The following is a 144,179-nucleotide window of genomic DNA, read 5'->3' as shown; positions in this document are numbered from 1 at the left end:
TACAAATTTTAAGCTTTAAGCCATAGTTTATAAAATTCAAGAGTTAGATACAAACCTTCTACATCCCAGAAACAATATTGTAAGGCAATAAAGTCCATCAGGAAATTTTCTAGAGAATCAAGCACAACAGGCCAGTACATATTGTTAGATTTCAAATAACAGAAGACTCCAAGACAATTTGCATTTAACTGTATGTATATTATTTGTATACAAGACATTTAGAGACAGGATATCTTGAAACTGTATTTGTTGACATGCAGTGACATCAACAAAGACCCAGTTCTTCTCATCTTTCTTCTCTGCCATCCTGAGGGTGTTTGATTTGTCCAGCCCTCAGATGAGGTTAATGGCTGATGAACAGGAAGGATGTTGCTGCATACTGATGTAGCCAAGGTGGGTAAATTCATCCTGCAGTAAAAATTTCTTTTTCTGAAGACAAAGTCATTGAATTTATCTACAACAAAGTCCACAAGCTGGGATTAATAGCCCAGTGGCCTGCACTATCAAAAACTCATGAAAATGGTCCCATAGTGCCTTGCACAGCCAAATAAGCTCATGGAAGACTGGGCTAGACTAAGAATTTCAATGAGATTTGTGTCCTGAATGGGTGAATTTTTTTTTCTGCACCCAGCAGGGATTCCTACAGAATTGAGAATTTTCTTAATAAATCTGAATAAGAATAATAATCTTTCTCATCTAGTGTGATATTGGAGGTCATGGATTTGGTCATTCTTTGATTCCTATGTGTTCAATTCTGCTTTACAGATGTTTTGGTTGGCAAATTTTTGAAGCTGGCTTTACTTGTTTTTGTCTGGGGGTAATTTTTTAAATGTCAAATCTGTAAGTAAATTTTAATCTATTTTGCTGATAGAAAATTTTACTTATTTTCTGTCTTGATGATTTCATTAGAAATGTAGAAGACTAAGCCTGTGGGTGGGAAAACCCATCTGATTTCAATATGTTTTACTCTTTACATGATACTACGTGAAGGTTTTATTTTATGCATATGGACATTAATACATTAAAAACATTTTTCATCAATATGAATATTTTGATCAGCTGTTTTATCTTAAATTACTTTATAGAAAAAAATGAACTGTCATTGATGGTAGTACTGTAGGATATGTAATTATTGCTATTCATATAATTCATTAGGAGGAAAAGATAACAAATTATTTTAATGTGTCTCCCAGACATAAATTTGTTTCAATCTACAAACTCATGTATGTTTTTGTGATATATTCAAATTAAATTGTCACTCTCTGATATTCTCAGAATTGTTCTTTCCTGTTAAGTAATAAATATAGCACATAGATCAAAACAACTTCTTTACTCAAGTGTTATAGCACTTCCAGGAAATTATTAACACTTCCGGCAAACCTTCTACTTATGATTTTAAAAAACAATATTATTATTTTCCATTCAATATGGTAAACTCAGACATCACTGTATGATGATGTGCAGTAGAACCATGAAAAGCCACTTATCTAAAGAATCTTATTTAAAATATTTCATAATTATTTTATCCAAACAATTGTAGCTATCACTACATAAATGTACAAATGTTTAAATTAGTAATCTCTAGAGTAAACTGCGTGGACTGGAATTCTGGCTCAGGCATATTCTAGATATAATCAAGTAACTTAAAGCCTTTATGTGTTAGTTTCCTTATCTGTAAAACTAAGGATTAAAATAGTACTTTCCAAATGAGTGATTATGGTTATTGACATTACAATACAGATAAAATGCTCATTGAAAGCATATTATTTTAATTATTAAATACATTTTCTTATCTTGAGTGTATGAATATATATGAAACATAGGATATATATTTGGTCTTTGCTGCCAATTTCTGACACAGAGCTTCTAAATCTCTTGTAACTTCCTGGATGATGAGAATATCTTTTGTTCTAATGAGCAAATTCTTGGTGGCTTTTGGATAGCTTCAGCATCAGAGCTGGTCACCAGAAAGACCAAGCCATTATCAGAAGTTTGGAACTTTCAGCCTCATCTCCTGTTCTCCAGGGAGGAGAGAGAGGCCAAAAATTGAGTTAATAATCAATCATTTCTACCTGTATCTCAGCACCTCCCTGTGTCTCAGGGCTGACTGCTTTTCCTTTTCTATGTGAAAAGAAGTGTTTCCTATGTTCTGTGCATTCTCTGAAAGGCATAGAAGGGCTCCTTGTTTCCTTTTTTCTGGACCACTACTTGTCATCTACTTCTAAGCAAAGATCACTCATGCTATTTAAACTTGAAAAGATTCAGTGCTACTATCTTTAAGGTGTTAATAAGAAAGAAAAAAGAGAAAAAAGAAAAAAGAAAACAGACAAAGATGGAGAGGACAAAAGAGAAATAAGCAAAGAGAAGAAAAGGAAGGAAAGGAAAGGAAGGAAGAAAGAATGATATAGGGAAAATGATAGACAACAAAAATAACATTTAACATTGTTTTGTTAGCTAAACTATAGAATATAGGATGCAACAGAAACATCAGAATTCTTTGATATGACCCTTTAACATCAGATGAGAAAACTGAAGAACTGCTGTGCTTGATATCCTTGAGTTCATTCATCAGTGCTTATTTAGTGCTAATAAAAGTCAGGCTTTGGTCTAGATGCTAGAACACAGCAGTAAATAAAAGAAAGTCCCTATTCTGGGGATCTTCTTAGCAGAATTAAGATTCTTGTTCTGATTTCCCAATTCCCAATTACTCTGCCTACCTCATTACACCCATGCCCTAGTGAAAGTGACCTCAATGATGCCATGAGCCTGGTGTGTATTTTTGGAAGAAGTGGCTATGTTTAGCATTTTAACATGCTAAGAATCTCTGGTCTTAAATGTAATTATTTAAAACACCAAATTATTAATTAGAAAATTATTTCCATAAAATGTATTCTACTGAATGTGTGCTGGCCTCACTAAAAAAAGAATAAATGTCTTGTGGTTGGTAGATAAAAGCAGCAAAGGGATCATTCTTAGAAAGTTACATTATTCTTTGTTTATGTTTCCAGTCTTTTAGTGTGCCAGTTATTCTGGCAAACAAACAAGCAGCCCTTAAATACTGTTACAACACAGAAATCATGCTTAGGAAAAGATAAAGGCTATATTAGAGAGGATTTTAAAATACTTGGAAATATTGCATATGCAAAACAGATAGAGGAGTTGCAGAAAATGCTACATTTTTACTTGTGTTGATTGGCATAGGTAGGGGAATGTAAATTGCTTGGGGTCCATCAAACCACGGCAAGTGACTCAAAGATGCCCCATGTGACATTGTACAAGCTAGACAATTTGTCACTAGAAACCTCTTTTCATTTTTGAGTGTGTCTTTGTTTGGAATCTCATTGTTGATTTATCACATTTTATAGTGCATTCAGTATGCATTTATGTAAAAAATAAACATTATTCTGCAAAAAATGTTTTCTGAGAATAGATTAAAAAAATGTTTAAGAGCTTTGTAGCAGGAAAGCATAAACTGAACAGTCCTATGTCAGGAAGGTCTACAACCTTCTCCTGGTTTTACCTTCTTTTCTTCCTTATCAGAGTCTCTGCCTTTTCTTTTCAATTTTCACCCCCATGGGGAAATGTCTGTCTCTTTATCAAGGTCAAATTTAAATGTCAGCACATTGTGAGGCTGGTCTCACTTCCAGTTCTGTCTTCCTTTTGTCAATCTCTTCATTTTCTGCCATTCTGAATCATTCACATTTACTTCCTTTATAGTAGTTTAGAAAAATCAGTCCTGCAGTGTTGATAGGATTAGAGTAATGAGATGAGGAGGCAGGAACACTAGTTAAGAGTCTGATTGCATAATCCAAGTAAGAATTGATGCTGACCTGATATAAAGTAATGTGGTGGAGATGAACAGAAAACAATAAGACAGGTATTAGGTAATATAAAATAAAAATATGAAATTAAACAAAGTAAAGCACAAAACCAAAAAACAAAATAAAGGCAAAAACAGAAAACCAGATGAAATAAACTAACAAAAAAACCTTGATTCATCAGACTAAAGAAAAACAGTAGAATAATTTGGGTGAATAGATAATATATCATCTGAATCAGGAAACAGTTTAGGTTGAAAAGGAACACTATTGATAATTAAATCAAACAAGAAGCTTCTAACTAGAGCACGCTTGTGAAAACCTGGGCATCTGTTCACCCTGAGGATAATGGAATCATTGCTGAATTATACATTGAAATGTATTTAAATCCTAATCTTAATTAATCACTACTTTTCTGGGAAAATTTTTGAAAATTAGCTAAATGATTTGAGGGTTAGTTTTATCTTGCCAAAATTGGTCTAAGTGTACTGAAGAATGGTGAGTGAAAAGGACTAAATCTAAGCATCTAGCTATATTTCTAAGATTGTATGAAAACAAAGAGGATAAAAGCTCTCCTTCCTCTCCCTTCCTTCCCCACCCATCCTCCAACTCCTGAACACAGATAAGCAAACCAGACCTCCTCTGAAGAAGCCAGGTGCTCACCATGATCACATTGTCAAACCATGGGAAGATGTTACTCCTTGCTAACCACACTCTTGAATCAAATGATTAAGTTCCAAAGCTTCAACATTGTGTTTTTACTGATGCTTTCAAAATGTGTATCTCCAATCTCAATGTCTCCAATGAATGGAAGACAATATATTTTATGGGGTACTCAACTCAAATTTTTGAAAACTAGCATGTATTTTACACTTAAAAGATATCCAATTCAGATACTAGATTTTCATCAATTACTTGATCTGTATTTGGATTTTATAAAATTTGCAGTTCAGAAAGTAGAGTCACAACCTAAGTTGATCCAAATACAAGGAAAATTTTTCAGTGAGTTGAGTAGCAGCTTTAAATTTAAGTTTAACTTCAGTAGATTAAATAAAATGTAAAATTTGGTCTCTGCTAAGTACCAGAGGCTACCACACAAAACAATGTAGGAAAAACAGGTGTCTCAAAGTTACAGATTCACAAATTGCATGTTTACCTTACCCTCAAATCTGCTTCTCTCCTAGGCTTCCTGACTACAGTACCTGGCACTGTCATTTACCTGTGGGCTAAGGTCAAAAAACTTGAAGTCAGACAACTCTAGGCTATTTCCACCCCTCATATCCAGTGTCCAGGAAATTGTGATATAAATGTAAAAAAAAAAACTGACCACCATTCACCACCTCTGCTGTTAAAGCTCAAATATTTATTGATTCTTCTTCTTTCACTTTTAGTGCCTATATGCTATTTCCCAGGCTAACTAATCCTTTTCATTTGAATGTGCTACTTAGTTGCTCAGAGTTCCTCAAAATATTTTCATTACTCATAAAAAACATACTGCAATCAAAAGTCTGACATGATCTGGTCAATTTTCGCTCTGTTGACTCATCTGCCATCTGCAGATCATCCAAGGTGTTTTCCTGATTATGCCCTGACCACAGAAAGCACATCCCACAGTAAGGCTTTACCTTTGCAGACCGCTTTGAAGTTATTTCTCATCTAGTTACTTGGCTAACTCCCTTATCTTCTCATTGAGGCTCTCCTATTTTTTTATTTTATTTCATTTTTTTAATTGAAGTATAGTCAGTTACAATGTATCAGTTTCTGGTGTACAGCATCATGTCCCAGTCATGCATATATACATACCTATATTCATTTTCATATTCTTTTCCATTAAAGGCTGTTGCAAAATATTGAATATAGTTCCTTGTGCTATATAAAATAAATCTGTTTTTAATCTATTTTTATACGAAATTGTTGACATATGCAAATCTCAAACTTCCAAATATATCCCTTCCTAAATCATTTCCCCCAGTAATCATAAGATTGTTTACTATGTCTGAAAATCTGTGTCTGTTTTGTAGATGAGTCCATTAGTGCCCTCTTTTTCCTTTTTTTTTTTTTTTTTTTTAGATTCCTCATATGAGTAATATCATATGGTATTTTTCTTTCTCTTTCTGGCTTACTTCACTTAGAATGACAATCTCCAGATCCATCCATGTTGCTGCAAATGGTATTATTTTATTCTTTTTTTTTAATCACTGAGTGGCATTCAGTTGTATAAATATACCACAACTTCTTTATCCAGTCATCTATCAATGGACATTTAGGTTGCTTCCTTGTCTTGTCTGTTGTATATATTGCTGCTATGAACATTGGGGTGCATGCCTCTATTTCATTAAATAAAAACTCTCTCACCTTTCAAACATTCATTCTATTTTCTCTTAACAAGTTAAACTCTAATTTGTTTTCAGAACTCTTCTTACATGGAGAACTGTCACAGCATAGTGGTTAAGAGTACAGAATTTTTGGAGCCATATTTTCTGGGTTTTACGTTTTAGTAGTTATGTGACCTTGAGCAATTTTACCTTGCCACTCTGTGCTCTGGTTTCCATAACCCTAAAAATGAGGCTAATAATAGTACCTTGATAGTGATAATGTTACTTTATCTAAGGGGCTTAAAACAGTGCCTGGCACATGGAAAATACCCAATGTTAAGTTATATATTTAATTGTTATTATTTATTTCTCACATTAGAGTGAAAGATACATGAGAAGGGGCAATTTGTCAGTTTATTTACACAATCTTCCTAGATCCTAGAAAAAATGCCTGGCCTATACATGAATAGAAAGGCCAGAGTTAAAAAAATATACATACAGATGCAAGAAGACATCAACAAATAATTATAATTAAATAAGATAATGCCCAGAAGAAATATTCAAACAGGGAATTGGGAGAAGAGAGGATTAAAAAGAGAATCTATCTGTACTGTTTTGAATTAAATTAAATTGTTCTTTTAGTTTCACTCTTTTGTTAGCTCATTTATGCATCCATCCTTCATTTAATATTTTACATAGGTAAGGCTAACTTGCCTTGGCTTATCAACAGGGAAAATCATGTGACACCCAAGATGCTCCATTTGAAAGCATGCCATGTAATGCAATTAAGAGAGGACCATGTCAGTAAATAGGAACCTGGATTCATTTCTTGACTATACCACCACAAGGGATTGATACTGCTTTGTGTCTCTCATCTTAGTTTTCTCATGAATGGAACTGGATTAAATAGTTACTATTCACCTTCTAGCTTTCTAATTTGTTGCATTTTTGTGGTGTGCTCTGACTTTTTCCTGAATGTGTTCTATCTTTGTCCTCTTTCTGTCCTCAATTGGCACCAGTAGAAGACTTCAAAGTAATTTTAATATCATGGTAAACAGAGCATAATTGCAAAAATAAACATAAGGCACAAAATTATATGCTATACATGTGTACTCACTGATAGTTGAATGTTATGCTATTTGGATTAGCATGGGTAATCATTTCTTATCTTGCCCAACCAAATATGGTAATATGAATTGTTAATTGATTGTATAAAGCACATGAAAATGAAGCAGTAATAGTAAGTGAAATAGAGAAAAGAAGGGTACCAGATAAAATTACAAATGGACAAAATGAGGGCAAGCAGATTCTATAGCCATCATAATTTATATATTTCCTATGGCTTCAAATTCTTTCTTGTTTCACAAATTAACCAAAACTGCTTTCTAGTGGAATAAGAGAATGGAGAAAATCAACAAATATGTGTAATCCTGAATCTGATTTCCAAATGGGCATCTGATTCAGTGAGGATGTGTTGTCTTCAAGTTGTAGAAAATCTGAATAATTTTGGCTTCTACTGTAGGCACTTGTATGCTTTCCTTTAATAGAGATTTTAGAAAAAGAGAATCTCACAGAGCGTGCTCCAGTGATGGAATGATGGAATCCTTTTCAAGCATTCTGCTGAGTATTCTGGCTACTCCTCCATTCATCAGATGGTGCTGGGGTTTCAGTATCACATCCTCAGTTAACAACATCTGAAAGCAGCAAGGAAGGAGTATGTAGAGGAGATCTTTCTTACTACTCTCCCTTTTCATCAGGAAGAAATAATGTTCCCTGAAACACCAAGTATTTTCTCTTATGTTCTCTTTGAAGACAATCTCCACCAAACTAAGCCAATTGGGCTGAATATTGGTCATTCCCTGAGTTTAAGATGCCATCTAAAAACACTGATATCCTTATTAAGTTTATTTGTGGTTTTTAACAGAGAAGTGGGAAGGAAAGACAGACTGTTGGGGTCAAAGTGTGTTTGTTTATTCGTAGTTGTTCTTGCTTTTCACATGTCCTTTAATAGGTAATAGTTCTAAACAATGTCTATATTATTTTGGGCCTTTTATAAGATTGTTCTTCATTTCTTTAACTTTTATTTTAATATGATTTGCCCCTCAGGCTGAGTATCCCCACCGCCTTCTCAGGAGCAGGAGGTGAAAAGATGGAGCCCTTTTTTGGAGTTTTGCTGTAGGATTTTGTATAAGTAAAGTTGATAAACACACATGGGAACATTTCTGGACCTACTATGTGGTGGTGCACTTAATGCTTTTTAGATTTTTAAGTATCACAACTGCTGACTTCCATTGATCTTCACAAAATGAAAAATAGAAATAAGTTGTGAACAAATCACTCAAAAACTCTTTAGCCACAGTTGAATCAATCATTTCCTTGTGATGGCATTTTGGGAAGAGGGTTACAAATAAAGCAAAGTCCCTACTGGGAGAGTTTCAACCACCAAAACAACAAGACAAGTGTTAGATATGACACTGTCTTCTTAAGAAGGAGCCCTTAACATTGGCCAGTATATGATTTTTGTGTGTTAGTGTGTGAGTGTATGTGTGTCTGCATGTGTGTGTATGGACTAAATTATTAAATATCAGGGCTGCTGTAAATTCTTAGGATTAATTTTATTATTAAGAATAAAGAAGTATTCCATATGGGAAAAACATTTGCCATAATTTTTTGTGTCCTTTATTATAGTATTTTAATAATTTGTCAGAAAACTAAATACCTATATATTTTTATTAATTATATAATTTGTTGTAACTCATAAACAGTAACTATATAATTTATTAAAATAATATTTATAATAACTTATTAGAACATTTTAAGGTGCTCAAATGTTTTATTATTTTGATATATAACAGAAATTTATGAGAAATTATCGTTTAATATATTAAAAAATCAAATAAGGATAAAAATTAAAAATAAATTCTTAAATGCTAAGTAGTACACAAATTTCATGTTGTCATGGTAACCTAAATATCAGAGATCAACTAGAGTGTCAGACAGAATGGGGGACAGCTTTAATACATTTGTTTTAGAATTTTTGCCTCATGTAGCAATATTTTATGCATTTAACTACAATTTCATTCATGTATTATCATCTAATGAGTAATATAAATGACTGTCAATGAACCAAATATGTTACTGTAGAAAATATATTTTTAAAAGACGTGAAATCAAAGCGAATATTGTACAAGTACCATAAATGCAGACTTCCTTCTCGTCGCACATTAATTAAAATATTATTAAAATTCTCTCAGTACAATGATTTTCAAACAGAATAACATACATTCAGCTCTTAAAATCATCTTTATATGAGTGTCCTGTTTTCCTGTGGAGTTTCAAGTTAAGTGACCATTTCTTCCTCTTTTGCTGTTGTCAATCATGCACATATTCAAAACATAGAGCTTATACAGTCATTGTCAAATGAAGAGCCAATCCGAAGGAAAACAAAGAAAAATAATTATCACGGACATCCTTTGAAAGCAGAATCTAAATAGCCAAAACTAATGCCAAGTAAATGCAAGGGGTTTTTTTTTATTTTTTTCTCTATCTCATTACTGCTGTGTTTCTTCTGATAGCAAAATTCTTTTCAAAACTGCTATATAATTTTAGTTTTATTGAAAAGTCTCCAATTGATTCTAAATACATGAGAATTTAAATCAACCTATCTGAGACAAGCCTTCATGGGCAGGAAAATGGACATTTCTGCCTCGAGGTCTTGAGGGTTTTTACGAGTGACAAGATGACAAATGCTAAGGTCATTGTCCTGGATGAGCATATCAGTGATTTGATAAATGACAATCTGTTTTGAACAACTCGTTTGGGATATTGAGATTGAATGCTATTGCATCTATGTGATTGAAATTTTATTAAATTTTATTCTCCACCCCCCATATTCACAATCAAATAACAGGGGAAATATTAAATCAGTGGTTATAGATTATTTCATTATGTTTCATTGATGGATTTCAGAAAAACACATAATCCTGATATTTATCACAATTAAGTCTCGATAAATACTCTATCCTTGGTCACACTTTAGGGAAAAAAATATCAGAGTATTGTGAGAGAAGTCCTTAGTGTTTATGAATACTAGCTTTACAATTGGTAGCCTCCACACCAGTGTTTGTGTTTTAGTGTCAGTCCAGCAGTTGTACGTTCTTAAATAATGCCCTAGGATTTAAATTTCCTAATGTCCAAAATTACTAATTTTTTGGCTTCAGTCTCCAAATATGTACTGATGCATCTCTCATCTTTATTTCCGGATTAAAGAATCTTTGCATTCATCTTAATTTAATATTGTTAAAATAAAAAGCAAGGTGAGTTTTTAGATTTACCAAATTCTCTGTAACTCACAGTTTACATTTTAGTGGGTCATTTTAGGGTAAAGAATAAGAGACTTTGTTCCATTATAAAGAATATGTTATTAACCATTTAAAATAATAGAAAAATTTTAGTCTTTTCTCTTTAGAGCTTGAACTGAATGTAGGCATTAAGAAATAAAGAAATTGTGGTAACAATAGAAGTTACACATAGAAAAGTAAAGAAAATGATCACTTTTAATTCCTAATTTTAGTGACTTTGATAATGATAATAACATCAAACTATAGTATAAAAGTCTAGATGTTCTAATAATTTAATGTATTTTATCCTTTTAAGCCTCCCTGATAATTCCATGAGCTAGATTTCATTATTAATCTAATTTTACAATCAAGAAAACAGAAATAAAGAATTAAAGTTATTTGTGCAAGATCACACTACTTATAAATGACAAAATTACTATTAGAGCCAAAGGAGACCCGACTTTTTACACTAGGTTGATACTTCTTTCTCATAAATTTCAGTCTTCTTTGGTGTCCAAACATCACAAATTTCTCCCTGCTTCTTCTTAGTCTATCCATTGCTTTTATCCTGCTACCTTTTGAATATATATGAACCAGAGTTAAGTTCTAAGATTTTATATTCTCACCTTGTACCTAGTTAACTTGTTAATGTAACTAGAGTAATTTACCTCACAAGGCAGCAATCTTTTGGAGATTAAGACATTTTTACTCCATATTATTTGGTGGCTGCTGGAGGCATCTTGACAATGATATTAAATCTTAAATGCGATTGAGCTCTGCAGTCATCACATAAGGTAATACAGGCAGACTTCCAAGTTTTCATGCTGTTGGGTGTAAGCCTACTGGGAACCATGTGATAGGTCTGCCCTGTTTTCCGTCAAGTAGAACCTCATACAAATCAAACCTTTCTTGCATTACATCCAAGAAAATTTGAAAAGATTTGTATGCAAACATCCTTCCCTTTAATGCATCAAGCTTGTAAATATCTGGTGAACACGTTTGATGGCAAGCTGTTTTCCAAGGCAGGGCAAATTTCTTCCATGAGGAAAATTCATTTTTCAAAAAAAAAAAACATAAAGCAATAAAAAAGATCAACTTATATCACCTTTAACAAATGGAACTAGGGGACTTAAAATTTTTCCTGAATGCTTTTCCTTTGATGAATGTGGTTAAATTGTATGTCACATATCTAAGGACATAATGATGAGTTTTCATTCTTTGATTTACTAAGGCCTCTCATCTACTTCTGCTCTCCAACACACACTCTACTTTCCCCTTCACAGGACAGTAGGGAAGAGAGTTCTGGATTTAGAAATAAGAGATCATGGAATAATAGTCCTATTTAAAAAAAAGATCAGCAATCGCTTTGGCTCCTACATATGGATATGTGTAATGCAGTCTTTCTTATATGCATATTGTGTTTTAAAAATAAGATACCACGTGAATAGTTCACACATAAAAAAGGAAGTCCTCTATATAAGTTTACAAATATATATAATGGATATTTTGTATGTTTGCTTGTAGATGTGTGGATGTGAAACTAAGTAAATGTATTCATATACACACATATATATATACACATACATATATATACACATATACATATATATATATTTATATACACACATATACATATATATATATATTCAGTGCTGTTCCAGAAGGTAGATTATTACCTACATTTTTCAGACATACTGGAGGTACAAATACACTAATAAACATTTTTCAAAGACATTAATCCATGCATAAAGTCTCTATCAGTTATCTATTTGCTTAGTTTCATCATTTATATTATAGTGGGCCTCATGATGTTAGATATGAATGCAATATGGTCCATTATGTCAGGCCCCAGGTTGTTAAACACTCCCAGTGAGCTGGTAATCTTTTCAGAAAATTGCATTGTCATAATACTTGTCAACCACAAGCAAATATTAAGAACTTACTTCTTCATTGTGCATTGCTAATTGCAGGAAAATTAGTTGAAGGGTTTTGTGACTTACAGAAGCAAAGTCCGTGATCTCTCTGGTATCATAGACACAGTTACATAACAGCCTTAGGAAACAGAGATAGGAAATGTTAATTAAAAATGAATATTTGGATAAGTACTAGAACAATATAAAACAGACATCCAGGAAGCTTTCCATATAGAAACACCAGAGAAGAATGCCATAGAGGTTTGAAAGATTTGGGAAAATATTGGTAAAGTGAGCTGGGAATTAGACATATATTTTTAAAGGAGGAAGGGATATTGATTTGGAATTGGATCAAACATCTACCTTCTTTATGTGATTTAAAGGACTTTTCAAACATTTCTTCTTCAATGATTTGATGAACTTAACAACCACAAAACTAGTTTTCACTATTTCCTGTTAATCCACTGAAGAACTTCATTCTAACTCAACTATCCACATATATATGAGTTTTAAGTTGTTATTAGCTTGTACTAGCAACCATCACCCATAGCTAAATAAATAATTGTACAACTATTTAGATGTCACAATTTACAATATTTTCACTCTTACATTTGAACCTCAATATAATGTGAGTTAAGGAGGACATGGTATATATTTTTTCAATTTTGCAGATGAGAAAAATGAACATGGCATTTTGAATCAGATATACTCGATTTCAAATTCTGGCTTTGTAACTTACCATCAATTTGCATTTCCATGCATTCTTCAGTATTTTTTAAATAAAATGTTTTGAACAGTTAAATTAAATAGGGGCAGTAAAGCTGTTAGTACAGTCTAACAGATTAAGAAATGGTAGTTATTTTGTTTTAAATTTAAAGCTAACATTTTCTCACTCTGTCAAGTTGAATGCTAAATCTCAATCATTCAGGTATTTTAGAATTTTTGTATACTAGACAGCGTATTCATAAATATTCATGCAATTTAACTTTTAAACCCTGAGCTGTATGTTTTGGCACATATTCTATTCCCTATGTAATGACAAAGATATGCGAGTCCCTGTCATTAAGTGGAGTTAGGTGAGGCAGAAAGGAGAAATGACACTGATAAATAATTCCAGGCCATTTCTGTGAACTACAGATGTTTACATCAAGCTGATTAATATTTTCATAGTTCACAATAGATTAATTTATTGTGGGTTGCCACCTCCAGCTCCTTTATAAATCAAATTTTTAAAATTGTATTTAATAAATCACTTTCATTTTCTAAAAATATGTAAAAAATTTAGCTGTCATATTAACATATATTGTGAGTCCACAAAGGAAGATTTTTTGAACTCTAACTCCCATAATACAGAAAGAGATTTCATATATTGAAATACAGACAGCCTTTGAAAACATTAGTACATCATTATTAGATAATAAGTTTAAGGCAGATGTCATCTTTCCATCTTTATCAATCTGATCAAGTTTGTCCAAATATTGGTCAAAAGAGGAATCTGAGTCTATAATCTTATTCCAGTCTCCTGCCCCGACAAAGGTTTAGTTAATTTCTTTAGAGACTTCTGTTGGAGGTACATATTTCTTGTTAACAATCTTCTTTTGTCTCTCTATATATTCTCTTCTCTCACATTTTAAGATTATAGTTTTCATATTATCTTTAAAAATATGAGCAGATTATTCAGAATGATTTTGTAATCAACTAAGTTAATTATTCATTCTTGACCCTAACTAGAAGCAAATCTAAAAACTAAAAATGCTGTTAAATAATTGATTTCCTTTCTTGTTTTAAGCGACTTGTTCAAACTGTGATTGTTAATTTTGCTGGAAATTTCAATTTAATCTCCTCTAAGATAGTATGCAGTTATTTTACTAGTTTCTTCTCTCCCCATCATAAATTTTTAAAACAATTTTCTAAATGTATTATTGATGAACTTTACCTACCTATCTATCTATCCCTTCCCTTCCTCAGGATTTAACTCATTTCTCATCTCCACACTTCTGCTTATTTGTTGTGGACTGAATTGTGTCTTTCTAAAATTCATATGATGTCATATGATGTTCTAACCCCCAATGTAATTGTGGCCATACATAGGACATTTATGAGGTAATTAGTTTAATTAAGTCATTAGGGTAGGACCCTAATCCCACAGGACTTCTGTCTTTATCAAAAGAGAAAAAGATACCGGGTCTCTCTCCATCTACATACAAAAAAGGGGACATATGAAGACACAGAGAGCAGATCATCATCTACAAGGCAGAAAGAGAGGTCTCCCAGAGACCAACCTGTTGGCAACTAGATATCAGACTGCCAGCCTCCAGAATGGTATGGAAATAAGTGTGCCTGTTGTTTAAGCCACCCAACATGTATCTTGTTATAGCAGCCTAAGCAGGCTCATCCTAAGCCACTAATTTCTACCGCCCTTTCAGATTTCTGTGTAAATATCACCTTTTCCAAAGCCCTTTCTATCACATCCATTTTCATCACACCACATTATTAGACTTGCTGCATTTTGATATGTTCTTGCTCATACTGTTTTGGATTTCTGTCACCTGTGACTGATTTAGAAGCTTCTTAAGTTTAGAGACTGTTTCCCACCAATTAGACATCTTTAAGACCTATCACAGGGAGTGGTGAATGTTAGGCTACAAGAAATGTTTGTTGAAGTGCATTTTTGGAGACATATCAGTACCTGGAAGGCTAGCTACCATAAAGATGTCAAACAATTGTACATGTTCAATTTAACTTGAATTGAAATTCTAAAGACCTTTTTTATGTGGTTCTTCCCTGCAGTGAAGTAAAATATCTACCAATGAGATTATTAATTATATTATGCTATATCAACTCAATAGACATTTAAGTGGCCTCTAAAAATAATGATTATGAACTCTGTGTAGCATTGTGGAAACATTATAATAAAATGTATGTGAATTGCATGTAACATAATAGAAACATTATAATAAAAAGGAAAAGACAGTAGGTGAAGTTGCTCATGAACTATGATTCCAAGTGTTAACAGATTGAAACATGAGAATATTTAGAGAATAATAGTTATAACATGGTGTCAATATGAATATTTTCTCCATTTTCCAAATTTCTGTGTTGTTTTCTATTTTCACCATTAAAATATTAAGTTTACTTAAAAAAGCAAGGAAACATGTGAGTAGCATAGATAATATGCATTAGAAGAATATGTGTTAAAAAGGTGAGTCTGTTAGCATGGCAGCCGGACTCGTGGGCATGGGCAACCTGGATGGGGTTAAATCTCATATTTAATGCTTACTAGCTTTATGATCTTGAAGAAGTGATTTGCATGGTATGAGACTTCATCTCCTTGTCCTTTGAATGAGAAATGATATTAACATAATGCCCACCAAAGAACTAAGACTGCTGGAGTATCAGGAGTGCTCTTAAATGCCAGCTAATAATTTCCAATACAGTGTAAACTCTGTGAGGCTAAGGACCTGTGAATTCACTACTATAGATTAGTGCCTGGCATTTGGTAATTTTATAATACAACTTTATTTATAGATAAATGAATGAAAGGGTGAATGTAATGAAGCTAATAGAAAAGACTTCATAGAAAGTCTAGGAATTTTGAAGAAAAGAAGAGCAGGACTTTATACACATATACATGCATATCTATCTATAATTTCATTATATGCCTGATGTTTAAGCAGATAACTAAATAAACATTTTCTGCTTCCTGAAAAGAATTAATCCAATTTCCCTTTAAGTTCTTTCCTGAGTAAAATAGATACTTTTTTCAGAAACTGCTTTAACCCATACCTTGTGGTAATTTACTGTGTCTCTGTTCAGAATGATTTCCTTGTGGTAGGTTAGCTCAGGTTCTAGTAGAATCAGCCATGGTAAATATGTAAAATATAATTACTGTAAGAAAGATGAATAACATTGGTAAGATCATTTAATATTTTTGGAAGAGAAAAAAAGCAGAAACTGCCCAAAGCTTAGAATGCCCCTAGGAAAAAGCTGCATTCCCTGCTTTCAAAATCCTTCTTGCTACTTCTGCTCAGTGATGGCACTGAAATTCACTTATCCCTCTGCACACAGTTTTCTTTTTTCAATCTCAGGTCATATCACATTTACAGTTTACTGTCTTAAAAACATCTGGAGTGCACCCAGTGTATTGATTATCTCTCATATTTAAATTGAAAAATATAATGGACTTGGAAGGGAGTAAACCAAGTGGTGGGCAGTTTTCTCTATCACTTTTTCTGTGTGTAGCACAGCAGATATATCTAAACATTTTCAGGATAAAAGGAGATTCGAGTGAGCCACTCAGTGATATCATAATAAACTTCCTTCCCACACACACATGGGAGTGTAACGCTGACTTAGACATGTTCCAGGAGATAAATCACTCACCCATTCTTTAGGAAATAATTATGAATGGAGTAAGTCAGAGTGTGTCTCCCTGTCCCCTCTCCAGCCCTTATTTATATATTCATACATCTATTGATTCAAAAGGTTAGTCATTCAAATATATATACTATGTATTCATCACACATTTTCTCTATACTAAAGGGCTGTGGAATTTTTGCATTCCAAGAACTTACATTCTAACTGGGAGAGAGACACTCTAAATGAAAGAAAATAAGTAAAGTAATTTCAGAATGCAAAAAATAAAAAAAGTAAAGAAGAAATAAGGGGGAGATATAGAGTGAGGAAGTTTTCATGGCTACTTTAGAGCTAGCATTCTGAATGGCTTCTCTTAGGGAGTTACAGTTCAAGCTGGGGTGTGACAAATGGACACTCAGCCACAACAGGATATTGGGAGAAGAGAGTGTCAGGCTTAATTTCCAAAGAGGATAGTGGCTTGAGGTTTCTAAAGAATTGAAGAAGAAAAGGAAGGAAGGAAGAGGGAGAGAGAGAGAGAAAGAGAGAAAAAGAGGAGAAAATGTTAGTGGGATTGAAGAAAACAATGACAAGTTTTATGGGGTGGATGTGAAGGAATAATATGGGCTCAATTTGGCCATGAAAAAGTCTTAGCTTTTCTGCTAATTGCAATTGATCTTCAGTGGAGCATTTTCTCTAAGGCAGTGATATTATCTATTAGATAATTTCTAAAAAATTTTACACACACACACACACACACACACACACACACACACACTACTCCAACATCTTGTGTCTTATGAAAAAGTTGTCTAGACACAGAGATAGGACACCAGGTACTTAAAGAAGTCAGAGAAAGGTGTCCAAAGGAATCAATGTGAGAACTGAATTGTGAAAGCTTTGAGTTCCAGTCCAGATGAACAAAAGGAAAAAAGCACTTTTTAAGTATTTAAGTATTGGTGAATCAACTGTACACTAACATTTTTTAAACTCTTGATTTTGTCAAAAACAAATATCAGCAAGATGCAACTGAAATTTTTTGACATCCCTGAAGTTTTAAACAATCTAGACATATTTGCTTAAAGTTTGAGTAAAGGTTGGGAGGTTGGCTTCTCAAGTATCTGCATATATTTTATTTACTTCAAATATAAAAATTTCTTGTATACCAGAAACAGAATAGAAAGTGGTTCCTCAAAAATATGTTGGTGTATATTTGTAAAATATCTACCCTTTTTTGGACTATTACACTGTTCTGTACATATTTTAATTTTTCAAGAATTCAGATTTGAGGGGTAGGGTAGAGTTCAGTGGTAGATTGCATGCCTAGCATGCATGAGGTCCTATGTTCAATCCCGGACCTCCATTAAACAAACAAACAAAAAAAAAACAGACCAAATTACCTTGGCCCCTACTCACCTAAAGAAAAGATTGCATTTAAAAAAAGAAATTCAAAATTTACATTGACACTAACAGGGAACTATTATCATGTTCAATTTCCTGTTGAAGAAAATTAGTTTCAGGGAGGCTTCCCCAGCTCATTTCAGATGGCAAATGTCGGGGTAGGACTAGAACTGAGCTCAAGTCCACCGAATTATTGTGCTGTCCCACACAGTTTAAACCATGGCTACTTTCATAGCATGCTTGAGTATTCAGCAATAGAATGTGGGTTTTCCTTTACTGTGTGGCTTACTCTGAAAACAATAAAAGCACATAAAATTATGAAAAAGAGGAAAGAAAACATATACATTGTTTTTTTGTTATTTTTTTAAACTACTCTATATCATTCTCCTCCTCATCCTCTTTTCTACTGTCCTTTCTTACTTAATGGCTTCAATCTTTCTTATATCCCTTCTTCATGTCCTTTTTCCTACTGTGCTTTATTTCTTTGTGGCATAAGCCTTTATTCTTAGATCTACAGTCTTAGAGTACATTTGTAATATATTTTATCTTTTTAAGAGAAAAATATGTAATATATATATATGATCATAGAATAGCAAACTTTATAGGGCTCCTAAATCTATAATTTTATATGAATATTTTGGTCATTTTTAAGCTTATAAGCAAAATCTCCATGTGAAGAGTATGTTTGCAAATACACAGACACCAAGTATAAAATCATATAATTTAGAATTTTTATATATTAAAAGCTACAGAAATAAGCCATAAGCAAAGTGCTTATAATTGTTGGCATGGCAGAGAGAAAGTTATGTAGTTGACATAGCCTCAGAGCATCTGTTATCTGAATAAGAACCGAAAACACTCTTTAAAAGATCCTGGGCACATTAATGGAATCATGATTTCCCCTAAAAGTGAATAAACCTATAGATTAATATTACAGGAAACTGTGTAAGAGGATATAGTAAAATATTTATTCAATGTTATTTTAAAAAATTACTTCTGTTCTACCACCTGAAGACATTCATGTATCAAGAATTTGACTGGAAAGAACAAAGGAAGAAAAAGAAATAAGTAGGAAAAAGGCTTGCAGTCAATTTTCCTAGAAGCAGTACCTTATTCCTGGGCTTGATGCTTTATAAAATACAATTGTCTATGCCTGCTCTTCAAATAGAATCATTTATAAACGTTGTGCAAATCCATATTATAAATTTCATAGCTCCTGCCAAAATTATGGATATTTTCTTACTTTGAAAAACACCTCATTTAATTGTTTTAACTGCAAAATTAATGAAATTCAGAACATCTAAGAAAAATTACAAAACAAATGACTAACATATTTTACAGCACCTCCTAATCAAGAGATGGAATCTGCATCTCAATTCTGTGAATCTGGGCTTGTCTATGACTTGCTTTGACCTAGAGAACCTGACAGAAGTAGTGGTTATCTTTTTAAGTTGTTAAGTTTCCTGGTGTTTCTTTTATTCAACACAAAATAACTGATACAACACTGATCAACAGGAATTGGACAAAATTATTTCGATAAGTTTTCCTTGACAAATTAAATATCAAGTGAGATCTAGATATTAAGTTCATTATTCATGCCTTCTGCCAGAATGTGGCTTTCTTCACCTGTCTAGAAATTCTAGAGACCCTGAACTGCGGTTGCTTCTTTCTTAGAGAGGATGGATGAGAGTGGACTAGCCTGCTTATTGACCTTGTCCTCTGTAAGCCACCTCTGAAGGTAGCTGCTCATCTAAAGGTGGGATTCTGCACTGTTCCTATTTATTATTTTCTCCAGAGCAGAAACTGTGGACCTATGGCTACATGTGATCACAATCCATGGAAGGACACATCACCATGGTCTTTTAAATAGATATAAAATGTCAACAGGCCTGGCTTATTAACACATACAGGTCCTTAACAAAAGCTTAGGTAAAGACTGATCTTTGAGCTTCAAAAAAGAAACAAAGAGCTATTGGAGGTCATCAATGAGAGGATGTGACTTCAGCTGACTCATGAGCTGGACCCACCAATCAGAGGCTCCTCACCCTCTCCTCTGTCCTTGCCATGTACCTTCTGACCACCTCTCCCACAGCTGGAGCTGTTTTCAAGGACACAGCCTTGAGAAAGCAATGTATGATGGAGACCATCTGGAAAGTACATGTGACTGAATCCAGTAAAGGCCTCCAAATAAACTTTTAAGATTCTGGTGGGCAGGTTCAGAAGTCTATTTGTCCCATAGCCACCCAAGACAAACCTCATATGTAACTTCCCATGCTTATTAAACCTGCCACATACCAGTCTGGAGTGGTTTGCCTCTTTCTTCAGTCTCTCTTTGCACTCTATGTATGGGGATCAGTTTTTAAACCAACAAGAGCAGCTTCATTTCTCTAATGTGGCTATTAGCAGAAACCATAGATTGAATAAAGCACATCTGTTTATTACCTCCATCTACCTTAGAGGGTGGAGGAAGAGGGCAAGGGATAAAGGGCTCTTGACTTGAGTCCATGATGTTTGTAGAGAGGAGATTGCTCACTGCTTGGTAGTGAGCTCTTGAGTGCAGTATCTCAGCTTTACTACTTCAGACAAAGGCAGTGATTTTCGTAGGAAATGGGTGACAGCTGCAGCACTGATTCCACCAGGTTTCCAAGGAAGAGAGGCTGAAGGATTATGTTTTTAAGTGGCTAGGTGGGTTGCTCAGAGTTTTTTTGGTTTTTTTTTTTAAGCAGTAGGTCTCCACCTGGAGTAATTCTCCCCTGGGACATTTGGTAAGATCTGGAAAGATTTTTGATTGTCATACTAGGAGTGAAATGCTATTGCGATCTCATATAAGATGCTGCTAAATGTCATAAAATGTACAAGTCAGCATCCCTCCTCACTCCCCCCCACCACAGACACACACACAAGCACAATCCCATCCAAAATGGCAATAATGCCAAAGTCCAGAAACCCTGGTCTAGAGGAGCCAGGCCTTCCTTACCAGATCAGGAACATGCAGATGGTTTTTGCTGTCAGTCTTTCAAATTGTGTAATGAAATCCCAATGACACTTCTATAATTGAAACAGAATGGTTTGTGCTTAAATTTACACTACTCTATTATAACAAAATAATGTTATCCTATTTAAAATTTACAGGGAACAGATTTCAAATGATTTAGGGAAGAATCTGTTATTCAAAGGGAAAAAATAGGCCCAGGTCCCAAGTGTGGGATTCCATGAAAAAACTTACATTATACATTTACCATTTACTATAATAAACCCTCCCTTATTATACAATTTTAGTTTTATAAAGAAGCTTTCATGTACCTTGTTATTAACAATAGCCCCAAATCACTGCTTAAAAAACTCATCTGTTACCCAAGTTGTAAATGAATCATTTCCTTGTGATGTCAGGAATCTTGGGGCCCATAAAAGGAATTTTTTTAGTGTCTATCAGAGTACACTACAAAACAAATATCATTAAGCATATGGAAAGAAATATAAAGTTCTTGCTTTTTGAGAAGAATTAGAAAAAAACACTTATTTAATAAGATCCTCACACTGAACTTTATACTAAGTTATGTGTAGCCTAATTGGATTAAATTTAAGCCTTTTTTAAGTTGTAATTTAAATTATGCTTTTATGATAACTTTTTTAAAAATCTATTTATGTGTATTTCTGAAATTTATTTGGATGGGCATTTAATTATATCATATTTACTCCTCTCGTTCTTTCTAAAATAGAATCTAGAATAGATTGAGTGTTGTTTATCATCTGAAAGTTAAAACTCAAACTATAGATGATTTTTAGCTCCTTACGCTGTTCATTTTTTTCTCCATTGTGAACTGGGAAAATGCTGTAGTTATTTAGAAATCTTTTCCATTGTCTTCTGGAAAGAGCGAAAAGAAACAGAAATGGGATAGGAGAAATTAGCCTAAAGCATAGACTTTAAGAAGAAATAAATGTGAAAGCTGTTATTGCAGTTTTGCAGTTGGATAACTACTGTATGAAGTGACAGAAAACCAATATTAATAGAAGTTTTATACCATTACATGCATACTTAATTTTTTTCTTTAAATTCTTGGTTTTGCTTTTGTTACTTACAGATCAAAATTTAAAATGAGTGCTTTTTGTTATTTTTTCTTCTCCATGAAAGTCATTTTGATAATTAGTCCATTTATTACTGTGTTCCTTGATTTTAAGTTGTTTCTGCTTCTTCATTATCTTGATTACATTATCTTATACAGTGACACAAAAAACTGCTGTTACCCCTTTTATTCACTGATTGATAAGGCAGTGAATATAGTTAGCAGAAATTTTGTAAAAACTGAAGTGTCTCATGTATGTGGAAGAATTTAATTTTATTTTTCTTGAATCTATATCCTGACATTGATGCTGTCATTCAAAACTGCTTTAAGCATTGCTTTCTAAATTCTTACATTTATTCAACAAATATTGACTACATATAACACATCAGAATGTCCTTAGACAAAGGGATATAATGTTTAAAACAAAATATGCTTCCCTCCATGAAGCTTGTATTATAGCATCCTCTATCCTTCTGATTATGGTGTTTCCCTTGATTCTTTCTCAATCTATGCATTCAACTTTTTAACAAATATTTATTGTGTTCTTATGTGCTTGGTTTTGTTCTGCATATTTGGTACATAATGGTGAGATGATTACTATCTTCGTGTTTTTTAAATTAGAATGGGGAAATGAATATTATATAATAAAGGCAGACCTGAATACAAAATAATGAGATTTTAAGCACTAAGAAAGAGACAAATTCTCTGTAAGAAAACAATCAGGGTAGCAGATTCTTGTATAGAATATGTAGCCCAGTATTGTCCTTAAAAGAAGTAAATCAACCTGAGAGCTGAGTAAAGAGAAGGATATAGCCATGCCCAAAAATTCAAATTCATGTTTTTCTGATAGAATATTATCACATTTAAGTACTGAGATGGGTAAAAGTCACAGTCTTCAGTACACCAGAGTCCAGTGCAACTGAAATTCAGTGAATAAAAGGAGAGAAAGAAAGATATTAGAAGATGCTGGGTGGTGGCCATGATTTTGAAGATCAAGAAGGTGTTTTTTGGAAATATAATTATCAGGAATTGGTGATATTTTTTATGTGAGGACTAAGGAATACAGAAGTATCAAGGATGACCCCTAAACCTGAGCTTAAGCAGCAAAACAGGGGACATAGTTTATGGAAGGAATGAGATGAGTTTGCAAAATGTGTTAGAGACACCTTTTCTGGCACTAAAGCAGAGATGTCAGGTGGAAAGCTGAGTATAGGTCAAACTTCAGAGGAGGTGATCAGATTGAAGTTAGAGGTATAATGAGAGATGTCTTGGGCTGATAGTATAAGTCATAAAAACAGGTTCCCCAAAGAGTGTCTAGAAAAGATACTTCCAGTATAGATTCAATAGTAAGGTTTGAGTAGAGGAATAAAATCTGGGAGCATGCACTAGGAAATGGAGATATGGAAAAAATAGAACAAAGCTTTGACTTCTAGGGGATTAAGGTCAAGCTGAAGAGATAAACAAGTATCTGAATAGTTATATGATAAAGGTATGTACTAGCTACTAAGGGAGCACAATGGAAGAAACATTTAACTCTACTGAGGGTAGTTCAGAGGAGAGTTACAGTAGGATAATATGGAGCAATTCTGAAAAATCTTCAAAATAAATAACAAGCTAATAGGAAACAGGCAAGAACATTCTGAGCAAAGATTTGAGATTAAAAAAATTTAAAGCATTTGAACAATTGTAAATAGTTCAGCTTAATTACATGGTTATAGCTTGTTTCACAATTCAAGATTTAGCTTAACCTTCACTGATGTACCTTTTCACCTTTATTTTACATTCCTGTAGTAATTAACAAATCATATTGCTTTTGCCCTCTCATTGTCTGTATTAATATTTTCTCTCCTGACTTGTCTTTAATCTGTACAGTAAAAAGAGGAGCATAATTCCTTCTTATAAGCAAATGCTCATGCAGTTCTATGGAAACATCAGATGGTCTACAAATGTATCATTTTCTAAACAACTGTATTCTTGTCCCTTTGTCCTTGGCAGAGATGGAGGTAAAACTTTTAATTAGTATGAAAACCAAAATAACTGTATCCAAAATATTACAACATATCATTCTAGCCTATCTGTGATGCCCTGATGTAAGTAAAACAATTCAGTGATCTGAAATTAACCTGTAATTATAGTGTTGAGAATTAATCAGTACAATTTAGGTTTCATTAAATTCAAACACACTCAAAATTGAATCAATTTATTAAGCTTATTTATTTCCCAGTCCCCAACAGACACAATGATACCAACATATAACAAGTTCAGATATATAAACAGCTTCACTATTCCACTTACAGAAGTGAGACTACAACTTCCCAACTAGAATAAGGTACACTCTAAACGCAAATTAAAAGCAAGACAAGACACTCTAAATTGGAGATCTGCTTGCTGTTGGTGAGAATGCCTTGAAATATTGTTCTTGATCTATATGCAAAATTATAGGGACACACACTTGTCAAAAGAGAATACAAAGTTCAATCTAACCAATCCATCTTGTGCAGATTTTCCCTTCATTCAGTGCAAGTTTAAAATGTATAAATTATTTTGATCAGAATTCATCAATAAAATCTTAACTCAAAAACAAATACAACAGAAGTGTCTTGTTCACACAATGCCTGTGTGTCTTTGAAAAAAGAAAACTACCTGGAAGCAATCCTCTCTGTACCTCTCTGCCAATTTTTGATTAACAGATTCCCTCATCTTGACTTGGAGCAACTCTCTTAGAACCATAAATTGTGAAAATGAATTGCACATTAAAGGTTCTGGCTCCCGATGACCTTGAGTTTTCCAAATAATGTTTTTCAAGACATTTAACTAAATGCAACTATTGTGTAAGGAGATGGTAGTTGTCAATATGAACACTTCAATAGAGTAGAAGTAGTCATGTTGAATTTTTTGTATTCAATTATTCATTCTATGTTATATGATAACACATAATCTATCAATTATTTGTTAACTATCACAATTAAATTTGTCAGAATTTTTGGTAAAGCCACTACCAAAAACAGCAATGACTAAACATGCTTTTATAAGGATCAAGCAACCAATGCAGTTTAACACATGATCCATTAGAACCTCTCTTATCAAATCCTGGAGTTCTTTGACAGGTGGAAAAATGTAAATACTGTATACATTACAGAAGCGATCTTACAAAATTCTATCAATAAATATCCACAAAACTATTGCATGTCACTGTTAAAATTCAATTTCACTATTCTGTTGAAAAAATTCCATTGGTTACATATCTCATTTAAGTGTTGGAAAGAATACTCAGTGACTTCTAAGAAATGATGGACAATCTGAATTAAATAGCTAATTAACTTAAAATCAAATCTATAAGTTGCATATTTGATAAAAGTAATCTATATGTGTGCTTATCACACTAATATAATGTGGAATAAGATGGCTATAATTGTGGATGACTGGATCTACAGAGGTAGTAAAATGGTCCTGCTAGCTAGTAAATCTGATTATTAGATTCAGGAAGGAATAAGAAGAAAGTAGGGAAGAGAGGGAGAGAGGAAGATGAGAGGGAATTAAAGAGAAAAAGAAGGGAAGGAAGGAACGATTTGTAGTCAAACTGTTACATGTCAGGCCCTAAAATAAATTCTTTCCTTAATTCTCCAACACTGGTTCTATTGTACCCAGAAGTTATTTTAGCTTTTTTTCCCCAAGGTGAAAACATCAAGGTTTAAGAATATTAAATAAACTTTCTGTGAACACATAAATAATGAAGGAAGAAACAGGACTTTAAACTATTGACTTTTTATTATATCTGGACAACAAAAGTTACTTAAACATAGACTGATTAAACAAATATTTACTACTATTTATTTTTATCATTTACCCACTTTCCTGTAACTATGATAATCACCAGCAAAAACTCAGGATGTAATGTCTCTTTATTTCACCATTGTAACAGTAGAAATAGAAAAAATATTTCCTATACAAAACATTTGATTTTAAGATATTTTTTACTCAGCATGCTGAAGATAAATTCAATTAATGGTAGTTAAAATTAATCAGCAAGAAATTGAATGGGACAAAGGGCCTAATTTTTCCTTAAAATATTTTTTTCACAGTCTGTTCTAGATGTCATTTTTTTATGACGTCTTGCTGGGATATCTCTTAATAATAAAAATAATTACTTTTTTGAGATACACTTTTGAAAGGTTGTGATAATATAATGCAAATAGAATTATTCCTGTTTTACTAAACTTGCATAAATGCAAATTCTGAAACACAAGCATAAGGTCAGCTTTGTTTCTCAGTACAAAACTAAACTATGCTAAATTAAACTATGCTAAAGGGAAGTGCTTGGCTAAGAGAGTTTGGGCATCTCAATAAATGACCATCATTTATGCAGTTTGCTCATTCCCCTGCAATGATTTTGCATGTTAAATAAAAATTGATATGAGTGAAAGGATATGAAATCTCTACCAACAAATTAGAAAGAAAAAATAACACACTAACTTAAAATATACTTCAGCTACCTGTCATGAGCAAATTTTAAAAAGCCTTAATGGAAAGAAGTGCAGTACATGGCAATATCAGTACTTGCTTCTATAGATGATTCAGCTTATTTGAGTCTTAAAAAGGACTTAGAAATATTTGTATCTTCATATCTGAATGTTATGTGGTTTTCCTGTGGGATAAGGTGAATTATTTCCATTTAATAACTTTAGAAACAAAAGATAGGATATTTCCATATTAAATTTTAGATGTTGGTATTTAAAATAGCACCTTTGGCCATAGCTTGACCTCATATTTTGTTTCTCCTTATTTTATATTAATCTTAAATCATCATTTGCAAAATTTTGTGCATGTTATTTCTTGTGAATAATTAAAATGGGTCAAACCAAGGAATTGTATTTGACTTCTTTAGGGCAGAAAACGGGGAGAAAAAGTTAAGAAATTCTACCATTTTACTAGAGATTGCTCTGCAAGGCTGACTGCAGGGGACTTTCAACTGCTTACCCATGCAAGGGTTTATCAGTAAACTGACAATTTCAACTGTCTGTATTTACAAGTTCTTGCTGTTCAACGTCAATAAACCCATCGACTGAATTCATGCATTTCAGCCACACAGCCAAGCACTGACTGCAACTGCAAGGAATGCCTTTGAAAAATTGAGATCAAAGATTGAAAACTTGCACTTTTAAGTGTAGATCCATTCACATTCTTTAAGACTCTTTAGGGAAGCTCAGCAGTGGACAGTCATATAACTGCTATGCACTTACACTTGGTGTTATTTGTTAAGAAAATGTATGGCAATTAGAAACCAGAAAAGGGATTGACAAGATGACAGAGTAGAAGGACACATGGCCCACCCTGTCTCATGAACACACCAAAAATTATATACAAATACAGAACAATTCACACAGAATAACTCCTGAAATTTGACATAATTTCTCTTACTTTGGAAATACAAGGAAAGCCCCACAAAACCAGGTAGAGGAAAAAAGAAGAAAGAAAAAGGAAATTGGTGCATGATATTCTTCACAGAAAGAGAGCAGCATAGAAAGAAAAGTGCCCTCACCCTGGGAAGCTCCCTCTCCTGCAAGGAGATCCACAGGGACAGAACAGGAGCTTCAGAGGTTCAGAGGAGGCAGCAACAGCTGCTTAGCAGAAAGAACTAAGAGAAACCAGCAGTGAGAGTCACTTTGAATCCTAGCCTAAGATGCATGCCAGTGGGGACAGGCTGGGCTGGGATGCTGGAACTCAGGCTTCCATGGATGATCCTGGGGAGAGGACTGGGTTTGACTGCACACAGGCAGCCTCAGGAGCCTGGAGTGTGGTGCGGGCTGTGGCTAGAAGAGAGTGCAAATCAATCTGGGTCCCTCCATAGAAAGCACCATTTCATGTGGGATGAGGGGTGCATTGCAACCTTCATAGCTGCCATCTCTACTAGTGCACAGGGTGTTGCTCTGCACCAATGTTGATGAGCATTCTTGTGAGAAGAGAGGCGGGGTTCAGTCACAGCCATCTTCTCAGCATGCTCTGGAGGATTACAACTGCTGGTGCTCGTCTTCTGGGCAGAGGAGGGGCTGAAACATAAACCATTACTCAGGGGCCCTGCAACATCACAGGCAAGACTGTCATTCTAGTCCCAGGCAGAGGTGGTGGATTTGCTCTCCTGGTGCCTTTGTGGAACTGTGCCTCTAAGACAAATGAGTGGAGATTTGGTGCACATTGGGGATGTGTTTGGCATCAACCGTAGGTCTGTGTACCCTGTTTTTGATTTGTGGTTACCCTGTTTTTTAATTATGTTAGCCCAGTAGTATATCTATTTGCTTTAGAGTGGTAGTCATAAAGGCTCTAACACATCCTATGAAGAATGCAAAGAAAATTTACATTTGGTTTCACTGGGAAATTCTACCAAACATACAAAGAAGAAGTCCTATTGATCCTTCTCAAACTCTTCCAAAAGATGGAAGAGGAGGGAATACTACCAAACTCATTCTACAAAGATACCATCACACCAATATCAAAACCACGTAAATATACTACCAAAAAAGAAAATTATAGGCCAATATCATTGATGAACATAGATGCAAAAATCCCTCACAAAATATTAGCAGACTCCAATGACACATAAAAAGATCATACACAATGATCAAGTTGGATTCATCACAGGGATGGTTCAATATACACAAATCAAACAATGTGATACACCACATCAACGAAAGAAAGGACAAAAATCACATGATCATCTCAATATATGCAGAAAAAGCATTTGATAAAATTCAAAAATCATTTATGATAAAAATTCTTACCTAAGTGGGCATAGAAGGAACATATCTCAACATAATGAAAGCTATTTATAACAAACCCACAGCCAGCATAATACTCAACAGTGAAAAGGTGAAAACCTTCCCTCTAAAATCTGGAACAAGACAAAGATGCCCATTCTCATCACTTTTATTCAACAGAGTAGTGGAAGTACTGGCCACAGCAATTAGACAAGAAAAAGAAATAAAAGGAATCTAAATTCAAAGAGAAGAAGTAAAATTGTCACTAAATGTGGATTACATGATACATTATATAGAAAACCTTAAAGGCTCTACACTAAAACTAATAAAGCTGATAAAAAATTTGGCAAGGTAGCAGGATACAAGATTAACATAGACAAGTCAGTTGCATTTCTTCACACTAACAATGAAATATCAGAAAAGGAAAATAAAGAAACAATCTCTTTTAAAATCTCATCCAATTAAAAAAAATTCTTAGGAATAAATCTGACCAAGGAGGGGAATGATTTTTATCAGGAGAACTAGAAAACATTAATTAAAGGAATTAAAGATAACTCAAAGAAATAGAAAGATATCCCATGTTCTTGGATTGGAGGAATTAATATTGTTAAAATGGTCACACTACCAAAAGCAATCATTAAAAAGTCCATGAATGATAAACGCAAGAGAGAGTGTGGAGAAAAGGGAGCCTTTACACACTGCTGGTGAGAATGTAGTTTGGTACAGCTATTATGGAAAACAGTATGGAGATTCCTTAACAAAAACTAAAAATAAAGTTACAATATTTTCCAGCAATCCCACTCCTGGGCATATATCTGGAGATAACTCTAATTCAAAAAGATACATGCACCCCAGTGTTCATAGCAGCACTATATACAGGTAGCCAAGACATGGAAGAAGCCTAAGTGTCCATTGGCAGATGGCTGGATAAAGAAACTGTGGAATATTTATACAATGGAAAACTACTCAGCCATAAAAAGAATAAAAGAATGTCATTTGCAGCAATATGGATGGACCTGGAGGTTATCATTCTAAGTGAAGTAAGCCAGAAAGAAAAAAAAAATTATACGTGATATCACTCATATGTGGAATCTAAAACAAATTAAAAATAAAGACACAAATGAACTTCTTTACAAAGCAGAAATAGACTCACAGACATAGAAAGTAAACTTATGGTTACTAGGGTGAAAGGAGGTGGGAATGAATAAATTAGGAGTTTGTAGATATATGTACTATTATATATATAATAGATAAGCAACAAGCTTCTTCTCTATAGCACAGGGAAGTATATTCAGTATTTTGTAGCAACCTAAAATGAAAAATAATATGAAAACAAATATATGTATGAATACATATATGACAGAAACATTATGCTGTGCACCAGAAATTGACACAACTTTGTAAACTGACTTTACTTCAGTTGAAAGAAAGAAGAAAGAAAGAAAGAAACAAACAAACAAACAAACTAAAAAATTTAAAAGGGAAAAAGAAGGCCAACAAAAATAATAAACAAAAAGAGGAAAATTGGATTGGATTTTTTCAAAGTACCCCTTTATCTTATTATTTATAATTTAGTCAGTCCTCTATTTAACCATATATCAGTTGGTTATTGCCCCTGACCGTCACTGACCTACTTTCTCTCTCTATCGTCCTACTTATTCCAAACATTTCATATAAATGGAATCCAATATATGGCTTTTTGTGTATGACTCCTTTCACTTAGCATAATCAGAACTTCATTCTTTTTATGGCCAAATAATGTTGTATTGTATGGATATACCACATTTTATTTACCCAATTTCTTATTGATAGACTTTGGCTTGTTTTCATTTTGGGGCTATCATGCATATTGATGCTGTGAATATTTGTGTACAAATTTTTGAACGTATTTTTAAAATTTTCTTGGGCATAACAGTGGAGTTGCTGGATCATATGATAATTCTTTCTTTAACTTTTTGAAGAACCAGCTGCCTTACAAATTGGCTTCACTATTTTACATCCCCCTGACTCAAAGCAATGTATAGTGTTTCCAATTTCTTCACATTCTTTCCTGTTATTGCTTGTATTTTTTTTTTAATGATAGCCATCCTGGTAGGTGTGAAGTGGTACCTAAAATTGTATTAACTTTCTTAGCATTTACAAACTAAGTGATATATGGGTAGATATGAAACTAGATTCATAGGGACATAATTAGATACATGATAGAAGAAGGTGTACAGGAATATCTCAAAGATATTGCATGTTCAATTCCAGACAACTACAATAAAGCACATATCACAGTAAAATGAGCCACATAATTTTTTTGGTTTCCAAGTGCATATAAAATTTATGTTATACTACACTGTAGTCTATTTAGCTTGCAATAGTATTATATCTAAAAAGCAATACACATATCTTAATTAAAAATACTTTAAAATCTGTTAGCCATCATCTGAGACTTCAGTGAGTCATAATTTTTTTACTGGTGGAGTGTCTTGCCTCGATGCTGGCAGATCAGTCTAGCAGTTGCTGAAAGTTGAGATGTCTGGCAATTTCTTAAAATAACAATAAATAATAATTGATAGTGAAATATTGATTGATTCCTCTTTCACTTGAACACTTAGAGGCCACTGTAGGTTTATCAACTCATCTAATTTAAATATTATTGTGTCTCAGGGAATAGTGAGGCCCAAGAAAAGAAAGAGAGAGGGGGGAACAGTCAAGTCAATGGAGTAGTCAGAACACACACATCATCTGTGAATCTGGTTTACATCTCATGTGGGTGGGGTTCATGGCACCCTGAAACAATTACAATAGTAACATCAAAGACCACAGGTCACCATAACAAATATAATAACAATGAAATAGTTTGAAATACTGATAAAATTACCAAAGTGTGACAGAGAGATACAATGTGGAAAAATGGCAGTGATAGACTTCCAGAGACCAGGTTGCCATAAACTTTCAACTTGTAAGGAAAAAACTCAATATCTGCAAAGTACTGTTAAGTGAAGCACAATAAAATAAGATATACCTGTATATAGAAACTTCCAAACAAATTATGCAAATTCATGTTTTTTTTCTGAGAAAAAGCATAGTCACAAGGTCAGATACTCTTTTGTGAGAGGAATGACACTTTTGGAGTCACCGGCATTGACTGCTTTTTGAAGGATGAACACTATTCACACAGAGTGAGAAGAGAGAGAAAACTCTTCAAATAGAATATTTAAAGTAACATTTTGGGAAGGCAAAGTGTACAGGGTATCATTGTGAAACACTGGGTAGATCTACTTTGCTTGAGCAGACAGTTTTACAATTGAAGAAAATAAACCTGGAAAAACATATAGCCATTACAACTAAAATAAGGCAACATAAATAATTAGAGTAATTACATACTTTCAATATTTTGAAACAATGCAAGATGATGATATGTTTAAGTGGCATCATGAGTGAAACATCATAATTAACATGACTGTGCACTGAAATTTTCAAAAGAGTTTCAGAAAGGGATAGTATTTGGATGGACATAGACACATCCCAGGTTGGTCCAATAGCAGAAGGAACGATTGAGAATTAGATAAGAGATGGACAAAGCTGTGCCTGCTATTCATTTCTCCCCACAAGCCTTGTGCTGTAACATGATATTCCACTGAGGGACCCTAGAGCTAAGGTTGCTTCTGATCTCCATGTATTTCTATTCTTTTGAACCCAATTTGGCTACTAGTTACATTATGTTTATAAAAACAAAGTGTTTTATGTGAGGATATTAATTAGCTATGTCAGCACTGGACTGCACCCTGCAGGTCTACAAGCCCTGTACTTGCCCAGCTTCAAGACCTGAGAAAAAGCCCAGAGTCAGCAACAGAGATAATCAATAGTTTAATGATTGGGGTGATCTTGCACATCTGAAGCAAAGTCCTGGAGCAAAATCCTGCCATGTGTGGGAGCTGGAGGGCAGGACATGATGGCAGTCTTTGCTCCTGGTGGGGAAGAAAAGTTTACCAGTTATAGGGGAGTTGATGTCAGGTTGGCTCATTGGTTACCAGGGTAATCAGCAGAGGGTCATGCCTCTTACCACCCCTATGATAAGCATAGTGGTGAGTTCCGCTCTAAATCTAGAACAGTCATTAGCTGGGGCCTGGGGCAAATATGAAGGAAGATCAGTCATGTGAGTTGTGTGTAGGTGAAGCAGGCACCAGTCAAGCAGGAGATGTATAGAGAGCAGCCATCTTGAGTTGCCTGACCATACAGCCATCATCAGAGGTACATGTTATTTATTGACTGAAAATAAAGAATCACGGAGTAGTGACATCAGAATTCCCATGCTCTCTTAAGGTTATAATTGCTTGTTTTCACTGTATGGGCAGAACCCTTGCCCCCAAGTTTCTGTTGAAACTCATGTTTCAGGGAAGTGTCTTCCAGAATAATGTTCCTTGTATACAGGAGATGGAACTGGAAATTAAGAGAATGGTTAGGATATTAGAAAGCTAGACAAAATGATGACAAAGGGATGGCTATCCATTCAGAGGAGAACATGAGAAAAGAGAGGGGAGAATGGCAATCTGATAGTGGACACTTAAAATAACCAACGTCAGAAAACAACCTTTGGGAGGACATTTTACTTTTCAATAGTAGGAGATCACCAATAAGGAAATCATAAAGTTGGCTTGGAATGTGTGCCATCATCCTAAATAGTCTTAAGACATGTGATGTGATATGTCGAGTTCTCTGGTGAGTGGAGTGATTAAGCTGTAATGACAGCTCCACAGGGCACAATGTCAGGAAACAGTCCTGTTGCTTTTCTGTTAAGGAGGGCAGTAGGGTGGAGGTGGGATTCCATTTTCAAGTTCCTTCAATATGCTGGTCCTCAAGCCAGCTCATATGTATCCGGGGCAGCTGAAAAGAAGAAGGATGAAGAAGGGCATTGAAACCCTTTAAAATTGTACTCAAAGAACAAGTAACACTTACTTTTATATGTGGCTGACTACAATTTAGTCACTAAATCTAGCTACAAGTCATGCTGGGAAATGTTCCCAGATAAGAACAACTATCATTTCTACCCAGGAAAGGAGCAGCAGACATTGAATGATAGAAAACTGGCAGTCTGGCCCACAACTCCTTTAACAAAGAATCAGTGTAAATCCTCTTATAAACCTGTAGTTTTATGACTCTCAACCCTTGTCTCACAGAAAAGAAAAGTGAGTTTGAGAATCAAGAGTAAGCATTTGTGTCCTGCCTTCCTCTGCTCTAACGTCACTTGCTCTCAGTAAGTCAGCTGCTCATTCAGAGGAGAAACTATCAGATGCCAAAAGCAAAATTGATCTATTGTGAAAGAGATGAACTGTTATAAAGATACTTTAGACATTTCTCAGTCCTCGACACTGAAGGCCTTCAGGATGTTATGAGATTGTTATAATTATTTTTGGTTCCTTTAAGCCTGTGCTTAGAGCATGGGACAGGTAGTTGTATTTTATTTTAAATATATTTGGATGATACTATTCATTGAGTAAATTTTGCTCAGACTTAATGCATATGAAGATCTGTGTTAGTCCTGATAATTACTTTAGGAGAGAACAAAATATACATAAAATTGTGATGTGTTAAAGACCCCAGGCACCCATAGTACAATGAGAAGATGACAAGTATTTCAACAACCAGCATGAACAGCTTTACCACACATACACATGCCACATATAGAATATGTTATGTTATACATGCTATAACATATATGCTACATATTATATTATACTATAATGTATTATACTATACACTTTACTGTACAGGTGAGTAATACATTCTTCCCATTTTCCAGGAGATAAATCCTTAGTAATTTGCATTCAAAGGGAAAGTAGAAGAAGAAATGTTTCCACTTGTTTCGGGAAAGAGACAACATGTAAATATACTCAATCAATAAGGCAAATGAGTTTAGGGTACTTGTATTTTTATGTGTTCCTCAATACATGTACTTTCTTGTAGAAGTGTACTTGAGCATTTTGATCACTAACATGTACACATCATGAAGATGCTGGGTGAAGATGAGTGTTTCAATAGGAAACTCCATAGCATATTCAACTGCAGAATTCTGCCACTGGCTAGAATGACAGATTCAGTGTAAATGTCTAAGTACAGCACTAAGAAGATTTAAGTTTCCCTTTTGTATGTGAAACACTGAGGTCATGCTCCTTACATGCAGCTTGCTTGCGGGGTAATTGGAGTAGGTGATCAGGGCAATCACACTACCTGTGGATGGCTGGAGGGGATGGTGGGCACAGAATGCTCTGGAATATGACACGATAGATTTCTACTCCTCTTACAATGTGTACCCCCCCCAAAAATAAGCTACTTTTTAGTATTTTATATATATAATATGTCTCCTTAGATATTTAGTTTAATTCAATGAAGCTATTGGATAAATTATGCAGTCTTATAGTCTGTCAGACAACCTGATGTTACAGGTAAATAGAATATAAATTTAACACATTTTAATTCGCTGTATAGAAAAGAGCACTTTAAGATGAGAAAATTCACAATTTCAAAATTTTCATATCAATCTTTAAAGGGCACTATCTGCTTTATTTTGGGGAAGCAAACACCGAGGGCTTTTGTGATTGAAACAACATTGTGGTTTACCATTTTCTCAATGGCATCATAGTCATTACTCACATCTAATTTAATCAATCCATCTTATTAGTGTTTTCTGATTTTAAAAAGGATATAAAATTACATTTTATTGAATTATAAATGTGAGTATAATAGCTATTAATATTTCCTGTGGGTTGATGTCCATGCACCAGAATGCAATTGTACTATTTTATTAAATTCAAAAATATTTCTGTTTTGCTGCCCATTTGGTTTGCACATTCTGTGTCTTGAGTGATGTTCACAAAGTTTTCTTAAGATTTGTTTCTGCCATTGCCACAATACAACACATTTTTATAGTAATACATTCCCTTAGGATTTTAAGACAAATGTTGTACTATTTTGGAAAGATGGTTATGTTTCTAACAATCCTTCTTATACTCTGGCAATCAGAGGAAGTCAAATTCTGCATTTTCTAAATGTTTATAAAAGCTTTATAGCTAGACAGAATAAAATGATGCTGACAATATAAAAATATTATATGTGTATATTATACACATAAAATATTTTGATAAAAGTGCATTTAGACAACATTATAATATTTAACTTTCATAACATTCTGGTACAGGAATGCTATTATCTACAATTGAAGAGAAGTGAGTCCGAGAGAGGTCAGTAAACATGTTCAAAGTTGCACAGTTTAGATTTCAGATCCAGAACCACACAGTGAATCTTGTGACTCAAAATCTCTTACTCATTCTGCTAGACCATGCTACTTCCAGAAATAGATCCAGGCAGCCCAGGTCTATCTCCACAGAATACTTTCTCAAAAGAAATTTCAAGGTAGGCCAAATTAAACAAAAAAATGAACATCTATCTTTTTCTCATATTTAATTCAAGATCAATCTCCCTCTTCTAACCGTGTCTTTATATTTGACTTTCACTTCAAATCCAAGTGCCTTTTTAAATGAGTTTAAATTTATTGTCTCTAGTTTATGTTTTAAACTAAGTAAATGATTTTCAACATCAGCCTATACCACCAATTGAAATTGGTTAGTAAAAATGACTTTCCTTGTGATCATATTTTTTAAATTTTGTTTTGATGGGGGAGGTATTTATTTATTTGTTTATCTATCTATCTATTTATCATTTGTTTGTTTGTTTGTGTCTTTAAATGAAGATACTGGGAATTGAACCCAGGATCCTGTGTATACTGAGCATGCACTCTACCACTGAGCAAGAATTTTGTTATAGAATGAACTGTGTCCCTGTATAATTTGTATGCTGAAGTCTAAAATTTGGCTGCCTCAGAATGTGACCTTATATGGAATAGAGCTGTTGATGGTGTGATTAGTGAAGATGAAATCATGCTGGACTAGTGTGGGCCTCTAACCTAATATGACCGGAGTCCCTGTGAAAAGGGAATATTAGAGCATGGATACACATGGACACAGGGACAATGCCATGTGAAAATGAAGGTAGAGATTGGGTCAATGCTACTTCACACCAAGGAATGCTAAGGACTGCCAGAAAACCACCAGAAACTAGGGGAGAAACCCTAGAAGGAATCAGCCCCACTAAAACCTAGATCTCAGACTTTTAGCATCCTAATCAATAAATTGCTGCTTAAGCCACTTAGTTTGTGGTATTTTGCAGACCTCATCGGTTAATATATAGCCTTTTCTTTTCTTTATCAAATCCACTATTCTTTCCAGGCTTTTTCATCTTTATTATGATTCTTTAAGAGTCTCTAAAAAATTTGAATTTACCATCCCCTATAATGCCTAAAATGCTGGTCTTCTTGAGGATCGTCCTTTATATACAGTTTTAGAATAATACCAAAATCTGTGGTTTAAACTAGTACTCATTTATATACCGAAATTGCATATGCCTTCTAAAATCAGGCACAGATTACCCAACATATCTTAAACTGAATTCACTACACTTGGTGCATTTCCCTATCTTCTTATCTCTTCCCCACTCTCTCTATTGTTGTAAGTCACTCCTTTGACTCAGTTACTCCAGCAAGAATCTTGAATGAAGGTCAATCTATATTTGTCAACTTCATGTCCTAATTTTAAATAGTACATAAGCCCATCAATTCTATCTCCTTAAAAATTCTTCAATAAATCCAGCTTTTTATAACACTTTACATTCTCTCCTGGTCAACTACAGTACTTTCCTACCTAGCAATTCTGACTTCTGCCTTATGTACTTCCCCCAATTCATTGCTTGAAAGTTGTTCTGTTTAAAGACCCATTCTGTTCTGAAAGATATAACAGAGTGTATTGTGACTTTTTAATTTTATTTTTCATTTAACTCAGGAATAATTGACAAATAAATTGAAATTGTGATTCTTAATACACATTAATGAGAATAACAGTTTTTAGATGCAGTTCATTTATGCAAAAATCTATCTATTTTTAGCATCTAGGTTTCTTTAATCTTAATGCATTTTGATTTCCATTCTTTGTAATGATGAAACATTGCAGATTTAAATAAATTTACATCAGTGTTTTTATTATCTCCTAAGTTTAAAACACCATAATCAAAGCCTCTTTTTCCCTGTCTACTTCACATTCAAACCTCCTGCCCCTCCCCAAACACATGCATACACACACACACACACACACACACACACACACACACACACACACACAAAGTCATCACTCTCTCTTTTTTTCTCATTTGTGTCAGCAACATGCCATGGATATAGCAAACATATTTCTTGGTTGGTTTTTTGTGAGTCTAAATGAGGTTCTTGTGCATCTGTAGGTGATTAAAAGAGAATTTTTGATTTCATAGAAAAAGTGGTAAAATGATTTGGAAAGTCTTTTAAAATAGCATTTCTAAACTTCAAGTGGAATTTTGACATTTTGGCATTTAGCATTTTAAGTTTTATCCATTTATTAAGCAATTTTATGTGTTTTTGTCACCTGGCCTTTTCTGTCTTATTCATATATTTCCAGATGGTACAAATTTCTTCCCCAAAGAAAGTTCATAATGGCAAGAATGTTAGTTATATTCTTTATTTTGTGTTCTGTAAGGTTTTAATGATCCTTACAATTCTAATAGCATCTTTTTTTCTGTTTTGGTGGAAATGGGAGAATAAAAAATCATTTGTATCATTATAAGTCAAATACTACTTTCTCTCAATAATTAAATATTTTAAGTAAACTTATCTATTAACAGTTTCTCTTTTTAATTTTTTCTTGTTCATTTCCCCCCATGAAAATCCCTAATTTTTAGCACAGTAAGCAAAATTTCCTTGAGTGACTAGTTCTTAGAAATTGGAAAATGCATTTGCTCAGGCAATAAGCACTTTACTATATCAACATATTTCTGCCATGCTTATAAAGTCATTAAGCTTGCACCTTTGGGAAGATTTTAATTAATTACAAAATGTCAATTAATCGATGGAGTAAAATGAGCAAAAGTAACATGGAACAGATTTAGCAATATACAAAAGAGTTGGATATCTTCAGTCTATGCTTGATAGAAAGTTCTAATTTCCCTATCTTGAGAACAAAGGACACTGGACTTAGACATCTGTTTCCAATTTTGCTGTTAAGGAGATTTGGGCCCAGGAAGGTCACTTAACTGATGGACATCTCTTTTCTCATAAATGAAAGGACAGGACCAGAGTACGTAATTTCTAAAATTCTTTTCAACTCTAATATTTTATTTTTTTGTCAAAATCTATCAGCCTCAGTGATACATGTTGTCAAAGACTAGAGATATAGAGAATGATGATGATGATAATGATGATTTTGATAATGTTTAATGTTATTGAGTGCTATATGCCTGCATTTGATTCCCTAATTGTTCTAATAGTGGAATATTACTGCCTTCCATTTTATTAGTGAGAAAATTGAGGAACAGATAATTTAACAGATAATATACCCAATATCATAAAGCCCTATGCCAAAGTCAAATGTTTCAAATATTAAGCTTTATGGAAAAATTATTATCAGTGTTCATTAGTATCCTTTCTGTGCACAAGCAAGACTATATTATTTATCCACTTGAAGATAATTGAGGTCATGTAATTAGCTTTGTCCAATGGCCATGAGTCAAATTTACATGTATAAGTTTTGGCACAAAGCATGGAAAAACCAGCAATGGCTCTGCAGGTGCCTCTTTTTCTGAGATGCCCATGAGGAGGCAGTAAGCTCCATATGATGTTGCTTCAAGATGGTGGTACTTTCCTTGTTCTGAATCACTGAGTTGCTGGTTGTGGAACAGTTCATCTCGCTTCTTATCTGGATACAGACTTTGCTAGAGTAAATTCTAAATCTTTGTTGTTTAATCCACTGAAATTTGGAGATCCACACACACACACACACATATATGAGGATATCTAGCCTATGTACAAAATCAGGACATTTTTATCCTCAATGAAAATTAAGAGCATGAAGCTTTGAAAGTTTTCCATGTTATCAATTATACCAGTGTTTTCTGATATAACCAGCCACCTGGCAGTTAGCATTGGGTACCATGAAAACATTCTTAAGCATGAATTATTCTCTCCTGCTAGATTATCTCCTTTTTTCTCACTTCTTTCTCTCTTGAAACCTCTTATTCTTGCTCCCAAATTCTTTTTGAGTAAATACATACCCTAACAAATCCTCTTTTTTTTTTTTTTGGAAATATTTTTTCTTTCAAGATTGAGAAATAGTAAGAAATATTTGATTTTCAATACTGACATTTAATAACAGTGTGATCTCATCAAAGTTATGTCTCAGTCATATTCAATCTGAAAATGAAAACAAATATGAGTATTATGTAAAAAAGGGTTAGATATGTGATAGCACTTCCCCAAATTGTGTGTATTGCTGGGGTCATAAATTTCTAAAAGGGAGAATTGGAGGATCAGGAAAAAGACAATATTCAACCCTTTGAAATAAAGCAGTTTGGGCTGCCCAAGTGGGTCTGCAAAGGTGGAAAAGATTATGGAAAGCTGCTGTCTCCAATTATCTGTTGGGTCTCAGTGGCTCTTGGTCAGCAAGATTTTCATTTGGGAAGGTGATGTGGGTGTGGAGTGAAAGACAGCAAGAACTAGCTAGAATCCACATGTATCTGTTTGTTTGTTACTCGTACCTCTAAAATAACAGATTTCAGATGAGCTGTTTTATTTTCCCCTTCCAAAATTTGTAAAAAGAATTTCTTATTTAGGCCAGTTAACAAAGTATCATACAGGATAGGAGATTCTTGTAAACTATTCTAGGTTAGCCAAGATGATAGTGCAAAAAATTGCTGCAAGTCAATTAATTTTCCTATACTTTAATTTCTTTATTTCTAAAATGTTTGATTTTGCTTCAGCAACTCAGTGTCATAGTTGTTGGAATCACATGTGAATATACACTGAAAATTAGGATAGTGATAAAAATTATTGTTGTTTCCAAAGTAATTGTGACAACATATTTTAAAACGATTTGCCTAAACACATCAATCTGTGAAAATAAATATTTAATACATTTTAAAAATGGAAGCCTCTTGAAACAGTGTGGGCTTAACTTGTCTTGTGTATATCCGCTTGTTCTATAGTCTATGATTGTAGATTTCAAATTTTTACAGTGCAGGACACAAAATTTACATTAAAAATTCAATAATCTTTTGTTAACTAAATCCTTACTTGTAACTTCTAAGATAATATATTAATAATTTAATGTTCATGACACATACAGACAAAGAGGTGGATAGCTTACAAATTCTATTACATGGAATTCTGAAGTTCATGTACTACCAAGAAAAATATAAATATAGATTTGAATCTTATGTAACTGCTGCTCTGATAAAATTAGTTGGAAAAAAATTCAGTGCTTTGAATTTTAAATAGTTATTATTTTTAATAGTTGTTTACTTCAATTTTAGCTAGTGAACAGTGGAAACCAGCACACATTTAAGCCAGTAATTTCTACTTCTAGCCAGAAACACATAGGAACTGTGTATAAATAAATGCAAATGCCATTAATATATAGATTTTTAAAGTTCTACTATATTTTTCTTGGAAATGAAGAGAAATTTCAAAATTATCTTTCTTAATCCTATCATTTGATAGATAAAATAGAAAATTACCCAGATAAATTAAGAAAAATTATATAGATCATAAATAAACTTTTTGTATAATTTACTGAACTTTTCATGTGCCTGTTTTATTTTATTATTGTTTTTTGTAATACAACTGACTACTTACACCAACCACTGTGGTATATATTTTACCAATTGTGCACATATTTCTATGATTCATTCATACAAATGTTGATTATGGTGTGTTCCAAATTCACTTGGGTTTGCAAACCTTATCATAACTAAGACAACTGAGGAATTAGAAATTCATTTTAAACAAAAATCAAAGGAGACTTTGCAAGAGACTATCCCAATCAAACCTATGGCCCTATTGCAGAAAACAGATTTTAAACAAATCTGGGCTAGGCCTTGTTATGTACACGGTATATAGACTGAGGTTCAAACCACAGTGCCTGATGTTGGGGGTATGTGGTCTTATTAAGATAGTGAAAGACATGTAGTCAGTAGTTACAGAGCAGTGCAAGTGTTTGACAATGACTGTTTCATAGGAGAGGCAGTGAAGAATTCATTTCTGTGTTTTCATCAGAGACATAGAGTTCAAAACAATGACTTTGGTCCTAAACTTAGGAGATTTTATACTACAATAAATAGTAGTAAGGAGGGTGTGTGGATATATTGTGTTGTGCATGTGGGGGCACACACACACATGCCTGTTGTGGGCAAAGGTAATGTGTTATTTGCAGGGTTAGCTCATTTAGCCAATACTAAAAAAAAAGGGGGGGACATAGATCCCAAGTGACTTTGTGATTTTTACTACTAATAATTATAAAGAAAAACACTGGCAAAATAAGTAAAAAGTACAGAATTTTTCTAGTTTTTTTATTATTTTTTATTTTTTTATTTTCTTTTTTTAACATTTTTTATTGATTTATAATCATTTTACAATGTGTCAAATTCCAGTGTTCAGCACAATTTTTCAGTCAAAAATGGACATATACACACTCATTGTCACATTTTTTTCTCTGTGAGTTATCATAACATTTTGTGTATATTTCTATGTGCTATAGAGTGTAATCTTGTTTATCTATTCTACAATTTTAAAATCCCAGTCTACCCTTCCCACCCTCCACCCCACTGGTAACCACAAGTCTGTATTCTATGTCTGTGAGTCTACTTCTGTCCTGTTTGGTGCAGCCACTATGGAAAACAGTGTGGAGATTCCTCAAAAGACTAGGAATAGACTTACCATATGACCCAGGAATCCCACTTCTGGGCTTGTATCCAGAAGGAAATCTACTTCAGGGTGACATCTGCACCCGAATGTTCATAGCAGCACTATTTACAAAAGCCAAAACATGGAAACAGCCTAAATGTCTATCAACAGGTGACTGGATAAAGAAGATGTGGTATATTTATACAATGGAATTCTATTCAGCCATAAAAACTGACAACATAATGCCATTTGCAGCAACATGGATGCTCCTGGAGAATGTCATTCTTAGTGAAGTAAGCCAGAAAGAGAAAGAAAAATACCATATGAGATCGCTCATACGTGGAATCTAAATCACAAAAACAAAAACAAACAAACAAAAACAAAGAATTTTTCTAGTTTTTAAATTCAAAGTCTGTTTATTCTTTCAAGCAACTGTTATACTTACTGAAGGGGAATAACAGTTCCTGCCTTTTACAGTGAAGGAATAAAGAGTATTCATGCTGTTACTTTTCATTAAAATATGAAATTTTCCATCCTAAGGTCCTAGAAAATGAGTTATTCTACCCTGATCAAAAATGGTCCTCTGGGCATTGACTCATATGGGGTAATTTAATGGAATTTCACATTCTGTAATCGAGACTATATGTTCATCTAATGATGCCAAGCATATTTTAAAAACCCCTCAATGCTGAAGTTTCAGTCTCCTGCCATGATTGTTCATATCTCTCAGTTGATTAGTGAATCTAAATGACAATGCATATCAAAGTGAATTTTCATATTGTGTTTACACCATTAGTGAAAACCTAATTAAATATCTAATAATTAATGCAACTCCTTCCAGGAGAGTTAATACATCAGAGAATGTCAATGAGGAATATCCAGTGGGAATATTACCTTCATTGTTGTGTTTCATATTGTGAATTGAGTGAATTATACTGTATATTATATTTTATATGCATATTTTTTAAAAACTGCGTGGGCAAGACAATCCAGTTCTTTTTCTAAAAAAGATCTTTTTTAAAATTACTAACCATTACAATTAAGCTTCTAATTTTCAGTGGGGAACTTTTGAGTGGAGGTCAGAGAAGGTTATGGTGCATATTAGAATATCCTTTGCCATTATATTTCCACATGAGGAGTATTTATCTTCTCCTACTTTTGGGCTTGAACTTGTAACCTGCTTTGGCCCTTAGGCTAACAGCAGATATGATGTGATGCAAGCCAAGGCTTGAAATGTGCTTATGCACTGGGCTTTCTTTCTTGTACTCTACCTCTACCATGAAGACATGCTGAGTAGGCTGATTGGTTTCAAACAAATCAAAGGCACTTAAGATTAGACCTGAACTGAACCCATGTCCTAGAACTAAACAAAAGTGAGGGCATCAGAGGTCTCAGCAGAGCTGGCCCAGTGGGTCAGCAGTTTGAGGTAGAACCCCAGCTGAACAATTAGTCAGTGCATAAGAATATTTATCTTTATCAGCCTCTAAGTTATGGGATGTTTTGTTGCAGACCCATAGCTGACAGACACAAATGAATCTGTGTTTTATAGTGATTGCAATATCAGATATGTTTTTCTTTTTAGATCTTGTATTTAAAAATATTTACAGGAGTATAAATATGTGTTCCCTGTTTTAAGGAAACAGAGGCTTCATCATTATTTAACTATAATTTAAGAACCAAGCAACAAAGGCAGAAACAGTGAAAACACCAATGGTATAAATGTAATAATATGAATGATTATATTCTACCAAATGTATCCATGACAATTTCTTAAGTGATCATCAAAGTATAGGCAAATTATTCTCCTCAGAAGGCCCTGTAAGCTCCCTGTGTAGTTAACCAGTTTACATAAACATGGAAGACAGTGATGGAGTTGCTTCTTGATTTAAAAAAAAGTTGTGTCAGTGTGTTTAGGTAATTTTTTAGAGTTATGTTTGTGTTTCATCTGAGTTGGCTCAAAAAATGACAAATAGACAATGTAAATATAAAAATTCAAGGCCACTAAGAGAAAGAAATATATGCTAGACTTAAAGCCATTAATATGTAACTGTTAACTCCTTAAAATAAAGCGCACTCTTATTTTATATTATACACCTCTAGTCCTTAGAGCTATGTCTTTCATGATTTTGGTATATCATGTATGAGCAATAAACAGTATTACGTGATTAAAACAATGATCACACATAAATATATTACTAATGAAAATTTAAATGTTTAGGGACCTTTGTATTGTTAGTCCTTGTATAATGTACTAAATTTACTAAAACAACCTTTTCATGTACATATGTACATTAATAATAGAAAGTCATTTGGCATAAATTAACTGTGTATTTTCAGTGATTATGGTCACACCTCAAATCTCTGGAAGTAGTTATTTGGTACACTTTGACATGGACCCCTTTAAAATTAGATTAAATTATTAGTAACTATAAAATCTCTGACAAGAATATGCTCCTTCCAGCATATTATATATAAATATAAAATTAAAAGAAGGATGTACCCTCCTGTGAGAAAAGCAAATGTAAATATCCAGTTATGTGGATTAGGTGAAGCAAGGACCTAGCGTTCACTTTACATAGTTTTATAGTGGGCGTTTTTTCACCATGACTCTTTCATCACAGGTTGACTAAATGTTACTTGTTCATAACTCACAATTTAAATAGTTTGAGCTCATGTACCCCTTATGAAAAAAGTGAGATTCAGCATTGCATATTTAACTCTTAAAGCGTAAACTGTCTCATATTTACTATCACACAAAATAACAGAACAAACTAAGTAAATACAGTAGAAAAATATGAATCTGTAGGCAAAATTGACCTGTAAAAATTAATGGGATTATTCCAACAATGCAAATTAGTTTGCCTGTATACAATAAATTAATGTAGTATGGCACATTAATAGATTACAAATCTACAAGGGGAAAAGCAATTGATCATTTCAGAAGATGCAGAGAAAGTACGTGATTAAAGTCCAATACTATTCTTGATAAAAAGCTCTTAGAAAACAAGAAATGAAAGAACTTCTTTATTCTGACAAAGAATATCTGGAAAAAAAAAACACCCAAAGTAAACTATTGTGATTAATACATAAAAGGTAAAAACATTAACTTCAAAATTAGAAACAAGGTAACAATATCCTCTATGACCTCTTCCATTCATCATTGTAAGGGAGGTACTTAAGAACTTAGTAAGAAACAGAATCAAATGTATTATTTACTAGAATCTTAAAGAAATAATCTAAACTGTTTATGTTAAAAAAATAGATATAAAAGAGTAGTTTTCAGGGACTAAATATCAGGTGTATTTCTATGCCTAGAAACAAAATGTTAGAAATGCAATAAACAGATACAATTTTAACCACAGAAAAAATGAAGAAAAGAAATTCACCAAATAAAAGTCTTGTGAGCCATCAGAAAAAAAAATATGACTGTGTGGAAATGCATTAAAGATACAAAAGTAACTGGAGAAATATAGCTTCTTCATGAATATGGAAAGCCTATATTTTAACCATATAAAATCTTACCAAAGTGATTCACAGATTTAATCTCTATGATTAAATGCTGGCAGAGGTTTGAATGGTACTCAACACACTTACTCTAAAATTTATATGGAAAAAGACACAGCCAATGATAGTCAAGTTATTCTTGAAGAAATTTAGGTGAGTGTAAATTCCAGCCATAAATATTAGACAGTAACACTTAGCAGAAAAGTTGGAAAAAACACTTACCCAAACGTGAAACTTTAAGTTTAAACTTTAAACTTTAAGTACAAGAGATGTGGTGTTGGGGCAAGGAATAGCGACTTTATTTGGAAAGCTGGCAGACCGAGAGGATGGCTGAATAATGTCTTGGAGAACAATCCAGGTCCAGTCACAATACAGGCTTCTTTTATACAAAACAAAAACAAAAACAAACAACAACAACAAACAAACAAAAAACAAGGGAGGGTGTATGGTTGGTTGTTGCAAACATCTTGCTGTAGAAATTCTTTGTTCTTGCAGCTGTCCATGTCGGTCAGTTCATGGTGTCCCTGTAAACCTCCAACAAACAAATGTTATTCTCTATTCTACAGCTTGTTATCTTTATGTGAGTGCAAAGCTAGCAAGACCAAGCCTAGGAAACAGGGCACAGTGGTCAAAGCTAAAGGAACAGATCTAATATAGAGTCAGATTTGTTCTCCTCTATTACATTAACTTCAGAAAATTATAATATCCTTATAAATTAAAGGTTTCAATACACAAACTCTAGCAATTTCTTTCCTAAGTTACCTTCAACCTTCTGCCTGTGTTCAGTGTGCATCAAGATAAATATACAAGTATGTTTATAACATCATTGCTTATAGTAATCAAACATTGTAAATAACTCAAATATCCACTTTTTGGAAAATGGATTAATGGAGTAATTTTTAAGTCGCATTCTAAAAATTTCAGTTTTATAAAAATTATTAATTCTAAATATAAAAATTTCAGTAAAGAGAATGTTTCAGAGGAAATTGAACAACAATATAACATTTAATAAATATAAATGGCAACTTAAACTAAATGATATCATTTTATTGATATATAAGTGTGTTCAAGAAATTATAAAGAAAAGCAGGAGAATGCATTTTAAAATCTCAGGATACTCCGTAGTAAAGAAAGAGAGGTAAATAGGATAAAAATAAAAGCACATTAAGGGCTTTAATAATAAAGTACATGTTTTAGTTAATTTCAAAAAGAAGGTTCATAAATTTCAGTTAGCCAGACAATTAGCCATTTTTGTTGTTTAAATTTTATCTTACTTATTTTTATGAAAATAGTACAACTTTAGCATCATGAAATTTGTGGACACTTCCTTTCTGACTTACTATATAGTTATTTTTTGTCATTTTTATATGTACATTTAAAAATATATATTCTGTGAGGTGTACAAATTGTTAGACAAAGGTTGGTAACTCTATAAGAAAATCCTCCCTGTTCTTTTTTGTCTAATTAATCTAGAAATCTTCAAGGGATTAGTTGGTTTTTATTATTGTAAATCTTCTCACTTTAATTTTGAGTTTCTCAATATCCAGACATTCTTTTTTTATCAGTCTACCCTATATCTACATATGTGAGAGGACCAAGACCCTGATGCAACAATCATTCTTCCCAGAGAAAGCCCATGTCCTGGGATCTATAGGACCCAGCAGCATATATAAATATATACTTATCTACACTGGCACATTATAATCACTCATAATTACCTTTGGACTCACTCTTGGTGTTGAATACTCTATGTGTCTGGACAAGTGTACAATGGTATTTATCCACTGTTACAGTACCACACACAATTGTTTCACTGCCCTAAAAATCCTCTATGCTTTACCTAATCAATCTTCCCTTTCTCATAACACTTAGCAACTTTTCATCTTTTTATTATCTCCATAGTATTGTTTTTTCCAGAATATCATGAGGTTGGAATCATATAATACATAGCCTTTGTAGATTGGCTTCTTTCACTTATCATTATACTTTCACTTATCATTATCATTTAAGGATCTATATTATCTTTTTATGGCTTAATAGCTCATTTATTTTCAGCACTGAATGATAATCCATTGTCTGATTGTGCTATGGTTTATCCATTCTCCTACTGAAGGATATTTTTGTTGCTTCCATGTTTTGATAATTACAAACAAATCTGACGTAAATATCCTTGTGTAGGTTCTCATGTGGACATAGTTTTCAGCTCCTTTAGGTAAACTGTAAGGAGTAGACTTGAAGGATTTTATGGTAAGAGTACATTTAGTTTTGTAAGAAACTGCCAAACTACCTTCCAAACTGTTTTAAACATTTTGTATTTCCATCAGCAATAAGTAAGAGTTCCTGTTGCTCTACATCTTGGCAGGATGTTTGGTGTTGTCAGTGTTCTACATTTGGTTAGTCTAATAGGTATGTAGTAGTATCTTCTTGTTTTAATTTGTAGTTTCCTAATGGCATATAATGCTGAACATATTTTCGTATGTTTGCTATCTGTCATCATCTTTGGTGAGGTATCTGCTCAGGTAATTTGCTCATTTTTTAAATCAGGTTGTTTAATGTTCTATTGTTGAGCTTTTTAGAATTCTTTGTATATTTTGGCTAATAGCCTTTTATCAGATATATCTTTCGAATATGCATCCTCCCAATCTGTGGCGTCTTATCATTCTTTTGACAATGTCTTTTGCAAAGAAAACAAATTGTAATTTTTTTTAAAGTTCAGCTTAGAAATTATTCCTTTCATTGATCATGCCCTTGGTGCTATATCAAAAAGTAAAGTGAACAAAGTCAAAATATGGACTAGATAATCCTTTAAATAGCAGAAACTAATTTCCAAAGATGGAGCAAAATACCATAATGAACTTATAATATAAAAAACAGTTAACATGGCTATTTTCTTGATATAAAGTAGAAAATATATATAAAATATATAATTAGAAAAAATTTAACTATCCTTGTGTAGGATAGAATAATAACTATCAGAAAATAACAATAAACAGGTTGTTTTTTATATAATATTGGCAAAACTGGATTAGAAGACAGCTTTTTGAAATGTATGTTTTGTAGAAAGTCATCCTGAATTTTAAAATCTAGAAAAGGCCAAGTATTATACAAGTATGAAATAAATGAAATTATCTTCAGTGGTATAACGAATGAGGTGTTTAATGCCTGAAAAACACATCTGAAGGAAAAACAAAAGAAAGTCACTCAAAAAAAAAGAAAATTAATGAACAAAGTTATATGTGGAAAACAAAATAAAGTCATAAATAAATTAGTCAATAATACATATGGATAAGCCTAAATTGAGTCAATTTTCCTATTAAAAGACATTAAAATGCATAAATTCTCAGATATTTGGGGGGAATCTCTAGGATATTTGCAAGAGGAACACTTAAACATGCTGCAAAAATTATTGAAAATAAAAATATAGAAAAAGAAACACCAGAAAGAAATACCTATTACTATAAAATGTAGTTATATCAGTTTTAGTTTTAAGCAACATAAATGAGCAAGGGTAAATATATTGGAAATGTCATGTTTTATTTCTCAGTTTGGGTGGTAGAGTAATGGATAAATATTTTATAATCATAACCTGTATGTATCAAATGTTTCATAATTTAGAAATGCAAATAAAAAATATAATCAAATCTTACTGTAATGTAACAAATAAAGAATTAAACATTCTTTTTTGTATGTAATTCCTGGGTATTATGTGTGTGTATATTATATATATGTATATTTTTGTTCTAGAATCAACTTATGCACACAATTTTGCTTTATGAACATTAGACATTCTATATTGAGAATCCCTGATGGTTTTCAAAGACTGTAAATATAATTATTAATAACAAAGTAACTTTTTATTTGTGAAAACCATAAGAAATATAATTACTCAGCTTTACTGATGTTGTTACATTGTTTTTAATGCTTCACGCTGTCATTTTTCTATTAAAATAACCATTCTAATATCTCTTTATTTATACATTTGAAATGACTTTAACTTTGTAATTAAATTCTTAAAAATCTTTAGTGAATAATATAGATTATGAAATATAGAAACAGAAAAAATATTACTCACAAGCCCATAATTAGCTAAATTTAATCTTTGATATAGAGACTTCCAGAATGGTATCATTAAAAATATACTCATTATTTTAATTATAAATTTTGCACAGAAATTTTAAAATGTTTTACATATCCAAGAAGTCATTAACTCTGTTTTCCTTTTCTTCTTTTTCCCCACTACTTATACCTGATAGGGATCAGTCTTGAAGGGATCATCAAGAGGACATGACTACTGGAATGTGTTTCGCTTGCCTTCCCTGCAGAAGCCCCACCAAGTACTCAGCCTTGTGACAGTAATGTGCTTGTTGCCGAGACCATCGGACAGTATTTTAAGGCTTCTATATAAACTTTTAAGATTCTGGTGGGGTTGCAGGGAGACTCTTGTGGCTGCTCAAGACAAGTCTCATAAGTAAGTTATCTTGCTGATAAAACCTGCTGCCCACTAAGCTGCAGGGCTCTGCTTCTTTCTATGGTCTCCTTCCCCTCTGTGTTGGACCAGTTCATGGATCATCAAGCAGACTGGGCTGAAGTACATCCTCCAGAAATTCTCTCTGTGAAGATGTCTGGGTGTAAATTTTTTTTCATCCTTTTTATTTCTAGAAGTATATTTGGTTATTACTCTCACAACTGCTAATTTGTCCAGATGCATAGTTTTAAGCTTAGAGTGATTTATCTTCCTTTCATCATGCTGAAAATGTCTCTCCTTACACAAATTCATTATCATGGTGGCCCAGTTTTTTTTTTATTTCAATTTGAAATTATATAGGCAGAGGTATCTTTTCACCAATTGTTACATCAATGTTTTGAACTATTTTAACATACATGCTGTTTACTAAAATAAAATTGTATAACATGAGAGTTGTGGATTAAGTTTTATTTGGGGCAAAATGAGGACTATAATCTAGGAGACAGCACCTCAGATGGCTCTGAGGACCTTTTCTGGAGAGGCAGGGGGAAATTCAATATTATATATGTAATTTTAGTGAAGGGGAGTACGTGCAATCAAACACACATTGAGTTCTTTTGCCAGTTATGGGGAGCAGACGTCACCATTAATGAATTTAGTGCTCTTCTAGATATAAGGAGATGCAAGAATTGGGGCTTATAAAATCTTCTCCTGAAAACATCTATCTGAAGCTCTATTTTGTCAGTTTTCCCACAGCACAAAGTACTCCATTCCTGATCTCCACTTGAAGTTTTAGGGAGTGTTGGAGGTCAGCGGCTACAGTGGCTTGTGATTGGTTATAGTACCAAGCAGAGGTAGATGGCAAATGTTATAAACGATTATTCCCCTTAACATTTTTATTTGAATCATTTTTTGCTTACTTTTTTCTCCATTATAATTTTATACTTTACTGAAAATATAAAGACTTATGATTGATAAAAAATTCACTGTTTAATCTTTTATTTGTAAATATTAGAAAAGAAAGTTATTTTTGCTATCTCAACTTTTTTATAATTTTCTTTTAATTGCATCTGTGTTATTAACCATATAATAATCAATAATGCAAATTGATATAAAGTAACATGCATTTACAAAATCAAACAAGTTAGACGGAATTATCATTTTAAGAATTACTTTTATTTATTGGCATTTATTTTGAAATATTTTCAAAATAGACGTGATCCTTATTTTGTCTACCTGTAGATTCAATACCCTTTAACATAGCATTTATATAATCATATCATACTTCTTAAATTTTAAAAAATGTATCCTTTTCTTAGTATTTATATTTATTTTTTAGGATAAATATATAGTTACCATTCCTTCTGATTCTTTGAATGTCTTGGTATTACTTTGGCTTAACTACAAACATAACAACATTAGTGGTAACACAATTATAGAATTATAATATTTTTTCTCAAAGCTTTATAGCTATTTCCATAATATTTTGTGGCTAGTCAGTCTTTAATAGAAGAAGACAAGGCTATTTTTTGTTTTCTCTATAGAAGTAACTTTGTTTATTTTTTTTTCTGGTCCACTTTTAAATTTAACATTTTGAAATAGATATAGATATATATCTATTTTGCATTATAATTAAGCTTTAAACATGGTATATTCTTTTACTTATCTTGATATGCCTATTTGCCTGCCCTGGGAACAAATCTGGATATCCAACAGTTTGGCACATTTTCTTGGTTGTTCTCTGATTGCTTAGAGTCAGGTCATACCCATGCTTTAGCTACTGCACTGGATGACTGAATTTCTAATGCTATTTCCGTTTCATTAAATTTATGTATTATTTATTGTAGAAGCAAATAAAAGCTTATATTTGTAGGTAAATGGCATAAGTTTTAGTGGAATGTGGAGGTCACAATACAAATATTTAGTTGATATAGATCTTTACTCTAAATAATGATGACATTTTTTGATGTTAAGTTGCCTTCCTGCTTTCCTTCCCTCTTCTTTTCTTTCTTTTTGATTGGTATTTTTGGCTCTAAAATTTATTTTTTTGGCAAAATCTTATTTGAATTGATACAGAGATGAAGGATACACACACACACACATAGATGTCTATATAAATTCTGCTAAATAATCATAAAATCTCTGTTTCTCGAATCAATTCAAAATATTTTAAGAATGCTGCTTTCCTTGAATTAAACTTAATTCTTCTCACTTATTTATTAAGCAGCATTCCTTTGTCATGCACTGACTACAGCCTTGTTCTTCCACTAAGTAATTGTGTTTTATAAATTTGCAAGCAACCAGAGTGATTTCAGAATTTGTTAAAGATTTACAAAAAATTGACATGATCTTAACCACATGCTGCTATTGCCAATATGCCCGTTAGAGTGATGATTTTACTAAAAGCAATGTCTAACTCCTTCACATTCCTACAATAATGGCCTTATTATTATACTACAAAAGATGACATCTTCAAATAAAAATGTCTAACTCTATAACAATATTCCATGAATTCACTTATTACACAATATTAACAAACTACTTAAAGAATGAATCAAAACCATATAAGATATTATTTCACATGTATTGGAAAAAATAATACGATGAAGTAAATTAAATCTAATAGTGTTAAAATATTCAAAGCCTTTCTAATGATAAAAACTTTAAATATAAAATATTCTACTTCAAAAATGCTTTCAGAGATGTTATAAATGGTGATACGATTATATATCATATATAGTTTTCTGTTTATGAATTTGATTATAGCAATGGAACAGTGTAGTATTAAATTTAAAAAAATGCATATGAATTGAAGATATAAATTAACGTCAAATTTGGGTTGTAAATAATTTTATATTTAGCTTTCAGTTTTCTTTATGCGTTTTTATATAATTTCAGGAAAATAATTATCATATACAAATGTACAGATCTGAGTTTTTATCTACTATGTCTCAATCTCAAGAGTTCTAAAACCCCTCCATTTCCTTCTTTCCTTCCTTCCTCTTTCCTTCCTTGGTATAAAAGTTAATTGTTGGCAATATTTTATCAGAACTCATAATGTGAATGAAGGATGAAAGATATATACATATATACACACACACACATATAGTGATGATCCAACTTGGAATAAATATTTCCATATTTCTATGAAAAAATATGAATGAATTTAACTATAGTATGTAATTCCTTAACATTTTTCATAATATACAGTATATGTACTTACAACTTCATACAGTGAACTTAATTGTTGTATATCAACCTTCATGCATGGAAGAGTTTTTATGTTATTATAAAGTATACTTTAATAATTGTGATAAAGGAGAATTACATGGTGTTAAGGAATTATGTTAATGTAATGGGCTTTGTGAATTCACAAATTAGCTGAGCAATGAGAGTGATTGGAATTAGATAGGCAAATCCCTTGAGGGGAGTAGGGGATTGATGTGTAAAAGATTATTTCTAAGAGTGAGAATAGCATGTGCATGCCCCTGTAGCATGAGGGAACATAGTTAAGTACGAGGATTGTCAGAAGTATATCTATGGTAATGATCCTGAAAGTGAACAAGGAGTGATTTGAGGCTACTAAGAAGGGTAAGGCCAAATATGTAACAGTCAACATATTATAGCAGGCTGTCCGGCGAGCCGGCCCTCCGCCCGCGCCGCGGGGTGGGCAAGCGCCCCGCGGGGGTCTTGGGCTCCCAGCCCACTGCCCGGCCTCCCTGCCACATGCTATGCGTCATCCGGGGACGCCCCTCGCCGAGAGAGACCCTCAGTCACAAGTCACCCGCCCTCCCCACCCTCCTCGCCGTGCCTTGCAACCCCGCCCCCGAACCGCCCTCCCGATCCCCGTGCAGTACCCCCCGCTCCTCGCCGGGAAGAACGGCAGTGACTCCAGCAGCCGTGGCGGCTCTTCGAGCCCAAGGGGCGAGCGAGGCAGCCATTGGCGGAGTCCGCTGCCTCCGGCTGTCAATCCCGCGGCCCGGCCCCGCCCCACCGGCGGAGCGTGGCAAGACGCAGGGCCGCGGGGACAGTCGGGACGGCTCCAAGATGGCTGCGCGCTTGGGGTCCGCACCGGCTGGCGGCCCCGAGCTCCGTTCACTGCCACCGCTGCTGACCGGAGCACCCGGTCGGCCCGGCGACTCCGGGGGCTGTCCCCACGTGGCAGGAGGCAGCCATGGCGACCCTGGAAAAGCTGGCGAAGGCCTTCGAGGCCCTCAAGTCCTTCCAGCAGCCGCCGCCGCCGCCGCCTCAGCCCCCTCAGCCGGTAAAGCCGCCGCCGTCTCGGCCCCCTCAGCCGGCACCGCAGCCGCCGCCGCTTCAGCCCCCTCAGCCGGCACCGCCGCCACCGCCGCCTCAACCGCCACCGCCGCCCGCCCAGCCCCCTCAGCCGGCACCGCAGCCGCCGCCGCCTCGGCCCCTTCAGCCGGCACCGCAGCCGCCGCCGCCTCGGCCCCTTCAGCCGGCACCGCAGCCGCCGCCGCCGCCTCGGCCCCCTCAGCCGCCACCGCCGACTCAACCGCCACCGGCGCCCGCCCAGCCCCCTCAGCCGGCACCGCAGCCGCCGCCGCTTCGGCCCCCTCAGCCGCCACCGCCGCCGCCGCCGCTTCGGCCCCTTCAGCCGGCACCGCCGCCGCCGCCGCCTCAGCCCCCTCAGCCGCCACCGCCGCCGCCGCCGCTTCGGCCCCTTCAGCCGGCACCGCCGCCGCCGCCGCCTCGGCCCCTTCAGCCGCCACCGCCGCCTCAACCGCCACCGCCGCCCGCCCAGTCCCTTCAGCCGGCACCGCAGCCGCCGCCGCCTCGGCCCCCTCAGCCGGAACAGCCGCCTCAGCCGGTACCGCCGCCGCTGCCGCCTCAGCCCCATCAGCCGGCACCGCAGCCGCCGCCGCTTTGGCCCCCTCAGCCGCCACCGCCGCCCGCCCAGCCCCCTCAGCCGGCACCGCAGCCGCCGCCGCCTCGGCCCCTTCAGCCGGCACCGCAGCCGCCGCCGCCTCGGCCCCTTCAGCCGGCACCGCAGCCGCCGCCGCCTCGGCCCCTTCAGCCGGCACCGCAGCCGCCGCCGCCTCGGCCCCTTCAGCCGGCACCGCAGCCGCCGCCGCCTCGGCCCCTTCAGCCGGCACCGCAGCCGCCGCCGCCTCGGCCCCTTCAGCCGGAACAGCCGCCTCAGCCGCCACCGCCGACTCAACCGCCACCGCCGCCCGCCCAGCCCCCCAGCCGGCACCGCAGCCGCCGACCCCCCAGCCCCCTCAGCCGGCACCACATCCGCCGCCGCTTCGGCCCCCTCAGCCGGAACAGCCGCCTCAGCCGGTACCGCCGCCGCTGCCACCTCAGCCCCTTCAGCCGGCACCGCAGCCGCCGCCGCCTCGGCCCCTTCAGCCGGCACCGCAGCCTCAACCGCCACCGCCGACCGCCCAGCCCCCTCACCCGGCACCGCAGCCGCCGCCGCCTGGGACCCCTCAGCCGCCACCGCCTCCTCAATCGCCACCGCCGCCCGCCCAGCCCCCTCAGCCGGCACCGCAGCCGCCGCCGCTTCAGCCCCCTCAGCCGCCACCGCCGCCTCAACCGCCACCGCCGCCCGCCCAGCCCCCTCAGCCGGCACCGCAGCCGCCGCAGCTTCGGCCCCCTCAGCCGGCACCGCAGCCGCCGCCGCCTCGGCCCCCTCAGCCGGCACCGCCGCCTCAACCGCCACCGCCGCCCGCCCAGCTGTGGGTCAGGAGCCGCTGCACAGACGGTGAGTCCCTGCGGGCCCCTCCCCAACCCTGCGCGGGTCTCCGTCCCTCCCTCGGCCTCCCACGAAGGCCCCGAAGCGGTCCGGGCCCCACGCCTCTGCTTTCCCGGCTGCGAAACTCGGGAAGGAACGGGGCTGTGTTGTGATCCGAGGCCGCGCGTCCTGTTCGGCTTCCTCTGAGCCACTCCCCACCCCTCTCCTCCTCTGGGCCAGGTGTAACATTTTGTCTTCCCTTTTCAACTGACGGTTTAAAACAGTGTTTCAGATAACTGTCAAAACACTGTACATGCAAAATACTAGGTTAACTTAAGGGAAGGAGTAGGAGAGAAGGGGGAAAGGAGCGAAGTTCACCGGTCACTTCTGTGCGGGTGGGTTAGGTGGTCACAGTCGTGAACGCGTAACTGCTACATGGCCCCGTGCGCTTACCATCATAGTCCTTACTGTTACTAACCCCGGACAGCCCTGGTATTAAGGAGGCATGACCACAGAACATGTGCTCATTGAGCTTAATGTTACACAAACAGTAAGATTTCCATGGAATCAAGACAGGCAGTAAACGCCAGCTGCAGAGGACAGCTTGTGCAGGGCTGGGAAACAGCATGGCATGATCAGAACTTTAGTTTGACTGGCTTGAAATGTAGAGGGAAAGGGAAACTTCACACTGATGAATCAGAGAGGAGATAGCTGTTTTTTATTAAACTAAAATGGTTGGATGAGCCTTGTTGATTAATGATTTGCCTTAGCAATGTGAATTTGGATTCTGCAAGTATTTTATAAGTTCTGTAAGAAGCTTGTTTTAAAACTTCAGAACTCTTAAGGTATTAGAAGTTCAGTTTTATTTTATAAGAATTTTAAAAAAGTGTTTATTTAACTCAATTAGAACAGAGTTCTTTTAACATTTATTATCTCATGTATTAATACCCTCTAGAGGTACACAATGAAAAATGTGATTTATAAACAGATACATACAGACACAAGGAAAACAGAACATGTAGCTTCAGTAACAGTTTAAGAGAAAAGTCAGAAACAGAAATTTTCCCTGGTCAAAATATCAAAAAAAGCACCTGGGGCTTATATCCCTTAATTGATTTGAGCTCTAAATGGACAAATACACATTTTTTTTTTTAAAAATTGCTAAGAACAAGATTCTTTTTCATGTTGAGTAATAATTTTGGAGTTTAAATAAATACCAACAATAGAGCTATGAGGGAGGAAAAATATAAAATACTGATTTTTTTATTTGATTTCACCGTAAGGTGCATTCTTAAATACATAGGAGACAACTGTCATGATTTGCGCAACTCGCTTGCAAATAGTTCAACAGTATTAACAATGATTGAATTTAGGTGGTGGGCATATGGGAATTTATCATCCTATTAAACAGTTTTCTGTACTTCTGAGACTTATAATAAAACATTGGAAGGAACCTGTTAGACATAATGCTCTATGTGAAGTAATTTGTTCCCTTTGTGAAATTCTAGGAAGGTTAAAATGCATGTTCATAACTTCAAGAAAGTCACAAGCATTTACGATGTAATCAGAACTACCTGAGGATCTATGAAACTTGGTGAGTTGGTGAATTTTTAAAAATGTCTTAAAACATTTTGTTTTTACAAAGATTACAGGAGTAAGAGAAGGTAAATCTTAATCAACTCTTAATATTTTTTTTCCTGGTTGATGTGATATAATTAAATGTGGGGGAAAAAAAGGTAAATTCTAAAAGGAGACACTACCTTGATGGTTTTCTATGGAGGAAACTCAAGCAGGAGGAAGTTTAGTTTAAAAACATAAATTACTGCTCTTTATAATACATTCTAAGTTGTCATTCTTTTGAATGCCTTCCGTTCCAGACAGATGTGTTATTCTGGGAGATCATCAGGACTTCTGGGTATTTGGAGGTATTGACCTAACCAGTGGAACTGCTGGATTTATAAGAAGTTGTCCAGAATTTTGGAAAACTGATTAGTAGAGGTAAATAATGTTTCCATGGCAAGTGATGACAGAAAGTGACTTCAGTGAATTTTCCTTTGTTTTTAGGCAGATGTACCTAACCATGTATGTTAACAATGAGTACAAGCTGGAGACTGAGAAGAACTGCCATTTTTGCCAGCTGGGATGCAGAAAAATTTGGACTTCTGGGTTCCACAAATGGGCTGAGGTAACTAAGACAGTAAACATATCTTCTTGGTCAACATGTATCTCAGGGTAATCACAGATGTGTTCCATTACCTGATACTGTTTTAATTTGGATAAAAACAAGAAAATTTAAGAAATAGTTTGTTTTTGCTTTTACATCAGTTTGGCAAAACAGGACAACCTCTTAATTCCTAAGCACAAACCAATTTTTTCATTATTTTTAAAATATTTTAGTTTCTATTTATATTTGTTTTGTGATATGTAAGTAAAATCTGTAAGCTCAGAAAATAGTCAAACCTAGGAAGCTGCTTCTGACAAGTGAATTAGCCTATTGAAAATCTGATTTAGATCCTTGGCATTAATTTTCAAGTTTTTACAGTTTCCTTGGATTTCTTCTATCCAGGAAAACAACATGCTCTTTTTAGATAACTATACTCTGATTATAGTCTCTCCTTTATGGATTCCACACTAAATTGTAACCATAGGTATATTTTACCATTTACAAAAGTGCCTGGTTGGGAAGTGTAATACAATGATTTTGTAAATTGAATTACTCTAAAATTTCAAGGATTTATTTTTAATTCAATTATGATTAATTTTCATTTGTCACTGGCTCTTAATGCTTTATTTTAAAGTGTCTCTGATAGCCCCCTTCTTTCATCTTCTTCCCTTAGGCTCTCTGTCCAGTAACTCTAACTTCTTACATGTTCAAGGTAGGCTTGTGTATTTTTTTAAAGGCAGATGCACCAAAAAGCACTTTCCTGTGACTGTCCTCTGTTTTGTTCATCATTTATGAGTCCAAATTTTATAGAATTGATTTAAAGAATGTTATATCTTTCTTATTATTGTGAATGGTTTTTAAAATGCTTTCCTTCTGACTCATTTCTGCATACTTTAAAATAATAATATGAATCAAATAAGTATGGGAATAAAATCACAGTTACTTGTATCACATTTGATTCCATTTATATGGCAAAGTCATTATTATGTTGGTGTTATGAACATGCATTTCATAATACACTTATTTAGATGAATCAGATCTTATTCATTAAGGTCATTTACTTTTAGAAATATGTAATTTCTTGTGAATACATGTATATAGAAATACATGTGTCTTTTTATAATTTAAGCAGCTTAAAATACAGATAAAATAAATCCAAGATACAAGATAATATGCCTTGCATTAATTTAAATTCATGTGAGTTAAAAGACAATTTGAATATTGTTTCCCATTTTCTACTAGCTTCTTGATCATATTTGGCAGAACATTTACCTTTACATATAGTTAAGGAATCTTTTTTATTTCTACTGTAGCTCTGTCATAATGGAAACGCTGCAGCAGAATCAGCTGTTATCTATCCCATGTGGTCAAGTGCAGAGGTGAGAATTCTCATTTGTGGGATGACCACTCACAGCTTTAAATGTTTTTACTGTAACTGCTTTTATAAGGTAGCAAGCTAGAGAGAGAGAGAGAAACAGAGAGAAGAAAAGAGTTCTCTCTGCATATTCCCATGTGTGTGATGGCATTAGTCTTCTTCTGCTATATTTTTCTAGAATGTGTGTGCGTGTGTGCATGTATGTGTGAGAAATGTCTTGCCTTTGTCCTAATAGCCACTCTTCTCTCCCTCTAGTTTTTTCTCTATCCTCCCCTCCTATATTTTTCTTTTTCATCAATATCTTCTCTTTCAAAAAATTCTTGATAAATCAAATTTCGAACTTCCTCACTTTTAATATGGTAAAGTTACTTGGATCCCCAACATCAAGGGATCTCATACTTTAATGTCTGTAAGGATTGCCAGGGACACCTTTTAAAAATACAGATTTCCAGGCCTTACTTTGAGCAGTCCTCTTCCAGTAGATCCAGGGTGAGGCTGAGCATCTCCGAGCCTTCCCCCTTCATATTATGGTGCAGGGGATCAGGGGCAGTTTTCCTCTGGGTCTCCCTGCTGTTGCTATGAACAGTGGCTACAGCATCAATAATATTTTTCTTTCTTGTTTTAATTGCATTAATATTATCAACCAGTTAATAGCATTTTCTTAAAATTATAGTCAAAAGCATAGGTGTTTGGTTTATAATGGTATCTGCAAACCACTCTTTTACTGAATTAATTTGTTTTGCTTGTATTTCCAAAATTGTAAACGCTATGAGTTAAGTGACTGCTTTGCTTCAACTACAGGAGAATGTGAAAACACTCCAGGAGAGAGAGGTTGCATATATCAATGCAGACTCATACACAGAAGGTAAATTTTATTTCAGATTGTCATTAAATAGTATACCAGTATTTAAGTCTATCAATTCCAACTCATAAACTAGGATTATCCTCTTTCTATGAGATGCCTCAATAATACCTCCATTTCTACATTTTACCAGAGAGAACATTATTATGATTCAAATGAATCAATATGATTCATAACTAAGCTATTGATCCTAATTTCTTTAGTATATTTACCATTTGCCTATCTTGGATTACTACTTAAAACTTTAGTACTTTTGACATTCTTCCTGTGGATCTATTTTTAAAAGTTGGGCTGAAGTATTTCATACAGGAATAGTTCCTGTATGTATTGGAACAACTCTGAAATAAGCACCCACTACAGACTTCCTTTTGACCCTGACATGTGGCATGTGCATCTGTAGGCTTTCATCGTATTATGGTTATTTCTAGGTAAGTGTCACAGGACACATGTTAGTTACTGACATGCTCTAAAGTCTTGATATTGAATTGAATGAATGAATAAAAACATGAACATTATGGCCTTACCACTTCCTTTGCCAAAGACCCCTAGGTACTGCTGCCGTAATGAGCAATGACCCTTACTGTTACTGCAGGAGCTGCAGCCTTAGCAGCAGAGTCCGCCTCTGCAGTCTCCTATCCTGAGTGTGTGCTGCAGCCTCTCTGGCTCCTGAAGAGTTATTTCCACCTTGCGTTTTAGTTTTAGCTAGACTGTCTGCCTATCTGTCTATTTATCTCCCTACCTATCTATCTATTCTAAAATTTTATTCATTTCCTTTTACTGAAGTGCATTTGATTTGTAATATTAGTTTCAGGTGTACAGCAAAGTTACTCAGTTATATACATATACATATACATATACATATACATATACATATACATTGTTTTTAGATTCTTTTCCATTATAGGTTATTATAAGATACTGAATATAATTCCCTGTACTATACAGTAGGTCCTTGTTGGTTATCTGTTTCATATATAATAGTGTATATCTGTTAATACTGAACTCCTAACATATCTCTTCCCTTCCCCCTTTCCCCTTGGGTAACCATAGTTTCTTTTCTATATCATGAGTCTATTTCTGGTTTGTAAATAAGTTCATTTGTATCATTTTTTGTTTGTTTACATTCCACATATAAGTGATAGAATGTGATATTTGCCTTTCTCTGTCTGACATACTTCACTGAATATGATAATCTGTAAGGTCCACCCTATTTTTAATTCTCCAGGAATGATGCCTTCAATTTGAAATTTGTTATATATTGTTTATAATTAGAAAATAAAGTTAGAATTAAATACAGGTTTGTAGTCCATTTGGAGGTATTAAAATTCTCTCTTATTTATTTTGCAGGCAGTTATACTCTCAGAGTTGACTGTACACCCCTTCTTTTCTAGTTGGTATATAAACTGACAATAGAGGTATGTAAATAGATCTGTCGTAATGATTTCTGATGAGTAGATAAATCAATAACTTTTGTTTTCTAAATTACTAATATTTAAACTGGTGACAGACATAGCTGATTTGTATAAACAAGGAATCAGAACGAGCTTTAATACACTACTTATGTGACATAACTATGAGAACAGTAGTGCTTGTCTCTGTTCTAATAATAGTTCCTAATAATTGTATACATTTGTTAAAATGTGCAGGGTCTATTGTTTCATGGGGCAGTGTCTCTTTGATATAACAGAAAGAATACTGAGCTGGGTTGGGGAAGCCTTGGCTGTGAAGATTGCCTTGGCTATTCATTCATTCATTCATTCATTCATTCATTCAGGAAGTATTTATTGTGTGGTTACTATGTATCAGGTCCTATGAAAGGAACTCTAGCAGCAACAGTGATAAAAGGACAAGGTTACTGAATCCAAATACTTTGTAATCTAGAGAGGCCACAGACCTGTAAATGAGGACTCATACTTCACTTGAATATTGGATACTATATACAGTGGAGGACAGTTGCAGAAGAGAGAAGTTAAAATCCTGGGGTAGCTGGTGAGGTTGGAAAGCATTAGAAGGTGTTTAGAGAAGGATTAGTGGTTAGGCTGTAAAATGGAAGGATGTGAAAGTGGGGAGAATGTTTCTCCTCAGAGGACACAGGACCTAATAAAGATGTGAATGTGTGAAAGAACATTTCCTGACCTCTGGGTAATGCAATATAACCTCAATGTAAAGTGTTGGTGAAAAAGCTGGTAAGAAATGGGGCCTAACATATAGGCCTAAATGTTCATAAATCTGGTGATGGTGAAATTAAATTATCATTTTTATTCATTAGAAAAATTACTCTGTATCAGTGCAGTGAATACGTTAAGCTGTAGTAAGTCTAAAAGCAAAATGGAAATAATTCCACATACTTATTTAGCACACAGGAATTTATAAATACTAGTTATTGATGTAAAAAGTACTCTGGAAATGCTACTGCACTCTGAATCTCTAAAAATTATGTGATCTACTCATTGAGTATATGTGTGCTTCATTTAAATAACCCCCCAATTATAGAATTTAACTGTAGAAATGTTTCTTTCAAGTAGGTATCACTTAGATGACAGTGGGAAGTAGATGTCACATCTCTGTGGTCCTGTTTCCAAATCGCCCTTCATCTTGCCCTGTCCTTTTCACTGTTAGTGTCTTTAACATCTCATCCTCCCAAGTGAGCATCCTCCCATGCCCATCACAACTCCCACCATACTGGGAAGCTTAGGTCCTTGATCCTTTTATTGAAATGTCCCATAAAAACATCTAAAAGCACACTGAAAAGACAGCCCTTGTTGGGGAATCCTTCTCAGGAGATACATTTACTCTCTGTCCTACAGAGGAGGCTCCTGCCTTTATAGGAGGGGTAGTAAGAATTTTAGGGCCAAGAAGGAGAAGCTTAGGTCTATCCCCTTTGTACATTTATTTAATAAGTATTAAATGTGTAAGTGGTTACCATAGTGACAGGCTAAATCAAACATAGTTTCTGCTATTAGTGTGTTACCTGTGTAGCCAGGAGAGACTATGATCAAGAATTTTCAAATCCAAGATAGAGATTAAAATCACCAAAGGGTATACAGATAAAAGTGTGGGAAGCAAAAAATAAGTATCTTAGTTTATTATTTTACATGTTGGAATTAAACAGCCTGCTTAATGGGAAATTGCAAATTTTTTCCCATTCTAAAGCCTCTTTTATGTTAATTTGAATTTAATTTTCATGCCACTTTAGATACAGTATATTTGTCTTTCAGAGTTTTTGTTTTAGATAGTTTTTTAACAGTTTAACTGGGAAATTAAAATGTATATTTAGAAGTTACATTATCAGGATGAACTAATGAATTGTCCAGAAGAGAAGAGTGAGATTTTATAATCTTGTTTGATTTGATTGTCAGTGGAAGAATCAGACATCATTCATCTGGAGAAATGCTATTGGTTGCTGAGGGCTCAATCCCAAACTGGATGATTTGATTTAGAGACATTTGGCCCATTGGCTTCACCACCAATTCGTCCATCTCTGAGTGAAGGTGGGAATCCTTCTATTTTCTACAAATGTTCTTTGCTAAACACGTGAGCCTTGTTCCACCTTTGGAGCCTTGTGTAAGTCGGTTTACCTTTCTGCACTTGAATATTCTCATATATAAAATCAGTTTGACCAAGACAATCATTATGAAAGTGTGCTCCAGTGTGGTGCCTCAGCATCTGGTGCAGGTCAGGGTGGTGGACACTGAATAGGCAAAACTCTAGCTTCCACACATGACCCCACCTCTTCCTCAGCTGAGGAGTGTCTGTTGTATTTCTTTTATATAGAAGAAGGTTCCACTGCTGTATCCTTCCCCCACCCTTAAAAAATTAAGAAACCACTAGACCATCTCTAAGGTTCCCACTTAGCTCTAAACTTTTCACTACTGTATGTGTGTGTGTGTATATATATATATATATATATATATATATATATATATATATATATATATATTTTAAATGAGGTTTACAAGGAGCAGTTGTGGGTGATAATCACAAAAACTGTATTTGAAATCTGAAAGCTTGGGTTCTTCTTCTGATTCAGACCTTTTTAAAAAAAATTTCTTACTTTTAGCAAGTCATTTAACTGCTTCCTAGCTTCAATTTTCTGCTCTTTGAGGGCACATAATTAGATTCTTGAAATAGACAGTCTGTATTCTTCAGGTTTCTAGTGTGTTTTAGAAATATTTATTTGTTAGGGGAGCTAGAACAGACAGGGTTTCCACTTCAGCAGTGCAGTTATGTTTTTACCTTTTTATAATTAGAGATTGAGAAATCATTTCATTTGAAAATAAAATGATTCCATTTATTTTTTATGAAAAGTTTAAAGTCCACAGGATTACATTATAAATTGCCCTTTATTTCTGAAATTTAATATATTTAGTTATACAGATTAAGTGGTACAATGAAGACTGCAGTACAGAATTTCTGTCTCTTATAATATAGTGTGTTTTCTTTGCTTCATGAAGGAGCTGTATGAAGCTCATTAATAACAATACAGTATATCTTTGATAGAGTTCAACTTTTCTTCTTCTTTTTTCCTTTTTCTTCTTAGTCTTTCCAAATTAGGATAATTGTGGTCTCTGACATTTTTCCAGTTAAATTTTTTAAATACATTTTTATTTTTTACATTCTACAATCACTTTTGACTTTTGGAATTAATATAAGATAGAGACAGGTATGCAGACAAAACCAAACACTAAATGATAGTATTTTCTTCTAGGAAGTTAAATTTTGGTTATAATTATGCCAGGGGGGGAAAAAAAAGCTTCCTAAGACAGTGGAAACCACTGATAACTTTTAAAAACTAAATCAGTTTATACGAGTCATGCCTCCTTTCATAGGCATGTCATTATTAACAGGAAGTTTGTTGGCTGTGATTTATTCTGTCTGTGTTCCTATTTTACAGGTTTATTTAATGCTTTTGGTGAAAATCATGACAGCCACATAGATTTTAAGGAGATATCCTGTGGGCTATCAGCTTGTTGCTGAGGACCTCTGGCTGAAAGACAGAAATGTAAGTGTGTTAAACATCACAAAATTTGGAAGCTATACAGAGAAAAAAATTAGCATCCATTCATGTAAAAAATCATCTGATTAAGGCTTGAATTTTCATCCCTTTGGCAAATAGCAATCTCTTGCTGAGGTTTTACTGAGGTCAGTGTAAAGGTTCAATCATCTCTTCTTTTTTACTGTGGAGTAATTTAAGATCTTTGTTATTAATAATGGTTGATTTTCCAGATAAATGTAGAATTCATGATAAATGAACTACATCAGTCATGTGTTTGAAAATGTTAAGCATATAGAAAATATTTTCTGGTAGTCTATATAGAAAATTTGTCTTGCTTAACTTGAATTCCAACTTATTTTCTATCACTGTGTATATTGATACTTTATTAGCAAAATTAAATTTATGATAAAACAATTTTATTAAATACTAAATTTATCTTTTAAACCTATCTAAAATATTATGGCATAATTTATAAGCATATTACATTCCTAAATCTTAACCATATTTGTTTAGGAAAATGCAGCAGTTTACATTTAATTGGAACCTAATTCTTACATATTCACTAGGGTCATTATCTCTGCATCTTTCTAAAATACAGCTTCACAAATACTGCATATTTTGGATATGATACTTAATAGTTCAATATTCTTTAGTAATGTTGTACTGTGATGCACTCAGTTAACTTAATAGCATAATTATTACATGGGTGTGTGAAGTAGATAATTATTTAATCTTAAGAATTTAGATTTCTTTTATCTTCCCTGATAGTATACCATTACTCTAACCTGGCTTTGTTATAGATTATTTGTTCACATTAAAGTTATGGTATTAAAGAGGCTGAAGTCTTTGTTTCTCAATTGAGGTTAATTGTTGTCTTACATTTTTTTTAAATTTATTTTTTTGCCAGTGGACTAGTGGAAGTTAACCAACTAGACTAACTAGCAATTTTGCTGATATTGATGTTAATTAGCAAAGTGCTGATATTTTGGATTTTTAGCTTGTTGTATATAAACTTCATTGAAGATTTGAAATTGTTCTTAGGCAAAAATATTGGGTGCACATTAATTAATTACATTGGAGAGGCAAAATCTTTATACAGTCATCTCTCATTATCTGCTGAGGATTGGTTCTGAGACCCCCTCAGATACCAAGTCCATGGATGCTCATGTCCTTATGTAAAATGGCATAGTATTTGCATATAATCTATGCACATCCTCTTGTATACTTTAAATCATCTCTAGATTACTTTTAGTACCTAATACAATGTAATTATTTGTAAGTACAATGTAAATGATATGTGAATAGTTGTCAGTGCATAGCAAATTCAAGTTTTGCTTTTGAGAACCTTCTGGGAAAATTTATATGTATATATTTTTGATCTATTGTTTATACCTGTGAATGCAGAACCAATGGATTCGGGGAGCTGACTGTACCAGCTTTTTGTTGATTCTTAATGTAGATGGAATATTTTCAGCATTGTAAGAATCAACTCTGAAGTGATCAGTTATAAATATTAGAAATTAATTTAAAAGCTTGAATTACCTTCTCAAAATCTGTGAAATATTGTGTAGTAACTTGGCCCTTCTTTTTCAGTTTGCAAGAAATTTAACTTTAGATTTAGATGAAGGATAGAGTTCTCTAAGCTGGCTAATGATATAAGGAGAGAGACTTGTGAAGTGTACAGGAATTCCTACAAGTTCAAAGGACTTTAATGACACAATCTCCTCCAAATAAGAACTTAATCCAGAATGTAGTTGTTTGAGGAACTAAGTAATTTCACTAGGGCAGGTTGTAATAAAATGTATTATACTTCAGAATATAAAAGTAATTTTCCTCCATAAGAGTTTCTTTTCTTTAGTTTACTTCAAGGTATTTGATGTTGATGGTGATGGAGTTCTCTGTAGGGTTGAACTGAGAGACACGTGGTTGCACAGAGGTCTGGAAGGACAACTGCACCGATGATACCCTGGTAAAGTCTGATTGTATACATCTTCTTGCATGTAAACTTCCAACAGGAACATAGAGTGAAGAATTTTTTAAAAGAGGTTGAGAAAAAGATTTCTTACTACTTCTAGGTTCTATATTATGCTACTCAAAATATTCATAGCCAAAGATGCAAAATTGGGAAGAGAATTTGCCTTAGAAAATTTAATAAACTGAATGTATTATGTAAAAAAAAAATGGAACCACCTGAAAATTGTCATAAATTTTTAAGGCAAACAAGCAATCTATTTCTGGAATTAAAAAAAAAAAAAACTTGACCGAAAAAATATTTTATACTTCAGCTACTGTCTAATAAAAATGATACCTTCTCTTTCCTAACTACTGATTTGGGTTTCTGGTTTTAAAGGAATTACTTGTGGATCTATCCAACATTGTAGAAGACACATAGAATGCACATGACACCACAAAGGTGAGTCTAGCAGAGACTAATTTATTCTTTTCTAAAAATACATTATATTCTGAATTGGTATACATACCTTACATATACATACTTGAATCTCTTCTGCATCATCCCTGCTAAATGCTTATTTGGACCTGTGGTTACAATAACTCCAAGTTGTCCCTAAGGAAAGCCCATTCGACCTTTAAACAACTCCATTAAGTGTTATTTACATAAAAACATTATATTTTATAAGCTAGGCATTTTGTAAAAATTAAGTAGAGACAGCCCTTGCCATCTGTAGTTTATAATCTTTACTTCTCCCAGTTTAATACATTATGGTAAGACAAAACTTATATTGAGCAAAAGAAGCCACAGAATAAAAGAACACATTGTACAATTTAATTTATATGAAGTTCTAGAACAGAGACAGAACTAATGTTAATAAGTGTTACAATAGTGATTTTGGAGATGGGTGATTTAACTGAGAAGGACCATAGGATATCTGGGATGATGGAAATTATTTTTCATCTCAATCTGGGTGGTGTACATAGTTTTTAAATTTTTTTTTCAATAATATTGGTGAGGGTCTGTCCTAAGTTCTTTAATAGCAGCCAGAATAAGTGTATAATAGCAGAAACAAGCATGTACTTTACAAAGAATAAAGCCTTGATTTTTTTTTAGTTTCACAACATTTTTTAAAGATATTATAATAGGTTTGCCTTAATGTCTATGTATCCCTGTGAAACTGAAGATAATCCATATATGTGAGACACATATGAGTTAATTTGACCCTTTCTATTCAAATGTTGATATGTACCAAGTTGCAGATGGTAGGATGTAGACCATAGTGGCCTTACACAGGCTTAGAAAAATAAGTAACATTTTTTTCAATCAGAAAACCAGAAGAAATCATCATAGTCTTATTAACTGACACTCAATAGAAATAAATAATAGAAATGAATTTTTCAGGGCTTGATCTTTGTTTGGCAATTCAGATAACCGTCTTCATTTACTTTTCTGCCCAAAACTAAGGTAGCCATTTCTATTTGGTATATATGAAAACAGAAACACAGGAAAGTTTCTATTAGAAAATACCTTATGTAGAGATACAATTTCCATCGCCTTTCTTCTGGGTGTTTGATAAGTATGGAGGTTATCATTGCTGTCTATTTTTATATAAGACCGAGTTTCTTCTTATGGCTGTACTTTTGAACATTAAAAAAAGATCATTTAGCTGCTCCATCTCCGTGTAACCATAATAATGAAATGGTAAAAATTTAGAATAGATTTTGGACCTTTCAACCCAACCTATTACCCATATTCACTGGTGACTAGACGGTGACAATATTACCCATTATTTTGTACCATTACGTTGGTGTTAATATACTTCAATGGAAGTTGCATCATGAAAGCCAGTAATTACCATCACAGTGCTTTAAAATCTTTTCTTATAATAAATAGTAACATATATTGAATGAATACATGAATATCATTAATAATAAATATTATTAAATATCATTAAATAATAAATCATTAGATAATAAAAATATAGTTAAGTAATAAAAGCTAAGAACATTATTATTCATCTAGGATTATTAAGGTGATTGTTCAAAACATGAAGTAAGAAGCGTTTGGTTATATTTTTGCCTGCCAAGAAATATTGTCTACTGTATATAAATGTAATTTTTGGTACACTTTGACACCAAAAAAAAAAAAATACTGCTTTACTCAACTTGTGAAAGTAATGTTACATTTTATTTTGAGGCAATGTTAATATAGATACTCATTTATTATATATATTTAGTTCTTTTAAATCTCTTAAGAAGTCTAATAATATTGCCAGATGTTTTAAAGATCTTAGAAAATTGTTAGGGTCAAAGGGCATAATCCAAAGAGTTTGGAAAAATGCTTTCAAAGTTAGTAAATAGTCCTTTTTCTCTACCCAGAACCTTTTGTGGGTTCTGTTAGTAAACTTCACCTAGGACCAGAAGATACTGTGAGTTATTTCCCAGGTCTTACTGGAGGAAGATTTTTGGTGATAAATTGCCCACGTTATGACTGACTACTTCAGAGTTTGGTTACTTTTGAACTTATTCTTGCTGGCCTACTTTCAGATGAATACATAGCATCTACATTAAATCATTAGTTTTCTTTCAGACAAATGACCATCGCAAGTTTAATAAAACAAATTTAATTCAAATAATATAAGAAAATGAAGATTTATGATATTCTTAAATATTGTTTCTCTTTCAGAATGGCCGTCTTAACTCTAGAAGAATATCAGATCTGGAGTGTGAAAAATGTTCTTGCCAATGAGTTTTTGAATCTACTTTTCCAGGTATGTTTAAGGTAAATGACAGAGACCGAGGGCAGTGGTACCAGTAGTTCTACATCTTTTCCATTATGTAGTAGTTAGACAACTAGACTACAAAACCATATATTGTCAGAAGAACTGCATTAACCTGTACACCACCTGCAGATGGTTAAGTTAGAGCGTGCGTGCTTCTCAGAGTCACAATGTGCATGATAGGAAAGTAGAGTATAGCTGATAATGTTTATCTTAATAACTCATGATAGAGCAGATTGTAGACACATAGAAAAGAATTTAAAATGTAAAAGCCATTATAATTTGCTATTTTTCTTTACTTTTTTTTTTAAGACCCTCCCTAACAAGTAAGGCAGTGTGGACAGAGACATAGATCATAAGTTGGCAGCTGTAAATTTTTCACAAAGTATACCATCTTTCCAGTTAGGAGGTTATTTTAGATGCAGAGCTGTTTCTTAATTTTCTTTCTTTCTTTCTTTTTTTCTTTTTTGTAATTTAATTCTTTAGAAGGTCCAATAAAGATTGAAGGAGAAAGGAGGAAAGAAAAGCTGTCAGGGGTGAACATGAAATCATAAAACTTGCCAGATTTTAACTATTTTTCCAGTTAAAGTAGTTCTCTTTGCTCCAATTTAAAGAAACAACTTATAGTTTCCCATTTTTCATAGTTCTTCAAAAATATATGTTGATTTAATAGTATTTTACAGGGGGGAGGGGTGTGAGTAGGGACAGACTGGAAGTTCAAGATTTGTAAATACTGACAGGTATATATAGAATAGATAAACAAGCTTATACTGTATAGCACAGGGAAATATATTCAAGAATTTGTAGTAGCTCATGGTGAAAAAATATGAAAACAAATATACGTATATTCATAAAGGACTGAAAAATTGTGCTGTACACCAGAAATTGACACAACATTGTAAGTGGACTATAACTCAGTTAAAAAATAAAAGATATAACTGTTAGAACACTATAAAAAAAGTAGTATTTTAGATTTTTCTTATTTTATTCTCCTTTTCTTATAAAAGCACCCCTATGAAGATCAATAAGGCTTGATATCTTCATATCAATCATGATCCTCCATTGTGAATACAGAGTAACCTGCCCGTGGCACAGCTATGTTAGAATAAATGAAAATTGAACTCTTCCTGACAGCTAATAACTAATATATATTTAAAGCATATGAAATCTGATAAGCCTGTGATGCCCATTTAAATCAATCAGTTGCTCCACTGTCTGTTATCTGCCAGGATCTAAGTTGATATGTCTTTATAAGATATAAATACATATAAAAATAATATAAACCTACTATAAACAGAAATGACTTGCTTAGTAATATGAAAATTGAGCAGCTATTTTTATCTCATTTAAAATGATGCCCTCAATTACTTTAAGTTATCATTAATTATATAGATATTTTGACCACTTAAGTTTGTGTCTGAGTCATCTTGCAGCTCTTACATAGCAAAGCATTTTGAACTTTTATATTGCCTTTCCTATTTTCTCATGCTTATCAGGGACTTGCATAGGCACTATTTTTTCTATGACTCTATAAACAGATGTATGCCTGAAATTTTCTTTTGTGTCTCAGGGTTTCTAGCATTATATTACTGAGAGATTTTTTATTGGTTAGCAATCTAATTTTTTTCTTGGTATATATAGTCCTTTCAGTCCTTTCAAATATATGTATATATATATATATATGTAGTCAGTTTTCAATGTTGTGTCAATTTCTGGTGTGCAGCACAATGCTTCAGTCATACAGGAACAAACATATATTCATTTTCATACTCTTTTTCACCATAAGTTACTACAAAACAGTATTGGATATAGTTCCCTGTGCTATACAGTATGAACTTGTTTATAAATTGGGAGTTTGAGATTTCCAGGTACTAAATATTAACATTACATTTTATGATGCTCACTTTATCCCATATTCAGACATGCTTTTAAAACTTTATTTTCACTTAATATATAAGTAAGCAGACTTACTCTAAATTGTTTTATTTTCTGTCTGTTTCTAAAATAGAATTAGCTAATAAATTCAGTGATAAAAGCTTGAATTATACTTTTATTTTATTTGCCAAGATCCCACTCCTGGCTGACCATTTTGGGTATTTAAGTATAAAGTAAGTAAATGTCAGTAGAATTAGGAAACCATTCCTGTGGTAATATTATTTTCAGTCCTTTCAAATAAACTCAGTGCCCAATATTTTGCAGAGGAAGCATTCTAAACATGATCAGGATCTTCTATCTTATACGTTTGTCAGAAAGCATCAAATGTTAAACAGTTTGATAAACAGAATATTGCACCACACTGACCCCTACCTATATCCATGTTCTAATCCTGAAATCTGTGAATATGTTATTTTACATGGCAAAGGGTATTTTGCAGATGTATCAGGTTAAGGACTCTGAGACAGGGAGATTAGCTTGGATTATCTACATGGGCCTAGTCTAACAACAGGAGTCCTTAAAAATTGAAAATTTTTCCCAGATGTGGTCAGAAAGATACGACTTTGGAAGAAGGATTAGAAAGCTGTAAAGCTGTTAGCTTTGAAGATAGAGGAAGGGTCATGGGTAAAGAAATGTGGGTGAACACTAGAAGCCGGAAAAGACAAGGAAATATATTCTTCCTTTGACTTACAGAAGGGCATACAGCCCTGCTGACATCTTGATTTTTAGCCAAGTGATACCTGTTCCTGACTTGACCTACAGAACCATAAAATAATAAGTTTGTGTTGCTTTAAGCTGCAAAATTTGTGATAATTTGTAACAGCAGTGATAAAAATAAGTATAGGGGAGGTAATCCAAATTTATGGATTGGAGGGCTCAACATTTTAAAGATGTCAGTTCCCCTTCAACTGATTCAAAGATTTATATGTGCACATCAAAATCCCCAAAACTTAATTGTTGATACTGTTTTTTTGTAGAACTTGACAAGCTAATTCTAAATACATAGAGAAGCTTGAAGAGCCAACAATAGCCAAGATGATATTAAAGAACAATGTTAAAGAACTTATTATAAAACAATATTAAGTCTATGTGATAACTACCTAAAGTTAGACATATAGACCAATGGAACAGTATTGAATTAAACCCTGTACCATACATGAACAGTAATTTTAGATAGATTATAAATCTAATAAATTTGAAACAAAAAGCAAAGCATCTGGGGGAGGGTAAAGCTCAGGTGGAATGTGTGCTTAGCATGCATAAGGTCTTGGGTTCAACTCCCAGTACCTCCATTAAAATAAATAACCTAATCCCCCACCAAAATAAAGCATCTAGAAAATAGTGTATGAGATATTTTAATGACTTTGAAGTGGCAAAGAGTTCTTAAACAGGACACAGCACTAAACATAAAAGAAGAGTTTTAAGTTGAACTTCAGTAAAATTAAGAATTATTTTTATCAAGAGATACCATTAAGAAAGTGAAAAGCCACATGGTGGGAAAATATATTTGCTATATCTATATCCAACAAAAGACTTGTATCTAGGGCATATAAAGAACAAAAACCAGTGGAGAAAAAGGCAAAACCTCAGTATTAAAATGTGCAAAAAAATTGAACAGGTGCTTCACACACAAAAAGAAAAATCCAAATAAGCTATGAAAAGTCGCTGAGCTCTTTAGTAATAATAAAAATACGTACTAAAACCACACTTGGAACACCATTAGACATCCACTAGAATAGTTAGTTGTTAAGTGATATGAAGCATAGGTGAGGGTAACATGCAATGGGGACTCTTACACATGGCCAGTGGGAATATAAATTCTTACAAATACTTTGAAAGTAGGCTTTTTGAATGAAAGTTATATATGTATATGTGTGTGTGTGTATATATGTACACACACACACATATACATACATACATACACACACACACACTCCCTGTGTACCCTTCAGAAGCTTCTACATCTGAGCACAAAAGGACATCCAGAAAATTCTCATAATCACTATTTGTTATAGCCCCAAATAGAAAATGACCCAAACACCTGTCAACAATAAATACATAACCATAAGTGGTGGCACATGCATACAAGTTGTACACTTTAAAGCAATAAAAATAAATATACTAGTTTACAGAAAACACTAGTGGATGAATCTTACGTAATGTTGAGTGGAATGTACGGGACTAAAAATTTCAAAAGCAAAAAAAAAAATCCATGGTGGCTAAATTTAGGATGGTGAATCCATCAAAGGGGTGTCATAGTATCTGGGAAGAAACCCAAAGTGGAACAGCAATGTTCTGTTTCTTGACTGGATGAAGGTTACATAGATGTGTTTACTTTGTGAAAAATCACTGAGCTGTATACTTAAGATATGTTCACATTTAAGCATGTATATTATATTTGCATTTTTAAAAAAAATGTTTGCTTGCAAAAAAAGATATCCAAAGCCTAAGTATTTATCAGTAGGAGAATGGATAAAACAAATGATAGTATATTCAAACAATGGAATACAATTCAACAATAAAAAAGAATCAACTACTGATACAAGGATGAACCTCAAAAGCCTAATTTATACATTTCATTGTCAGGTAAATTTTAACTCAGAAGGTAGACAAAACTATAAACAGACATGTGCCCTGGGGGGAGGGGTGCTGAAGCCTTTGTCTCCTCAGACCTGTGCCATTACTGGCACATCTCGCAAGAAGAGAGGCAGGGCTCAGCCACAGCTACCATCTCCTCCTGTGCATAGTGCCCAGGCGGGGCAGGGCTGAGACCTGAATCTGCACGTGGGGGCTCCACAGGCTTTTAGGCAGGACTGAGACTTGTTTATAGCCTGAGGCAGAGAGGATTTTTCTACCCTGACACCTCAGAGAACTTGTGCTGCCAAGGGAAACAAGGAGCTCAGATTTGGCCCAGAGTGTAGGCGGGGCTGTTCCGTGGTCTTCCCTGAACCCACCTACAGACCACCTACCCGAGGCAGAGCAGGCAGCTGCACAGAGCAGCAGAGCGACCAGTACCAGGAGAGGGCAGGTGGGCAGCCACCCACCTTCCTGGCAGGAACACAACACCTGACCACGGTGCTGGGACGGGGTGTGATCTGCCCACCTGCTTCCCCCCAAGCACAGCATCTGACTGTGGCATCAGGAGGGGGAGTGACCTGCCCACCCACTGGATAAGAGCTCAGCTCCTGACCTAGTGTTAGGAGGGGGCACAATCTGCTGGCCAACAGCCACTGAGAGCAGCACAGATGAGGGTACCAACAGAAGGCCTATGAAACAGCAAGCTGAGTTCATGAAGCAGGGCAAAGACACAAAGACCTCTCGATAAAATCATTAAGGGCACACCATCTCCAGGATAAGTAGGTAACTGCTACTCCTTAAGCCACGGTGCCAGAGAGATATGAGCAATGTGAAGAAGCAGAGAAACCACTCCCAATGAAAAGATCAAGAGAAATCCCCTGAAAGCATGATCAAGGAAATAGACATTGATGGTCTATTAGATCAAGATTTCAAAAAAGAGTGATCAAAGTACTGAAGGAACTAAAAGAAATAGTGTTTAGGTATATAAAATGTATCAAAAATGAAATAGAAACTATAAAGAAGAACTAGGTAGGATTAGTAAACCCATTGGCTGAGATGAGAGCTGACCTAAAGGCTGTGCAAAGCAGACAAGAAAATACAGAAGAATAAATAAGTGGCCTAGAGGACAGGACAACAGAAAGCACCCAATCAGAACAGCTGAGAGAAAAACAAATGAAAAACAAAACAATATACGGGACCTATGAGGTAATATAAACTGTGCCAATGTATGCATAATAGGAGTTCCAGAAGGGGAAAAAGAACAAAGTGGATTGAAAAGGTATGGGAAGGATTCATGACTGAAAACTTCCCAAACCTAAAGAAGGAATCATATCCAAGCACAGGAGGCTCAGATGGTCCCAAGCAGGAAGAACCGAAACAGACTCACACCAAGGCATATCCTAATCAAGATAGTCAGATTCAAGGATAAAGAAATGATCCTAAAGGTAGCAAGAGAAAAACAAAGAGTGAGTTAGAAGGGAACCCCCATAAGGTTTTCAGCTGATTATTCTACACTATTTACAACAGCTAAGACATGGAAACAGCCTAAAATGTCCATCAACAGATGACTGGATAAAGATGTGGGATATTTTTTGATGGGATACTATTCAGCCACAAAAACTGACTACATAACGCCATTTGCAGAGATATGGATGCTCCTGAAGAATGTTATTCTAGGTGGAGCAGAACAGAAAGAGAAAGAGGAATACCATGTGAGATCACTCATGTGTGGAATCTTAAATATATGCAAGATCTTGTGGCAACTCACAGCAAAAAAAAAAAGTGACAATGAATATATGTACGTTCATGTATAACTGAAAAATTGTGCTCTACACTGGAATTTGTCATAACATTGTAAAATGACTATTACTCAATAAAAAATGTCTAAAAATAAGTAAAATAAAATATAACCTTTAAAATAGTGTATAATGAGAGGTGTGATGTTCTAGTATCTGTTCTAAGAAGTACGTTAGACACACATAAGAATAGCCAATGGTCAGAAAGATCACATGTTATCAGCTACCACCCCATGCAAATTAATGGCATTTAGCAGATATTCATATATGTGTATAAATATATAAAATAGGTATTAGTCTATATGTAAATCAAATCAAATATTATATTATAATCTAATGTATAATCATATCAGCAAAAGCACTGTGCTGACATAAGTGTCGGTGTAAACAGATTACAATTTTTTATTGAGTTGTCATAATGGGGTAATATTGTGAACCAAGTGGAAATTGTAAAAAAAAAAGTTATCCAAAAAAAAAAAAAGTCCTGACTACATGAAAAGATGCACAGTTACTATAAGGCCTCTCCGATTATTTACTATCAGTGTCAGAAAGTCTTGGAATAAGTTAGGAGAATTAAAAACTCTAACAAGACACAAGAATGCACTCTCTGTTAAAGAAAATAAACCAAAAGAAAAAAACAAATGAATAGACAATTAAGGTCCTACAGATAAAAATACCAATTTTTATGGGAAATAGCCTTAAAATAAAAAATAAGGAGATTATATTCTAATTTCACCTTTTGAATAAAGATATACAAAATTTAGCTGAATACCTTCGTATTTTGCACTTATGAAGAAAAAAATGTATTTGCAATGAAAAAGCAGCCATTACCCTGCCTTTTGAGTATTCTAAAGTTTTAGGTTTGAATATGTTTCATCTTAAATGATCTTAAGCACTATTCAGTGGTTGGTGTTTTAAAAATACCACTGTGTGTGGAACTTCTAAAAGTGCTTCAAAAAATTTATATTTTTGTAATAATTTAGTAATGGCCTGGATATTATTTTTAACAAGACAACTCACCATGGAACACTGCAAGATTTTTTCAATGAGTTTATATTCACACATGTTTAAGATTGTCAGTATATTATGAGAAAATTTCAACCGTGGCAGTATTTTGACTTGAAAATGAGATAAGCTGAGAAGCATATTTTAAGTATAAACTAAATGATTGCATTCCTTTAGAGACAAGAAAGTAAAAGCATGATAAACTCTGACTTTGACACACTTAAAGTATAAAAATTAACATAATGTGATTTTACACACTTCTCTTTAACTCTCAGTACTTTCTCAGCCCCTTTCCCATTACACCCGCGTCCCCGCTCCTGACCCTTGGTGTACACACCTCCGTTCACACGGAGGAAGGGGGGACCCGGGCGGTGAGGACCAGGGGCGCGGACACCCCCGCGGCCCGGATGGACACGGACACTCACCCGCTCCCGGCGGGCGAGGAGAATAGTCAAAGCGGGCCCGCCAGCGCACCCGTCCCTTCCTACCCTGCTGGCCGGTGCCTCAGCTCGGTCAGGTCCACACACACCCCAGCAGGAAGCGAGCTCAGGCCGTGGGAAACCGGCGTAACTTCAGACAGAGAGCGGGGAGCATCCTCCTGGAGACCCGCAGGCAGCGCTGTCCCGGAGCCTCCTTGGCGCCGCCCGCTCAGCCCTGAGGAAAGCAAGCTCCGCCCCCAGGGAAGACGCTGGCTGCTGACGCGGACTGCGCATGCGCACCGCCACCTAAGACACGTTGGCTTCGTTCGCCCCCTGCAGGTCCTCGAGGGCGGTGCAGGATACTCGGAACTTACTGTAGAACACATGACCCCTCCCAGCCATGATGCCAAATCACTGGAAATCTCAGTGCCCTGGACTCTTTTTTAATGGCACTGGTGATGCTCTCATCCAGCCATGCCTGCTCTCTTGCCTGGCACATGCCTCAGTCCTTGGAATCCCGCCTGAATCAGATTCTGTTCTGGAGGAAGGACAGGTGCAGAAGAATCTCAAAATTCCAGACTTAGAAGATGACCAGGAACCCAAACTCAACTCTGTCAACTCCCTGGGGTCCCCTGAGGAGTTTTCTCAGAACCATCTGCCCTGTGTCAGGAGCAGACCAAGCCTCAGGTAGCTTAGAGAGGCTATCATGCAGCACATGCTTTGGATGGTTCTCAGTTCAGACCTGCATGATCTTGAGACCCTTTTGTAACTCCTAACACTCTGTTTTCTCAAACCTATAGTGATATAGATATATATAGATGACGTCTGAGTTAATCCTCTTACAATGCTGAGGTGCTATTGTTCCTTGGATAACAGAATATTTTGAAGGGATCAACTGTTTATCACTTCCCCCTAATGAAGTATGTTTTTAAAACTAGAAATGTTTCAGGGGGCACTCAGGTCCTCCTCTTGCACCAGTTCCTGAGGTGTTGGCAGTTTCTGCTCTGAGCTCCAGATCCTGATCCTGCCGGTGGTCTATGGTGATGCCAGTGTGTACATGCTTTTCCTTTTGCACCGGTATGGAAAGGAGACAGTCCTTCCCCTACATGAGGCTGCAACATGCTGACACTCAAAGCAGGCACAATGAAGAACCAGCTAGAGTCCCCGGTACCAGCTGTCCCAGGTAGAAACGTCACCTTCACCACAGTTTTCCTGTGCTCCTATCAGGCCTTCACTACTCCCAGCAGGCCATGCATGAGCAGTGTGACAGGTGACTGTCCCAGCATGGCATGGTGGTGATGATCCCACCTTATCTGTTTGTTTTTGGAATGTCCCCACAACTCTCTGAGCTTCACTTTGCTCTTCTCACAGGCAGAGTTGTACAGGCATGAACCTCACAGGGTTATGGTAGGTAGTCACGGTAGCTGCTCACCCAGTGGCAGGCTCTGCCGGGAGGGCTGCTGGGAGTGCTGTGTGTCTTCACACTTGTCCTTCACTCTCCCCAATGAAAACACTCTTGGTCTTATCCTTCCCTGGCCTGCGGCCTTTCTGTGCTTGCAAATGAACATGGAAACAATCTACAAAGAAGTTTTGAGGTTCTGTCCATCTGGTCCAGGAAATGCTGACTCTGCTAGATGTGCTGTTGGGTGGGCTCTCATGGGAGGCTCTCATGGGCAGGACTTCCCTTTGCAATAAGCTGCCCCACCCAGGCCTTTCCATGATCCAGACTCCTGGGACCAGGGTGCAAATCCCCAGCTCCCCACTTGTCAACCATGTGACCTGGGCAACTTTCTCAAACCCAAGCTTTGTCCACCCAAGGTCAGCAGAGATGGGGGATAACAGGATGTCCCGCACAGAGTGTCTGTGCAGATTAAGTGAGGTAGAACAGACAGAACAGTGGTGGGGCCTGGCCCATTGGTTGGCAGAAGGGAGCTCACCATGTGCAGCAAGTTCCGCGGGTCACCCAGCAATCTGCCCAGAGGCTTAGCCACTCCATCGCTATCATGCATCTGAAGTCCACTTAACCACATGGGAGAGAAACAAACACACATTCTGAGTGTAGCTGCCACAGGGAAAATTGCATCTGAGCGGGGAGTAATACCAGAGGGTGATCAGGATGGCAGAAGATGCCCCCTGCGTTTGAGCAGACTGGAGCTGCCCTCCAGAGCCTGGGGTTAGTGAGGATGGGCTTGTAGAAATGCCCGTCTCCTTTACCCATCAATGCTGGGTCCTGCAGGTACTGAGTCCCACAATCGGTGTGCTGCTAGTGCCCTCAGCACAGAGAAAAACCCAGGGGTTCCCACAAGGCTTCGGCCACGTCCTCTGCTTCCTGAACTCCCACTCTGGTGACCCCACCTGGGATGCAGAGATGAGGTGAGGCAGGGACCTGTGCTGTCAACATCACTGCTCTACCCTGGGAATCTGGCACACAGTAGGTGCTTGGTAAGTCATTGTTGAATGAACAGCAATACTGGGCCAAGTTTCTGTGGGTGTCTGTGCCCCCAGATCAGGGACCCCTCAGGGCCCACCTCACAAGTGACATGAAAATAATGATCCCACCAGGAGCAATAACAGTTCCTCAGAATAAATGGGCTTTTCCAAGCACTCTCCACCTGTTGCAAAGGACTCCCAGCAGGGAAGTGGGCTGTCAGGGGCAGCACTGCACTCTCCACTGTAACAAGGAGAAAGCCAAGGGCCACAGAGAGGAGTGCCTTTCCAGTGTCACTGCTCACTTTCCCACCTTTTGGGAGACCAGGAGGCGTTTCTACTACATTCTGGCTCTGAAGCCCCAATACTGTGTGGACATGCCTCCCTCCCTGGAGCAAGGAACCACTAAGTGACCTGTCACTTGTCACCAAGCAGACAGGCTCATTCCAGCTCATTGTGCCACCAGCAGGTTGTGCTAGAAGCAGGATCATCTGGGAGACATCACACTCTCCCAAGCTGGAAACAGGTGAACAGCTCACAGGTTTCCTGGAGAGGATGGTCACATGGCCTTGATCTGGCCAATCAGCATTTTCCATCCTCCCTGGCCACTGTGATTGGCTCAGGGCTGGGCACCAGCCCAATCAGGCTCCACGGAGGTCAGGCCTAGTTGCTGGAATCCTGGGAGCAGAGAAGTTCTATTTCAGTTGGGAGTTGAGGGGTGGTGATGTCAGCCTGTGGCAGTTGGTGACTATCTTGCTTTCATAAAGGCAGAGCCATGTGAAGATGACACCAGTGGCAGAGCCCAGAGGTGGGGAAAGATGACTTCTGTTGATGTCACTGAGCACCAGGTACAGACCTGCCTGAAGCTATCTCCCTTTGGACGTCTCAGTTAGGTAAGTCATTCTCTCCTGCCCTGTTTGCTTCTTTAAGCCACTTTGGTTTTCTGTCACTGGTTTTAAGAAAAGTTTGACTATTCCTTCAAGCTGGCTAAATGGAGACCCTGGAACTACAACAGTGAGGTGACAGGCAACAATGTGGCTAATAGACTCCAGAGGCCTCTGTTCAAACAGGGGATTGGAAATGACAAGGGAGAGTACACATGGCCTCAGTGAACAGATTTGCTACTGGTAGCTCCCAGTTCCTGGATATTAGAGTGCATGCACTCAGCCAAGTCTCAGCTCTGCTGTCACACCTGCTAACCCACACCTCTCCTCTCCCACCTGCCAGGCCTATGGGGGCTGGAAACCCCCGGGCACCTGAAACAGCCCAGGGCTTTGTGTTGTAATTTACACAGGCTGCCCCCAGTTCTGAGGGTGAGGGTGACGGTGACTGGGTTCCAGTTTACAGAGAAAACAGACTAGACGGTCTCACTGGTGAGATGTGGGGGTGGGACCCCAATCTACCATCTGACCTATGACTTCAGAGTGGACAGCCTCCCCACCCTCAGCCAGGATGCTTGCTAAGCCTAGTGTCTCAGGAGTCCTGCTCCCTCCAGCACCCCTCCTGGAGGTGAGAGTGGGGGGCTCTTCTCTATACAACATTCACCCCTGCAGGGGCACACGTGTGACCTCACAGTCTGTCATCCCTTTCTTATGACCTGGACCTCCTTGATGTGTGAGCACTGCAGATCATGGGTGCACACGTGGGCAGGTGCACCATGACTGAGAGGACAGCACTCCAATTTAAGCTCCCTCCATGCTCAGATGATTACATCCTGGAATTGAGGGGTTCCCAGGGGCCAGGTGGCCAATTCTGGCCTTAGGGGCAAATTCTTATCACCCAGGTGGCTAATTTTTAAATTAAATTACACATTTACAATTCAATAGTCAAGCCCCTTTCTAGGCAGCCTTGTAGCCTCTCAGCTTTTACGCCTCGCTGTGACCATGTTCTTAGCTTCAAATTGAGTGCCATTATGAACATTAACATGTCCCTGTCATGTGTCACCTTCACAGTAAGCGGCCACCCCAAACTCCCCTCCCTTCCCCTTGTCGATATCTCCACACAGGGAGTAGGGCCCTTTTGATGCAGTTGTGCAAATGTGTGAGCTAAGGGTTTAGAATGTCCAGGCTAGGAGGGGTCTGCCCCACATGGCAGGGCAGGTGGGCTGGCAGGGGGTGATGGTTCACTTGTAAAACCTCAGCTGGTTTCAGGCGGTGACAACAGACTGGCAGCCAAGGGCTCAGCTGGTGCAGAGTAAGCGGATTAAATGTGTTCACCCAGACGCCTTGGGAGTGGCAGCCCTGGAGTATGACTACAAGTGAGGAAGGTGGAGGGTCCCCAGTGCCTGGACCTCCACCTTCTAAAAATCAGGACTGAGATGTGGCTCTGAAGTCAGAACACTGGAGTTCAAAGCTTCCCCCACCACTTTGTCAATAATTCAAAGCAAATGAGCCTCAGTTTTCTCATGTGTAAAATGAGAACTTTGAAGCCTCTCCCTCTGAGGGTGTGGAGGGAGGTAAATGCGGTGACAGCAGAGCACAGGAGCTGTCTGGGCTGAGCCTGCACACAGGCAGGCCGTTGTTGCTGCCATGACCTCTGTCTTCCAGGGCAGGGTCTGCACTCTCTCCCTGTGAAGGTCCAGACAGTAAACATTCTAGGCTTTGAGGGACCTACAGTCCCTGTCGCAACTACCACCCTCTGCTGTTGGAGGGCAAAGGCAGCTCCTGCAGTAGGTAGTCCAGTCTCGCACCCCCGCTTCCTGACATAAGTATTCCTGAGATACAATTTTCACATAACTTTGTTGGCTTTAGGTGTGCAGCATAATGACTTGTTACATGTGCATATTGTGAAATAATCACTGCATTAAGTTTACTTGACGTCTGTCATCACCCATAGTCACACACTATTTTCCTTGTGATGAGAAATTTTAAGAGGTACTCTCTTAACTGTCAAATGCACAATGCAGTGCTGTTAACTACAGTCACCTTGCAGTACATTATGTCCCCAGGACTTGTTTATCTTCTAAGTGGAAGTTTGTACATTTTGATTATCTTCCGAAATTTCAATCACCCCCTGACTCACCTCTGGCAACCACCAACCTGATCTCTGTTTCTATGGGTTTCGGTTTATTTTGTAGATTCCACATATAAATGAGATCATAGGTATTTGCCTTTCTGTCTTATTTATTTCACTTAGCATAATACCCTGAAGGTCCACCCAAGTTGTCACAAATGGCAGTATTTCAATTTTTTAATGTCTGAATAAGATTCCATTTTATATACATATATATGCATCACGTTTTCTGTACCCATTCATCTGCTGATGGACACTTCGGTTGTTTACATATCTTGGTTATTGTAAATAATGATACAGTGAACATGAGGGTGCAGTTGTCTCATTGACATAGTGATTTCATTTCCTTTGGATATATTCCCTGCAGTGGACTTGCTGGATCATATGGAATTTCTAATTTTAAATTTTGGGGGAGCCTTCTTGCTCTATTCCCGAGTGATGGCACCAATTTGCATTCCCACCAACATTGCACCAGTTTCCCTTTTCTTCACACCACCACCATCACTTGTTATATCTTGTATTTTGATGACACCCACCCTGACAGGTGCGACGGGGTATCTCATTGTGGTTTTGATTTGCATTTCCCTGATGGTGAGTGATGTTGAGCACCTTTTCATGTACCTGTTAGACATCTGTGTGCCTTCTTTGGAAAAATGTCTATTCAGTTCCTCTGCCCACTTTTTAAATCAGATTGCTTTTTTTTTGCTGTTGAATTGTAAGAGTTCTTTATATGTTTTGGGTGTTAACCCCTTATCAGATATATAGTCTGAAAGTACTTTCTCCCCTTCTGTCTGTTACCCTACCCTCTGCTTTCTGGATGACAGGGGTCCAGGCACTTGGGAATCTCTGCTTCTCACGTCTTTCCAATGGTGGGTGGGTGAGGGCTGTGTTCTGATAAAAGTGTGCACAACCGTGGGTCACTACCCCTTATTTTAGAGGGTGGTCTCTGAAGAGTGCAGTGTGGGCAGGGATGTTTCCCTGAAGTCATCATTTGGATGGTCATGTGCTCTGGAACTCACATCATCTAGCCCGGATGTGATGGGGCAATTTGCAAAGGGAGGACCTTGCAGCTAAGACACTGACCAGGTGCTCTTGTGTCTTGTTGGAAGGACCTGGGAACAAAGTTTTGTGGAACAGGGACTCCTCCAGGTCACAAGGCTCAGTTCAGACTTCTGGGATGCAGAGACCTGCTCTGAGCCACTGTCACTGAGGAGGGAAGTGCCTCAGGCAGGAGGGAGGGGTTGCTGGATTTCACTTGCCCTGTTTGTCAAGTTGCAGCTCTGGTGATGTGTGGAACATGGGCTTAGCTTTGGAAATGTAAGAGGAGAGGTTCCTGGGGAAGGGCTGGCTTTTTCCTCTGATTGAGGTCCTACTGTGTGCCAATCACAGCAGTCCTCTGAGTCAGGGCTGGAAAGCCAGGCACAGAGAGGTCAGGGAGTTTCCAGGTCACACAACATTAGGGGCATCATTAGGGTCTGATGCAGACCTGACTCCCAGCCCACATTCTCTCTCCTTTCCCAGGACCATCATGATCCCACATGCCAGAAACACCCAGAGAGGCCCAGGCATGGGCCCTGGGACCTTTCCTGCCTAACATGCCAGGAGCCTTAAGAGGGACTACAAGGCACTTCCTGAGTCCATGATGCCCAGAGGCTGCTCTTAGCAAGAAGCTCAGCACACACTCCTGGATGAATCCTAGCTCTGTCCTGAGTCACTCTGTCCTCCCTGCCTCAGTTCTTCTGCCCAAATGGGGCTGGAAACAGCAGCCACTTCACAAGGGTCTATGGAACCTCCAGGATCCTGGAAGCAGCACCCTCACACAGGGAGCACGGTCTCCTTAACTTTTCCTCACCTCTTTGCTGGATGAGGAGTCCCAGCGGGGCCCTGTCTTGTCCCAATTCTCACCCCAGATCAGGGTCCAGCAGGGGGTGGTGTCCAGGCTGGACTCTGTCCTCTGCCCCTTTTGGGGACCCTCATTCATCACACCTTGGCTGCCTGGACACTGTCTTCCAGGGGCCACTCTGTGCCTCCCACACCTACCTAGCATCCACCCACCCTGGGTTACTCCAGCGCCCTCTGGCCCTTGGACACACACCTACTCCGTGTTGAGTGGAAATGAGGTGACTGACATGCTGGGCCTCCTGGACAGTCTGGAGGAGCCCGATATCCCCAACCTGCCGACCACCCCAAGAGCCCAAGATGGGGAGAGGGTGTGCCTCCATTCATACTCTGATTTGCTCAGATTCTCAGCACCTACTTTGCTGGGTGGATATGGGGACAGAGGTATGATATAAAAGCAGGAGACCTGGACAGCAGACCATGAGAAGGGGGCTAGCCCAGGCTGGTCTCATAACCCCCTTAACTTTGGCTTTCTCATCTTCAAAGTGGGACAGACTCTTGTGAGGTGAGCCGGATCCTGACCCATAGACAGGCACTGTCCTACATGCCTTAGAGAAGCTCACTGACTCCTCATGAAAATCTGTGGGGCAGGGACAGGCATTATCACCCATTTCTGCAGAAGTAACTGAGGCAGAGAGAGAACATCTGAGGTGACCACCCCAGATTACAGAGCCCAGGTCATCTGGTTCCAGTGTCCAGGCTCATGGTCAGTGCCCACTCTGGGTTTTCCTCCTCCCTTCATCCTCCACTGGGACCCATGGCTGCAGCCTCATCTCAGTGTGATTGTTCATGGGGAGCAGGATGGGTGCACTGAGGGCCCGTTTCTCTGAGGACTGCTTTCCCAGAAGGCTCAAGGGGTTGACTGTATTCACTACTGGACACCCAGGCCTGGGCCCAGGCCAGCCACACTGCAAAGCCTGAATCAATGATTGTTGAGTGAATACCTGAACCTCTGCCTATGCCTGCATGTTGCCCCCATTTCCTCATCTCCACAGCTGGCTACCCGGCCAAAACCTCGTGTAATCAGGCCTGGGCCAGGGACAGTCAAGGGGACCAGAGCTGCTCAGTTGGGGACAGGAAGCCTCAGGGCCCTGTGGCTGTCCCAAGCATCTCCTGGGGCAATTCACAGAGAAGCCCAGCCAGCTTCCAGGAACAGCAATCAGGTCCCAATCCCAGGGGTATAGGGTAGGACTTGAGGGGTGTTTCCTGAGACTGACTTTGTGTATGAAGGGGGCCTGGGGGTCAGGCTGCTTTCAACGTCCATTCCATGCCCACACCCCTACTGGCAGCATGGAGCTAGTCATAAAGGACACAGGCCGTGGGGCCAAGGCTATAGCAGGGCTCTGCTCCCTCTCTGTGGCTCAGTGTCCTCATCTGTAACAGAGAACTAGTAACAGGGCCATGGGAGGGCTCACTGAGACCCTCCTCTGTGGCTTTGGTTGGACACTGCCCTCTCTCTGCTCAGTGCCCTTCTCTGTAATAGAGAACTAGTAACATTTTTCTTAGCCCCTTTTGGCCCCATTTTTCTGAGTCTCTTTCTACATTGGGCCCAGGGCTTTCACAGAGATCACAGACTTGGGATGTAATCAGAGTGTGGTCACAACCCTAGTGGTCCCAATTGAAGCCAGAGGAGCTTCAGGGGGGGTGGGAATCCAGAACTGCTTCATGGAGGAGGTGAGATCTGAGCTGTGTCCCCAAGGATGAGCTGTCATCTAGCTGAGGCCTGGCACTGAGCAGGACCCATGTACATGGTTAATGAGGGTGTGAATGAATGAAATGGCACCCCTCTAACAGAGAGTGAGGGGGGAGTCCCCTAGGCCAAAGCAGGAAACACAGGGCACCCTGGGGGAGCAGAGGGCGTGGCTGCAGTGTGATGCCTGCCTCACCCTTTATGGGTGTCTTGCCACCACTTTAGCGTGTGTTCTGGTGGATTGGGAGCCTTTCCTCTCCTCTGCTTCAGTATCCTGCTCTTCATTCCCAGCAACACCCGCCTGTGTCACCTCAGTGTCCCCACGTGGACCTGGACCTGTCTTGTGGGAGATTGTGAAGAGGGATTTGGTGTGCAGCCCAAGACTGAAGTGGGAGGGAGAGGATAATAGGGACCTCCAGAGGGGATCATGGGCTGGGAGACATCGGAGGGGTGGGGAAGGCAGAGCCTCAGAGCTGAGGATCCTGCTAGTGGTGGCTCCTTCACGAGGGGCTTCACAGGGAGGAAGCAATCATGGGGTAAAGGCAGAGCTCAGTTTGGGGCTTGCTGACATGGAACAGCTCATCACAGAGTCGTCCAGAGGAGCTGGATGTAGGGAATGAAGATGCCACTGATGTCAGGGTCAAAGCCTGAGACCCAGATGAGGTGGGGCGGTGGTGCAGGGGAAGGGGCTTGAGGATATCAAGATGTTCATTCATTGGGGTCCTCGGGGTGGGGACCTTCATGTTCATTTCACAGCTACCTGGTGCCTGACAGAGCTAGGCTTAAGGAGGTCACTGAGTAGACACGTGCCAACAACCTAGATTCTCCTCTTTCCACAGAAAGTCCCTGGTGTGAAGCCAGCAGGCACTCTTCAGAGTCATACACCCTCACCCCTGGGCTCTCTGTGTGCCTAGAGCCCAGTGGCCCCTTACCTCCCACTCCCCACTGCAGGACCCTTTGCACACCTGCATTTCCACAAGCTAGAAAACATCTTCTCTTGCTGTGTGTTTACCCTATGAAACCTCATTGCCCCAGGAAAAGAGGCCTCACATCCTTCCCTTATTAAAATGGTAAAGCCTTTTGTTCAGAGAAGCCCCTGACAGATCTCACAACCAACCAGGTACCTGTGCATGAATTGATCATGCAGCCCCCTCCTCCTTGTGTGCACAGCACCCCCCCAATAACAGACCCCACACACTCAACCTTGGCGCTCGTGTAGGCACCTCTTGCCTGTGTGGCCTGATGTTGTCTATAGCAGTGTCCCTATTGAACTTTCCTAAACCCTTCTCAGACGCTGGTAATTCTTTACCAACCCAAGTAATTAGCCTGCCATTGTGCCCACAACACCTGAAACAGAGTTGGCTAAATTATGCAGATAGATGATGCAGGTTAATTTGCTATAAAGGTGAAATCAAGGTTTACAAATAAAAGCAACATACATACTCAAGGCAGGACTAAGTACTCACACGGATAACTAAGACCTTCCACATACATCCCACTTTGCCCTTAGGGCCTTTGCGATGGCTGCTCTTTCAGCCAGGATCTCTCTCCGCCTGCTTCTTAAACATCTCCAGGAATCTGCTCAAATGTCCTCCCTGACCTTATTTTTCTCCATGGAACATATCACCTCCGGACATTGTGTATATTTTACTTAATTTTCTCTGTGTCCCCCACCAGGCTGTCTGCTGCATGAGGATGGAGACCTGACTGCTTCACTACCTGCTGTGCCCGGTATCTGGAACCCACCCAACACACAGTAGGACCTCTGAGATTGTGTGACGGGTGTGTGATCACTGTAGGCCACAGACAAAAGTCTTCCCAGCAGTCATGGTAAGAGTCATTCATTCTCTACTTACTGAGCCCTACTGTGTGCTGGATACTGACCTGGGTGGGAGGCATGCAGTGGATTAGACACAATGAGCACACACAGCATGTTAGGAGGGACATGTGCTCTGGAGAGCACACAGGGCTCAGGGAAGTCAGGAGTGTAGGAGTGGAGGAGAAGAGGGCCAGGTGGAGACAGTGGTGGCAGAGGAGACAGAGAGGTGGGGCCCAGCTCGTGCAGGGCTTTATGGCTCCTGTGAGGGCTTTTCCTCAGGGCAGCGGAACCATGACTGGGTACGGAGCAGGGGCCCCGGTCCTGAATGCTATGCAGGAAATGGAGCAGGTGTCTGCTGGGGAGATGTGCGTGGAGGAGGCTGTCCCTGTAGACTGTGCAGGCAGAGAAGGCTCCTCTGAGGAGGTGACATCTAAGCTGAGCCCTTGTATGGACCGTGTTTCCACCTTCTGTAGACTAGCTTTCATCTGCCCTGCAGCCCTATGCAGGACACACTCTGTTCTCAGTCACCTGGACTTGGCCTCCTGCCTCCCTTGTGGGCCCTCCCACCCCAGAAGGAGTCCTTCTAGATCTAACTCACTACCTTCTCCACTGGACTTGGACTCACACTGAGCCACTGTCCACCTGCCCAACTCACCCAGAGTCAAGTCCAGACACTTGGGGGAGCCCCTCCACCCCAGAGCCCATGAACTTACTCAAATGGCCAGTCCTCAGCCTGCTCACATGCCTCACACTCCCCTCCTGCAGAAACCCTGTGACAGATCATGTCCACAGCACCCTGCTCCTCCGATCCTGACCCCAGGCTTTCCCATGGGGTGTGACCAAGCATGGGTTGCAGTCCCCTCCTCCAGTCTGGTGAGTAGAAACTACCTTTTCTTTTTTCTTTTGTTAATATATTTATTTTTTAATTTTTATTTTATTGAGTTATAGTCAGTTTGCATTGTTGTGTCAATTTCCAGCATAGAACATAATTTTGTCAATTGTGTTTACTCTTTCAAGAAACCATCTCTTGGCTTGATTTTTTCAAATGTTCCTTATATCTCTATTTTATTTATTTCCTCCCTGATCTTTATTATTTCCTTCCTTCTGCTTACTTTTGTTATTTTTGCTCTTCTTTTTCTAATTCTTTTAGGTGGTAAGTTTGATTGTTTATTGCAGTTGTTCCTCGTTTTTGAGGTAGACCTGATTCTCTCGCTATAAACTTCCCTCTAAGCACTGCCTTTTCTGGATCCCATAGGTTCTGTGTGGTTGTGTTTTCATCATCATTTGTCTCAATGTGTTTTTTATTTCTTCTTTGATTTCATCATCCACCCTTTTTTTTTTAAAGTAGTATGTTGTTTAACCTCCATATTGTCATTTATTTCTCCTTTATTTTTCTGTAGTTAATTTCTAGTTGCATGGTATTGTGGTCAGAAAAAGTTGCTTCAAATATTTTCTATCTTCTTCAAATTGTTAATGCTTCTTTTGTGCCAAAGTATATGATGTATCCTAGAAAATGTGGTATGTGCACTTGAGAAGAATGTATGTTCTATTTTACGGAAATATAATGTTCTGAAAATATTACCCAAGACAAATTGTTCTATTGTATCATTTAATTTCTATGTTGTCTTATTAATTTTATGTATGGAAGATCTGTCCAGTGATGTTAATGGATTGTTAAAGTCTTCTACCGTGATTATATTCCGATCAAATTTTCCCTTTTTATCTGTTAGTATTTTCTTTTTATCTGTTATGTATTTAGGTGCTCCTATGTTGTGTTCATATATGTTAGTGGGTGTAATATCTTCATCTATGACTCCTTTAATCATTATAAAATGTCCTTCTTAATCTTTCTTTATAATCTTTGTTGTAAAGTCTATTTTATTTGAAATCACTGTTGATATTCCTGCTTTCTTGTCATTTCCATTTGTGTGGAATATCTTTTTCAATCCTCTCACTTTCAATCTATGTGTGTCCTTCTCCCTAACGTGGGTCTCTTCTATACAGCGTATTGTAGATACTTGCTTTATTATCCGCTCTGCACTCTATGTCCTTTGATTAAAGCATTTAGTCCATTGACATTTATAGTAATTATTGATAGAAATGTGTTTATTACATTTTGAACTTTGTTTTGCAGTTCATTTTGTATTTCCTCTTTGTTCCTTACTTTTTCTTTTTGTGGTTTGATAATTTTCCTTTTTATTATCTTGGTGTCTTTTTAGTTTTGTGACTCTATTGTAACTTTTTGGCTTGTGGTTACCCTACTTTGTACATATATTACCCCATTACTATATCTGTTTGTTTTAAACAGATAGTAATATAAGCTCAAACCCATCCTACCAAGAACAAAAAAGAGAGGCAGAGAGAAAGAGATAGAGAGAGAAACCTGTATATTTTCTTGCTCGCCTCTCCCACCCTTATTGATTTAGATGCCCTCCTTTATGATTTCATGTTTATTCTGTTGTAATTCATTGTAGCAATCACCTTTCCAATTATGGTTTTCTCCTTTTTGTAGCATCCTGCTTCTTTTCTATTTAGAGTAGGTCTTTCAATATTTCCTTTAGCATAGGTTTAGTGTTGCTAACTTCTTTTAGTTTTTGCTTGTCTGTGAAGTTCTTTATCTCTCCTTCTATTCTAAAGGATACCCTTGCTGGATAAAGTATCCTAGGCTGCATCATTTTTTCATTCAGGACTTTGAATATACCTTGCTTCTCCCTTCTGGCCTGTACTGTTTTTGTAGAGAAATCAGCTGAAAGTCTTATGGGGGTTCCCTTGTATCTCATTCTTTGTTTTTCTCTTGCTGCCTTTAGAATCATTTCCCATTCTCAACCCTGGTTATCCTGATTGTAATATGTCTTGGTGTGGGTCTGTTTGGGTCCTCCTTGTTTGGGACGCTCTTTGTTTCCTGTATTTGGATATCTGATTCCTTCTTTAGGTTTGGGAAGTTTTCAGTCATGGTTTCTTCAAATATCTTTTCAATCTCCTTTGTTCTTTCTTCTCCTTCTGGGACCCCCATTATGAGTAGGTTGGCATGCTTTATGTTATTCCATAGGTCCCTTATATTGCTTTCATTGGTTTTTATTTGTTGTCTCTCAGCTGTTTTGTTGTCCTGTCTTCTAAATCACATATTCATTCCTCTCAATTATCCAGCCTACATTTTACAGCCTTTACTTCAACTCTCCTCTCAGCAAATGAGTTTTCCAATTTTCACTGGCTCCTCTTTAGAGTTTCAATTTTGTTTTTTGACATATTCTCTGTCTCTATACACAATCTCTTTTAGTTCCTTCAGTACTTTGATCACTCCTTTTTTGAAATCATCTAGTAGACTATCAATGTCTATTTCATTGATTGTTCTTTCAGGGGGTTTATCTTGTTCTTTTAATTGAGACAGGTTGCTCTGCTTTTTTATCTTGCTTATATCTCTCTGGCACTGTGGCTTATGGAGTATCAATTATCTACTGTGGTATTTTAAGAGTTTATTTATTTATATAAAGTGGATGCAGAAATAAAACTAAGCACAAAGAAATTAGTTTTAAAAGCAGTATAATCAGTAACAGAAGAACATATTGAAACAAGATAACAATTGAGTTGGGATGAATTTTTAAAATATTAAAGGAAGAAAAAATATTTGAGAACAGTATAATCACAACAGAAGAACAAAACAAGGATAAAAATGAAATTGGACAAATTGAAAGATAATAATAAAAGTATTTTAAAAGAAAATTTTAAAAGGGATTAAAAATAGAAATATAAAAATTATTTAAGAAGTAACATTTAAAAAGTAAAAGAAAATGGAACAGAAAAAGAAAAGAGTATGTTCCTGTGGAGATTGTGTGCCCTTAGTAATTTTATCAAGAGGTCCTTCTTAAATATGTGTGGTTACCAAGTCTTACTTCTGTGCCTTTTGTCTGTTATCCCTTTGGTTAATGATGTGGCCATTAACCTGTTAACCAGAGCCTACCCTGGCTATTGAATGGGGACTCCTCTTTGTTTTGTGGTTCTCACAGCTCCTGCCCTTGCCTTGCTTCATGAACTCAGCTCGTTGTTTCCAGAGACCCTCTGGTCACACCCTTGTCTGTGCTGCTCCCAGTGCCTGTAGGTAGACATGTCACATCTCCTCCCAGTGCTGCATCTTGGTGCTGCACTCCTGCATGGTAGGTGGGCAAGTTGTGCCCCTTCCCAGTGCCGTGTCCAGGTGCAGCAGTCCTCCACAGTAGTTGGGTTGGTTGCTCCCCTATTCAGTGCTACTCCCCACTCCACATCTGTTCCACACTCTGTGGGTGGGCTTGAGGCAAATGGCCACACCAGCCCTAGTCCCTGCTCTTTGCCAGAACGTTGCTCCTTGTTCATTTGTCTTAGAGGTGTGAGTTCATAGAGGCACCAGGACAGAAACGTCCTATATGTCTGGGGATGTAAACAAGTCTCAGTCCCACCTATGAGGTTGCAGAACTGCCAGGTACATATTCAGGTTTCAACCCCATGTCTGCCTGGGTGGGTATGATGGCTATTGCTGAGCCTCATCCCTCTTATTCTGAGAAATCACCAGTTATGTTGCCGTGAGTCAGCAGAAACAAAGGACGAAACACCCCTTCCCCCAGGCAAGCCAGCAATATTGCTTTGCTTTATTTTTTTTCCTATTTTATGGGAGTCCAAGGCTGTTCTGATCTGTATACAATCCAAGCAGTTGTCCACAGCACACTGCAGTCCCCCAGGGTTACCTATGTACAGTCAACCAGAGTCTGCCTGGATCCAGCAGCCTGTCCCTTCCCATCCCTGATTCACTTCTAGGTTTGGGGGTTGTTGACACACTTTGTGCCCATTTAACTTAATTCTGTCAGTCAAGGATGGTTCTGTACACATCTGAACCTCAGAGGTTCCCTGTCCATCCTGCTGACCTCTCCGTTGGAAAGAGGGAGACCCAGTCAACCAGCACTATCCCCCCTTTGCTGCTCCCTCTTCAAAGGACCAACCCCAAGCCATTTTGCATTTTCTTCCTTCTTTTTTCCTTTTCTCCTACCAGATTGGTGGCACATTTTGTCTTTTGAAGATGGCAATGTTTTATCAAAGTTCAGCAGATGTCCTGAGTGGATGGGTGTGTCTGTGAATGTCAGTCTTGGTGAATTTATTGGAGAGGATAAGATACAAGCATCCTTCTACTCCACTATCTTGGCCTTTCTCCAAGAATATACACTCTTAATAATTTTGTCATAAGGTTATTTTTAACTATGGGTGGTTGGCAATTCTTCCTTCCACGCCTTTTGCCTGTTATCCCCTTTGTTGGTGGTGTGGCTGGTGTTCTGGTGGCCTGAATCTGCCCTGGCTATTGAGCAGGAGCTACTTTTTTTCCTGTGGTTGTCACACTCCTGCCCATATCCTGCTGTGAAAACTCCACTTGCTGGTTCCAGAGGCCGTCTAGTCGTGCCCCTGGTCTGTGTCCCAGCATCAGTAAATGAGTGGTCTGCACCCCCACCAGATGCCTGGTCCCAGGACCACACTTGTGCAAGGTAGTTGGCAGGTAGCTCCCCTGACGCATTAGGTCCATACTTTATAGGTGGACCCAGAGGAAACAGCTGCACTAGCCCTCACCCTGCTCTGTTCCAGAACACTGCTTCTTGTGCATTTGTCTTAGAAGAGCCAACTCAGAGAGGCATCGGTGTGTAATGGTCCCTTCTTCTTGGGACTGTAATCAAATCTCAGTCCCACCTAAGAGGTTGTGGAGCCCCTAGGTAGGGATTCGGGTTTTGACCCCTCCTCTACCTGGGAACCATGCACCAGAAAATATGGTGGCTATGGCTGAGCCTTGACTCTCTTCTCCCAAGAAGTCTCCAATAATGGCACTGTGGGTCTGCAGACACAAAGGCTATGGCTCCCCTTCCCCCCAGGGCATACCAGCAGTGTTTTTTGCCTTTATTTTTGTATTTTATGGGGGACCCAGGCTGTTCTGTATACTCTCCCAGCCATGGCACACAGAACATTGCAGTCCCCCAAGGTTTCCTCTGTCGAGTCAGCCCGAGTCCTCTGCTCAACTCAGACAGCCTGTCCCATCCCACCCCTGCTGGTTCGCGTCTAGGGCTGGGGATCGTTGGGACCCTTTGTGCCCAATTAACTTAGTTCTGTCAGTCAAAGTCTATTCTATACAGATCTGAGCCTCTGAGGTTCCATCTCCATTCTGCTGAACTCGCCTTTGGAGTTGGGGAGACACAGTGTATTAATGCTATTCCTCCTTTGCAGCTCCCTCCCCATTGGAATGGTCCAGAACTATTTTCCTTTTTCTTCTTTTCTCCTGTTCTCCCAACAGATTTGTGGAAAATTTTATCTTTTGAAGAAGCCAATATTCTGTCAAAGTTCAGCAGGTGTTCTGGGTGGTGGATGTGTCTGTGGATGTCACTCTTGGTGAATTTGTGGGAGAGGGTGAGCTCTGAGCATCTTTTTTACTCCACCATCTTTCCTCCTCCTTCACTCTTTTTCTTTTGATTGGAACATTTAGTCCATTGACATTTATAGTAGTTATTTTATAGATGTGGGTTTATTGCCATTTTGAAATTTGTTTTCCAGTTGATTTTGGTATTTATTTGTTTCTTTCTTTTAATTATTTTTATTTTTGTGATTTGATAAATTCCTTTTCTATTAGCTTGGTTTCTTTTTGGGTTTTATGACTCTATTATATACTTCTGATTTGTGGTGATCTTGTCATTCAAGTATGGTAACCGCTTACTTCATCTGTTTGGTTTTAGTTGATTGTCATGTGGGCTCAAGTGCATCCTAAAAAGAAAGAAGACAAAGAGAAAAAAGAAAAAAAAAGAGAAAAAAATATATATTTCTCTTGCTCTCCTCTTCCACCTTTTATGATTTTGCTATTCTCTCTTTCTTGTTTGCTTTCTTGTTTTCTTTATTGACTTACTGACTTATTTATATCCTCATGTTTTCCCTTGCAACTCACTGTATTTATCGCATTTCCAATTATGGTCTCTTAATTTCTATAGCTTCCTGTTTTTTTTTATTTAGATTAGAACTTTCAAATTTTTTTTTTATCATAGATTTAGTACTGCTGAATTCTTTTAGTTTTTGCTTGTCTGTGAAATTCTTTCTTTCTGTTCTAAAGGATAGTCTTTCTAGATAGAGTATCCTAGTTTGCAGCCTTTTCTTATTCAGGACTTTGAATATATCTTGCCACTCCCTTCTGGCCAGAAGTTTTTAGGTAGTGAAAACTGCTGAAAGCTTATGGGACTCCCTTGTAACAAACACTTTGTTTTTCTCTCACTGCCTTTAGAATATTTTATTTAACTTTAACCATTTTAACTATAATATGTCTTGGTGTAGGTCTGTTTGGTTTCTCCTTGTTTGGGACCCTGTGTGCCTCCTGTACTTGGATAATTATTTCCTTCTTAAGGTTTGGAAAGTTTTCAGTCATGATTTCTTTAACTATCTTTTCAATCCCCCTTTCTCTTTCTTCTCCTTCTGGGACTCACCATTATGCATAGGCTGGCACACTTTATATTATCTTGCTTTAATTGGTTTTTATTGACTTTTCTGTCTACTGTTCTTTTTGGGTTATTTCTTTTATCTTGTCTCCTAAGTCATTTATTCATTCCTCTGCATTATCTAGTCTTCTTTTGATTGCCTGTAGTTGAATTTTCTATTTTTAACTAGCTCTTTTTATAGTTTAAATTTTCTTTTTAAAGTTTTCTGTCTTTATTGATAGTCTCTTTTAGTTCTTTCAGTGAGGTGATCATTCCCTTTTTGAAGTCTAGTAGACTATCAAAGTCTATTTTACTGATTGTTCTTTCAGGGGATTTCTCTTGTTCTTTTAATTGAAAGTGGTTCCTTGGCTTCTTTATTTTACTTATATTTCTCTGGCTCTATGTATTTCTTCTAGACCCGTTTCTGAGCCGTGATATGTAGTAGGCAGGGTTGGAGCACTTCAGTTGTGAAGAAAAATAGGCAGAAGATGTTCACTGGGGAGTTCTCTCTGTGGTGTTGCCTGTTACTTGTTATGCAGACTTACAAAGTACTATTTGTTGATGTTGGCTTTATCCCTGCCTAACTATGGGAATGTCAACCACCTACTCTGGTGCCCCTCAGGTTCTGAGCCCCAGGAAACATCATGCAGATCCAGCAGTGTCAGTCCCTTGGACCTGCCTTAGCAAGTGTGCAGTCACACACATGAATTTGTGGTCCACTACAGGTTCAGCTCAAACCCCAATCCCGCAACCACATATGGAACCGTACACCACCCTGTTCTAAGTACCCTCACTGGCCACCCTTCTTGAGTCAGAACTCCACTTACTGCCTGTAAGTCTCAGAGGTGTGGATCCACAAAGTTACCAGATACAGCAAATCCACCCTCTCTTCCTGGGGCTGTAAACAAATCTCAGTCCCGCCTGTGAAGTTGCAATGGCACAGGGTATGGAGTCAACATTCAGCTCTGCCTTTGTGCAGCAGTGTTGGCTATCACCAAGCCCCATTTCTCTTCTCGTGAGAACACACCAACAATGGAGCCAAGTGGAGAAAGTGACTTTGGCACAGCTGTGTTTCATTCCTCCCCCATTATACCAACATTGGTGCTTTTTTATGAGAGTTTCAGTCTGTTCTGTTCCACACACACACAGCCAGAGCTCACACTGCCCTCTAGTTTCCTGAGGCTGCCTCTCTGCAGTGTGACCCAGCCCTCTGCCTGGGCTCTTCACTGACTCCAGTAGCCAGTTCTGGCTCATCCCTGCTAGCTCATGTCTAGGACTGGTCATCACAGGGACCCTCTGGGTCAGTTTTCCCCAGTTCTGCCTGCCATGCAGTTGCCACTGTCTCCTCCAAACCTTGGAAGCTCTGCTTCTTTCCTAGCTGATCTCCCAGCTAGAGAGGTTGTGTCCCACTGTGAGGGTGCCTTTCTTCCTATGCTACTTTTTCCCTGCAGGATCAGTCCTGCACTGAATTTTTCTTTTCTCTTTTTATTCCTTACCATATTTTGTGAGAATCTTCCAGTATTTCAAAATAAGAGACACTCTACCAAAGTTCAGGAGGTTTCTGTGTAATTCAGTGTTTTTGTAGATGTAATTCTTTGTGTATTAGTGGGAGAGGTCAAGCTGTGAGTCTGTCTACTCTGCCATTTTGGCTCCTTCAAATTTTAAAATAGGGCTAGGTCTTTCTTAATTACTCTCAACAAGCTGTTGTAGTTTTCAGCGTACATGTCTTGTAATTTTTCCTTGCCTCTATTGGATGCTGATTCAGAACATACACAACCTTCTGGAGAAACCTGTCCCACCCTGTCATTTACTGCCAACTAGCTGGCCTGTGTCTGAATCACCAAAAGATTTTGTTCTTTATCTGATTCTTTATTCTTTAGAATTTATCATTTTACTCTCATAAATGCTGATTGTACTTGTAACAAATATTTTAAAATAAAAATAATAAATTTTATTCTATAGATGAAATATGAATGAATCTCAAGTAACATATGCTTTTGATACCTTAGAATTAGTAAAGCAATATAGATACATTATAAACGCTTGAAATGTTGCCTAAAGGAAAAGTGCAGAGATTTGCAAATCCCACTCCCAGAAGTGACCGTCATTAATGGTTTGGTGAACATCTCTCAGTCTCTATCTCTCTCATTCTCTCTGCCTCTGTCTCTCACACACCACAAGATTCATTTACATCTATGATGATTTGACACATATGTGGTCATAGAGATGGCATCTGGGATGTAGGTGATGGATTAACAGGCATCCAAACTGAGGGCTTCCTTGACATCAGGGAAAGATCTAGCACTCATTTTTCCAGCTGCACAACATTCATTCCTCCATGTGAACCAGAACTGATGAATCCCACCCCCTCTCCATGAACATTAGTGTTGCTTCCATTTCCGTAGTAGTTTAACCAGGACTGTGATGAACATCTTTGAAAAGACATCTTTGAAAAATTGTGCAAGAATTTTAGTATGATCAACACTAAGCATCAGCACTGCTCGGAAAGTGGTGCACTTGTGGAACTGTGATGCATCCTGCATACTGTTCTCCCAGAGAGGAGAGTCTGCTCACTCTCCCCTCCAGGGGATCTACTGTGGCCTCTGCCTCCTCATGTTGTCCCTAGAGCTAGTTGTCACCAGGCTAAAGGCCTGCCAGTGTGATGTTGATCAATGCTGTCTCCGAAGTGTGAACATCTTCGTGCATCCTCACTTGAGAGGTCGAGCATCTCTAATATACACTGGCCACCTGCATTGCCTCTTGTTGGAATTGCATGTGTTTGTTCTGTTTCTGTTTAGAACACAGTGTTTCAAGATATTTTTGGACCACAGGGATGTGAAACCTTTCTCTGACTTTAGGTTATGAAAAATGATTTTTCCATGTTGTGGTTTGTCTTTCATGGATTTTGAATATTATTATTTTTTATTTTGTTAGGTTATGTTTTGCCACAGGAAGAGCTAAGTATCTCCCTCCTGGCTCTGGTTTCACACATAGAATAGCAGTGCCTGTCTCGAGATTATGCACATAGTTACTAAAAATATTCATTTTGTACATCTCATCTTTATTCCACTTGGATTTCCCTTTGAAATAACCAAAATGCTACTTCAAGTAAAAAAAAAAACACCAATCCCTTGTTAAAATATGAGAGCAGACACAAACAGCCACCTTTTGTATGGTTTCATTGATAGGGAACATCCAGTGTAGGGAAAGACACACAGAGAGAAAGAGGATTAGGGCTTGTCAGGGATTGGGGGAGGGAGAAAAGAGAATGTGTGCTTTGGATACGGGGTTTTATTTTGAGGAAAGAAACAGTCTGAAACTAGACAGTGACGATGGTTACACAGCATTGTGAATGCACTTAATGCTCCTGAATTGCACAATTTAAAATGGAAAAACATCTAAATTTTATTATGGTAAACTTAAAACATAAAAATAGATGGTACTCTAAATGACATGAAAGAAAACAAGGAAATGACAGAAAAAAACAAACAAAAATGATGCCAGGAGAAGGGAAGTAAAGTTCGGGTCTGGGAGTGGGTTGATTCTTAGAATTAGATGACAGTGTTGGTGGTTGCAGAGACATCTCAGCCCGTAGGGGTGGTGATGCCTGAATTGGCTCTGGGTCTCATAGAAGTATGTGTGTACGTGCAGGGGGAGCTACAAGATCAGGCTCAGGGTCTCCCTGCAGGACTGGTAATGTAACCTGGCTCTAGGTCTCCTGTAGGGCTAGTCTTACAGTCTGCAGAGCTGGTGGGATGTGACACGGTTCTGTGTGTTTTGCAGGTGCAGGCTCGGGTTCCCCAGCAGGGTTGTTAGAATGGGACCCAGTCCTGGGTCTCCTGCAGGAGCCAGCTCAGGATCTCATGTAAGACCAGGCTCAGGGTATCCTTGTAAGACTTGTGGAATGAGACCCCATCATTTTTCTCCTGCAGCAGCAGATTCAGGGTGTCCTTGCAAGGTTTTGCAATTTCACCCTGCTCTATATCTCCTGCAGGAGCAGGCTTGGACTGTCCCTGCTGGGTTGTTGGAATATGACCCATCTCTGATTCTCTTTCAGAAGCAGGCTCAGGGTCCCCCTACAGGGCTAGTCGATTTTGTTCCAGTCTTAGGTCCTTTGCAGGTGCAGGACTGGGGTCTCCCTTCAGGGCTGGTGAAATGTGACTCAGCTGTTGGTCTCTTGCAGAAACAGGCAGAGTTTCTCCCTGCAAGCCTTGTGGAATGAGACCCAGTTCTGGGTCTCCTACAGGAGCATGCTCGGGGTCTACATGCAGGGCTAGTGGAATTGGACCTGGCTAATGGTGTCCCTGTAGTGCTGCTGGAATTGTTCCAATTCTTGGGTGTCTTGAAGGTGTAGGCTCTAAGTCTCCCTGCATTGCTAGTGAAATGTGACCCAGTTGTGGTTCTCCTGAAGGGACAGTCTCAGGGTTTCCCTGCAGGGCTGGTGGATGGGACATAGTCCTGGGTCTCCTGGAGGAGCAGGCTCATGATGCAACATGACCAATCTCAGGTTCTCCTGTAGGATTAGGCTCAGGGCCTTCCTGCAGGGCTAGTGGAATTGGACATGGCTCATGGTCTCCCTGCAGTGCCATTGGAATTGGTCCAATTCTTGGGTCTTTTGAAGGTGTAGGTTGCAGGCTGATAAATTACCTGTAGGGCTGGTAGAATGTGACATGGCTCTTAGTCTAATGCTAGAGCTGATTCAGGGTCTTTCCACAGGGTTGGTAGAATTGGTCCCAGGCCTGGGTCTCCTGCATGTGCAGGCTCTGGTATCCCTGCAGTGCTTGCGGAATGTGACTGGGTTCTGTTTCCTGCAGGGGCAGGCTCAGAGTCTCCTTGCAGTGTTGCTGGAATGGCACATGGTTCTGAGTTTCCTGCAACAGCAGGCTTATGTTCTTCCTGTATGGCTAGTGGAATATGACTCAGATATTGGTCACTTGCAGGAGCAGGCTATTTTTCTCCCTGCTGGGATGCTGGAATCAGACCCTGTCCTGGGTCTTCTGCAGAAGCAGCTCCAGGTCTTCCTGCAGGGTTGTTGGAACATGACCCATCACTGGTTCTGCTTCAGGAGTAGGCACAGAGTCTCCTTGCAAGGATAGTGTAATTGGACCCAGCTCAGGGGTCACTACAGGGCTGATGGAATGTGACCTGGCTCTGTGGTTCCTGCAAGTGTAGTTTCTGTGTCTCCCTTCAGGGTTGGTTTAATGGGACCCATTCCTTGGTCTCCTGTAGTAGTAGGCTCAGAGTCTCCCTGCAGGGCTGGTGGAATGGGCCCCTTCTCTAGGTCACCTGCCAGAACAGATTTGGACTCTGCCTTCAGGCTGGTGGAATTGGGCCTGTTCTTGCATCTCCTGCAGGAGCAGGCCTTGGGTCTTCCTGGAAGAATACTGTAATATGACCCATCTCTGGTTCTCTTGCAGGAGAAGCTCATGGTCTCCCTAGAAGGTTAGCAGAATTTGTCTCATTCCTTGGTCCAAGGCTCAGGGTATCCCTGCAAGGTTGGTGGAATGGGACCTAGTCCTGTGTCTCCTGCAGTAGCAGGTTCTGTTCTCTTTGCAGGGCTGGTGGAATGTGACTCCACCCTGTGGTTCTTTTGCAGATGCAGGCTCAGGGACCCCACCAGAACTGATGGCTTTTAGTCTCCTATGGGAGCAGGTGAGGGATTCCCTGGAGAGCTGTTGGAATTGGTCCCAGTCCTGGGTCTCCTACAATTGCAGGCTCAGTGTCTCCCTGCAGGGTTTGTTTTAATATGACTTGGCTGTGGGTATGCTGCAGGAGCAAGCTCAGTGTTTCCATGCAGGGTTGGTGGAATGGGATCTAGTTATGTGTCTCCTGCAGGAGGAGGCTGGGGTTCTCCCTGGAGAGGCTGATGGAATTGGACTGGGATGTCTGTCTCCTGCAGGAGCAAGCCTATGGATTACCTGCAGAGCTGGTAGAATGTCACACAACTCTTGTTCTTCTGCAGGAGCTGGCTCATGTTCTCTGTGAATGGCTTGGTCTCCCCCAGGAGCAGGTTTGTAGTCTCACTACAGGGCTGGTGTTATGTGACCCACACTGTGTTTTCTGCAGATGCAGTCTTAGTGTTGGACTGCAGGTTTGGTGGAATGGGACGAAGTTCTGGGTTTCCTGGAGTAGCAGGCTCATGGTCTCCCTTCTGGGGTATTGGAATGTGACTCAGTCATGTGTTTCCTGCCGAAGTGGCCTCAGGATATCCCTGCAGGGCTGTTGGAATTGTACCTCACTGTGTATCACCTGCAGGATCAGGTTTGTGCTCTCCCAGCAAGGCTGGCGTATTTGGACCTATTCCTGGGTCCCCTGCAGACGCAGGCTTTCAGTCTTCCTGCAGGGCTTCTGGAATATGACATATCTCTAATTTTCCAGCAGGATCAGGCTTGTGGGTCACCCAGCAAGGCTAGTGGAATTGGACCCAATTCAAGGTCTTAGTGCATGATTGATGGAATGGGACCCAGTCCTGGGCCTCCTGCAGGAATTGGCTCAGAGTCTTCCTGCAGGACTGGTGAAATTGGACCAATTCCTGAGTCTCCTGCAGGAGGAGGCCCTGCATCTTCCTGGAGGGATGGTGGAATATGACAGAGATCTGTTTCCCCTGCAGGAACAGGCTCAAGGTCTCCGTACAAGGCTAGTTTAATTGGACACATTCCTGGATCCATTGCAAGTGAAGGCATGATGGTCTTCCTACACAGCTGGAGGAATGTGATTCAGCTCTGAGTCTCCTGCAGGAGTAGGCTTAGGGTCTCCTTGAAAGATTGGTGAAATGGGACACAGTGCTGTGTATCCTGCAGTAGCAGGCTCAGGTTCTCCTTACAGTATTGGTAAAATTGGACCTGGCTCTAATTCTCCTGCAGTAGCAGACTGAGGGTATGGTTGGCTGAGTGTGAAGGAACAGCAAGTCTTAATACATTGGCCCACTCCTGGGAAAAGGATAAACAGGGCTTGGTGCATGGTCTCTTGTATTTTCTGAAAAAGCCCCTTGAAATGTGTTGATTCTGATGACCTCTTCCAAGAACTTGAACACTTTTAGAATCTCTGCCAACTCATCTTGTTTAGACTGAAGGAATCTGCCTTTCATCAGTTCTTGGAATAGAGATCAACACAAAAGGAAAGAGGGAAGAAAAAATTACCAATCTATCTGTTGAGAAATCAGCTGAAGACATTAAAAAGTTCTCTTGCAATGCACTTGTTTCTATTTTGGTGCATTCAGAATCATTTCCTTATTATCAATTTTTGCCATTTAAATTAGAATACATATTGTTCTAGGCCTACTGGGGTTCATAATGCTTGGACGCTCTGTGCTTGCTATGTTGAGATAGCCGGTTCTATATTTGGTTTAAGAAAATTTCAGTCTGATTTCTTCAAATACCTTTTCAAACCATTTGTCTTTATTCTTTTCCATGTGGGATCCCTATGAGTCATACACTGGTATGTTTTCTCTTATCCCAGGTTTCAGTTGCATTGCTTGCATTGGTTTTCACTTGCTTTTCTATGTCGTGTTCTGACTGAGTGATTGCAGTTATCCTGTTTTCTAAGTCATTTATTTGTTCCTGTGCATTATCTAGTCCGATTTGGACTGTCTTTAGCTTAGCTATTCTCACCATTGAGTTTTCTGATTATATTTGGCTCATCTAAAGTCTTTCTCTTTCCATTTATACTAGCCTGCATTTGTATTCATAGACTCAAGATTTCCTTCAGTATTTTTATGTCCTCCCTTTTCAAGTTATGTTCTAGTAAATTTTGGGGGTCTAATACATTGGATATTCTTTCAGGAGACTCTTGTCTTTTGAAAATTTGGAATAGTTCTTTTAACTTTATTATATCTCTCTATCGCTATGGGTTAAGGATTATCAGTTATCTATTACAGACTTGAATGGCTTTTGTAAGTGAAATCATTTCTGTGCACATTTAGTTTTAATGCTGTGAGGATTGTTTTTGGTATGTAATGATGGCATGCATTCCTTCTGTGTCCGTTGCCTGTTATATCTATGATTGCTACTGTGGTTTTTGTTGTGGTGAATATAACCTATTCTAGTAAAGTTAGCAGAGTGTCATTTTGGTTAAATGTTTATCATAGTTCTGACAGTGCTGGGACTAGTAATTTTTGCTGGAATAGAGGTTTCCAAATGGTTTCTGGGTTGCAGGCTGGATATGTGGAGAGGGAATGGTTCCAATACACTCTCATGAAAGTGCATTCGTCCTTACTCTTGCCACGGAAAAGTCAAAATTTTATAATGGATTCCCTCAGGTTCTCTGCAAGCAAAAACAAAAGTGGAAACAAATCTAATGATGTCACACATTAGAACCTGCAGAAACAATCCTGCAGTGCCACAATCGGGTCCTTAGTGTAGTACTGGGTCAGCACCACAACTATAGTTGCATTAGCATGTGGTAGGTAAGGTTGATGGAAAGCCTTCAAATTCCCCTATTTTTCAGCAGATCTCTGCTCCAAAAACTCTTGTCAATAAGGCATGGGAACTCAAAGGCAAGCATGGAGCATTTCAAAAACCTCTGCTTTGGACAATAAGAAATTTCAATCCTGCCTATGAAAGTTGCAGATCTTTTGGCTATAGAATCTTATTTCAACACTAACTTGCCCTGGATTCTAGAAACCAGATAAAGATGGCTCTGATTGAGAGCATTTCTCCTTTATGGAGAAAATGAGCAATTATACTGTGGAAGTGAAAAGGCTGTGACTAAGGTCCTGGGTTACTAAGCTAATCCACAACACATATGCCAGCAGATTTAATATTAAGAGAGGACCCAGGCAGATCTGTTCTCTAGCTAGTACCAACCACAGCCCAAAACAATCTCCAAACCCCTGGGAATAAATTTGTGACATCAGTCACACCCTTAACACATAGATTCCACAGGCACTCCTAGCTCAAAATTGGCAGATGGAGTATTGGTCTGGGAATCAATTGCAGAGAAATTTTGTGATTATTGCTTTCAGTTATGTCAATCAAACGTCCACTATGCACTCTTTTAGCCCTCATCACATCGTCTTCCATCTTAAATGACCTGTCCACTTTAGAGTGTGCATCCCAGTAAAACACAGTTTCCCCTTTACTGCTCCTTCACCAAAGGTCAGGTCCTGCAGTGATTTCCATTCTCTACTTTGCCTTCTACTCTTTCCAGGTTATGTGAGAATTCTTTCTGACTTTTTAAGTAAGAGATGTTTGGCCATTATTCAGCAGGGATCCTGAGCCAAGGGCCGGGAGAGTGGATGTTTATCTTGCTGTTTACATGGGAGAGAGTGAGCGAAGTTTGCACTGGTACTCTGCCAGTTTGGCATGGATAAATTAACACAATTAAGACATAACTCACAGACACTTGATCCTTGTTTAGCTATTTTTCTCTATATCAATGGTGGAAGGATGTGTTTGAAGATTCCAAGTCTGACAATGTGTACATACCTCCATTGCAGACTTTCAAATAGTTAACAGAATTGAATTACATACTATGGGAAGTGTATCAAAATAAAGATAGTTTTAGAAATATACTAAATCTAAGTACAAGACAGAGTTGCCATATTTAGGTATCAGCTTGAAATACCCAAATAAGAAAATACACAGAAAATATAAATTAGCAGCCAAAAGTCATGAAGGAGGCAGGTCAACACTTTTCCTGGTGCTTCCAACACTAAGAAGAACAATGAAATAATTCTTAGAATCATTAACAACCACAACCATGGGTTTCCATTGTTCATGTGGTGCCCTTTCCTAATAATGGCACATACTGGTCAATGTTGGCGATTCAAGGGGCAACATTAATATTTAGGAAAGCACAAAGAAACCCAAACAATGTATTTTTATATAGGCTTGGTTTCAATAGCACTTAGAGACGTTATAGATATGAGAACACTGCTGCAGTTTTGCTAGGCTATTGAGAATCATGTGCTCTTCTATGAAAGATGAGAATGTTTAATCGTCCAATTATGTTGAGAAACACAAACCCGACAAATATGGCAACCACATTATATCCTGCACCCGGTACTTGACTGAAGGGAAAAGATGGTCCACAAAAAATGAGTCACTACATATATGTGCCAACAATTACACTTAATTTCAATAACAGAATTATAATAGTTACAAATACTGTTTTGAAAAACTGAGGATAAATAAATATTCAAATTCAGGCAAAGAATCCACTCACTTACAAAACACCCTTCACACCAAATTAGATAAAACCCCAGCATGATCTGAATCTGGGGGAAGGTCATCATTTCACAGTGTGAGCTAAGAATTCAAACCAACCTATTTTAGTCGAGAGTAGTTGACCATGGAGGAGTTCACTGTTGTGCACAGAATGTGAAGGTGGAGGAACTCTGATTCTAGGAGGGGCTTCCTGTGCTCCTACTGGCTTCTATGCAGTTCAAGGGCTGATTTTCTGAAATGGATAACTGAGTGAAGGGGAGGGAAAAGCAAGTGCTTGAGAGCAAGGCACAACCCTGGGAAAAGGCTTACCAGGGCTTGGTGCTTGGTCGTCTGAGTGGTGTGTAAATGCCCCTTGGGACGTTTGGAATTTCAAGACATCTTCCAAGAACATGAGAGCTTCTATCACTTCTACCTTCTCTTCTTTTTTGGACGGAAGAAATCTTGGACCCGTACTTGGAGCAGAGAATTCAGTACCTTCCTCAAGTGCATGTTCACATTCCACATGTTACTGACAGTATCAGCGAGGCACAATATGTCCATGAATGTCTTCCAAGCTTGGTATTCTCTACAGCTGTCTCCATGACAGTATTCTTCATTGTAGCAGAACAACTGTCATCAATGTGTTCACATCTCACCTCAATCTGTGCAGACAGATTTCCTGCCAGATTCTCTTCGTGTCTCCTATGAAGTCAAATTCTAAAGGATTGGGCAATTCTGAAAGTACCTCGGAGACTCACCAGTGAGCTGATGACAGGCACTTCTTCCACTGTCTGCTCTTTAAGATTCTGAAAACTGACCCGTAAACACAGGCCACTGGGCAGCAGCAGTATCTCGAACTTACACAGCTTCCCAAAAAAGAGACCTAAGCCAAGCTCCACAGAGGGCGGCGCCACTCCATCACACTGATCCACCCACAGGGCTCTCTCCAGTTACCATGGATCCACAGGCCACAACAAGCCTCGTGTAACACACCAAAATTCTACGTGGAATTAAACCGGCAACTGCCATCCACAAAGGTGGCTGCATTTTGTCAATGTTGGGAGAGGGGCTGCATGAGACAAGAGGTTCCAAAGGTAAATGTGATTTTATCCACTAGCGTCCCATGGGCTTTTTTCCTCCCTCTTTCTTTTTGTTCAGATATGTATGCACAGTACCAACGGAGGGAAGTGTGTCCATTTTCAGTTGATGGTTTCACACGTCTTTAAACTTTCTAACAGTTCACAGTACACAGACACACTACAGGAATCTATTGTTCCTGTAATATCTGTACAGCCGGAATACATACCCGTCGGTTGATTTCTGCTGAAACCCCCGCACTCCCAGGATATGGATCCATTGGTTTCATGGGGGCTGAAATTCCTAGTAATGAAGCCAACCCCAGTGTGCACTTTACTGTCTGTCTCTTTTGCTCTTAGTACACTTTTGCAGAGCTACTTGTCTTTGTTATAGGCTTATGCCATTTCTTCTCTACGTAGGGTAGAATACGGCATTCATTCGTCCTGTTGGAAGACTTGCAAGTCTATATCACGGCCTAGGAATACCTTTGACACCAAATCGGCATTTGGGTTAGGTCACGATATGCTCTTATGAATCAATATTGACGAATATAAATGCACGCCTCTGAGTTCCGAATACAAGTGTGCTGAGTACATGCAAGCCGCGATACTGGGTCGATGCGTGCTGAATGATCCTTGACATCACCTTGAGTATTTTCTTTTGAATAATCGTGGTTCCCTTGGTATATGTCAGCCAACCGTACCCTTTTGGTGCTTGTGTGTTTGTTTGATTCTTTGTTGGTCTGCTTCTCGTCTGTTTGGCAAACACGTCAGGCCATGCATCTCTCCGTTCGCTTCAAACAGAGAGTCATATAAGCTGATTCACTTAAGATAGTGCTTCCAGTCACCTATGATTTCCTGCTTCCCTCTCCCATCTTTAGGGTTTTGATGTCCTCCTTGCTTTCTTCTTGTTTCTTCTTTGCCACTCATGCTCTTCTTGCATTTCCAATAATGGTTTTCTTCTTTCCATTTCATCTTGCTGCTTTTCTATTCAGGGGAGAATTCTCAACCTTTCTTGTAGGATAAGTTTCGAACTGCTGAATTCTTTTAAGATTGGCCGGTCTGTGGAATTCTCTAGCTCTGCCGTTATTAGAAATGGCGGTCATGTGGCATAGGCTACCCTAGATGGCAGCATTTTGCCATTCAGGATATGGTCTATGTCGTGGCACTCCTCCCTGTCCTGCAATATTGCTGCCGAGTTATCAGCTGAAACCCCTCTGGAGGTCCTCTTGTGACTATGTTGCTTTCCACCAGGCGCATTTTAAATCACTGGGATGCTCATGAACTTTGTTGATTTGAATCCTACAGCTGCTGGTAGGTCTATTGGGATTCCACCTCCTTTGGACGCTGTGTACTTCCTGAATTCGCATAGATGTTTCTTTCTTGGCTTTCAGCAAGTTTCAGTCTGAGTTTCCTACAGGTAACTTTTCAGACATTTTTTTTTTCTTTATCTCTTGCGTTTCCATCTGGGACTCTTACGAATCCTAGTCTTTCATGTCTTTTCTTACCCCAGGATTCAACAGCAATGTTTTGATTGGTTTGCACTTGCTTTCCTATGTCTGCTCCTGACCGAGGCATTTCTGATCCCCTGACTTCACAGTCATTCACGCGTCCCGCTGCATTATCTAGTCTGCTTAGGACTGAATTTTAGCCCTGATATTTTCTCATCCACTGAGTTTTCTGACATTATTTGGCTCGTCTTTAGGCTTTCTCTTCCCCTTTTCTGGTAATCTGCCTTTTGGGATTCTGAGACACTCTTGTCCTTCAGTGTTTCCCTCACCTCCGTTTTCAATACTTGCTCTGGATAGCGTTTTGCAGTCTAGTTGTTTGAAAGCTTATCTTATGGGCCTTCAATCTCTTTGGAATTGAAAATGGTACTTCCTGTTTCTTTTACTGTATTTCTTCATCTCTACTGGTCAGGTAATATCAGGTTATCTAATGTAGACTTCTAGGGCTTTGTTAAGTGAAAACTTTAGACTTTTGGCTCTACGCAAATCCATGGGATTTCTGTGAGGACAATTTCTCCTAGACATTGATGCCATGTCCTGTTCCTGTGTGTGTTGTCTGGTATATCTCCGATTGCTGGTGTTGCCTTTGTTGTGATGAACACCCCATACTATTTCGATTAGCATAACCTCATTTTGATTACGCTTATCTCACAAATCTGAAAGTGCACAGGGCACTTCCTCTTGTGGAAATGAAGCTTCTAAAGGTTCTCAGCTCTGCATTCTGCTCTATGTCATTTTGGAGTGTTTCCAAAACTGCCAACTGATAGTGCGCTTGTGCTTTGTAGTGCCACGGGAATGTCCCAATGAACCAGTTCTTCCCAGAGCTTCTCTGTCTACAGAAACACCAGTGGAAGCATATCTACGGATGTCACACATCAGGGCCTGCTGGAATGATCCCGCAGACCGACCTTGGTGTCCTCGGTGCCGTACCGTGCCGGTGCCATCCAAAATGTAGCATCTGAATTTGGGAGATAATGCTGAAGGAAATGCTTCCTCTTCTCACGCTGTGGACTTGCACCACTCTTCCTTGTCCTCTCATCCTTGTGGCACGGGTGCACGAAGGCAATCGCAGAGCTGTTGCGCATCCTGTGGCTCAAACCCAACCATAATCCCAGCCCAGGTTATGAATGTAGCAGATCCTAAGGCTTTTCATTCTGATTTCAAACCCAAGGCCCCCTGGATCCCTCAGACCAGATGCACGATATCTCTGATGAAGCCCCACTCGTGCTCTATTGGCAAAATGCCAAATTGGTCCCTGGTCCTGCAGATGCGTTGGGTGTGGCCATGGGACATATCGATAATCTCAACCGCGCGCGCCAGTGTGGTTGCTTTCTCATTGGGGTCTCACGTCTGTTTGCTCTCTTGATTGGACTCACCACATCCCACAAGGCACTCCAGATCCCTGAGACTCAGCGTGTGCCATCATCCGTAGCCCTATCCCTCACTGACCGCTGCCTCTGCTCCCTCAAATTTGGCAGCTCGGATCTTGGTCTCAGAATCAACTGTGGGGATATTTTGTGCTGGTTTCTTTGAGTTCTGTCAGCCAAGCATCTGCTGTGCACTCTTCTAACACTCAGCACATCACCTTCAATCCCATGTCTCCTGTTCGCTTGAGAGTGTGTGTCCAAGTTAAACAGAGTTTCACTTTTGCTGCTCCATCACCAGGGGTCAGACCCTGCACTGGTTTCCATTCCCTGCTTTGCCTTCCCCTGCTTCCAGGCGTTGTGAGGCCTCATCCTGTCTTTGGAAGTAACAGACCTCTTTTCGGCAAGTGTCCTGTGCCAAGGGCTGGGTGAGTGTGTGATCCCATTGCTGTGTACATGGGAGCGAGTGAGCGCAGGTTGCACTGCTTCTCTGCCAACTGGGCATCGATGAATCAACACTTTCCAGATACATTTCACAGAAATGTGATTTTTGTATAGCTCTTTGTTTCTCTACAGCCGTGGTGGGAGGGGTTGTCCGAAGACTCCAGTTTTGACATTGTGTTGATATCTCATTTGCAGTCATTAAAAAGTTTAATAGAATTGATTTACATGTTTTGGGAGTTATACGAAAATGAAGTTAGTTTTTGAAACATACTAAATCGACCTAGAAGCCAGACTTGTCAATTTCGGTACCATTTTGTCAGCTCTAAGGAAAACATAGACAGATAGAATGCAAACTAGCAGTCCAAACTGTTAAAGGGGTCATGTCCACTCTTTACTGTTGAAGCCTCCGAAACCAACAGGAACCATGAAATACCTATTGGAAACATGAAATAACCCCCAACGTTGGATTCACTTGTGCACGTGGTGCCCTTTACTCCCAATGACACCTACTGGCCTATGTTGGCATTTCAAGGGGTAACATCCCTCTCTAGGAAAATACAAGAAGAAACAAACCAAATATACACATTTAGGTTTGAATCCAAAAGCACCTAGAGGCATTATAGCTATGAGAACCCTGCTGCAGCTATGCTAGTCTGTTGAGAACCAGGGGTTCTTCTATCAGTGATGAGAACGCTTAATCTTCCGATCATGTTGGGTAAAGCAATTGGACGCAACCAAGTCTGCACCCCCTTGATAGAGTGCCCCCGGGGGCTTAACTCAACTGAAAGACGGTCCACATAAGCAGTGTCTTTAATGTCATTGGCGACTTTTGTAGTTCAGTTCACTATCTGACTTCTAATATTTACCTACACTGTCTTGAAAAACTGAGGCCTAATACATATTCAAGTTCAGTCAAAGATTCCCCTCACTTACCACACTCCCTTCACCCCAGAGAAGACAGAAACCCAGCATTTGCTGAATCTAGCGGAAGGCCATCGTTTCTTTGTGTGAGCTAAGTTTTCAATTCCTATCTGTTTCAGTCGAGACTATTTGACCTTTAAGGAGTTCACTGTTGTTCACAGAGTGTGAAGCTGGAGGAACTCTGATTCGAGGAGGGGCTTGCTCTTCTCGTACTGGCTTCATTGCAGCTCAGGTACTGATCTTTCCAAATGGATGCCTGAGTGGAGTGGAGGGAAGAGCAAGTGCTTGCTAGCTAGGTCCAAACCTGGGAAAAGGCTTACCTGGGCTTGGTGCACTTTGGTGTGAATGGCTTGGAAATGCCCCTTGGGACGTGTGGATTCTCACGACCTCTTCCAAGGACATGAGCGTTTTGATCACCTCTGCCATCTCTTCTCTCTTAGACGTCAGGGATCGTGGACCCGTTCTTGGAGCAGAGAATCGAGGAACTTCCTCAAGTCCACGTTGGCACTCCGTATGTTTCTGCCAGTATCAGCGAGGTTCAATATGTCTCATGAGTGTCTTTCGAGCCTGGTATCCTCTACAGCTGTCTCCAGGCCAGTATTCTCCATTGTAGCAGGACATCTCTCATCAATGTGTTCGCATCTCTCCTCAATCCGTGCAGCCAGCTTTTCGGCCAGCTTCTCTTCGTGTCTCCCATAAAGCCGACTTCAACAGGACTGGGCAAGTCTGAAAGGACCTCGGAGCCTCACCAGTAAGCTGATGCCAGGCAGATCTTCCACTGTCTGCCCTTTCAGGTTCTGGAAACTGACCCGTGAACTCAGGTCTTTGGGCAGCAGCAGTATCTCGAACTTACACAGCTTCCCGGACCAAAGACCTAAGCCAAGCTCCACAGAGGGCGGCAGCTCCTCCATCACACTGATCCACCCACAGAACTCTGCCCTTTTACCTAGGATCCACCAGCCACAACAAGCCTCGCGGTACACACCAACATTCCACCTGGAATCCAACCGGTAACTGCCATCCCCAATGGCTGCTTCATCTTGTCAGTGTTGGGGGAGGGGCTGCATCCGACGAGAGGTTCCTATGGTTAATGTGATTCTACCCACTAGCGTCCCATGGGCCTATGTTCTTCCCTCTTTCCTTTTGTTCAGATCTCTATGCACAGTTCCAACGGAGGGAAGTGTGTCCATTTTCAGTTGATGGTTTCACACGTCTTTAAACTTTCTAACAGTTCACAGAACACAGAGACCCACTTAAGGAAACTTATGTTCCTGTAATATCGGAACACCCGGAATACATACCCGTCGGTTGATTTCTGCTGAAACACCCGCCCTCTCAGGATATGGATCCATTGGTTTCATGGGGCTGAAATTCCTAGCAATGAAGCCAACCCCAGTGTGCACTTTACTGTCTGTCTCTTTTGCTCTTAGTACACTTTTGCAGAGCTACTTGTCTTTGTTATAGGCTTATGCCATTTCTTCTCTACGTAGGGTAGAATATGGCATTCATTCGTCCTGTTGGAAGACTTGCAAGTCTATATCACGGCCTAGGAATCCCTTTGACTCCAAATTGGCATTAGGGTTAGGTCACGATATGCTCTTATGGATCAATATTGACGAATATAAATGCACGCCTCTGATTTCCGAATACAAGTGTGCTGAGTACATGCAAGCCGTCATACTGGGTCGATGCGTGCTGAATGATCCTTGACATCCCCTTGAGTATTTTCTTTTGAATAATCGTGCTTCCCTTGGTATATGTCAGCCAACCGTACCCTTTTGGTGCTTGTGTGTTTGTTTGATTCTTTGTTGGTCTGCTTCTCGTCTGTTTGGCAAACACGTCAGGCCATGCATCTCTCCGTTCGCTTCAAACAGAGAGTCATATAATCTGATTCACTTAAGATAGTGCTTCCAATCACCTAAGATTTCCTGCTTCCCTCTCCCATCTTTAGGGTTTTGATGTCCTCCTTGCCTTCTTACTTTTTCTTCTTTGCCACTCATGCTCTTCTTGCATTTCCAATAATGGTTTTCTTCTTTCCATTTCATCTTGCTGCTTTTCTATTCAGGGGAGAATTCTCAACCTTTCTTGTAGGATAAGTTTCGAACTGCTGAATTCTTTTAAGATTGGCCGGTCTGTGGAATTCTCTAGCTCTGCCGTTATTAGAAATGGCGGTCATGTGGCATAGGCTACCCTAGATGGCAGCATTTTGCCATTCAGGATATGGTCTATGTCGTGGCACTCCTCCCTGTCCTGCAATTTTGCTGCCGAGATATCAGCTGAAACCCCTCTGGAGGTCCTCTTGTGACTATGTTGCTTTCCACCAGGCGCATTTTAAATCACTGGGATGCTCATGAACTTTGTTGATTTGAATCCTACAGCTGCTGGTAGGTCTATTGGGATTCCACCTCCTTTGGACGCTGTGTACTTCCTGAATTCGCATAGATGATTCTTTCTTGGCTTTCAGCAAGTTTCTGTCTGAGTTTCCTACAGGTAAAATTTCAGACATTTTTTTTTCGCTTTATCTCTTGCTTTTCCATTTGGGACTCTTACGAATCCTAGTCTTTCATGTCTTTTCTTACCCCAGGATTCAACAGCACTGTTTTCATTGGTTTGCACTTGCTTTCCTATGTCTGCTCCTGACCGAGGGATTTCTGTTCCCTTGACTTCACAGTCATTCACCCGTCCCTCTGCATTATTTAGTCTGCTTAGGACTGAATTTTAGCCCTGATATTATCTCATCCACTGAGTTTTCTGACATTATTTGGCTCGTCTTTAGGCTTTCTCTTCCCCTTTTCTGGTATTCTGCGTTTTGGGATTCTGAGACACTGTTGTTATTCAGTGTTTCCCTCACCTCTGTTTTCAATACTTGCTCTGGATAGCGTTCTGCAGTCTAGTTGTTTGTAAGCTTATCTTATGGGCCTTCAATCTCTTTGGAACTGAATATGGTACTTCCTGTTTCTTTTACTGTACTTCTTCATCTGTACTGGTCAGGTAATATCAGGTTATCTAATGTAGACTTCTAGGGCTTTGTGAAGTGAATACATTAGACTCTTGGCTCTACGCAATACCATGGGATTTCTGTGAGGACAATTTCTCCTAGACATTGATGCCATGTCCTGTTCCTGTGTGTGTTGTCTGGTATATCTCCGATTGCTGGTGTTGCCTTTGTTGTGATGAACACCCCATACTATTTCGATTAGCATAACCTCATTTTGATTACGCTTATCTCACAAATCTGAAAGTGCACAGGACACTTCCTCTTGTGGAAATGAAGCTTCTAAAGGTTCTCAGCTCTGCATTCTGCTCTATGTCATTTTGGAGTGTTTCCAAATCTGCCAACTGAGAGTGCGCTTGTGCTTTGTAGTGCCACGGGAATGTCCCAATGAACCAGTTCTTCCCAGAGCTTCTCTGTCTACAGAAACACCAGTGGAAGCATATCTACGGATGTCACACATCAGGGCCTGCTGGAATGATCCCGCAGACCGACCTTGGTGTCCTCGGTGCCGTACCGTGCCGGTGCCATCCAAAATGTAGCATCTGAATTTGGGAGATAATGCTGAAGGAAATGCTTCCTCTTCTCACGCTGTGGACTTGCACCACTCTTCCTTGTCCTCTCATCCTTGTGGCACGGGTGCACGAAGGCAACCACAGAGCTGTTGCGCATCCTGTGCCTCAAACCAAACCGTAATCCCAGCCCAGGTTATGAATGTAGCAGATCCTAAGGCTTTTCATTCTGATTTCAAACCCAAGGCCCCCTGGATCCCTCAGACCAGATGCACGATATCTCTGATGAAGCCCCACTCGTCCTCTATTGGCAAAATGCCAAATTGGTCCCTGGTCCTGCAGATGCGTTGGGTGTGGCCATGGGACATATCGATAATCTCAACCGCGCGCGCCAGTGTGGTTGCTTTCTCATTGGGGTCTCACGTCTGTTTGCTCTCTTGATTGGACTCACCACATCCCACAAGGCACTCCAGATCCCTGAGACTCAGCGTGTGCCATCATCCGTAGCCCTATCCCTCACTGACCGCTGCCTCTGCTCCCTCAAATTTGGCAGCTCGGATCTTGGTCTCAGAATCAACTGTGGGGATATTTTGTGCTGGTTTCTTTGAGTTCTGTCAGCCAAGCATCTGCTGTGCACTCTTCTAACACTCAGCACATCACCTTCAATCCCATGTCTCCTGTTCGCTTGAGAGTGTGTGTCCAAGTTAAACAGAGTTTCACTTTTGCTGCTCCATCACCAGGGGTCAGACCCTGCACTGGTTTCCATTCCCTGCTTTGCCTTCCCCTGCTTCCAGGCGTTGTGAGGCCTCATCCTGTCTTTGGAAGTAACAGACCTCTTTTCGGCAAGTGTCCTGTGCCAAGGGCTGGGTGAGTGTGTGATCCCATTGCTGTGTACATGGGAGCGAGTGAGCGCAGGTTGCACTGCTTCTCTGCCAACTGGGCATCGATGAATCAACACTTTCCAGATACATTTCACAGAAATGTGATTTTTGTATAGCTCTTTGTTTCTCTACAGCCGTGGTGGGAGGGGTTGTCCGAAGACTCCAGTTTTGACATTGTGTTGATATCTCATTTGCAGTCATTAAAAAGTTTAATAGAATTGATTTACATGTTTTGGGAGTTATACGAAAATGAAGTTAGTTTTTGAAACATACTAAATCGACCTAGAAGCCAGACTTGTCAATTTCGGTACCATTTTGTCAGCTCTAAGGAAAACATAGACAGATAGAATGCAAACTAGCAGTCCAAACTGTTAAAGGGGTCATGTCCACTCTTTACTGTTGAAGCCTCCGAAACCAACAGGAACCATGAAATACCTATTGGAAACATGAAATAACCCCCAACGTTGGATTCACTTGTGCACGTGGTGCCCTTTACTCCCAATGACACCTACTGGCCTATGTTGGCATTTCAAGGGGTAACATCCCTCTCTAGGAAAATACAAGAAGAAACAAACCAAATATACACATTTAGGTTTGAATCCAAAAGCACCTAGAGGCATTATAGCTATGAGAACCCTGCTGCAGCTATGCTAGGCTATTGAGAACCAGGGGTTCTTCTATCAGTGATGAGAACGCTTAATCTTCCGATCATGTTGGGTAAAGCAATTGGACGCAACCAAGTCTGCACCCCCTTGATAGAGTGCCCCCGGGGGCTTAACTCAACTGAAAGACGGTCCACATAAGCAGTGTCTTTAATGTCATTGGCGACTTTTGTAGTTCAGTTCACTATCTGACTTCTAATATTTACCTACACTGTCTTGAAAAACTGAGGCCTAATACATATTCAAGTTCAGTCAAAGATTCCCCTCACTTACCACAATCCCTTCACCCCAGAGAAGACAGAAACCCAGCATTTGCTGAATCTAGCGGAAGGCCATCGTTTCTTTGTGTGAGCTAAGTTTTCAATTCCTATCTGTTTCAGTCGAGACTATTTGACCTTTAAGGAGTTCACTGTTGTTCACAGAGTGTGAAGCTGGGGAAACTCTGATTCGAGGAGGGGCTTGCTCTTCTCGTACTGGCTTCATTGCAGCTCAGGTACTGATCCTTCCAAATGGATGCCTGAGTGGAGGGGAGGGAAGAGCAAGTGCTTGCTAGCTAGGCCCAAACCTGGGAAAAGGCTTACCTGGGCTTGGTGCACTTTGGTGTGAATGGCTTGGAAATGCCCCTTGGGACGTGTGGATTCTCACGACCTCTTCCAAGGACATGAGCCTTTTGATCACCTCTGCCATCTCTTCTCTCTTAGACGCCAGGGATCTTGGACCCGTTCTTGGAGCAGAGAATCGAGGAGCTTCCTCAAGTCCACGTTGGCACTCCGTATGTTTCTGCCAGTATCAGCGAGGTTCAGTATGTCTCATGAGTGTCTTTCGAGCCTGGTATCCTCTACAGCTGTCTCCAGGCCAGTATTCTCCATTGTAGCAGGACATCTCTCATCAATGTGTTCGCATCTCTCCTCAATCCGTGCAGCCAGCTTTTCGGCCAGCTTCTCTTCGTGTCTCCCATAAAGCCGACTTCAACAGGACTGGGCAAGTCTGAAAGGACCTCGGAGCTTCACCAGTAAGCTGATGCCAGGCAGATCTTCCACTGTCTGCCCTTTCAGGTTCTGGAAACTGACCCGTGAACTCAGGTCTTTGGGCAGCAGCAGTATCTCGAACTTACACAGCTTCCCGGACCAAAGACCTAAGCCAAGCTCCACAGAGGGCGGCAGCCCCTCCATCACACTGATCCACCCACAGAACTCTGCCCGGTTACCTAGGATCCACCAGCCACAACAAGCCTCGCGGTACACACCAACATTCCACCTGGAATCCAACCGGTAACTGCCATCCCCAATGGCTGCTGCATCTTGTCAGTGTTGGGGGAGGGGCTGCATCCGACGAGAGGTTCCTAAGGTAAATGTGATTCTACCCACTAGCGTCCCATGGGCCTTTGTTCTTCCCTCTTTCCTTTTGTTCAGATCTCTATGCACAGTACCAACGGAGGGAAGTGTGTCCATTTTCAGTTGATGGTTTCACACGTCTTTAAACTTTCTAACGGTTCACAGAACACAGAGACCCACTTAAGGAAACTTATGTTTCTGTAATATCCGTACACTCGGAATACATACCCGTCGGTTGATTTCTGCTGAAACACCCGCACTCTCAGGATATGGATCCATTGGTTTCATGGGGGCTGAAATTCCTAGTAATGAAGCCAACCCCAGTGTGCACTTTACTGTCTGTCTCTTTTGCTCTTAGTACACTTTTGCAGAGCTACTTGTCTTTGTTATAGGCTTATGCCATTTCTTCTCTACGTAGGGTAGAATATGGCATTCATTCGTCCTGTTGGAAGACTTGCAAGTCTATATCACGGCCTAGGAATCCCTTTGACTCCAAATTGGCATTTGGGTTAGATCACGATATGCTCTTATGGATCAATATTGACGAATATAAATGCACGCCTCTGATTTCCGAATACAAGTGTGCTGAGTACATGCAAGCCGTCTTACTGGGTCGATGCGTGCTGAATGATCCTTGACATCCCCTTGAGTATTTTCTTTTGAATAATCGTGCTTCCCTTGGTATATGTCAGCCAACCGTACCCTTTTGGTGCTTGTGTGTTTGTTTGATTCTTTGTTGGTCTGCTTCTCGTTTGTTTGGCAAACACGTCAGGCCATGCATCTCTCCGTTCGCTTCAAACAGAGAGTCATATAAGCTGATTCACTTAAGATAGTGCTTCCAATCACCTAAGATTTCCTGCTTCCCTCTCCCATCTTTAGGGTTTGATGTCCTCCTTGCCTTCTTCCTCTTTCTTCTTTGCCACTCATGCTCTTCTTGCATTTCCAATAATGGTTTTCTTCTTTCCATTTCATCTTGCTGCTTTTCTATTCAGGGGAGAATTCTCAACCTTTCTTGTAGGATAAGTTTCGAACTGCTGAATTCTTTTAAGATTGGCCGGTCTGTGGAATTCTCTAGCTCTGCCGTTATTAGAAATGGCGGTCATGTGGCATAGGCTACCCTAGATGGCAGCATTTTGCCATTCAGGATATGGTCTATGTCGTGGCACTCCTCCCTGTCCTGCAATATTGCTGCCGAGATATCAGCTGAAACCCCTCTGGAGGTCCTCTTGTGACTATGTTGCTTTCCACCAGGCGCATTTTAAATCACTGGGATGCTCATGAACTTTGTTGATTTGAATCCTACAGCTGCTGGTAGGTCTATTGGGATTCCACCTCCTTTGGACGCTGTGTACTTCCTGAATTCGCATAGATGATTCTTTCTTGGCTTTCAGCAAGTTTCAGTCTGAGTTTCCTACAGGTAAAATTTCAGACATTTTTTTTTTCGCTTTATCTCTTGCTTTTCCATTTGGGACTCTTACGAATCCTAGTCTTTCATGTCTTTTCTTACCCCAGGATTCAACAGCACTGTTTTCATTGGTTTGCACTTGCTTTCCTATGTCTGCTCCTGACCGAGGGATTTCTGTTCCCTTGACTTCACAGTCATTCACCCGTCCCTCTGCATTATTTAGTCTGCTTAGGACTGAATTTTAGCCCTGATATTATCTCATCCACTGAGTTTTCTGACATTATTTGGCTCGTCTTTAGGCTTTCTCTTCCCCTTTTCTGGTATTCTGCGTTTTGGGATTCTGAGACACTGTTGTTATTCAGTGTTTCCCTCACCTCCGTTTTCAGTACTTGCTCTGGATAGCGTTCTGCAGTCTAGTTGTTTGTAAGCTTATCTTATGGGCCTTCAATCTCTTTGGAACTGAATATGGTACTTCCTGTTTCTTTTACTGTACTTCTTCATCTGTACTGGTCAGGTAATATCAGGTTATCTAATGTAGACTTCTAGGGCTTTGTGAAGTGAATACATTAGACTCTTGGCTCTACGCAATACCATGGGATTTCTGTGAGGACAATTTCTCCTAGACATTGATGCCATGTCCTGTTCCTGTGTGTGTTGTCTGGTATATCTCCGATTGCTGGTGTTGCCTTTGTTGTGATGAACACCCCATACTATTTCGATTAGCATAACCTCATTTTGATTACGCTTATCTCACAAATCTGAAAGTGCACAGGACACTTCCTCTTGTGGAAATGAAGCTTCTAAAGGTTCTCAGCTCTGCATTCTGCTCTATGTCATTTTGGAGTGTTTCCAAATCTGCCAACTGAGAGTGCGCTTGTGCTTTGTAGTGCCACGGGAATGTCCCAATGAACCAGTTCTTCCCAGAGCTTCTCTGTCTACAGAAACACCAGTGGAAGCATATCTACGGATGTCACACATCAGGGCCTGCTGGAATGATCCCGCAGACCGACCTTGGTGTCCTCGGTGCCGTACCGTGCCGGTGCCATCCAAAATGTAGCATCTGAATTTGGGAGATAATGCTGAAGGAAATGCTTCCTCTTCTCACGCTGTGGACTTGCACCACTCTTCCTTGTCCTCTCATCCTTGTGGCACGGGTGCACGAAGGCAACCACAGAGCTGTTGCGCATCCTGTGCCTCAAACCAAACCGTAATCCCAGCCCAGGTTATGAATGTAGCAGATCCTAAGGCTTTTCATTCTGATTTCAAACCCAAGGCCCCCTGGATCCCTCAGACCAGATGCACGATATCTCTGATGAAGCCCCACTCGTCCTCTATTGGCAAAATGCCAAATTGGTCCCTGGTCCTGCAGATGCGTTGGGTGTGGCCATGGGACATATCGATAATCTCAACCGCGCGCGCCAGTGTGGTTGCTTTCTCATTGGGGTCTCACGTCTGTTTGCTCTCTTGATTGGACTCACCACATCCCACAAGGCACTCCAGATCCCTGAGACTCAGCGTGTGCCATCATCCGTAGCCCTATCCCTCACTGACCGCTGCCTCTGCTCCCTCAAATTTGGCAGCTCGGATCTTGGTCTCAGAATCAACTGTGGGGATATTTTGTGCTGGTTTCTTTGAGTTCTGTCAGCCAAGCATCTGCTGTGCACTCTTCTAACACTCAGCACATCACCTTCAATCCCATGTCTCCTGTTCGCTTGAGAGTGTGTGTCCAAGTTAAACAGAGTTTCACTTTTGCTGCTCCATCACCAGGGGTCAGACCCTGCACTGGTTTCCATTCCCTGCTTTGCCTTCCCCTGCTTCCAGGCGTTGTGAGGCCTCATCCTGTCTTTGGAAGTAACAGACCTCTTTTCGGCAAGTGTCCTGTGCCAAGGGCTGGGTGAGTGTGTGATCCCATTGCTGTGTACATGGGAGCGAGTGAGCGCAGGTTGCACTGCTTCTCTGCCAACTGGGCATCGATGAATCAACACTTTCCAGATACATTTCACAGAAATGTGATTTTTGTATAGCTCTTTGTTTCTCTACAGCCGTGGTGGGAGGGGTTGTCCGAAGACTCCAGTTTTGACATTGTGTTGATATCTCATTTGCAGTCATTAAAAAGTTTAATAGAATTGATTTACATGTTTTGGGAGTTATACGAAAATGAAGTTAGTTTTTGAAACATACTAAATCGACCTAGAAGCCAGACTTGTCAATTTCGGTACCATTTTGTCAGCTCTAAGGAAAACATAGACAGATAGAATGCAAACTAGCAGTCCAAACTGTTAAAGGGGTCATGTCCACTCTTTACTGTTGAAGCCTCCGAAACCAACAGGAACCATGAAATACCTATTGGAAACATGAAATAACCCCCAACGTTGGATTCACTTGTGCACGTGGTGCCCTTTACTCCCAATGACACCTACTGGCCTATGTTGGCATTTCAAGGGGTAACATCCCTCTCTAGGAAAATACAAGAAGAAACAAACCAAATATACACATTTAGGTTTGAATCCAAAAGCACCTAGAGGCATTATAGCTATGAGAACCCTGCTGCAGCTATGCTAGTCTGTTGAGAACCAGGGGTTCTTCTATCAGTGATGAGAACGCTTAATCTTCCGATCATGTTGGGTAAAGCAATTGGACGCAACCAAGTCTGCACCCCCTTGATAGAGTGCCCCCGGGGGCTTAACTCAACTGAAAGACGGTCCACATAAGCAGTGTCTTTAATGTCATTGGCGACTTTTGTAGTTCAGTTCACTATCTGACTTCTAATATTTACCTACACTGTCTTGAAAAACTGAGGCCTAATACATATTCAAGTTCAGTCAAAGATTCCCCTCACTTACCACACTCCCTTCACCCCAGAGAAGACAGAAACCCAGCATTTGCTGAATCTAGCGGAAGGCCATCGTTTCTTTGTGTGAGCTAAGTTTTCAATTCCTATCTGTTTCAGTCGAGACTATTTGACCTTTAAGGAGTTCACTGTTGTTCACAGAGTGTGAAGCTGGAGGAACTCTGATTCGAGGAGGGGCTTGCTCTTCTCGTACTGGCTTCATTGCAGCTCAGGTACTGATCTTTCCAAATGGATGCCTGAGTGGAGTGGAGGGAAGAGCAAGTGCTTGCTAGCTAGGTCCAAACCTGGGAAAAGGCTTACCTGGGCTTGGTGCACTTTGGTGTGAATGGCTTGGAAATGCCCCTTGGGACGTGTGGATTCTCACGACCTCTTCCAAGGACATGAGCGTTTTGATCACCTCTGCCATCTCTTCTCTCTTAGACGTCAGGGATCGTGGACCCGTTCTTGGAGCAGAGAATCGAGGAACTTCCTCAAGTCCACGTTGGCACTCCGTATGTTTCTGCCAGTATCAGCGAGGTTCAATATGTCTCATGAGTGTCTTTCGAGCCTGGTATCCTCTACAGCTGTCTCCAGGCCAGTATTCTCCATTGTAGCAGGACATCTCTCATCAATGTGTTCGCATCTCTCCTCAATCCGTGCAGCCAGCTTTTCGGCCAGCTTCTCTTCGTGTCTCCCATAAAGCCGACTTCAACAGGACTGGGCAAGTCTGAAAGGACCTCGGAGCTTCACCAGTAAGCTGATGCCAGGCAGATCTTCCACTGTCTGCCCTTTCAGGTTCTGGAAACTGACCCGTGAACTCAGGTCTTTGGGCAGCAGCAGTATCTCGAACTTACACAGCTTCCCGGACCAAAGACCTAAGCCAAGCTCCACAGAGGGCGGCAGCCCCTCCATCACACTGATCCACCCACAGAACTCTGCCCGGTTACCTAGGATCCACCAGCCACAACAAGCCTCGCGGTACACACCAACATTCCACCTGGAATCCAACCGGTAACTGCCATCCCCAATGGCTGCTGCATCTTGTCAGTGTTGGGGGAGGGGCTGCATCCGACGAGAGGTTCCTAAGGTAAATGTGATTCTACCCACTAGCGTCCCATGGGCCTTTGTTCTTCCCTCTTTCCTTTTGTTCAGATCTCTATGCACAGTACCAACGGAGGGAAGTGTGTCCATTTTCAGTTGATGGTTTCACACGTCTTTAAACTTTCTAACGGTTCACAGAACACAGAGACCCACTTAAGGAAACTTATGTTTCTGTAATATCCGTACACTCGGAATACATACCCGTCGGTTGATTTCTGCTGAAACACCCGCACTCTCAGGATATGGATCCATTGGTTTCATGGGGGCTGAAATTCCTAGTAATGAAGCCAACCCCAGTGTGCACTTTACTGTCTGTCTCTTTTGCTCTTAGTACACTTTTGCAGAGCTACTTGTCTTTGTTATAGGCTTATGCCATTTCTTCTCTACGTAGGGTAGAATATGGCATTCATTCGTCCTGTTGGAAGACTTGCAAGTCTATATCACGGCCTAGGAATCCCTTTGACTCCAAATTGGCATTTGGGTTAGATCACGATATGCTCTTATGGATCAATATTGACGAATATAAATGCACGCCTCTGATTTCCGAATACAAGTGTGCTGAGTACATGCAAGCCGTCTTACTGGGTCGATGCGTGCTGAATGATCCTTGACATCCCCTTGAGTATTTTCTTTTGAATAATCGTGCTTCCCTTGGTATATGTCAGCCAACCGTACCCTTTTGGTGCTTGTGTGTTTGTTTGATTCTTTGTTGGTCTGCTTCTCGTTTGTTTGGCAAACACGTCAGGCCATGCATCTCTCCGTTCGCTTCAAACAGAGAGTCATATAAGCTGATTCACTTAAGATAGTGCTTCCAATCACCTAAGATTTCCTGCTTCCCTCTCCCATCTTTAGGGTTTGATGTCCTCCTTGCCTTCTTCCTCTTTCTTCTTTGCCACTCATGCTCTTCTTGCATTTCCAATAATGGTTTTCTTCTTTCCATTTCATCTTGCTGCTTTTCTATTCAGGGGAGAATTCTCAACCTTTCTTGTAGGATAAGTTTCGAACTGCTGAATTCTTTTAAGATTGGCCGGTCTGTGGAATTCTCTAGCTCTGCCGTTATTAGAAATGGCGGTCATGTGGCATAGGCTACCCTAGATGGCAGCATTTTGCCATTCAGGATATGGTCTATGTCGTGGCACTCCTCCCTGTCCTGCAATATTGCTGCCGAGATATCAGCTGAAACCCCTCTGGAGGTCCTCTTGTGACTATGTTGCTTTCCACCAGGCGCATTTTAAATCACTGGGATGCTCATGAACTTTGTTGATTTGAATCCTACAGCTGCTGGTAGGTCTATTGGGATTCCACCTCCTTTGGACGCTGTGTACTTCCTGAATTCGCATAGATGATTCTTTCTTGGCTTTCAGCAAGTTTCAGTCTGAGTTTCCTACAGGTAAAATTTCAGACATTTTTTTTTTCGCTTTATCTCTTGCTTTTCCATTTGGGACTCTTACGAATCCTAGTCTTTCATGTCTTTTCTTACCCCAGGATTCAACAGCACTGTTTTCATTGGTTTGCACTTGCTTTCCTATGTCTGCTCCTGACCGAGGGATTTCTGTTCCCTTGACTTCACAGTCATTCACCCGTCCCTCTGCATTATTTAGTCTGCTTAGGACTGAATTTTAGCCCTGATATTATCTCATCCACTGAGTTTTCTGACATTATTTGGCTCGTCTTTAGGCTTTCTCTTCCCCTTTTCTGGTATTCTGCGTTTTGGGATTCTGAGACACTGTTGTTATTCAGTGTTTCCCTCACCTCCGTTTTCAGTACTTGCTCTGGATAGCGTTCTGCAGTCTAGTTGTTTGTAAGCTTATCTTATGGGCCTTCAATCTCTTTGGAACTGAATATGGTACTTCCTGTTTCTTTTACTGTACTTCTTCATCTCTACTGGTCAGGTAATATCAGGTTATCTAATGTAGACTTCTAGGGCTTTGTGAAGTGAATACATTAGACTCTTGGCTCTACGCAATACCATGGGATTTCTGTGAGGACAATTTCTCCTAGACATTGATGCCATGTCCTGTTCCTGTGTGTGTTGTCTGGTATATCTCCGATTGCTGGTGTTGCCTTTGTTGTGATGAACACCCCATACTATTTCGATTAGCATAACCTCATTTTGATTACGCTTATCTCACAAATCTGAAAGTGCACAGGACACTTCCTCTTGTGGAAATGAAGCTTCTAAAGGTTCTCAGCTCTGCATTCTGCTCTATGTCATTTTGGAGTGTTTCCAAATCTGCCAACTGAGAGTGCGCTTGTGCTTTGTAGTGCCACGGGAATGTCCCAATGAACCAGTTCTTCCCAGAGCTTCTCTGTCTACAGAAACACCAGTGGAAGCATATCTACGGATGTCACACATCAGGGCCTGCTGGAATGATCCCGCAGACCGACCTTGGTGTCCTCGGTGCCGTACCGTGCCGGTGCCATCCAAAATGTAGCATCTGAATTTGGGAGATAATGCTGAAGGAAATGCTTCCTCTTCTCACGCTGTGGACTTGCACCACTCTTCCTTGTCCTCTCATCCTTGTGGCACGGGTGCACGAAGGCAACCACAGAGCTGTTGCGCATCCTGTGCCTCAAACCAAACCGTAATCCCAGCCCAGGTTATGAATGTAGCAGATCCTAAGGCTTTTCATTCTGATTTCAAACCCAAGGCCCCCTGGATCCCTCAGACCAGATGCACGATATCTCTGATGAAGCCCCACTCGTGCTCTATTGGCAAAATGCCAAATTGGTCCCTGGTCCTGCAGATGCGTTGGGTGTGGCCATGGGACATATCGATAATCTCAACCGCGCGCGCCAGTGTGGTTGCTTTCTCATTGGGGTCTCACGTCTGTTTGCTCTCTTGATTGGACTCACCACATCCCACAAGGCACTCCAGATCCCTGAGACTCAGCGTGTGCCATCATCCGTAGCCCTATCCCTCACTGACCGCTGCCTCTGCTCCCTCAAATTTGGCAGCTCGGATCTTGGTCTCAGAATCAACTGTGGGGATATTTTGTGCTGGTTTCTTTGAGTTCTGTCAGCCAAGCATCTGCTGTGCACTCTTCTAACACTCAGCACATCACCTTCAATCCCATGTCTCCTGTTCGCTTGAGAGTGTGTGTCCAAGTTAAACAGAGTTTCACTTTTGCTGCTCCATCACCAGGGGTCAGACCCTGCACTGGTTTCCATTCCCTGCTTTGCCTTCCCCTGCTTCCAGGCGTTGTGAGGCCTCATCCTGTCTTTGGAAGTAACAGACCTCTTTTCGGCAAGTGTCCTGTGCCAAGGGCTGGGTGAGTGTGTGATCCCATTGCTGTGTACATGGGAGCGAGTGAGCGCAGGTTGCACTGCTTCTCTGCCAACTGGGCATCGATGAATCAACACTTTCCAGATACATTTCACAGAAATGTGATTTTTGTATAGCTCTTTGTTTCTCTACAGCCGTGGTGGGAGGGGTTGTCCGAAGACTCCAGTTTTGACATTGTGTTGATATCTCATTTGCAGTCATTAAAAAGTTTAATAGAATTGATTTACATGTTTTGGGAGTTATACGAAAATGAAGTTAGTTTTTGAAACATACTAAATCGACCTAGAAGCCAGACTTGTCAATTTCGGTACCATTTTGTCAGCTCTAAGGAAAACATAGACAGATAGAATGCAAACTAGCAGTCCAAACTGTTAAAGGGGTCATGTCCACTCTTTACTGTTGAAGCCTCCGAAACCAACAGGAACCATGAAATACCTATTGGAAACATGAAATAACCCCCAACGTTGGATTCACTTGTGCACGTGGTGCCCTTTCCTCCCAATGACACCTACTGGCCTATGTTGGCATTTCAAGGGGTAACATCCCTCTCTAGGAAAATACAAGAAGAAACAAACCAAATATACACATTTAGGTTTGAATCCAAAAGCACCTAGAGGCATTATAGCTATGAGAACCCTGCTGCAGCTATGCTAGGCTATTGAGAACCAGGGGTTCTTCTATCAGTGATGAGAACGCTTAATCATCCGATCATGTTGGGTAAAGCAATTGGACGCAACCAAGTCTGCACCCCCTTGATAGAGTGCCCCCGGGGGCTTAACTCAACTGAAAGACGGTCCACATAAGCAGTGTCTTTAATGTCATTGGCGACTTTTGTAGTTCAGTTCACTATCTGACTTCTAATATTTACCTACACTGTCTTGAAAAACTGAGGCCTAATACATATTCAAGTTCAGTCAAAGATTCCCCTCACTTACCACAATCCCTTCACCCCAGAGAAGACAGAAACCCAGCATTTGCTGAATCTAGCGGAAGGCCATCGTTTCTTTGTGTGAGCTAAGTTTTCAATTCCTATCTGTTTCAGTCGAGACTATTTGACCTTTAAGGAGTTCACTGTTGTTCACAGAGTGTGAAGCTGGGGAAACTCTGATTCGAGGAGGGGCTTGCTCTTCTCGTACTGGCTTCATTGCAGCTCAGGTACTGATCCTTCCAAATGGATGCCTGAGTGGAGGGGAGGGAAGAGCAAGTGCTTGCTAGCTAGGCCCAAACCTGGGAAAAGGCTTACCTGGGCTTGGTGCACTTTGGTGTGAATGGCTTGGAAATGCCCCTTGGGACGTGTAGATTCTCACGACCTCTTCCAAGGACATGAGCCTTTTGATCACCTCTGCCATCTCTTCTCTCTTAGACGCCAGGGATCTTGGACCCGTTCTTGGAGCAGAGAATCGAGGAACTTCCTCAAGTCCACGTTGGCACTCCGTATGTTTCTGCCAGTATCAGCGAGGTTCAATATGTCTCATGAGTGTCTTTCGAGCCTGGTATCCTCTACAGCTGTCTCCAGGCCAGTATTCTCCATTGTAGCAGGACATCTCTCATCAATGTGTTCGCATCTCTCCTCAATCCGTGCAGCCAGCTTTTCGGCCAGCTTCTCTTCGTGTCTCCCATAAAGCCGACTTCAACAGGACTGGGCAAGTCTGAAAGGACCTCGGAGCTTCACCAGTAAGCTGATGCCAGGCAGATCTTCCACTGTCTGCCCTTTCAGGTTCTGGAAACTGACCCGTGAACTCAGGTCTTTGGGCAGCAGCAGTATCTCGAACTTACACAGCTTCCCGGACCAAAGACCTAAGCCAAGCTCCACAGAGGGCGGCAGCCCCTCCATCACACTGATCCACCCACAGAACTCTGCCCGGTTACCTAGGATCCACCAGCCACAACAAGCCTCGCGGTACACACCAACATTCCACCTGGAATCCAACCGGTAACTGCCATCCCCAATGGCTGCTGCATCTTGTCAGTGTTGGGGGAGGGGCTGCATCCGACGAGAGGTTCCTAAGGTAAATGTGATTCTACCCACTAGCGTCCCATGGGCCTTTGTTCTTCCCTCTTTCCTTTTGTTCAGATCTCTATGCACAGTACCAACGGAGGGAAGTGTGTCCATTTTCAGTTGATGGTTTCACACGTCTTTAAACTTTCTAACGGTTCACAGAACACAGAGACCCACTTAAGGAAACTTATGTTTCTGTAATATCCGTACACTCGGAATACATACCCGTCGGTTGATTTCTGCTGAAACACCCGCACTCTCAGGATATGGATCCATTGGTTTCATGGGGGCTGAAATTCCTAGTAATGAAGCCAACCCCAGTGTGCACTTTACTGTCTGTCTCTTTTGCTCTTAGTACACTTTTGCAGAGCTACTTGTCTTTGTTATAGGCTTATGCCATTTCTTCTCTACGTAGGGTAGAATATGGCATTCATTCGTCCTGTTGGAAGACTTGCAAGTCTATATCACGGCCTAGGAATCCCTTTGACTCCAAATTGGCATTTGGGTTAGATCACGATATGCTCTTATGGATCAATATTGACGAATATAAATGCACGCCTCTGATTTCCGAATACAAGTGTGCTGAGTACATGCAAGCCGTCTTACTGGGTCGATGCGTGCTGAATGATCCTTGACATCCCCTTGAGTATTTTCTTTTGAATAATCGTGCTTCCCTTGGTATATGTCAGCCAACCGTACCCTTTTGGTGCTTGTGTGTTTGTTTGATTCTTTGTTGGTCTGCTTCTCGTTTGTTTGGCAAACACGTCAGGCCATGCATCTCTCCGTTCGCTTCAAACAGAGAGTCATATAAGCTGATTCACTTAAGATAGTGCTTCCAATCACCTAAGATTTCCTGCTTCCCTCTCCCATCTTTAGGGTTTGATGTCCTCCTTGCCTTCTTCCTCTTTCTTCTTTGCCACTCATGCTCTTCTTGCATTTCCAATAATGGTTTTCTTCTTTCCATTTCATCTTGCTGCTTTTCTATTCAGGGGAGAATTCTCAACCTTTCTTGTAGGATAAGTTTCGAACTGCTGAATTCTTTTAAGATTGGCCGGTCTGTGGAATTCTCTAGCTCTGCCGTTATTAGAAATGGCGGTCATGTGGCATAGGCTACCCTAGATGGCAGCATTTTGCCATTCAGGATATGGTCTATGTCGTGGCACTCCTCCCTGTCCTGCAATATTGCTGCCGAGATATCAGCTGAAACCCCTCTGGAGGTCCTCTTGTGACTATGTTGCTTTCCACCAGGCGCATTTTAAATCACTGGGATGCTCATGAACTTTGTTGATTTGAATCCTACAGCTGCTGGTAGGTCTATTGGGATTCCACCTCCTTTGGACGCTGTGTACTTCCTGAATTCGCATAGATGATTCTTTCTTGGCTTTCAGCAAGTTTCAGTCTGAGTTTCCTACAGGTAAAATTTCAGACATTTTTTTTTTCGCTTTATCTCTTGCTTTTCCATTTGGGACTCTTACGAATCCTAGTCTTTCATGTCTTTTCTTACCCCAGGATTCAACAGCACTGTTTTCATTGGTTTGCACTTGCTTTCCTATGTCTGCTCCTGACCGAGGGATTTCTGTTCCCTTGACTTCACAGTCATTCACCCGTCCCTCTGCATTATTTAGTCTGCTTAGGACTGAATTTTAGCCCTGATATTATCTCATCCACTGAGTTTTCTGACATTATTTGGCTCGTCTTTAGGCTTTCTCTTCCCCTTTTCTGGTATTCTGCGTTTTGGGATTCTGAGACACTGTTGTTATTCAGTGTTTCCCTCACCTCCGTTTTCAGTACTTGCTCTGGATAGCGTTCTGCAGTCTAGTTGTTTGTAAGCTTATCTTATGGGCCTTCAATCTCTTTGGAACTGAATATGGTACTTCCTGTTTCTTTTACTGTACTTCTTCATCTGTACTGGTCAGGTAATATCAGGTTATCTAATGTAGACTTCTAGGGCTTTGTGAAGTGAATACATTAGACTCTTGGCTCTACGCAATACCATGGGATTTCTGTGAGGACAATTTCTCCTAGACATTGATGCCATGTCCTGTTCCTGTGTGTGTTGTCTGGTATATCTCCGATTGCTGGTGTTGCCTTTGTTGTGATGAACACCCCATACTATTTCGATTAGCATAACCTCATTTTGATTACGCTTATCTCACAAATCTGAAAGTGCACAGGACACTTCCTCTTGTGGAAATGAAGCTTCTAAAGGTTCTCAGCTCTGCATTCTGCTCTATGTCATTTTGGAGTGTTTCCAAATCTGCCAACTGAGAGTGCGCTTGTGCTTTGTAGTGCCACGGGAATGTCCCAATGAACCAGTTCTTCCCAGAGCTTCTCTGTCTACAGAAACACCAGTGGAAGCATATCTACGGATGTCACACATCAGGGCCTGCTGGAATGATCCCGCAGACCGACCTTGGTGTCCTCGGTGCCGTACCGTGCCGGTGCCATCCAAAATGTAGCATCTGAATTTGGGAGATAATGCTGAAGGAAATGCTTCCTCTTCTCACGCTGTGGACTTGCACCACTCTTCCTTGTCCTCTCATCCTTGTGGCACGGGTGCACGAAGGCAACCACAGAGCTGTTGCGCATCCTGTGCCTCAAACCAAACCGTAATCCCAGCCCAGGTTATGAATGTAGCAGATCCTAAGGCTTTTCATTCTGATTTCAAACCCAAGGCCCCCTGGATCCCTCAGACCAGATGCACGATATCTCTGATGAAGCCCCACTCGTGCTCTATTGGCAAAATGCCAAATTGGTCCCTGGTCCTGCAGATGCGTTGGGTGTGGCCATGGGACATATCGATAATCTCAACCGCGCGCGCCAGTGTGGTTGCTTTCTCATTGGGGTCTCACGTCTGTTTGCTCTCTTGATTGGACTCACCACATCCCACAAGGCACTCCAGATCCCTGAGACTCAGCGTGTGCCATCATCCGTAGCCCTATCCCTCACTGACCGCTGCCTCTGCTCCCTCAAATTTGGCAGCTCGGATCTTGGTCTCAGAATCAACTGTGGGGATATTTTGTGCTGGTTTCTTTGAGTTCTGTCAGCCAAGCATCTGCTGTGCACTCTTCTAACACTCAGCACATCACCTTCAATCCCATGTCTCCTGTTCGCTTGAGAGTGTGTGTCCAAGTTAAACAGAGTTTCACTTTTGCTGCTCCATCACCAGGGGTCAGACCCTGCACTGGTTTCCATTCCCTGCTTTGCCTTCCCCTGCTTCCAGGCGTTGTGAGGCCTCATCCTGTCTTTGGAAGTAACAGACCTCTTTTCGGCAAGTGTCCTGTGCCAAGGGCTGGGTGAGTGTGTGATCCCATTGCTGTGTACATGGGAGCGAGTGAGCGCAGGTTGCACTGCTTCTCTGCCAACTGGGCATCGATGAATCAACACTTTCCAGATACATTTCACAGAAATGTGATTTTTGTATAGCTCTTTGTTTCTCTACAGCCGTGGTGGGAGGGGTTGTCCGAAGACTCCAGTTTTGACATTGTGTTGATATCTCATTTGCAGTCATTAAAAAGTTTAATAGAATTGATTTACATGTTTTGGGAGTTATACGAAAATGAAGTTAGTTTTTGAAACATACTAAATCGACCTAGAAGCCAGACTTGTCAATTTCGGTACCATTTTGTCAGCTCTAAGGAAAACATAGACAGATAGAATGCAAACTAGCAGTCCAAACTGTTAAAGGGGTCATGTCCACTCTTTACTGTTGAAGCCTCCGAAACCAACAGGAACCATGAAATACCTATTGGAAACATGAAATAACCCCCAACGTTGGATTCACTTGTGCACGTGGTGCCCTTTCCTCCCAATGACACCTACTGGCCTATGTTGGCATTTCAAGGGGTAACATCCCTCTCTAGGAAAATACAAGAAGAAACAAACCAAATATACACATTTAGGTTTGAATCCAAAAGCACCTAGAGGCATTATAGCTATGAGAACCCTGCTGCAGCTATGCTAGGCTATTGAGAACCAGGGGTTCTTCTATCAGTGATGAGAACGCTTAATCATCCGATCATGTTGGGTAAAGCAATTGGACGCAACCAAGTCTGCACCCCCTTGATAGAGTGCCCCCGGGGGCTTAACTCAACTGAAAGACGGTCCACATAAGCAGTGTCTTTAATGTCATTGGCGACTTTTGTAGTTCAGTTCACTATCTGACTTCTAATATTTACCTACACTGTCTTGAAAAACTGAGGCCTAATACATATTCAAGTTCAGTCAAAGATTCCCCTCACTTACCACAATCCCTTCACCCCAGAGAAGACAGAAACCCAGCATTTGCTGAATCTAGCGGAAGGCCATCGTTTCTTTGTGTGAGCTAAGTTTTCAATTCCTATCTGTTTCAGTCGAGACTATTTGACCTTTAAGGAGTTCACTGTTGTTCACAGAGTGTGAAGCTGGGGAAACTCTGATTCGAGGAGGGGCTTGCTCTTCTCGTACTGGCTTCATTGCAGCTCAGGTACTGATCCTTCCAAATGGATGCCTGAGTGGAGGGGAGGGAAGAGCAAGTGCTTGCTAGCTAGGCCCAAACCTGGGAAAAGGCTTACCTGGGCTTGGTGCACTTTGGTGTGAATGGCTTGGAAATGCCCCTTGGGACGTGTAGATTCTCACGACCTCTTCCAAGGACATGAGCCTTTTGATCACCTCTGCCATCTCTTCTCTCTTAGACGCCAGGGATCTTGGACCCGTTCTTGGAGCAGAGAATCGAGGAACTTCCTCAAGTCCACGTTGGCACTCCGTATGTTTCTGCCAGTATCAGCGAGGTTCAATATGTCTCATGAGTGTCTTTCGAGCCTGGTATCCTCTACAGCTGTCTCCAGGCCAGTATTCTCCATTGTAGCAGGACATCTCTCATCAATGTGTTCGCATCTCTCCTCAATCCGTGCAGCCAGCTTTTCGGCCAGCTTCTCTTCGTGTCTCCCATAAAGCCGACTTCAACAGGACTGGGCAAGTCTGAAAGGACCTCGGAGCTTCACCAGTAAGCTGATGCCAGGCAGATCTTCCACTGTCTGCCCTTTCAGGTTCTGGAAACTGACCCGTGAACTCAGGTCTTTGGGCAGCAGCAGTATCTCGAACTTACACAGCTTCCCGGACCAAAGACCTAAGCCAAGCTCCACAGAGGGCGGCAGCCCCTCCATCACACTGATCCACCCACAGAACTCTGCCCGGTTACCTAGGATCCACCAGCCACAACAAGCCTCGCGGTACACACCAACATTCCACCTGGAATCCAACCGGTAACTGCCATCCCCAATGGCTGCTGCATCTTGTCAGTGTTGGGGGAGGGGCTGCATCCGACGAGAGGTTCCTAAGGTAAATGTGATTCTACCCACTAGCGTCCCATGGGCCTTTGTTCTTCCCTCTTTCCTTTTGTTCAGATCTCTATGCACAGTACCAACGGAGGGAAGTGTGTCCATTTTCAGTTGATGGTTTCACACGTCTTTAAACTTTCTAACGGTTCACAGAACACAGAGACCCACTTAAGGAAACTTATGTTTCTGTAATATCCGTACACTCGGAATACATACCCGTCGGTTGATTTCTGCTGAAACACCCGCACTCTCAGGATATGGATCCATTGGTTTCATGGGGGCTGAAATTCCTAGTAATGAAGCCAACCCCAGTGTGCACTTTACTGTCTGTCTCTTTTGCTCTTAGTACACTTTTGCAGAGCTACTTGTCTTTGTTATAGGCTTATGCCATTTCTTCTCTACGTAGGGTAGAATATGGCATTCATTCGTCCTGTTGGAAGACTTGCAAGTCTATATCACGGCCTAGGAATCCCTTTGACTCCAAATTGGCATTTGGGTTAGATCACGATATGCTCTTATGGATCAATATTGACGAATATAAATGCACGCCTCTGATTTCCGAATACAAGTGTGCTGAGTACATGCAAGCCGTCTTACTGGGTCGATGCGTGCTGAATGATCCTTGACATCCCCTTGAGTATTTTCTTTTGAATAATCGTGCTTCCCTTGGTATATGTCAGCCAACCGTACCCTTTTGGTGCTTGTGTGTTTGTTTGATTCTTTGTTGGTCTGCTTCTCGTTTGTTTGGCAAACACGTCAGGCCATGCATCTCTCCGTTCGCTTCAAACAGAGAGTCATATAAGCTGATTCACTTAAGATAGTGCTTCCAATCACCTAAGATTTCCTGCTTCCCTCTCCCATCTTTAGGGTTTGATGTCCTCCTTGCCTTCTTCCTCTTTCTTCTTTGCCACTCATGCTCTTCTTGCATTTCCAATAATGGTTTTCTTCTTTCCATTTCATCTTGCTGCTTTTCTATTCAGGGGAGAATTCTCAACCTTTCTTGTAGGATAAGTTTCGAACTGCTGAATTCTTTTAAGATTGGCCGGTCTGTGGAATTCTCTAGCTCTGCCGTTATTAGAAATGGCGGTCATGTGGCATAGGCTACCCTAGATGGCAGCATTTTGCCATTCAGGATATGGTCTATGTCGTGGCACTCCTCCCTGTCCTGCAATATTGCTGCCGAGATATCAGCTGAAACCCCTCTGGAGGTCCTCTTGTGACTATGTTGCTTTCCACCAGGCGCATTTTAAATCACTGGGATGCTCATGAACTTTGTTGATTTGAATCCTACAGCTGCTGGTAGGTCTATTGGGATTCCACCTCCTTTGGACGCTGTGTACTTCCTGAATTCGCATAGATGATTCTTTCTTGGCTTTCAGCAAGTTTCAGTCTGAGTTTCCTACAGGTAAAATTTCAGACATTTTTTTTTCGCTTTATCTCTTGCTTTTCCATTTGGGACTCTTACGAATCCTAGTCTTTCATGTCTTTTCTTACCCCAGGATTCAACAGCACTGTTTTCATTGGTTTGCACTTGCTTTCCTATGTCTGCTCCTGACCGAGGGATTTCTGTTCCCTTGACTTCACAGTCATTCACCCGTCCCTCTGCATTATTTAGTCTGCTTAGGACTGAATTTTAGCCCTGATATTATCTCATCCACTGAGTTTTCTGACATTATTTGGCTCGTCTTTAGGCTTTCTCTTCCCCTTTTCTGGTATTCTGCGTTTTGGGATTCTGAGACACTGTTGTTATTCAGTGTTTCCCTCACCTCCGTTTTCAGTACTTGCTCTGGATAGCGTTCTGCAGTCTAGTTGTTTGTAAGCTTATCTTATGGGCCTTCAATCTCTTTGGAACTGAATATGGTACTTCCTGTTTCTTTTACTGTACTTCTTCATCTCTACTGGTCAGGTAATATCAGGTTATCTAATGTAGACTTCTAGGGCTTTGTGAAGTGAATACATTAGACTCTTGGCTCTACGCAATACCATGGGATTTCTGTGAGGACAATTTCTCCTAGACATTGATGCCATGTCCTGTTCCTGTGTGTGTTGTCTGGTATATCTCCGATTGCTGGTGTTGCCTTTGTTGTGATGAACACCCCATACTATTTCGATTAGCATAACCTCATTTTGATTACGCTTATCTCACAAATCTGAAAGTGCACAGGACACTTCCTCTTGTGGAAATGAAGCTTCTAAAGGTTCTCAGCTCTGCATTCTGCTCTATGTCATTTTGGAGTGTTTCCAAATCTGCCAACTGAGAGTGCGCTTGTGCTTTGTAGTGCCACGGGAATGTCCCAATGAACCAGTTCTTCCCAGAGCTTCTCTGTCTACAGAAACACCAGTGGAAGCATATCTACGGATGTCACACATCAGGGCCTGCTGGAATGATCCCGCAGACCGACCTTGGTGTCCTCGGTGCCGTACCGTGCCGGTGCCATCCAAAATGTAGCATCTGAATTTGGGAGATAATGCTGAAGGAAATGCTTCCTCTTCTCACGCTGTGGACTTGCACCACTCTTCCTTGTCCTCTCATCCTTGTGGCACGGGTGCACGAAGGCAACCACAGAGCTGTTGCGCATCCTGTGCCTCAAACCAAACCGTAATCCCAGCCCAGGTTATGAATGTAGCAGATCCTAAGGCTTTTCATTCTGATTTCAAACCCAAGGCCCCCTGGATCCCTCAGACCAGATGCACGATATCTCTGATGAAGCCCCACTCGTGCTCTATTGGCAAAATGCCAAATTGGTCCCTGGTCCTGCAGATGCGTTGGGTGTGGCCATGGGACATATCGATAATCTCAACCGCGCGCGCCAGTGTGGTTGCTTTCTCATTGGGGTCTCACGTCTGTTTGCTCTCTTGATTGGACTCACCACATCCCACAAGGCACTCCAGATCCCTGAGACTCAGCGTGTGCCATCATCCGTAGCCCTATCCCTCACTGACCGCTGCCTCTGCTCCCTCAAATTTGGCAGCTCGGATCTTGGTCTCAGAATCAACTGTGGGGATATTTTGTGCTGGTTTCTTTGAGTTCTGTCAGCCAAGCATCTGCTGTGCACTCTTCTAACACTCAGCACATCACCTTCAATCCCATGTCTCCTGTTCGCTTGAGAGTGTGTGTCCAAGTTAAACAGAGTTTCACTTTTGCTGCTCCATCACCAGGGGTCAGACCCTGCACTGGTTTCCATTCCCTGCTTTGCCTTCCCCTGCTTCCAGGCGTTGTGAGGCCTCATCCTGTCTTTGGAAGTAACAGACCTCTTTTCGGCAAGTGTCCTGTGCCAAGGGCTGGGTGAGTGTGTGATCCCATTGCTGTGTACATGGGAGCGAGTGAGCGCAGGTTGCACTGCTTCTCTGCCAACTGGGCATCGATGAATCAACACTTTCCAGATACATTTCACAGAAATGTGATTTTTGTATAGCTCTTTGTTTCTCTACAGCCGTGGTGGGAGGGGTTGTCCGAAGACTCCAGTTTTGACATTGTGTTGATATCTCATTTGCAGTCATTAAAAAGTTTAATAGAATTGATTTACATGTTTTGGGAGTTATACGAAAATGAAGTTAGTTTTTGAAACATACTAAATCGACCTAGAAGCCAGACTTGTCAATTTCGGTACCATTTTGTCAGCTCTAAGGAAAACATAGACAGATAGAATGCAAACTAGCAGTCCAAACTGTTAAAGGGGTCATGTCCACTCTTTACTGTTGAAGCCTCCGAAACCAACAGGAACCATGAAATACCTATTGGAAACATGAAATAACCCCCAACGTTGGATTCACTTGTGCACGTGGTGCCCTTTACTCCCAATGACACCTACTGGCCTATGTTGGCATTTCAAGGGGTAACATCCCTCTCTAGGAAAATACAAGAAGAAACAAACCAAATATACACATTTAGGTTTGAATCCAAAAGCACCTAGAGGCATTATAGCTATGAGAACCCTGCTGCAGCTATGCTAGGCTATTGAGAACCAGGGGTTCTTCTATCAGTGATGAGAACGCTTAATCTTCCGATCATGTTGGGTAAAGCAATTGGACGCAACCAAGTCTGCACCCCCTTGATAGAGTGCCCCCGGGGGCTTAACTCAACTGAAAGACGGTCCACATAAGCAGTGTCTTTAATGTCATTGGCGACTTTTGTAGTTCAGTTCACTATCTGACTTCTAATATTTACCTACACTGTCTTGAAAAACTGAGGCCTAATACATATTCAAGTTCAGTCAAAGATTCCCCTCACTTACCACAATCCCTTCACCCCAGAGAAGACAGAAACCCAGCATTTGCTGAATCTAGCGGAAGGCCATCGTTTCTTTGTGTGAGCTAAGTTTTCAATTCCTATCTGTTTCAGTCGAGACTATTTGACCTTTAAGGAGTTCACTGTTGTTCACAGAGTGTGAAGCTGGGGAAACTCTGATTCGAGGAGGGGCTTGCTCTTCTCGTACTGGCTTCATTGCAGCTCAGGTACTGATCCTTCCAAATGGATGCCTGAGTGGAGGGGAGGGAAGAGCAAGTGCTTGCTAGCTAGGCCCAAACCTGGGAAAAGGCTTACCTGGGCTTGGTGCACTTTGGTGTGAATGGCTTGGAAATGCCCCTTGGGACGTGTGGATTCTCACGACCTCTTCCAAGGACATGAGCGTTTTGATCACCTCTGCCATCTCTTCTCTCTTAGACGCCAGGGATCTTGGACCCGTTCTTGGAGCAGAGAATCGAGGAACTTCCTCAAGTCCACGTTGGCACTCCGTATGTTTCTGCCAGTATCAGCGAGGTTCAATATGTCTCATGAGTGTCTTTCGAGCCTGGTATCCTCTACAGCTGTCTCCAGGCCAGTATTCTCCATTGTAGCAGGACATCTCTCATCAATGTGTTCGCATCTCTCCTCAATCCGTGCAGCCAGCTTTTCGGCCAGCTTCTCTTCGTGTCTCCCATAAAGCCGACTTCAACAGGACTGGGCAAGTCTGAAAGGACCTCGGAGCTTCACCAGTAAGCTGATGCCAGGCAGATCTTCCACTGTCTGCCCTTTCAGGTTCTGGAAACTGACCCGTGAACTCAGGTCTTTGGGCAGCAGCAGTATCTCGAACTTACACAGCTTCCCGGACCAAAGACCTAAGCCAAGCTCCACAGAGGGCGGCAGCCCCTCCATCACACTGATCCACCCACAGAACTCTGCCCGGTTACCTAGGATCCACCAGCCACAACAAGCCTCGCGGTACACACCAACATTCCACCTGGAATCCAACCGGTAACTGCCATCCCCAATGGCTGCTGCATCTTGTCAGTGTTGGGGGAGGGGCTGCATCCGACGAGAGGTTCCTAAGGTAAATGTGATTCTACCCACTAGCGTCCCATGGGCCTTTGTTCTTCCCTCTTTCCTTTTGTTCAGATCTCTATGCACAGTACCAACGGAGGGAAGTGTGTCCATTTTCAGTTGATGGTTTCACACGTCTTTAAACTTTCTAACGGTTCACAGAACACAGAGACCCACTTAAGGAAACTTATGTTTCTGTAATATCCGTACACTCGGAATACATACCCGTCGGTTGATTTCTGCTGAAACACCCGCACTCTCAGGATATGGATCCATTGGTTTCATGGGGGCTGAAATTCCTAGTAATGAAGCCAACCCCAGTGTGCACTTTACTGTCTGTCTCTTTTGCTCTTAGTACACTTTTGCAGAGCTACTTGTCTTTGTTATAGGCTTATGCCATTTCTTCTCTACGTAGGGTAGAATATGGCATTCATTCGTCCTGTTGGAAGACTTGCAAGTCTATATCACGGCCTAGGAATCCCTTTGACTCCAAATTGGCATTTGGGTTAGATCACGATATGCTCTTATGGATCAATATTGACGAATATAAATGCACGCCTCTGATTTCCGAATACAAGTGTGCTGAGTACATGCAAGCCGTCTTACTGGGTCGATGCGTGCTGAATGATCCTTGACATCCCCTTGAGTATTTTCTTTTGAATAATCGTGCTTCCCTTGGTATATGTCAGCCAACCGTACCCTTTTGGTGCTTGTGTGTTTGTTTGATTCTTTGTTGGTCTGCTTCTCGTTTGTTTGGCAAACACGTCAGGCCATGCATCTCTCCGTTCGCTTCAAACAGAGAGTCATATAAGCTGATTCACTTAAGATAGTGCTTCCAATCACCTAAGATTTCCTGCTTCCCTCTCCCATCTTTAGGGTTTGATGTCCTCCTTGCCTTCTTCCTCTTTCTTCTTTGCCACTCATGCTCTTCTTGCATTTCCAATAATGGTTTTCTTCTTTCCATTTCATCTTGCTGCTTTTCTATTCAGGGGAGAATTCTCAACCTTTCTTGTAGGATAAGTTTCGAACTGCTGAATTCTTTTAAGATTGGCCGGTCTGTGGAATTCTCTAGCTCTGCCGTTATTAGAAATGGCGGTCATGTGGCATAGGCTACCCTAGATGGCAGCATTTTGCCATTCAGGATATGGTCTATGTCGTGGCACTCCTCCCTGTCCTGCAATATTGCTGCCGAGATATCAGCTGAAACCCCTCTGGAGGTCCTCTTGTGACTATGTTGCTTTCCACCAGGCGCATTTTAAATCACTGGGATGCTCATGAACTTTGTTGATTTGAATCCTACAGCTGCTGGTAGGTCTATTGGGATTCCACCTCCTTTGGACACTGTGTACTTCCTGAATTCGCATAGATGATTCTTTCTTGGCTTTCAGCAAGTTTCTGTCTGAGTTTCCTACAGGTAAAATTTCAGACATTTTTTTTTCGCTTTATCTCTTGCTTTTCCATTTGGGACTCTTACGAATCCTAGTCTTTCATGTCTTTTCTTACCCCAGGATTCAACAGCACTGTTTTCATTGGTTTGCACTTGCTTTCCTATGTCTGCTCCTGACCGAGGGATTTCTGTTCCCTTGACTTCACAGTCATTCACCCGTCCCTCTGCATTATTTAGTCTGCTTAGGACTGAATTTTAGCCCTGATATTATCTCATCCACTGAGTTTTCTGACATTATTTGGCTCGTCTTTAGGCTTTCTCTTCCCCTTTTCTGGTATTCTGCGTTTTGGGATTCTGAGACACTGTTGTTATTCAGTGTTTCCCTCACCTCCGTTTTCAGTACTTGCTCTGGATAGCGTTCTGCAGTCTAGTTGTTTGTAAGCTTATCTTATGGGCCTTCAATCTCTTTGGAACTGAATATGGTACTTCCTGTTTCTTTTACTGTACTTCTTCATCTCTACTGGTCAGGTAATATCAGGTTATCTAATGTAGACTTCTAGGGCTTTGTGAAGTGAATACATTAGACTCTTGGCTCTACGCAATACCATGGGATTTCTGTGAGGACAATTTCTCCTAGACATTGATGCCATGTCCTGTTCCTGTGTGTGTTGTCTGGTATATCTCCGATTGCTGGTGTTGCCTTTGTTGTGATGAACACCCCATACTATTTCGATTAGCATAACCTCATTTTGATTACGCTTATCTCACAAATCTGAAAGTGCACAGGACACTTCCTCTTGTGGAAATGAAGCTTCTAAAGGTTCTCAGCTCTGCATTCTGCTCTATGTCATTTTGGAGTGTTTCCAAATCTGCCAACTGAGAGTGCGCTTGTGCTTTGTAGTGCCACGGGAATGTCCCAATGAACCAGTTCTTCCCAGAGCTTCTCTGTCTACAGAAACACCAGTGGAAGCATATCTACGGATGTCACACATCAGGGCCTGCTGGAATGATCCCGCAGACCGACCTTGGTGTCCTCGGTGCCGTACCGTGCCGGTGCCATCCAAAATGTAGCATCTGAATTTGGGAGATAATGCTGAAGGAAATGCTTCCTCTTCTCACGCTGTGGACTTGCACCACTCTTCCTTGTCCTCTCATCCTTGTGGCACGGGTGCACGAAGGCAACCACAGAGCTGTTGCGCATCCTGTGCCTCAAACCAAACCGTAATCCCAGCCCAGGTTATGAATGTAGCAGATCCTAAGGCTTTTCATTCTGATTTCAAACCCAAGGCCCCCTGGATCCCTCAGACCAGATGCACGATATCTCTGATGAAGCCCCACTCGTCCTCTATTGGCAAAATGCCAAATTGGTCCCTGGTCCTGCAGATGCGTTGGGTGTGGCCATGGGACATATCGATAATCTCAACCGCGCGCGCCAGTGTGGTTGCTTTCTCATTGGGGTCTCACGTCTGTTTGCTCTCTTGATTGGACTCACCACATCCCACAAGGCACTCCAGATCCCTGAGACTCAGCGTGTGCCATCATCCGTAGCCCTATCCCTCACTGACCGCTGCCTCTGCTCCCTCAAATTTGGCAGCTCGGATCTTGGTCTCAGAATCAACTGTGGGGATATTTTGTGCTGGTTTCTTTGAGTTCTGTCAGCCAAGCATCTGCTGTGCACTCTTCTAACACTCAGCACATCACCTTCAATCCCATGTCTCCTGTTCGCTTGAGAGTGTGTGTCCAAGTTAAACAGAGTTTCACTTTTGCTGCTCCATCACCAGGGGTCAGACCCTGCACTGGTTTCCATTCCCTGCTTTGCCTTCCCCTGCTTCCAGGCGTTGTGAGGCCTCATCCTGTCTTTGGAAGTAACAGACCTCTTTTCGGCAAGTGTCCTGTGCCAAGGGCTGGGTGAGTGTGTGATCCCATTGCTGTGTACATGGGAGCGAGTGAGCGCAGGTTGCACTGCTTCTCTGCCAACTGGGCATCGATGAATCAACACTTTCCAGATACATTTCACAGAAATGTGATTTTTGTATAGCTCTTTGTTTCTCTACAGCCGTGGTGGGAGGGGTTGTCCGAAGACTCCAGTTTTGACATTGTGTTGATATCTCATTTGCAGTCATTAAAAAGTTTAATAGAATTGATTTACATGTTTTGGGAGTTATACGAAAATGAAGTTAGTTTTTGAAACATACTAAATCGACCTAGAAGCCAGACTTGTCAATTTCGGTACCATTTTGTCAGCTCTAAGGAAAACATAGACAGATAGAATGCAAACTAGCAGTCCAAACTGTTAAAGGGGTCATGTCCACTCTTTACTGTTGAAGCCTCCGAAACCAACAGGAACCATGAAATACCTATTGGAAACATGAAATAACCCCCAACGTTGGATTCACTTGTGCACGTGGTGCCCTTTACTCCCAATGACACCTACTGGCCTATGTTGGCATTTCAAGGGGTAACATCCCTCTCTAGGAAAATACAAGAAGAAACAAACCAAATATACACATTTAGGTTTGAATCCAAAAGCACCTAGAGGCATTATAGCTATGAGAACCCTGCTGCAGCTATGCTAGGCTATTGAGAACCAGGGGTTCTTCTATCAGTGATGAGAACGCTTAATCTTCCGATCATGTTGGGTAAAGCAATTGGACGCAACCAAGTCTGCACCCCCTTGATAGAGTGCCCCCGGGGGCTTAACTCAACTGAAAGACGGTCCACATAAGCAGTGTCTTTAATGTCATTGGCGACTTTTGTAGTTCAGTTCACTATCTGACTTCTAATATTTACCTACACTGTCTTGAAAAACTGAGGCCTAATACATATTCAAGTTCAGTCAAAGATTCCCCTCACTTACCACAATCCCTTCACCCCAGAGAAGACAGAAACCCAGCATTTGCTGAATCTAGCGGAAGGCCATCGTTTCTTTGTGTGAGCTAAGTTTTCAATTCCTATCTGTTTCAGTCGAGACTATTTGACCTTTAAGGAGTTCACTGTTGTTCACAGAGTGTGAAGCTGGGGAAACTCTGATTCGAGGAGGGGCTTGCTCTTCTCGTACTGGCTTCATTGCAGCTCAGGTACTGATCCTTCCAAATGGATGCCTGAGTGGAGGGGAGGGAAGAGCA

The 144,179-nt window shown here is 39.9% G+C and overlaps 1 protein-coding gene across 4 annotated transcripts; it reads left to right on the top strand.

The window, feature by feature from the left end:
• Positions 1-54,763: 54,763 nt before the first annotated feature.
• Positions 54,764-112,758, top strand: LOC140691457 (uncharacterized). 4 transcript variants are annotated; one of them, XM_072955084.1, is made up of 17 exons: positions 54,764-56,454; positions 57,933-58,018; positions 58,489-58,609; positions 59,262-59,300; positions 59,902-59,967; positions 60,765-60,828; positions 62,173-62,240; positions 64,185-64,316; positions 65,720-65,827; positions 67,680-67,790; positions 68,172-68,234; positions 70,461-70,545; positions 81,481-81,606; positions 88,992-89,144; positions 89,899-90,006; positions 112,168-112,280; positions 112,489-112,758. In XM_072955084.1, the coding sequence occupies exons 1-2, from the start codon at positions 54,901-54,903 to the stop codon at positions 57,939-57,941; spliced, it is 1,563 nt and encodes a 520-aa protein (XP_072811185.1). In that variant the 5' UTR covers positions 54,764-54,900; the 3' UTR covers positions 57,942-58,018; positions 58,489-58,609; positions 59,262-59,300; positions 59,902-59,967; positions 60,765-60,828; positions 62,173-62,240; positions 64,185-64,316; positions 65,720-65,827; positions 67,680-67,790; positions 68,172-68,234; positions 70,461-70,545; positions 81,481-81,606; positions 88,992-89,144; positions 89,899-90,006; positions 112,168-112,280; positions 112,489-112,758. The 4 variants fall into 4 exon arrangements, with proteins under 4 accessions (XP_072811185.1, XP_072811183.1, XP_072811184.1 ...); XM_072955082.1 differs by lacking the exons at positions 81,481-81,606; positions 88,992-89,144; positions 89,899-90,006; positions 112,168-112,280; positions 112,489-112,758 and adding an exon at positions 76,711-76,888; XM_072955083.1 differs by lacking the exons at positions 59,262-59,300; positions 59,902-59,967; positions 60,765-60,828; ... (9 more) ...; positions 112,168-112,280; positions 112,489-112,758 and adding an exon at positions 58,302-58,339 and having other exon boundaries at positions 58,489-58,536.
• The last annotated feature ends 31,421 nt before the right edge of the window (positions 112,759-144,179 follow it).

The sequence above is a fragment of the Vicugna pacos genome, chromosome 35 (genome assembly GCF_048564905.1).
Source record: "Vicugna pacos chromosome 35, VicPac4, whole genome shotgun sequence".
In the NCBI taxonomy this organism is placed as follows: Eukaryota; Metazoa; Chordata; class Mammalia; order Artiodactyla; family Camelidae; genus Vicugna; species Vicugna pacos.
Note: the sequence above shows the minus strand (reverse complement) of the source record. Positions and strands in the feature narration are given on the sequence as shown.

Coding starts and splice junctions, on each gene's coding strand:
- LOC140691457 (XM_072955082.1), top strand. CDS start 54,774: ATGGCTGCGCGCTTGGGGTCCGCACCGGCTGGCGGCCCCGAGCTCCGT. Junction 56,455..57,932: donor CAGGAGCCGCTGCACAGACG/GTGAGTCCCTGC, acceptor GTGAAATTCTAG/GAAGGTTAAAATGCATGTTC.